Source organism: Pipistrellus hanaki, assembly GCF_964339955.1.
Source record: "Pipistrellus hanaki genome assembly, chromosome: 8".
Taxonomy (NCBI): domain Eukaryota; kingdom Metazoa; phylum Chordata; class Mammalia; order Chiroptera; family Vespertilionidae; genus Pipistrellus; species Pipistrellus hanaki.
Window position 1 is genome coordinate 53,512,976 of NC_140510.1, and position 144,179 is coordinate 53,657,154.

At 36.8% G+C, this 144,179-nt stretch overlaps 3 protein-coding genes and 1 pseudogene across 5 annotated transcripts in view; 3 read left to right on the forward strand and 1 right to left on the reverse strand.

Annotated features, from left to right (window-relative positions):
* Positions 1-5,057: 5,057 nt before the first annotated feature.
* Positions 5,058-97,521, reverse strand: NCKAP1 (NCK associated protein 1). Of its 2 annotated transcripts, XM_084892579.1 has the most exons (32): positions 97,150-97,521; positions 86,056-86,073; positions 84,890-85,000; positions 64,631-64,723; positions 64,379-64,435; positions 63,498-63,640; positions 63,324-63,414; positions 60,088-60,225; positions 59,248-59,296; positions 55,012-55,168; positions 52,494-52,550; positions 50,893-50,989; positions 50,533-50,639; positions 49,730-49,862; positions 44,018-44,099; positions 42,119-42,177; positions 34,634-34,779; positions 32,284-32,416; positions 30,521-30,640; positions 29,817-29,956; positions 28,881-29,012; positions 26,115-26,333; positions 25,786-25,916; positions 25,408-25,505; positions 19,282-19,375; positions 15,517-15,599; positions 14,995-15,075; positions 11,940-12,033; positions 9,995-10,111; positions 9,301-9,410; positions 7,871-7,960; positions 5,058-5,978 (listed from the first exon to the last, which is right to left on the reverse strand). In XM_084892579.1, the coding sequence occupies exons 1-32, from the start codon at positions 97,255-97,257 to the stop codon at positions 5,862-5,864; spliced, it is 3,405 nt and encodes a 1,134-aa protein (XP_084748705.1). In that variant the 5' UTR covers positions 97,258-97,521; the 3' UTR covers positions 5,058-5,861. The 2 variants fall into 2 exon arrangements, with proteins under 2 accessions (XP_084748705.1, XP_084748706.1); XM_084892580.1 differs by lacking the exon at positions 86,056-86,073 and having other exon boundaries at positions 97,150-97,519.
* A 13,149-nt stretch (positions 97,522-110,670) lies between these two features.
* LOC311626326 (peptidyl-prolyl cis-trans isomerase A-like) lies at positions 110,671-111,425 on the forward strand (annotated as a pseudogene). The gene has a single exon. The product of its transcript is annotated as a peptidyl-prolyl cis-trans isomerase A-like (transcript).
* A 9,406-nt stretch (positions 111,426-120,831) lies between these two features.
* On the forward strand, positions 120,832-131,928 carry DUSP19 (dual specificity phosphatase 19). The gene is given in 5 exon segments (XM_084892626.1): positions 120,832-121,195; positions 125,419-125,465; positions 127,909-128,061; positions 131,031-131,252; positions 131,254-131,928. Coding segments are annotated over 5 exon segments (684 nt in total). The 5' UTR covers positions 120,832-120,969; the 3' UTR covers positions 131,290-131,928.
* A 4,084-nt stretch (positions 131,929-136,012) lies between these two features.
* The window catches only part of NUP35 (nucleoporin 35), a 24,335-nt gene continuing 16,168 nt past the window's right edge, over positions 136,013-144,179 (forward strand). Inside the window, exons 1-3 of the mRNA XM_084892628.1 lie at positions 136,013-136,089; positions 139,375-139,545; positions 143,266-143,393. Of these exons, the coding sequence (XP_084748754.1) occupies positions 136,050-136,089; positions 139,375-139,545; positions 143,266-143,393 (339 nt within the window). The 5' untranslated portion in view covers positions 136,013-136,049. The remainder of the gene's footprint in view (positions 136,090-139,374; positions 139,546-143,265; positions 143,394-144,179) is intronic.

Genomic DNA, 144,179 nt, shown 5'->3' on the forward strand with positions numbered 1-144,179 from the left:
TTCTAGATTGGCCAACTGCCCATCATGTTGGACTGAGCTACCTCTTTCTGAAACTATTAAGATAAATAATTGACAATAAAACTTTGTTATAAAGGAAAAAAGAAAAAAAAGCCACAACTTGGTGTCTGGTACATAGTGACGTCTCAATAAAGGTTAGCTCTCATTACTACTCTAGCCAGCGTTTTTGGACAAAACCCTTACTAACAGCCACGGTCAAATTTTTCCCTTCCCTCCCTCTCAAGTTCTGCCAGTTGGGCCCTACTTCAGGCCCACACAATGACCCTTGGACATTTTGGCCAAAGGCAAGATTTAGGAATGAACTGAAGTTCAGCTTTAGCCTGGAAGTTGTACTTTATCCGCTCTTCAGCTTCAGTTTCAGCCTTTGTAAGGTCTAACAGTTGAATGCCTACTTCAGCGTGCTTTCTGGCATCCAAAATTTGTAATCTGTAATCAATGACCATGTAATTACATAGGTTATGGTCATACCTAATTAGTGTGGCATCCTGATTTATGATTAATGATGGAATATTCTCCTCCAAACATTTTAGGTATAATATGGAAGTGAAAAATTTCCCATCTCTAACTGCTGTTACAATAAAAGCCTAACAAGGCAGGCAATCGAGGCTCTCTGGTTCCGTTAAGCCAGGCAGCCCCTTAGTCCTCTCTCTCACAGCAAAGGTTGTTTCCAACTAATCCATTCATCCGTTGCTCAGGGTCTGCTGGTCAGCCCCTGCACATGCTTTCTATGTTGAATTATTTCGATCAGTTTAAGTGTGAATGTGCTTTTAGAATGCAAATATTTCTTACATGATACAATGCAAACTCTACTATAAAAGGGGAACTTCTCTACTTTGATCACCATTATATCCAGGCATCTTAAAATATTTGCTAAAGACTGAACAGACAAGTGGAAGAAAGTGATTAGGAAAGTACAAATGACCAACAGGAGGCTCCAGGTTGGGAAGGCCTGGGAAGCACCTGTGCCAAGCGCTGTGACTGCCTCTGGAAAGTAGAAGGCAGGAAAATCTGTAATAATAAAAGCGTAGTGTTCTCGTTAGACCAGAAAGCCAAAAACTACCTTTCAGATGAAGCCGGGCTGCAGGGGCTGAGCCCCTTGCGTAAGTTTTGTGCATCAGGCCGCTCCTTAAGAGATAAGTTGGACAAAAGAAAGGGAGGGGGGAAGAAATAAAAAAGAGCCTAAAGGAAAAGAAAGGAAGCTCTCTCCTTTGCATTCCGAGGCACTGCTTTACTTGCTGGGGAAATACAAATATACTGCTAGCTTAAACTAAATGTATCCCATCCAGCTGGTACTGGCTCGATTGCATCAGATTCTCACAACTATCACCACAGCACGTGTCCGGTATAACCTGGAAAGGCAGGCCCTGACTTTTTTTCTGGACTCACCCTTCTCTTACCTCTAAGGACCCAGAAGTCTTTTCTCCTGAATAAATACCAGAACCCCAGGCCTATGGCAATGAACTTTGAAAAATGTTTCATCCTTTTTGGGTTAGAAACTGCATTATCACAACACAATAATCGGCTGACTAAAATATAAACAGCACAAAGTTCACTCTAAGCTCCTGGAAGGCAGGGTAAGTTTTTTACATCTTTTTTTCCTCACAGTACAGACATATGCTCCAAATTGATTGACCCAGTACTCTGTGACCAGAGATCAAAGTAAGGATTACAGCAAATAAAGATAAAATAAATGACAGATAGGGCAGCAATTTCTTCTCAGGGAACTATCTTAATTACATTTAAAATCTATGATATAGATTTCTATTTCCTCTGTATATTAATAACAAAAACACCACTTTACCTAGATTCCATAGCATTTTGTAAAATGGGAAAATTTTCTATAAAATGAAGTGTAGGATGGCAGGAATGATAACTTAGTGTTAGGTTAACATTAAAATATAAAGAGCTTTCACAAATTAATTTTAGAATTTAATTGAAAGACAAAGTTCAGTATTAATTACACCACTTTAGGAGGAAAAATTGATCTGTGTGTGTGTGTGGGGGGTCTTTTCCTTTTTTGAAAATTATGTATACCAGGTTATTAATACAAAAGGCAAGAAAAATCTTACAACTTTTTGCCTTAGTTGTTTTATTAGAGAACATAAAGTTTTCCAAATAACATCTCTTAGAAATGAGGCTAAAATTGATATAGTCTACTACATATAGTATCTAAATACACAACAGTATCTTCCTAAATCAGCTCTATCATTTATAAGATACCTATTTATTTAATAGTATACATTTAGAATAAAGGAATTAGAATCTTGGTGTAATTTCAATCTATTCTGAAGTACATATATTTAAATTGAACACCTTTCATTCTTTCACAGATATATATCGTTTGATATCAATGCTGTTCTTAACTTAGATTTGGAAATGAATGTCTTATACCCCTAAAGGTCCACTAAAATTCAATTATCAAAGTTCCTGTAACAGTTACATTATTAGTATATTTTAAAAGTCCGATCACTATACTCAAGATTATATGGGGTTGATTTCAATCCTAACTACATGTACTAAATTATTTTATATATGAAATAAGTGTTTGGTATTTTAAAAGAAAATCTTTAAAACATCCCAATTGAAAATAATAAAAAAGAATGAAATGAGTAGTTTTATTAAAGAAATAAAAACAAAAAAACTAATATATATATATATATATATATATATATATACACACACACACACACACACACACACACACATACATATATATGTGTGTGTGTGTGCGTGCATGCATTTAATATAAAAAAAAACCTACAAAACAAATCTATAAAAGGATATTCTACCTCACAATAAGCAAAGCTATACAAATTTTTAGAAGATTTATGCTTCACTTTTTGAAGAGGCAAGGATGCATTGCAGCCATGGAGGAATTAAAACAAACAATTGCAGAAGTGATCTTATTGGAGGGAAGTCTAATAATATGTACCAAAGTTTAAAATGTGTACATCCTTCCCCTACGTAATCTAAATTTTTGAGAAATTACGCTAAAAAGATAATAGGACAAGTTCATCAAGCTAGAAATACAAGATATTTGTAATAATGAAAAATAAGAAATGGCCTAAATGTCCATCCAAATGAAAAATTTTAAATAGCTATGGTATACAAAAAAACATATCAAAGACCTTTTTCCACTATTGAGTGCAACAAGCAGATTACACCCAAACTACGTGGAATGATCACATTATAGTAGAAAAAGCAACAAAAACAGTATGTTCTAGTGTAAGTTTAGAAGAAAATAAGAAAAGTTAAATTATTTAAAATAGTAGTTATCAATTTAACTTCAATTTTTCAAGCTTCTTTTGCCTTTTTGTTTTTGTTATTAATCCTCACCTGAGGATGCTTTTCCATTGATTTTTACAGAGAGTGGAAGGAAAAGAGACAGAGAGAGAAAGAGAGAGAGGAAAATATCAATGTGAGAGAGGCACACATTGATTGGTTGCCTCCTGCACTGGGGCCAGGGATCAAGCCTGCAACCAAGGTATGTTTGGTAACTTGACTGTAATCGAACCCAAGGCCCTTCAGTCCATGGGCCAACACTATACACTGTGCCAGACTGGTCTGGTTCTTTTGCACCCCCTCCCCTTTTTTTTAAAGTAGAATAACTAACTGTAAAGAATAAACAATACACCAGCCAGGCAGTCAGTCAGTTTGGTATTTGAGAAAAAAACTGGGACTGGACAAACTTCACATGACTAAGAGTGATCTTTTCTTGGCCTGAACAGGGATAAATAATGTCTCATTTATATCCATATGCCTTTCCACACATTACCCCAATCAAAGTGCACATATCAAATGCCTACTTTATTTTGTGGGATATCATTATTGACAAATTACCACTCTAGGATCCTGATATTTCAAAACAAACAACATTTAATCTAGTTTCAACTGTTCAGTGTGTGATCAGGCTATTTCAAGTCTAAAACTACTTCATTTAAATATTTCTTCCCTTTTAAAAAATCCTCACAGAACTACTGAGAAATTTTAATAGATAGCAACAACTATCCCCTGCTTTAAATATAGACTAGAGAAATCACATACAAAATCCTATATAATAAAAGCCTAATATGCTAAGTATCAGGTTGGCCATTCAACCAATCAAAGTGTAATATGGTAATGATATGCTAAAGCCACTCAACCACTTGCTATGATGTGCACTGACCACCAGGGGGCAGACGTTCAGACTGGTAGGTTAGCTTGCTGCTGAGGTCTGGCCTATCAGGACTGAGCAAGATGGGCCAGACATGCCCTGGAGCCCTCCTGCAGTCCCTCCCCGGCTGACCAACCTCCCATGTCCCTCCCCAACCCCCATCATGCACCAATGGGGTCCCTCGGCCTGGCCTGTGCCCTCTGGCAATCCGGGCTGAGGGACTCCCCGCCACAAGTGCACAAATTTCATGCACCAGGCCCCTAATAGCATTATAACCTTGTGGCATCTCAATTTCATTTCATTCTATGTATCTGAACAAAGAAAAAGATAATTGAGGACACAGTAACTTTCTTTATCTTAACACAAGGTGCCAGTGTATACATAACAAACTGTGAACAACAGAAGCTCTGATACCAGAAACACAGTCTTTACAATACTAAAGAGCAAAACATCTGGTTAGCTTTTAAACGAAATGGGCAGCTTTGCCATCCCTATCAACCACCAAGCAACAGGCCCTTGATGTCTTTCCCATTCATTACCGATGTAGTTCTCAACATTTTCACTAGTCCATCATCATTCCTTCTCCCCTCCCCCATCCTTTCAAGTAACTCTGTCCATCTATCAGGTCACAGATACAATTAGCAAACTGATGTCACACAAGTTTCCTTTTAGTTCTGAATTTTTTAAAAAGTTATGTAATTTTATTTTCTAATTTTAATATTTTTCCAGTAGAATGTTTTTCAAAACATTTAAACATCTAATAGCTGACCTAGTGTCAAATGCTATATTTAGACATTTCTAAACTAAACTAAGCTTATTTTAAACTAATACTTTCATATTATTGAATAAATTGCTAAGCATCCCAAATTAAAGAAGTCATTAAAAATGTGATACAGTCTAGTGTTTATTTTATGTTATGGCAGGTACACTTGATTTTCAAAAATTTAAAACATATAAAAAGTGGTTAGGGGCTAACATTTGTATCAACAGTTGATAGTGTTTAAGATTATTTATTATACAGCAGGGTACAATGGTAGTGCTAATGCCAATAGGGCACCATGGAAGTTAGTCTAAAAATTATCACTAGGCTTTATACAAGCAACAACATGTGTTGCTATTTTAGAATTTCAGGACATAGTCTGCTTCTAATGCTAAGCAGTCCTTTAACATTTTTAATGTTATAAGTGTAATAGTATTTAGTTTGGCAAATGTTTCAAAATAAAGTAGAAATGTATTCATAACATCACAGAAATGCACATCCAGTTTTGTTTTCAATAAGAACCATAGGTACAGATCAGAACTCTTCCCTATATGAAATAATTTACACACAGATGAATGCTATATCACTATCTAAAATAATCACTAAATACAATTCTTTTTCTGAAATAAACAAGCAAAGGTTTTTTTCATTATCAAATATCAAAAACATAGAGATAATGCATAGTTTTCAAACAAATGATACTCTAAAATTATAGGAATTTCTGTGAATTCAGTGAATGTGCAACCTAAATCAACCAAGTTTATTATAGTACAACTATATTAAGAAACCAATGATCAGAAAATACAACCATATGAAAAAAATTTATAATCCACAAAACTGTTTTTCAGGCCTGAAGGTAAAATAGCTCCACAGTTTACAGGTAAAACCCAGGCAACAAAAATGCGTGCTTGTCTTCAATAAGCAGATATTTTATGCAGAAGATGTAACACTTTGCTTGTAGACAGCATGGTATGCATTTCTCAGCAAGACATAAGGAAAACAAGATTCCAAAAGATCCATTGTCAGGAATGGGGATTCCTGCACAATCTGAAAAATTCCAAAATGCATTAGAATTCTAATTATTTATTAAGTGAACATTTACTGACAACTAATAACCATAATTTTACATTGTTACATTGTTCTCACTAGAAATAGACACAACTTATTTTCCCTTTACTTTAAAAACTGAAAGGTAAACCGAAGGACTTGTATGCATGCATATAAGCAAAACCAATGGACAAAAAACTATGGGGAGGGAGGGCATATATGGGAGTAGGGAGTGGGGGGAGGGGGGGGCAATGGTAAGATATGTACACATATAATACCTTAATAAAAAAATAGAAAAAGAAAAAAAATGCTGTAAGTAGTAAACAACAACAAAAAATAAAATAAAAACTGAAAGGTAAATGTGCCACAGTGAATGCTCTCAGAAATCAGTTAACCAATGGGAACATACTACACACATTCATAGCCTTCAGCAATATCTCTATACTATCTAATAAAAGGGTAATATGCAAATTAACCATCACTCCATCACAAAGATGGTGGCACCCATAGCCACAAGATGGTGGTGACCAGTCCTCTCAGCTCCGTTGTGTCCCCAGTCATGGGGGGAGATGGCCACTGAGAGCGGGCAGCTTGAGTGGCCTGGTGGAATACTTGCTTAGTCGCCACAGCAACAAGGCAAGCGTTCCACACCCGGCCGTGGAGAGCCTCTGGGCAGCGGGCGCAGAGTGGCCAGGCCTCGTAGAGAGCTACTGGCACACAGATTCATGCGCAGGGCTACAAGTATATATATAAAAGGCTAAAATGCAAGGTGTCCCCTCGGGAGATCCCCCGGGAGGCCAGGAGTTCGATTGCTACGACACGCGCTATGACCAGGGGGTGGCGCAGAATGCAGGAAGGCCCCAGCCGACAGCTGAAAGATCCCGATCGGCCCTGATCACTGGCCAGGCCTAGAGATCCTACCTGTGCACGAATTTCGTTTACCAGGTCTCTAATGTAAGACATAAAAGAAAATCCCAACATTTAAAATGGCCATATTTTGCCAAGACCGGTTTGGCTCAATGGATAGAGCGTCGGCTTGAGGACTGAAGGGTCCCGGGTTCGATCCCGGTCAAGGGCATGTACCTTGGTTGCGGGCATATCCCCAGGAGGGGGTGTGCAAGAGGCAGCTGATCAATGACTCTCTCTCATTGATGTTTCTAATTCTCTATCTCTCTCCCTTCCTCTCTGTACAAAATCAATAAAATATATTTTAAAAAAATAAAATAAATAAAATGGCCATATTTTGAGGTCTAACTAGAGACCAAGACAAGGCTACAAAGCAATTAAACATCAAATCAACTATAATTAAGTGGTGAAAAGCTTTAAATTCTAGAGAAATTCAAAAGAGCAGAAAGATTAACATAGATCAGAGTAATCAGGAAAGTCTCTCCATAAAAAGATTTGAGCTATGAGGCATGCTGAATCACTAAGACAGACACAGACCTCTGCCAGTGAAGGAAATTATTCTCAGTGAGAAAAGAGCTTGTTCATGGTAGAAACAGGCCCAGCTGGTTCATGGAAGTATTATAGAGTATTATAAAAAATTATATTAAATGGGCAGAATGGAGTCAGACTACAGAAAACTAGAAGAGTTAAAACTAATACACTAGGAAAATATAAGACCTAACAAGTTAAAAAACTACAAAGAATACCTTATAGGTAATGCTAATCTTTTATTTTGTTGTTTTCTGATATGATTATCATATTGTGAAATACAGGTGATTGTCATTCTTTTTAGCAATTTTAGAAAGTATGTGATTTGTGTGGGGTGAGCACCAGGAATCAAAAAGCACATCAGCTCTTACTGTTATTTAATCACTAAAAGTCAAGAAAAGACTATCAAGAATGACTGGAACTTCTTTATTATCACTAAAACTTAAAATGAGACTTACCATATCTAGCAGTAAATAAACAGATTCTCTATTTCTTGTTGTTGTTTTATCAGTCTCCTGGCCAATTTTCAGTAGACTGGAGGACGCAAGCTTAAAAGTTCACACACATTTAAATAAGTTCTTTTTAAATAAAATGCTCACCAGTTACTTGTTATTTTCAGTATGTTTGAACTTACAACAAATTTCAATCACTCAGTTGCTTATATAATGAGCAACTAAATGACAAGATAAACGTAGATCTTTACATTCAAGCAATAATTTAGAACTATCCTATATAATAAAAGGGCAATATGCAAATTTACCCTAATGGCAGAACAACCAGGAACAACCTGTCACTATGACATGCACTAACCACCAGGGAGCAGATGATCAATGCAGGAGCTGCCCTCTGGTGGTCAGTGTGCTCCTACAAGGGGAGGTCCGCTCAGCCATAGCCGGGGAGTGGGCCTAAGCGGGCAGGTGGACATCCCTGAGGGGTCCGAGACTGTAAGAGAGTGCAGGTCTGGCTGAAGGACCCCTCCTCCCCCGAGTGCACAAATTTTCATGCACTGGGACCCTAGTTAAGGCATAAGCAGATACAAAAATGAACGTAATTAAATTTCTTATTGGTCTTTAAAACTGATATTTTTCAGGAAAAGAAATATTTTTTTTATCTTTCTTATATTTGTATTAACCATATTAGTTCCCAATAAGAAAATTTCATACCAAGTTTGAATTAATGGGACATTAGGACATTAAGTTTCAAATAAAAGAAATACAGGAAATGAAAATAAAATTTCAATTTCAATACTGTTTTTTTTTTAAACAGACATTATTTTCTCAAGTTAGTACTATAATTGCTTTAAATGTTTTAAAAATAAACTTTTCTAAAAAGCTAACATGACTTATAAGTTGAAAAGAAGCATTATTCTAGTGTTCATTATACCATGATTCATCTTTCCTTAAGTAAATATGGAAAAGCTACAATGATAAAGGAAAGAGAACTATACTATCATAGAAACTAGAGCTGTACTTCATCAGGCCAGAGTTAGCACAACTAATCTCTTTTGGAAGTAGTTTGTCACTATTAACAGTCTTTCTCCAAATAAATAAAAGAAAAATATATCCTTTTACACAGAACATCTTTTCTTTGCCTCAATTTTCCTTTGCTTTGTTTTTCCCTTTATAAACTCTAGACAAAATTCTAAGGTACTACAAACATCAGCTTTGAAAAAAGGTCATTCTGCAGAGTTCAAAAACTGGGAGACTTCTAGGTCAAGGGGGAAAAATGCAAAACCAACTACTCCTTATTTAATGCCCTGCCCTACCTATTCCTCCTACCTGCCCCCCAAATTAGTTAATTAAGAGAATTTACTCTCTTACTCTCTTACATTAGTTATTTTAAATTTTCTTTATAAAATGTCCTAAGTTTTGCTACTGATAATACATACCGCCAGGAATTCTTTAAGACGATCTTCAATGCTTCCTTTGTGAATTGTAAACAAAGCTGCAGCAATCTGGTTGATGGCTTTGGCCAAGCAATGAATGTTGTTGCAATGCCCTGAGAAAGTGCAAATAGGTTTGTGGTTTCTGTGTGACCCCCCAAATATCAAATAAGACAGAACGCAGATCTTGAATGACTTCACAATCTACATAAATAGTGGCATGATTAAAAACAAGGCTGAGGCATAATCTGTCTTGCTCTCCTTTCACTTTCATGAAGACTAGTGCTTTTAAAAATAACACAGCAAGTGAGCAACAAATGATTATGTCTGTATTAAACAAACAATTAAACCCTTAAAAGAAATCAGTTTTATAATGTCTTAGTCACTTAAAAAAAGAAATGCTTAGCTGCTTTACAAACATTTTCTTATCCAATCCTTAAAATAATCCTAAGAGTTAGATACTCCCTTCACCATCCATCCCTGCCACACATACATTCAAGCACCCATAAACTCACATAAACACATTTCCTATATCAGAAAATTGGGATTTAGAAAAAGAAATACCGACTATTCAGGTTACACAGCTAGTAAGTGGCAGAACTTAACCCACATTTTTTGTAAAAAATATTACTTTAAAAGTGTCTGACATATCAAAACTCTTAACATTTCCATTGACAAAATAACTTTAGACCACAATTACCTTCTATAGCAGGGCTATACTGAGACATCACATTACTGGCCAGTGTTGGCAAAGAAACTGCCACAAAGACCATGAGGAGACAGGCAATTTTATATTCTTCTTCTGGACTTATGTTTTCTAAGGGAGAAAAGTTAAAAATAAAACCAAGGTATATCTTCTAGATTAAAGAGTTGATCATCTAAATCAGAAAAGGCAAATTTAAAATTTTATATAAGGCATTTTATTCTACCTCTACAGAACTGATCACAGTTTTGTTACAAGAAATACAGAATGAATATAAACAATATATGCTACTAGTGGCTATTATCAATTCCCCAGGCATATTTCAAAGACTGCTAATATTTTTAAATTATAAGATTACAGGGCAAAAATATAATTAGGATAATTGAAACCCGAAATTTCCTTATTGAAAACTGATGATAAAATTATTTACAAGAAAATTCTATTTACTACAGTTTAGAAAATTTATCATCTCATAAAATCCTTAATATTTTTTTATCTAAAAGATATGAATGTAATTTGAAATGTACTATTTAAAAGGTATAAATGTGCAAAATGAACTGGATTTCCAACCTCTCCATCTTAGAAGACAGAAGGAACCAGTCATACATGAAAATAACTAGCTTTTAAGATATAACCCTTTCAAAAATATTTACTGTATTGTGAACCAAAATTGTGGATTATCTTGTACCTGGTAACTTCTAGTCATCCTACTATTCACCGCCACATATAACTAAGAGTTGAACATAAGAAAAGAGCCAGAATATGTTTTTAAAATTTGGTTATGAAAAATACAGCTGTGGCAAATTAAGTAATAGTAGTAACTATCCATGTGACTATAATTAACATACTGCATGAATTACAAACATAAAGCAGTAGTAAATAAAAAAATAACTGATGAACTCAGTCATACAGGCAAAGGACTAAGGAAGGGCATTTTAGTACCAGAAACAGATGAAATGTTATCCACTTTGTAGACAAATCTAGAAATATCTAGAGCATTCTGGGTACTACATTTCACAGGGCTGGCCTCAAAATCTTTTAAATGTGTAATATTACATAATAATACACAGAATCTTTATGGTTAGTAGCGCTAGTCCTATTTTTAAAAGGACACCCTTTTTCTAGGTATCATCTCCATTAGCATACAAATAAATATGGACATAAACCTTTATTTTCCCACCTCAAAAAAACTTTCCCTTGGTTTTACTTCGGCCTCCAGCTACTATAATTTTATTTCTTTGCTCTTCTTTAAAGTAAAACTCTTTGAGAGTTTATCTCTAAATCCTTTTCTCTTATTCTCTCTTAAGCCCTTGCTAATCAGCGCTTTGCCCTAGAAATTCCATTGACACTGCATCACCCATTAATTCTACACAGCTGATCATTCCTTTTCCACTTTCCTGGAAGTTACTGTTTCCTGGTTTTTCTTATCCTTTACTGGTTCTTCCTTCCCAGTTTTTGTGGGGTTTTTTTCCCCCAGTAGTTCCTCCTCTTTTCTCTGAGCTCCCAGGGCTCAGACTGCATCTACTCCACTAAATAGATTTAGTAATCTAATCCAGTTTTATGACTTACATAATCTAATCTGTATGATGACTATGCTATAACTTAAGTTCCAAAATACAGAAATCTTTGTCTTTCTGTAACTAAGAGAGAAAGAGAGAGAGAGAGAGAAAGAGAGAGAGAGAGAGAAAGCTTGACATAAAGTAGGCATTTGAATAAACAGATTAAGTATCACATTTATATCTGTGTTGCTCTGGTAATTTTAACTAAGACTACTACCGTGTTTCCTCGAAAATAAGACATTCTCCAAAAATAAGACCTAGCGCATGAAAAGATAAGACATCCCCTGAAAACAAGACCTAGCGCAACTTTGGGAGAAAAAATTAATATAAGACACTGTCTTATTTTCAGGGAAACAGGGTACATATTTACTAATGCATTTTACCTGATTTTTGTGAAGAAAGAGCTACAACAAGGGCAGGATCAATCTCACAAGGCAATCCAGCAGCTGATGATAACTCATATACATTCATTGCAACCTGAAAAAGATATAAGAATTACAGAGTAAGAAATATTCTAACAAATTTCTGAGAAATCTCACTTCAGTAAGAAAAGATATTTTGTTTAAATTAGAGTCTGCCTACAAGAACACGAGATAATCTTGAAAACTTGCTTGCAGCAGGAGGTATAGCAAAACTAAGCTACATTGAGTAGACGATTTGGTACTTTGTGGTACGTTGCTGCTGGTTATAACTTCCTACTGTTAGCCAAACAAAACTTGTATACTTTCTGTGGCAAATTCCAACAGAATCATTCTTAAGCTATTATTTTTCTTAGAAGCATGGATATAAAATGTCAAGCCAAAAGAGATGAATAAATGAACAAAAGTGAATAAAAAGTATTGAACTTATGTTTATATTCACATTTATTGAGTGAAAAATTATATCTCATCATATCTATAATGTGATAAATTACTTACTATAACAGCATTAGGGAATACTGATTTAAAATCTGATCAAGGAATCTCTAAAGACTAAAGTAATTTTTTTGGTATCATATATGGACTCCAAATACTTAAGATATTCTGGCTGTTCCACACCTATTAAAAACTACCTACATAATTGGTTACCTTTGATATTACAAAAAAGAAGTATAAGGTATGAAGTAAAACTTTATCTTAAAATACATAGAAATTTCCATGGATTAAGTTCTACATAAACACACAGGTTGTGATCCATTATTCACTCTACCCACAAAAATTAACTCAGAATTAACTATAAAATTCTTAGAAGAAAACATAGGCAAAAATCTTTATGACTTTGGGTTAGGCAATGATTTTTTAGATAGAAGCAATAATAGAAAAAAAATAGATAAACTGGATTTAAAAACTTTTGTTCTTCAGAGGACTCTATGAAGAAAATGAAATAAACCCACAGAAAAGATTTGCAAATCATGTAATCTATTAATGAACTTGTATCCAGAATGTATAAAGAACACTTACACCTCAAAATTAAAGACAAACAACCAATTTGAAAAATGAGCAAAAGTATCTGAATAGACATTTCTCGAAAGAAGATATACAAACAGTCAGTACTTCTTACTGTAATTAAGAAGACAGATAGTAACAAGTACTGACGAGAATATAGAGAAAGTGAAACCACCACATACTGCTAGTGGAAATGCAAAATGATTCAGCCACTTTAAAACCAAGTTGGCAGTTTTCCAAAAGGATATAAAATAAAAAGTAAAAAAATAAAAAAAAGTTTCCATATGACACAGCAATTCCACTCCTGGAATAATACCCAAGAGAAATGAAAACATATGTCCATACAAACACTTGTACATGAATCTTGTTAGTAGCATTGTTTATAACAGCCTAAAAGTGAAAACAATCCAAATGCTAATCAATTTAAATGAATGGATAAATAAACTATTGTATACAGCCAGGCAATGGAATATTATTTGGCAACGAAAAATGAAATAGTGTCCAGCTGCGGCAGCTCAGTTGTTGAGTAGCAACCTATGAATCAGGAGGTCACGGTTTGATTCCCGGTCAGGACACATACTAAAAGTTTGCTTAAATTTAAGCACAATTATATCAGGTGCTAAGAGAATTGGATGGTTACACAGAATACTAATTAGTATTCTCATGACCTGCACACCAGGGTCTTCTCAAGGACTAATTTGTCTTTAATATTTTCTTAACATTTTTCTACAATGTTTCCACTTAAAAAAATAATTTTGGCTCAACAGTGTGGTTTAGTGGTTGGGCATTGATCTATGAACTAAGGAGGTCATGGTTTGATTCCTGGTTTGGGCACATGCCTGGGTTGCAGGCTTGATCCCCAGTGTAGGCCGTGCAGGAAGCTGATCAATGATTGTCTCTCATCATTGATATTTCTCTCTCCCTCTCCCTTCCTTTCTGAAATCAATAGAAAATATATTTTTAAAAAAACACAAGGCAGGTAGATGTGAGAATGCACACAGATCTGGTTATCTCATAGGAAGTGCATGTGAAAGAGAGGGGTAGAGTTAAGAATAGAGTGGGAGCCGAAACCGGTTTGGCTCAGTGGGTAGAACATCAGACTGAGGACTGAAAGGTCCCAGGTTTGATTCTGGTCAAGCGCATGTGCCTTGGTTGAAGGCACATCCCTGGTGGGGGGTGTGCAGGAGGCAGCTGGTCGATGTTTCTCTCTCATCGATGTTTCTAACTCTCTATCCTTCTCCCTTCCTCTATGTAAAAAATCAATAAAATATATTTTTTTTTAAAAATAGAGTGGGAGAAAGAAGGAACAAATGCTAGATAAGATTTAAATTTGAGAAAAGACTCAAGTGTCATACAAGAGTTTAGAGAACCTTTTTAAATCTGTGTTTTTCAAAATATGTGCAACAGAAAACAACCATTCTAAGAAACATACAAGCTTAAAAGGCACTGGTATGAGCTGACATGTTACTTACTAGATGTGTCATCCTAATAAATCAGTGGTTGGACTTCATGATCAATACATTTTCAAAATAAAAATTGTGAAATTCACTTAAGGCTACCAACCTCACATCTTATATTTATTAAGAACAAGATATTTTAAAAATTAAAATTTATATAGCCTACAATTAATATTCTAAGATTTTTTTAACATCAATTTAAAAAACTGACTGGATTTATCTTTATTTAAAACAAAACAACTCTTATTTTATTATCTCGTCTTCCTTATTCAGCTCATGACCGTGTATAAACAGTTATCAGTTTAAAGGAAAAAAGATCAATACTGACCCATTTTTACATTAGTACAGATGATCAAGAAAGATTAACTTTCAAAATGCCTGCTTATTATTTTGGTGCTTAGCTTTCAAAGATGCATTTTCAAAGGCAAGCATGCTAACTATTCACTCTAAAATAGAAACTTTACTATGCAATTGTAGATTTACTAAATTCTATTTCATATGTAACTAAAACATATTTCATTTTAGAAACTGTAAAATCCAAATAAAAATTTTATTACCTTCATATCAGTTTCCCTTGGAATGTGGTCCTTGAAATCTTCAATTGAACTTACAAGAAAAGGAATGTGGTAGGACAAGACCTACACAGGACAACAAAAAAGAACACAGCATTATTTTTAAAAGACGATCTCTAGATTTATGAAATATTACCATTCAATAACTTCTAGTTTTCATAGAAATCGTTTTCTTTATCCATTGTCATGTAATTTTCAGTACTAAGATACACAGAAATGAAATGTATGTATTCAATGCCAAACTGAATACAGGCAAATGGAAAATGCTTTAGTGAAAAGTTGAAAAGTACCTCAATATCCAGGCAAGTTATACCCCTTGAATTTCAATACCAAAACAAAAAAAGTTTAAGTATCTTTAATTTCTACATACTTTATTTTAGATGAATACAAGAACTGAAACTTGAATTATATCATTGCCTACTATAAATTTAAAGAGTAACTTTTAATTTCTGGGAAATTAAAAAGGATTATATGAATATAGGATATGTACTTATAATGGTTTCTTACATCTCTAAGTGCTTCTTGTGCCAATGAGCGGAAGGATAAAATTACACCAATTATTGTCATCCTCTTCAAGACACTGTCAACAGCTAAATGTGAAGGAAGGGGAGTAGAGAAGAACATGAATTAGATTCTTTCTTAACCTTGAAGAAAACTCTTAGTCATAAAATTCCCATGATAAAAGGCACAATTAATAGCATTTTACTATAACAAATGATTAAAGAGGCAAATGTATTGAAAGCTGATATGAAAATTAACTATAGTTTACTGCAAATGGAATATATCCTTCAAAATGGTTTAGATAGGTCACCAGACTCTTGAAAAAAATCATATGTTGAAATTCTAACTCCCAAAGGTGATGGTATTAGAAGGTAGGACCTTTGGAAGGTGCTCAAGCCATGAGGTGGAATCCTAATGAATTCAATTAGTGCCTTTATAAGAAACAACAGAATTATATCCCTAACCCCTTACATCAGGGGTCCTCAAACTTTTTAAAGTGGGGGCCAGATCACGGTCCCTCAGAGAGCTGGAGGGCCGGACTATATGAACTACTAATTCCTACTGTAACACCTCGGCTGCGCTCACTGCCCAAAAAACCTGGCGGGCCAGATCAGATTCCTCTGCGGGCCGCATGTGGCCCGCGGGCCATAGTTTGAAGACCCCTGCCTTACATCATGTGAAAATTCACTGAGAAATCTGCAACCCTGAAGATCCTCACATGACTATGCTGGCACCATTATCTTGGACTTCCACAGCTGTGATAAATAAATTTCTGTTGTTTATAAACTACTCAGTCTATAGTGTTTTGGTTTAGAAGTTCAAATGAGTAAGACACATCCCAAGGAACTCATATTAGAGCAATGGCTATGTGGGTCTTGACCAGGCAAGCAAAAGGTAGTGGGAGACAGGACAGAGAAGAATGGCTGGATGTGAAGTTTATCCAAATAATGGTTTCTAAACACTATGCTAAGTATTATAGTTTATACTATCCTTCAAGAAATGTGTGGATTATTTAGGGTTTTCAAAAATATAAACAATGATATGAAAAGAAGTATGTTTAAAAATATGACTCTGAATGTCAGACAGGTTAGAAAGTGAAGACTGAATGCATGTTAAGAAGCCATGACTGGCCCTGGCCAGTGAGGCTCAGTTGGCTGGAGCATCAGCCTGTACACCAAAATGTTATCAGTTCCATCCCCGGTCAGGGCATATGCCCAGTTGCAGGCTAGGTCCCAGACTGGGGGGCAAATAGACCAATCTTCTCTCACATCGATGTTTCTCTCTCTCCCTCTGCCTTCCTCTCTCTCTAAAAATCAATTAAAAAAAAAAAAAAAAGGCATGACTGTAGTCCATGATAAAGCCTTAAACAAGAACCACAGGAGCAGATTTGGGATTTAAAAGGTGGAATCTGAAGTAGGAGTTAAAAGCTCAAACACCTACAGCAAGGAACATAAAATGATGAAGTAGACAAGGTGTGAAAGAATAGTGAGTGGGAAAGACTAGAAAAAAATTTCTGAAGACAATAACTGCAGATTAATTCCAGCCAATCACTGCCATGTGGAGAAATACTGCCCATTATTAAATTTGCTCAGGTCACATAATTAGAAAGCCAAAACTGAAAATTACTTACAGACTGCCTTTCAATTCAGAGCTACTTTTTAATAAAAAAATATTGCTTTTTCTTTTTAAGGATGTTTGTTGACTGTGAAAATCATGCTATTATAAAAGTACATCAACTTCTGGACATGGATAAAAAAAAAGCATGAAGGTAGAGGTCAAAGACAAAAGAGCAATCTGAAAAATAGTTCAACTGAAAAGGTAGCTTTCTCTGTTTCCCTGAATAAGGTACGCTTAAACAGATTTTTTAATTCCAAAAATATATTTAATAAATTATATTTAAAGATAAATTTGATATATACGGGTATTAAAACAATTTATCTTTTGATTTTGGCCAATTACAGGTCATGAATCACCACTATTATAGACAATATTCAAGCAAACAGAATCTAGATAAAGGATGATGAATTTTATTTTGAAACCTATAAATTCTGGTTGGAATTTTAACAAATTCTATGTTGTTTCAATTCCACAAATCAGAGAGTTAAACTATCAGTAAACAGGCACTGAACAGCGCAGTAGCTTAGTTGTTTCTAACCAGATGCTCTTTATTAGCAGAATATTAACTAGCGTGAAGGCTAGTTGGGTGTTCAAATGAGTATTATTAAATAGGCAAACATAAAAAATACAAAAATGTTAAACAAAAAAAGACTAGAAAATACAAGTACATAGTAAAACAAGAGATCAAATAGATATTTAATAATTTCTTGTTAAAAATGTATTCAGTCTCCTCTTCCTATAATGTTACCAAGTCATTTTTTTCTTTTATTTAATTTCATTTTTTAAGTATCAAACAGTAAACCTGACTTTTTTCCCCCTTTCGGTATACAGCTCTAGAAAAATAATTAACGTGTATATTTGTGTTATCAACATCATCACCACTATGATGAACTGTTCCCAACCTAAAATAACCCCTCATTGCTTTCTATTTATAGTTCTGGCAACCACTGATCTATTTATTCTACAAGGCAAACTGCAGTGTAATTTTATGTAATTTTATGCTAAGTTTATATTTTAAAAGCAAGATAAGATAGCTTAATAAAATTTGACATAGTTGTAAAACATTTAAAAGAAAAATATCAAAGGCAAAGTAAGTAAAGCACATGAATGGATTACTTTTTTCAAATTTTCTTAAGGATTACTTTTTATTTGGGAAAATACACTTTCTGGTTTTCTCAAATGCAAAGACTTTTTTTTTTAGAATTTCACTAATTTTCTAATGTTGGGAAGTCTTAAATGAATCAAAAGAAGCATGACTTTAAAGTAATTTATAATTATAACTTTAAGTTCAAGTATAAAAAGCAAGTGAAAATAAAATTAATCCAAGTTCATCTAAAATAGTTATTGGGCTAAACATACTTTAAGATTCACTCTTATTTCACAATATACCTCCCACAAAAGACTCAATGTCAACTGTCAAAAATACATTAAAATGGATTTTTTTTAAAGGTATATGCTCAGATTTTCATGTAATGAAATTTTTTTCTAGTCTTTCCCACTACTAGTTAGCAATAAAATGGAATAAACTACTGACTCACTTAACACAGATGGGTAAATCTCAAAAACATGCTAACGTCAGACACAGAAAGAGTATGGCTTAGTTTATATAAAATTCTGGAATAGCATATTTAATCTGTAGTGATAGAAATCAGGTAAGTTCTCTGTATTGGGGGCTGGGATGATCACTGACTATACAGAGGAGACTCTGAGGTGGTGGGACTGTTTTACGTCTTGATTACAATAGTGACTACATAGATGAATGCATTTGTCACAATCCATCACACAGTTCACTGAAGCATGTGTATCTTATTATATGTAAACTGTACCTTAATCAAATTGATTTTTAGAAAGTGACAGACTCAAAAGTTAATTCTCCTTTAATCTAAATTAATATAGATTTACTGTATTCAACTTAACAGGTTCATGAACAGTTCATATTAAAAGTATTTGACACAGGGTACTAAGAATACAGTAAAAAAAATTGTGAAACAGATACTTACAAAGATCCTTTGATTTAAAATTTTTCTAGTTCTCTTCATAAGCTAAAGAGTACTTATTCATAATTTATTACTATATTTATGTTTATAAATTTTAAGCAAAAGCTAAATACTTTAGTCTTCTTAATGCTTCTAAAAAGTATTAGAAGTTACCCACATGATAATCTTTTAAAGAGTGCAGCCATCTGGTCTGGTTTGTCAAAGCTGGTCCTCATTTGTGTTAGCACATCAACATTCTCCACCACAAGTTTCTAAAAAAAAGAAAGAAAGATCCCAGGTCAGGCATGAGATCTCCTTGTGTTAATGAGATAAGAACATGTGGGAAATACAATTCAGGAAATCCAGATGTTCTATACCAGTGTTTCCCAAACTTCTCTCATGATGAGAATCACCTGGTGGAGTTGTTAAAATACAGATTCCTGAATCCCAACGAGGAAGTGCTAACCTAGAATTTTTGGGAACATATAGGTAAAATTGTATACTAACTTAGTACTTCCTAGTTGGGATTCAGGAATCTGTATTTTAACAACTCCACCAGGTGATTCTCATCGTGAGAGAAGTTTGGGAAACACTGCTATATTTTTGTTGTTTTAATAAAGCAATCTTAAAATTATTTACATAAGCTTAATGTTTTCTTGCGTTTGCAAATTCAGGAAGAGGAGTCCAGGAAAAAAGCCATAAAGATAAGTAGCAGGATAAAGGATTATCTTATCCTTAGACACAGAAAAGCATCAATAATAAAAAGCAGACACAGAAGTGGATATAGAGAGCAATAAATTCCACCAAAACAACAACTGACCAAAGATAGCCTAGAGTTCATTGCTAGATATACAAAATCAGAAGGACAATAACTTGTTAGGGTATGGTACCACTTCAAGGAGATTATAATAAACCAATATTTTCCAACACAAATTATCAAGTGGAAGGGCCAACTATGTACCTTCTCTTTCAAAGACCATCGAGAGAAAAGGAAAGAGAATAGAAAAAAAAGAAGGGATATAAATAAGGGAAGGGAGTGAAGGATAACTATTCCAGAAAATCTCATAAAAGAACATTTTGCTTAAAAGAAACACTGGAAAGTAATTTGGTTTAAAATTTACAACTACCGTAAGACAAGTGTAATTAATTTGAAAAATAACAGATAAATGTATTTGGAAAGCTTAGATATATGTATTTGAAATATGCAGAGAGGAAGCCTGGATTTGGATATATGTAATTATAAATACATATACTCAGGCTTCACCCCTGCATATTTAATTCAGCAGGTCTAGCTGCAAAGATATGGCAAGCATATTTCAAGTGCCATAGCGGTTCTGTTACAAGCCAAGGGCTGATGACATCTGATTTGAGGGGAAAAAGAAAAACTATACAGAAAATCTATAAAACTCATTTTTCCTATACTCATATGCATTTGGTTTAGGTTTCTTGATATTACTTCAGATTATTTCTCTTTATGCTCCCCACCAAATGTTCTGCTTCAGTCACATTTATCTGCTAAATCCAAGTCCTATAATCTCTAATTAGAATGCCTGCTCTTTCAGGGGCCAATACCATACTTGTCTCATTCTAAAACTTGATTCAACCAATATATGTTCAGACTAAATGCCCAACCCTGACACTGCTCATGCACCTTAAACAAATATCTCATCAGTGAATCAAAGACACCACTGAATTTTAAATTCACCATTACCTTATGTGCCACTAAGAAGAAAATAACCACTCTACCAATTAAACTTAAATGTTTTCTAATTATCTGACTATAAGATACACACAATTTCAGAAATATAGGATAATTGTATTATAGAATTAATAAATTATAGTATATATTTAATAGTAAAAATACGGTTATCATTTTTAAGCTCCTGTATGAGGCAATTTACAAACAATCTCAAATGAGGGAGAGGATATTCTAATTTTACAACAGAGAGAACTAAGGCTCAGAGAAGTTACATAACTTGACCAAAGTGGCAAAGATTTTAAGTGGCAAAATTGGAATCTGAATATAGATATGTTTGATTTAAAAATCCATCCCTTTAAACACTAAAGAAATGGTTCCCAATCTTCAGTGTATATCAGAATGATCTAGAGAACTTTATTAACTAAAACAGATATTGCTGGGTCCCAGCACCACACGTTCTGATTCAGCAGGTATGAAATGGAACCAAAAATGGTGCATTTTTTAAAAGTGCCAAGGTAATGCTGCTGCTGATGAGCTGGGGGAAATTATTTTAAAGCCATTAACCTAAAGCATTTGTTAGCACATTACTCTATTTAATTCTTTACATATTTAAAGCCATTGATAATATCAATGGTGAATGAACTGAACACTGGAAGTAATACTAGGAATTACCAACTAAATGGTTTATAAAAGGAACTGAGACAAATCACATGAAAGCAATCAAGAATACTAAAAAGAAAAAAAGGTTTTCTATAAAAAAAGAAAGGGCCTTGGGAGGTAATGGGGGAATAAGGACACATATGTAATACCTTAATCAATAAAGACATTTTTTTAAAAAGTTAAAGTATTGACACAATTCATATTTCAATTTCCTACTTCATTTAGAAGAAAAAAAAAAAATCTACTAGGGCTCCGTGAAGAACTAAAAGAACTCATCTGTAAAATGCCAAAACAATTCTTTTGGCAAGGTTGGAAGAATAAATTGACTCGACGGGCACAACTCCAAATACAACAGCCCAAGAATTTTAGTAGAAAGAAGACTGGTTGTTTTCTTCTCCAGAAAGTAATAAACATGTTTTACCACAAGTACACATGCATAGTGTTGACTATGTCTGACACATGATTTATTCACAACCATTAAATATAAAGCACTCCTTTTTTATTGGCACACAACTTTACTGTTTGAAACAAAAAAGTCCTCAGCTGCAACAATTAAAGCCATCCATAAGATGAAGAAGATGTAGACACGTAATATTTAGTTTGTCAATTTAGAAAATAAAAGCTAAGAAATTATAGAATGATCTTTAAATATTTTAATTCCCTCAAAAACATTTTATGTACCAATTCCAACAGATTAAAATGCTATTAGAGGTATAATCATACTCTAATATAAGTATGGGCTACAATGTCATCCGAGAGATATTTGATAATATTAAGAAAAAAAATCTAAATGTTCATATCCTTTAAGCTATTTTCAAAAATTTTCCTAAAGAAATGCTCAAATATGCCCCAGCCAGTTTGGCTCAGTGGACAAGAGTGTCAACCTGTGGATTGAAGGGTCCCAGGTTTGATTCCGGTCAAGGGCATGTACCTTGGTTGCGGGCACATTCCCAGTGGGAGGTGTGCAGGAGGCAGCTGACCGATGTTTCTCTCATCAATGTTTCTAGCTCTCTATCCCTCTCCCTTCCTCTCTGAAAAATAAATAAATAAATAAATAAATAATAATAATATATATATATATATATATATATATATATATATATATATATATATATATATATATTTTTTTTTTTTTTAAATGCTCAAATAAGTATGTAAAGTAGTTTGGAAGTGCTGGTTAAATATAGAGAATTCTCTCTCTCTCTCAATCTCTCCAGCAATTTTGTCAGGAGACAACCCAGAATGAAAAGGCCCATAGCATGTCAGCCTGGTGGATGGCCCTGCTGGAATATGCTGATGCTGCAGAAGTGGCACAAGTAGCGGAGGGCGGGTGGGCAGGTGTGCATCACTCACAACAAAAGTTTTAAACATGTGAACTGTGATTCTGTCAAAGGTAGTCTCTGCCTCTTTTTTTTTAAAATGTATTTTATTGATTTTTTACAGAGAGGAAAAGAGAGTTAGAAACATCGATCAGCAGCCTCTTGCACACTCTCTACTGGGGATGTGCCCACAACCAAGGTACATGCCCTTGATCAGAATCAAACCTAGGTTCTTTCAGTCTGCAAGCTAATGCTCTATCCATTGAGCCAAACCGGTTAGGGCAGTCTCTGCCTCTTGATGTAAGAATAAGGACCAATCAAAAATTACTATTTAGCCCTAGCCAGGTAACTCGAGAGCGTATTAACCATACACCAAGTTTGCACGTTCAATCCCAGTCAGGGCACATACAAGAATCAATCAATGAAAGCACAAATGTTGCTGTTATTTTTCTCTCTCTCTCAAATTAGTAAATAAAAAATAATTTTAATTACTATTTAGATATTGTGATTGACCAGGCTTTTTCATTTTCAAAAAGACCAGAACATTCAGCTAGGAAAACGTAATATATGTTCCTGCCTCAGATAGGGTGGGTTAGATGACTGCTTAGGACCCTTTCGTTTCTAAGACAGTACAGCAGCACCGTACCAGGGTAAAGCTCTAGAGCTAGATAAGACTATATAAGTTCAAACTTTAGTTTCTCCACTTTACGCATGTGAGCCTGGACAAGTTAATCCTTCTTGTTTTCACTTTTCTAATTTGTAAAACGGGGATAATTCCAGTTTCAATCATTTAAAGGAGTTAATAATATGTATGTTTAAAGTTTATAAAAGTCCTAGAACAAATTATAGAAGCAAATAATATGTATGTTTAAAGTTTATAAAAGTCCTAAAACAAAGAGTCAGAAAGAAAGATATTTTTATTTATGCATCCAACAGATATTTAACAAGCATTTACAATGTGTTGAAAACTAATTTAGCACCAAGGTTTTAGGAGTATTAAAGGTTTTACTCTAGTGAGACTGGCATTAGCAAATACATATGGGAGGTCCAAGTAAGATACACATAAAATTGGACGAAGAGAATAAAAAGTGATGATTGCTATTTTTAAAAGTGTGGTTAGTTGGTCCGAAGGTTGTGGGTTATTGTTAAGCTGATTAAAAGTGTGGTCAAGGAAGGATATTCTGATATGACATTTGAAAAACACAGCAATGTTATGAGAAGGCAATCTTAGGCATTATCTCTGTGAAGAGTATCTGAGGTGTCACAACAAGCAGGCCAAGTAGGCTGGAGGAGTAAAGAAGGTCAGGAAAAGTGCAGGCCGGGTCCTACAGAGGCCTCGAGGACTGTTAAGGACATTGATGTCTCTGAACTCTCACAGATAGGAATATATAATAGAAAGATCCAAATAGGCTAATTTTTATTACTTCATCACAATACTCAAGCTACTATCTTTAATGGCAAAGAATCACTAAAAATGCTAACAATTCTGAAAGTACCTATTTATACAGTTGAAATAGAAAATAATAGGCAAAAGTAAAATTACTGGGCCACAATTCTTCTATTATCTCATACTAAAAGGAACATAAAGTAAACTGAAAATTAGATATTTGTTACCCGAGAACAAAATAGAAGAGAGATAATGTATTTACAAGGGAATGAGTCTAATAAATGAGAAATATTGCTTGTAAAAAAATGAAATTTGCATTGCAATGTTTGTATGTTTAAAAACATAGTATAAAGTCTGTGTATTTAAAACCCACATTATAAAGTATCTAAAAGCTGACTTCTATATAAGAATTGTAAAACATTCTTTTAAAAAATAACAATGAGAAAATAATGACATGATGAATACCAAAATAATATTTATTCAGTACTTATTGTGTGTCAGGCAGCATGCTAAGTAATCAAGCAATTGACATGTATTAATTAGCTCATATAATTAGCTCATATAATTGTATGTTTAAACTTTGCCCAAAGTCAAAGCGCACAATTAACAGGATGAATTCCAGGATAGCCAGACTTGAAAGCTTGAGTCTTTAACTACGGGGTAATATTGCCTCCTTTTTAGTCACACTGACTCTTGCCATCTATTTTATTCACTCAGCAAAATAGTTATCAACCTTGCAGGAACTGAATTATCCTATAGGTTTGCTCAATTTTCAGTAAATCAGATTACTATTTGTAAAACAGAACAAAACAAAGATGCTATTAAAAGACCATGCTAGGCCCCACTGGCGTGGCTCAATGGTTGAGTATTGACCTATGAACCAAGAGGTCACAGTTCAATTCCCAGTCAGGGCATATGCCCAGGTTTCGGGCTCGATTCCCAGTGTAGGGCATGTAGGAGGCAGCCAATCACTGATGTTTCTATCTCTCTGATGTTTCGATCTCTCTCTCCCTCTCCCTTCCTCTCTGAAATCAATAAAAATATATTTTTAAAAGGTACTTCAAGACCTTAAAAAAAAAAAAAAAAAAAAAAAGACATGCTAATGCTATAATTTCATTTACATACGAGAACTTTCATGTCAGGTTAAAGAAATTAACATTCTAGGCTTGCTGCTCATTTTCTTGAAATGTTTTTTTGGAATTTGTGTTTATAAGCTAAAATTAATAAAGACTACATTACCTTAAGTTCAGCAACTTGTGATGAAATATGCCACATAAGGCTTTCACTTAGGAACTTCATACCATATGGGCCTAGCAGTTCTGATAATGACCTCATTTCTGAAAGGAAATGCAATTACTTTTATACTTTGACAAAGCAAATACTTTAAGAAAATAAACATTAACAAATTGAGACATTACAGTATAGAAGCAAATTACACCTGAGAAGTCTCTAGAGTAAAAAAACAAACAAAAAAACACAAATGCAAAAGTAAGTTTGAAATATAATGTACGACTTTGTATATAACTGAATGAAAATAGTCATAATAGAATCAAAAGCCAAAAAGAATCAAGGTTTCTTCATTCTCTAAAACATGTGAATAAAACAAGTATTATTCACCTGATATGTCAGAATACTCCTCTGCATTGAATGTTAATTCATTTTCTGTAGGTAAGTTCACAAAAGCTTTCATTGCAGGGAAATAAGCTATATGACCATTGCTGACTTGTCTTAATAAAGTTTCCAAATACCTAAGAAGAAAAGTAAATTTATAACCAGGAGGAACTATTTAATTCAAAATGTATTATGCCATATATTCCTGAATATAATTTTAAGTTGGCTGATAATATGAATGAGAATTTTTCCATAAAAAAAAATAATTTTCCCAAGTAGTTCATTACAAGGAAACATTGTATGTATCAATCCAAATTTTCAAATGCGTTCCTTACCAATTTGTGTATAAACTTGTAATGGTTGGCTCTCCATGACTGTCTAAATGTTGTGTTTGCTGAAGAAGAACATTATTAAATACTCTTGTAATATCTATTTGCACATAGTTTTCTATCGACTGCAGTACAGTCATATATGCTCTTACACTTGTTAAAAGCTCTGATGGTTTTGCAATTTCTTGTGTGGCTTGATTATACATAGTCATTCCAACAATTGACCTGAGGTAAAGAAAAAACAACAACAATAAGAAGAAAAGAGTTCTGACTTTTGCATTTATAAATATAGGCCATTCAACCTACTAATCTTTAATATCAAATAAGCAATAAAATTTTAAATACAATTTGTTACAAAACCATGAAATTACTATCATCTTCCAAAGAAACAATCTAAACAAACAATGACTACCTAAAAACTACAATGAAATGGTAATGAAATGATTTAAAAATTCTAAAGACATCAGTAATAAAATGATTTAAGGATAAATCCCTTTGACATAATACATTATAGCAAGTACAGTGGACTATTTTTCATAGCTTGAATTCATTTGGCATTATGTGCCACTAGTTTTTTTTAAGTTTTATACATATCACCAGTAGCTTTAATATTTAACAACCCTACTATGCAGTTATTATTACTACCATTTCACAGATTAAAAAAAAAAAAACACCACACACACACACACACACACACACACACACACACACACACTCTAAGGTTCAGAACTGACCAAGGTCACTTTGTTTGAAATTGGTGGATGTAAGGTTTGGCACCATTTCTGTCTAACTTAGTGCTGCCTCTTAACAAAATGTGCTATAGTCAAAACAAGGCAACAAACAGAAAATTTCATTGTTCTTTAATTACTTGTAGCACATAAACACAGTTCAATTTAGTTTATATCCCAAGACTCTGCATAAATCTAAAAGGAAAGACAAATTTTGAAAATACTTTCTTTCCTAAATGATCTTTTCCTACATTGGCCACCCCTATTTCACCTTCATTAAAAATCACTAAGTATTAGATTTGTCAAGTTCTTAACCTGTATTTGTAAGGAAGAATAATAGACAAACCTCAATGCTATTAAAAGTCCAAGGAGATTAACTCAAGATAAAAATGCTATCCTTGCAATATGGCCCCTAAGTCCTAAGATTGTGCTCAAGTGAAGTGTTCAACTAAAATCATCAACTAATCAAGCTATATGCGGTGGCATAAAAATCCTTTCCTACGTCAACAAGTTTACAGCCTTGGTTTGATCTTGACCACTAAGGAGATAGATGTTTGGTAAAAAGAGTATCTACTTCTTCTCTGTGGATTAATAGACCAGACTACATATTTACAGAAGGAAAACATGGGAGCTGTAAACTGAATCCTACCTTTCACCCACCACTCTAGCCACCTTGGTAGTTAAGAATAATAAATACCAAAGGGCATAATTTCCCTTTGTCTTAAATACTAGAGCATTCTGAGTTTTACCATCAGAATGCCTGCATTACTAAAGCCAGCAAAAGACAGTCTTTGTTCCAGACCAAACCCTTCTCTAGTCAACTGATTACTTAACATTTAATTTAGAGTCCACGTATATATTCTATTTGATTCCATAATCATAGAAATCTCACCAACTATAGCTCTAAGCTTTATGTTTCATTAGTACTCATAGTACTTAATACAATGTTAAACAAAAGGTACAAAGACTATTTGTTAATTACTACAAAATTTTGAAAAATCTTTGGCAAAATTTTGTTTTATAAATTGCTTTAAGGCCTTCAAGACAAACTTATCCAATCAATCAATCAATATTTTAATAAATTTGTAACTTTACAAAATGGATTAAGAAACAATATCAAGTTGAAAGATTTCTGATTTATCTCATGCATTATCATTTCAAGAAACATTATATATAACGTATAAAACTATAATTAGAACTAAGTGCCTCAAGATTTTAGATCTATTGGCATAACAGCACACATCTGAATCCAGAATAGTATTGAATTCATCTAGTCCTGAGGTTTTTGAACATTTAAATTTGACCCCTTGTAAGGTATGTATCCAGCATCACAGCTCAGTACACACATGTGTACATACATAACTGAAGTGTCATGACACAGAATTTATACTTACTACATTCAATGCACTAATTTTTTTCTACTTCTTTCTTTCCTTTCCTTCTTCCTCTTCTTTCTTTAAATATTTATTACAGCCCTAACCAGTTTGGCTCAGTGGATAGAGCATTGGCCTGTGGACTCAAGGGTCCCAGATTCGATTCTAGTCAAGGGCATATACTTTGGTTGCAGGCACATACCCAGTGGGGTGTGTACAGGAGGCAGCTGATGGATGTTTCACTCTCATCAATGTTTCTAACTCTCTATTCTTCTCCCTTCCACTATGTAAAAAATCAATAAAATATATTAAAAATATATATTTATTACAACCTTCTAATCTGATTTCATGACCCCAGGGGATGCCACCTGACAGTTGAAAAATACTGATTAGCTCCAGTTTTCTCATTTTACTTATAAGACAACTAAGGCTCACTGAAATAAAATGGCTTGTCTAATGTTACAACTGGTTAATAACAGCAAGTATGGGATAAGAATCTGAGTAATTTACATAATTCCCAGTTCAGTATTTTCATACTTCCCAAATAATTATTCTACTAATTCTACTAATGCTTTTTCTCATAAAAGAAAATACTGTGTCGATGTAAAGAATAAATATAACAAACTCATTAAATGAACAAACAAGCAAAAATAGTTAATGTTCTTTCTTACTTAGTAAAGCGGATTTCCAGGTGAGAAGTCAAATATTCTCGTGGGGTAAAGGTATGTTCCCAAACCACCATGTTTGGTACATAATTTATAGAGAAACACAACTCAGAAAGTGCAGTGTGCAATTTATCAAGGCTGAAAAAATATTAAATAACAGTAAACAAAATGTTCAACATTTTATCATAACAACACAAATTAATTTTATAAACATGAGATCTTATTTGGGGATAATAATTATAGAATTCAATTTCTCTCTTAAAGAAAGTTCAAAATTTTTTAACACATGAGAACAATTTTATGAAGATAAGCAACATTCATTTCTATCTTCAGATGATAATGACTTAATACACAAAAATGAGCTTATTCCACATTCATAAAGATAATCATTTCGAATTTCTATTGTAATTTCTGTTGTGGAGGAAGAAAGTTGTCTACAAAATGACAAATAACTTGCTCAATGTACGTAGCAAGAAATAATAAATTTACTTTAAGCAAAAAAATATTCACCCATTATTGCCCACCTATACCTCCTCTCCAGGTAAGCAAACAGCTCTAAAATGCTACCTATTCTGATATATCCATTTAAAATAATGGTATCAGCCATACACACCATATGCCAAAATAAAGTCTCAAATATCTTATTTTAAATACAATGAAAATAAAAGTGCACTCCTAAATTTTTAGTTAGATTCCTGGTCTTTAGTATTCTGTATTTAAAGACAAGACAATTATCATCTGTTTTCTTCAAAACTCCAAAATCTGCATTTTTAGATGAAATAAGCACTTAATGGTTAAACAAGTTCACAAAGGTGAAAAAAATTAATGACTGGGAAGTGGAGAATTTACAATTACTAGCATTTCATCAATACTAACGCCATACAAAAGTAAACTGAAAAAATAAACTGTAGCAAAAAAAATTAATAAAAGTAGATGGCTTACTTGGTCACTACCAGCCTGTTTTTCCTCATGCTCTCAACTCCAGGTTTTTCCCTTTCAGGTTCCCCTTTTTTACCAGTTTGTTTTTTTGACTTCTTATTCACTGCCTGACTAATGGTTTTGGCACAATGCTTGGGCAGCAACTAAATTTAAAAAGAATAAAATATTACATTATACCAATTACTTTGAAAACACATTAATAATTCAAATAAACCTTAACTGAATCCAGTATATGTAAGAAATATCCTGCTAGCAGTAAGAACAGAGGTATAAATAAAAAGTAGAATTTACCTAGCTCAGGGAGTCTAAGCTTAGTGGAAAACAGAAATAGGTAAATATTCTGTGAAGACAGACTTCATAGAGAAAGTTATAAGAGGACTGCAGTTTAAAGGATAAATGGCCTACAAAGAACAAAACTATGTTAGGACAGAATGTGTTCAGAATCTAGTGAGAATTGCTAGGTGATGAAGCCTAAGTGCACACAGGACAGAGAAGTTTAAACTATCATGAAGGGACTTAAATGCCAACCTAGAGGTTTCAAAAACTATCTAACAATGGAGCTTCACAAGAGGTAATAAGATTTAGTAAGAGTCTGAAAATAAGAAAATAAAAATATATTAATAAACAGTAAACAAAGTGTCCAACAGATCATTTTCTTGCTTTCATATACAAATTTCCTATCTGTAAGAAAACATTTAAATTATTACCTGGTCACTAAGAGTACACTGTTCTGTGCAAATATCAGTGATAAGATTTCGAGCTTGTTTAGCCATTTCATCCAGAAACATGTTACATAAGGAAAGACTTCGATCTCCAATATGATGTCGCTGTTAAAGCAGAATAATAATAATAATTATCAATAAGTAGTTTGAGATAAAGCACTTTTTAAATAAACACAGAAAATAAGATTAAAGTCTATTCTACATTAAGGAGTGGGGGTCAGAGATTATTACATACATTACTTTTGTGCTGCTAGAATAAATGTAAGATAATATAAAAGAATGTAAAATACTGAGACATGCAAAATAACTGTTCCTAAATCTATCATGATACCTTAAAATGTATTTTATTTAAATTTCCTTTAAAACTTTAAAGAGGATGTACAAGCAAAATACACTTACATAAGGAGAGATTTCAAATTATAAATAGTTATAACCCTGTTTAAGCAAATTCTGACTTGGGGGAAACCTATTAAATCTAGAAACTATAAATCTATTAAAATTGGGTAGTAACATCCTCACAGTTATTAATCCTAAAAGCACTCCCTAACAAACTCCTGCAGGCTAATCTCTATCTCATTCCAACAGAATCCTGCAACAGATGTTACCTAATGCTTAAAAATATTAATAATGCTACTACTATCTGTAAGTTTCTCTTCTACAAGTTCTAAAGTTTTAAGGGACTCAATATTAATTCCTAGTAAATTATACATAAATATACTATTTAATCTTAATATATATTATTACTACATTTAAAAAGTGATATTTGTTCCTTAAACATTAGAAGGAACATCAGTATCTATCAAAAATACTGAGTACATTTTTAAAAAATACATTTTATTGATTTTGCACAGAGAGGAAGGGAGAGAGAGAGTTCGAAACATCGATGAGAGTCATCGATCAGCTGCCTCTTGCACACCCCCTACTGGGGATATGCCTGCAACCAAGGTACATGCACTTGACCAGAATCGAACCCGGGACCCTTCAGTCCCCAAGCCGACGCTCTATCCATTGAGCCAAACTGGTCTCGGCCTGAGTACATTTTTGATAAATACTTGGCATCGATAAAACTGCTAATTAGTTCAATTATTCAATAATTCTGTGTGCCCGCATGCCAGCATGCATGTCTTATAAATACCAGCAAATCTAGATTTTATATCCATTGTATTGGTAAGTCAGTAAAATTCATCTTCGATATGTTTATGTTTAGTCACTAATCTGCGCATTCAATTTGCAAGTTTTGCTTGACCAGCATGACAGTGGGCACATGCCCAATTGCAGGCTTGATCTCCAGTGTGGGACATACAGGAAGCAGCGGATCAATGATTCTCTCTCATCAATGGTGTTTCTATTTCTCTCTCCTTCTCCCTCTCTGAAATCAATAAAGATAAATATTTTTTTTAATTTTCAAGTCTTTCCAATGTAACCTAAGAAGGAGAGTAAGCATACAAAATCAATTACTGTATATATTTTTACCATACATATTAATACCTGACCTACCATTTACTTTAATAAAGGTAATTTCTAGTGACCTTATGATATATACTTATAAATACTTATATTGTATATCTAATAAAATATCTATTATATCTACATAAAATACCTATTCAAGTATTCTCTGATTCTATATACAGATGCATTAGATGGAAAGCTAAATTAGGTATCCATTACTTTGTGAGCATTTGGTCAGCTACATGTTTGGTTTAGTTTATCTGCATACCATATAAATCAGAGTAGTACCCTGAAATTACCTCTTCTGGACACAGTTCATGTGTGCAACTCATAAAATGAGTGCAAAGTAGTGGAAATGCAATTGAGTATCTTGACTGAGAGGGTAACTCCAAACACTGTTGAAACATCTTCTCAAAAGCACGACTATAAAAACTATATAAGAAAACAAATTAAAAATTAGAATCAGTACCTTACAGTTAATTTAATTCAAATGAATGAGTTCCCATTGGTAGCATTATTCCCTTAAGAGAATAATTATTTTTCCAAAGAGTATCTCTTACACACTGATAATCACTCCAGAGTAATAAAAATATTATTTGTATAATATATTACAAATTTAAAAAAACCTAAACAGAAAATAAGCCATACCTAGATTATATGAATATATGACTTTCTAATTGTTATATCTTTCTTTTAAAATAGGAACTTTTCTGTAGCTGAAAAATATCTATATCTATCAACATATATATATATACACACACACACACACACACACACACACACACACACACACACACATATATATAAATATATAAAAGCCTAAGCAACCAGCCAACCATCCAGTAGCTATGACGTGCACTGACCACCAGGGGGCAGACGCTCAATGCAGGAGTGGAAACCACAGGCATGGAAACATGGAACAGACTAGTGAATCTCAGAGGGAAGCGGGGAGAAGGGAGGGCAGAAAGAGATTAACCAAAGATCTTATGTGCATACTAGAGTCCCAGTTCATATTGTAGATTTGCACATCGGTGGGGTTCCTTGGCCTAGCCTGTCGGTATCAAGCCAAAACTGGCTCTCCAACATCCCCTGAGGAGTCCCAGATTGCGAAGGCACAGGCCAGGCCAAGGGACCCCAGGAATCCATGCACCGGGCATTCCATTTTCTTCTCAAGGAAACCTTTGGGACAGACAATAATATACATTTCCAAATAACCTTGAAAATTTTTGTAAATTTTACACATGATATACCAGTTTTTTGGTTTTGTTTTTTTTTTTAGTTCTTTAAGAGACTCCTGATACCTTCCCTGGATTTCCTCTGCAATACTGCTAATTAAAGCCACCCTAACAAACTACCAAAAATGGCATAACCGAGTTATTTTCCAAAATAAAAGCAATAAAAAGCTTTTTATAATGATAAGCTATTCAATATATAGCAACTACTATCATTACCCACTGGGATTATCTCAGCATTTTAGAAATAAAGGGACATACTAGGTTATTCCAACAAACTTCCCTAAAGGAATAATGGCCATAAGCAGAAATAGAGTTGATATTATATAGCTTTGGAGCCAAATACTTGAGTTTGAATCCTAGCTTCATGATCAAATTCATATATTCATTCAAATATTCATTAAGTACCTACTATGTTAGACACAATGGAAATAAAACATGATTTTCCTTTAAGGACCACTTAATGAGGGGAAAAAGAAAGGGACAAAACTTAAACAGTATACTTAGTCAAATTTATAACTAAAGAGGCTCTGATAAAAGGAGAATGGAACACAATTCAGGGAATGGTCACCATATCATCACAACATTAATGTCTAATTTAATACTATAGAGTGAGATTAATTGGTATTTTACTTCCAACATTTGCTCTATTTAACACTAATCTACACTTTTTTTCTTAATCTAATGAAAGAGGGAGAGCCTTACATCAAATTTGAAGTGACTGTTTTCACCTCCTCAAAAAAAGTGTAAAAAATTCACACCAGAAGAGCTGTTCTTAATAGAAAATTAAAAATAAACATAGGGGGGGGGGGGCGGGGGAAAAATAAAAATAAACATAAAATCCCAAATTGGTAAATTTAAAAATATATATATATATATATATATATATATATATATATATATATATATATATATATATTTTTTTTTTATTGATTTCAGAGAAGAAGGGAGAGGGAGAGATAGAAACATCAATGATGAGAGAGAATCATTAATCATTGATCAGCTGCCTTCCGTATGTCCCCTACTAGGGATCCAGTCATGTGCCTTGATCGGAATCCAACCTGGGACACTTTAGTCCACAACCGATGCTCTATTCACTGAGCAAAATCAGCCAGGGCAGTAAACTTCTTTTTGTTAGCAAGTTATCCACTATTCCCTTTATTCTTATGCCCTAGTTCGTCAGAGCACATGCAGGAGGCAACCAATCAATGTGTCTCTCTCACATCAATGTTTCTCTCTCTGTCTCTCCCTCTCCCTTCCACTATCTAAAAATCAATGGATATCCAATGAGGATATTTTTAAAATTTATTATTACTGAACTGTCTTAAAAATTATATTAATATTTTTTAAAAATCAAGAGATACCTTTGGATACTAAAAAAATCTTAAATTCTGATCTAAGGATAATCATAACATACCAAAATATGGAGAGATCTGATGTTTCCACCAACATTTCCACCAAGGAATCCACCATTTTTGTATGAAAAATTATCGTATTCATCATCTTTCCAAGTTCTCTATGATCTGCAAGGCTAAGCGAAGCCTTAGAGACACTAGTATATGCCTGTAAAAGTACAGCAAAAAACAAAAGTAGTTTAAAGTACAGATCAATGAAGTTAGCCTTGTAATTCTACAGGTAGGAAAAAAACACACCCACTATTGAAGTACCATCAGCTTGTAAAGATCTGCTCCTTTTGTAGTCATATTTTACAACTAAAAAAGTCTCTAAATTTGCCCTTTCCTCAGTGTTTGCCCTTTTCCTATGTAAGCCAGTTTCCTGTTCAAATTCTAATAATCTTTCAATGTCTGGGTAAAAGGTTACTTTCTCTATAAGCCATTACTAGCAATTTCAACTTGAAAGCTTTCGTCTATACTAGCAATTTTCAACCAGTGTGCCACATGAATGTTTAAAACATGCAATAACTATTTAGGTCCGGGGCACTGAACTCCTCCTTTCCCTTAGGATGTCAAAAAAGTGGGTTTTTTTGTTTTTTTTAAATATATTTTTTATTTATTTGTTACAGAGAGGAGGAGAGAGGGATAGAGAGCTAGAAACATCGATGAGAGAGAAACATGGACCAACTGTCTCTTGCACACCCCCTACCGTGGATGTGCCCACAACCAATGTACATGCCCTTGACCGGAATCGAACCTGGGACCTTTCAGTCCACAGACCAACGCTCTACCACTGAGCCAAACTGGTTTCGGCAAAAGTGGGGTTTTTTAATGACTAAAGCCAACACAATAGCCATCTAGTGTGAATGAATCAAAATTATACCTATATTTTTTGTCAGATCAGCAAGAAATATTTTTTGGTGTGCCACAGAACTTTAGAAGTTAGTTTATGTGTGCCATGAGATGAAAAAGGTTGAAAATTGCTGATCTATACAAACCACCTAGATTCTGAATACTACCTCCCATCTGCACTTTTGCCCTCTTTGACTATACAAGACTTCTCTGGCTTAGTTGTATGTCCCATTTTTCCCCTCCCTGGTATAAATAAAATGCTCACTAAAAAATGAGTCTATTATGCAGCAGAAAGGGGCTGAGTGACTGTATGTCCCAATTATGGTTAAGAGCAATGTTACAGGTTGAAATATGTCCCCAAAAAATGTATGCTGAACTCATATTCCCCAGTACCTCAAAGTGTGACCTTAATTTGGAAACTGAGTCCTTACAGAGGTAATGAAGTTAAAATGAAGTCATTAGAGAAGGACTAATTCCACCATGACTGTTGTCCTTATCAAAATAAGAAATTTGGACCAGATACATATGCACATAAAGAAAACTATATAAGGAGAAACAGGAAAAATGCCATTAGAGTAATATATATATAAGCCAAGGAATACCAAAGATAGCTAGCAAATCACCAGAGTCTAGGAAAAAGGCACAAAACAGATTCTCCCTCACATTCCTTAGAAGAAATTAACCCTGAGTTCAGATTTCTGGCCTCCAGAACTATGAGACAGTTAATTTTTGTTGTTTAAGTCACTCAGTTTGTGGTTCTTTGTTATGGCAGCTCTAGGAAAAGAATACAGGCAACTATGGAATACAAGAAAGAATCAGATAGCAGGTAATGTACTTATACATATCTTAAAAATCTATCTATAATAATAAAAGCATAATACGCAAATAGACCGAACAGCAGAAAGACTATCTGAAAGACCATCCAGAAGATCACGCTATGACATGCACTGGCGCCAGGCTAGCCAAGGTGGGTGCGATGGAACTGGTCAAGGGGCCCCACCATCATCCCACTATCATCCTGCAGAAGGAGGGGCCAGCGGGGCAATTGACTGGGTGCGGGGGGGGGGCAGGGGGGAGCTGCTATCGATCGCAGAGCCCCGGACAGGTGGGCAGGGCCTCGCTCTATGGGGTGATTGATCTGGAGGCCCTGCAATTAATCGCCCCACAGAGTGAGGCCCAGGCCAGCCAAGCAATTGTACCCCATGCTTGTCGCCCACAGAGGGAGGTGATCAGTGGCAGGGGAAGAGGGAGGCAGCACCACAGAGATGGTAAACAGTGGCTGTAGTGGGGGTGGGCCCAGCTGCTGGCAGCCAGGGGAAGGAAAGTCCCAATAGGCCCTGATGGCCGGTCAGGGGTCCTGGATTGCAAGAGGGCACAGGCCGGGCTGCGGACACACACACACACCACTTCTGTGCATGAATTTCATGCACCGGGCCTCTAGCCACTATATATAAAAGCCTAAGCAACCATTACGACTGGTCAACTGGTTGCTATGATGCGCACTGACCACCAGGAGGCAGACGCTCAACACAGAAACTGCCCTCTAGTGGTCAGTGCATTCCCACAGCCAACCTCCCGTGGTCCCTCCTCCCAGCCAGCCAACTTACCAGTCCCTTCCCCCCGCCGCCAGCCCTGATCGCCAGCCAGGCCAAGGGACCCCACCCATGCATAAATTTGTGCACGGGGCCACTAGTATAAAAATAAAATCGTACACAGGGACATAAACTTCTACATTCTTAATGGTCACTCAAATGTTCTATATTCTAATATACTGAATAAAGCTAAAATTCTCAAGTGACTCATTCAAAATGGGTAAGTTTAATAATCTTGGAAGTATTTAATAAGGAAAATTTAAAATGCATCTAACCCTGGCTGGTATGGCTCAATTGGCTGGATATCCTTCCATGCACTAAAGGTTGCAGGTTTGATTCCTGGTCAGGCACATATCCAGGTTTCAGGCTCAGTCCCTGAGTGGAAGGGCATGTAGGAGGCTGCCAATCAATGGTCTGCTCTCATATCAATGTTTCTCTTTCTCTTTCCCTCTCCCTTCCTTTCTCTCTCTAAAAATCAATAAAAATAGAAATGGAGGGGTAGGGAGAGAGAGATAGAAACATCAATGATGAGAACCATTGATGGGTTGCTTCCTGCATGCTCCACACTGGGGAGCGAGCCCACAACCCTAAGCATATGCTCTGACCAGGAATCGAACTGTGACGCTCATAGCTCGACACTCAATCACTAAGCCATGCCAGCCGGGCAATATAAATCTTTTAAAAAATAAATAAAATGCATCTAAATCTCCAAATTTTTCTGAATCCAAATGTTTCTAGGTATTCTCATAAACTGAAGGCAGGAAACTAACTGTTCAAGCTATGACAATGACTTTAAAAATGTTTACTGTGTATATCCTTTAGCTGAGCAATTCTACTATTTTCATGTTATAAGCTTTACTGCTGTATTGTTTCAGAACTTTTGAAAAACAAAGAAATGTCCCTTTTTTAAATGTATTTTTCATTATTAATAGTATTGCAGTTATCTCCTATTCCCCCCTCTTTGACTCCTTAAGAAATGTTCATTTCTGCCCTGGCCAATTTGACTCAGTGGATAGAGCATCGGCCTGTGTAGCAAAGGGTCCCGGGTTCAATTCTGGACAAGGGCACGAACCTTGGGTTCAGGCTCCACCCTGGCCTGGGCCCTGGTTGGGGCTCGTGCAGAAGGCAACCAATCAATGTGTTTCTCTCTGTCTTTCCCTCTCTCCTCCACTCTCTTTAAAAAAATCAATGGAAAATATCCTCAGGTGAGGATTAAAAAAAAATGTTAATTTCTAAACTTTATTTTTAATAGGTAGAAAATAGTGATGGAAGGAGACTTGACTTGGGGTGGTGAACACACAATACAATGATTGATGATTAATGTATTCTAGAATTGTACACCTGAAAGCTGTATAATGTCTACCCAATAAATTCAATAAAAACTTAAAAAACTAAAAATATATTTAATAGGAAAGAAAATAACCTGTAACATATTCACATGTAATATTTTGGGAGAGTGGTATTTCAAGTGTTCTTCCTGATCTCCCACCAACCAGTTCTATAACCTTGGGCAAATTACTTAATACGTGTGGCCTCATTTATAAAACCGTTTCTAAGAATATGCTGCCACAGAACACAGAACAAGAGAGAGAAAAGTGCCTATGTATTTTGAGGTTGGAAAGAACCTAAGAAAAGCAAAAGCACCTCAGGGAACTAAACAGACTGCCAGAAAAGTATGCTCTTCTAGGTACCCAGCCCTTCCTGAAACTATAGTCATTTAAAATGTCTTCCACAAACACATACTGCTTATATTTCCATGTTTTAATTAAACAAATAAAAATTTTATTCTTTAAGTCGCAGAACAAAATATACAATATAATCCCATTTACATGTTTGGATGCCTAAAAAGATATGACATTATTAAAAGTGAGTATTGCTGGGGAATGAGACTGGGAAAAGTGCAAACTTTCATTTTCTACTTTACCTCTGAATACTTTGACTTTTTATAATAACAGACTCATATACATGTTTTTAAAATATGAGGTTATTAGAAACACTGGGCCACCATTTCCCCATAATTACTAGAAATGTTTAGAGGGCAATTAAATTCTACCATTAAATCCACATACATACAAAGATTTTAGGCTTGAATTTTAAAAGCCCTCAAAAACTATTTATGTGAGAGTTATATATTAAATGAAAATATTTAAAGTCCAATACTTTATTAGTATTTATTTCTGCATTTCAGAAAAATGAAGCTTTAGACAACAGATCAGGAAATAATAAACTATGGCCTGTGAGCCAGTTGCTTGTTTTTATGAAGTTTTATTGGAATGCCACTACACCCGTTTGTTATTGTCTACAGGTGCTCACACACTACAATGGCAGAGATGGGTATTAATGACAAAGACTACGCGGCCCACAACCCAAAGTTTATATCAACTGGTTCTAGATTATAAATATTTTGTCAAAAAAAGATTTTGTGATTTCACACGTTAGTATTAAATATTTGAATAAGGATAATCAAAGGAGATATTTGGAATTTAAATATTTGGACATTCTAAAATTATAATCTGCTTTATTTTAAAAAATCTTTTATATTGGCATAAAGTTAGAAATTATTTATCCAAGTTTAACAACTAGTATAAAATATTTCTTCTACATACAACACAACAGTAAGGAAACATTTGGGCAGATAATCTGAATAGACATTTTTTCCAGAGAGAATCCTATATAATAAAAGGCTAATATACAAAAAGACTGAATGGCAAAATAACCTAACAATTGGTCACTATGATGCACACTGGCCACCAGGGGTGTGCACAGATATGATGGGTATCAGCAGTAGGTAGCAGAGCACGGAACATGGCCGGTGTTGGCCATGGTGGGAAGGTGGAGCAGGTGAGCGGGGGCACCAGACCAAGGCAGGGAGCCTCTGGTCGTTACTGAAAATTCTCTGCTTTTGCGTGCCGCAGTCCTGAGCAGCATTCGCACCTGCTGCAGACACCAGAGTCACCGCTTGTACCCACTGCCAGCACCCAGCACTGGCGCTGATCTCTTGGTGCCATCAGCGGGTACAAGTGGCAGCTGCTGGCCCGATTGCCCCTGAGGGCTTCTCCACCTCCTCCTGCTCCTGAGGAGCTATTGGGGCAACAGCCGCCATTCATACCCACTGTTGGTGCCGGCCCCAATCACTCCAAGCCGTAAGCGGGTACAAGTGGGGCCAGTGCTATCAGCATGTGGGAGCAGCAGCAGTGGTGGGAGCGGGGCTGTAGGCAGACAAGAAACCTGGGGCCACAGAAGGAGGGGCTTGGGGCAGGGACGTGAAAGATTGGCCAAGACCTGCCCCCGTGTCCACCACAGCCTCATGGCCCACAATTCCTTTCAAGGTGCATGAATTCGTGCACTGGACCCCTAGTATGTGTATGATATGATATGATATGATATGATAGATAGATAGATATAACAGGTACATTAAAAGATGTTCAACATTACTAATCATATGGAAATGCAAATTAAAACCACAATGAGTTATCACCTCACACCTGTCAGAATGGCTATTATCAAAAACACAAGAGATAAGCGTTGGTGAAAATGTGGAGAAAAGGAAACTGTGCATTACTGGTGAGAATCTAAATGGGTACAGCTACCATGGAAAACAGTAATAAAGATTTCTCAAAAATTTAAAGACACAACTAACTTAACATATGATTCAGCAAGTCCTCTTCTACTTATCCAAAGGAAATGAAAACACTAACTCAAAAAGATATCTGTATCTTGATGTTCACACTGCAGCATTACTTATAACAGCCAAGACACGGGAACAACTTAGGTGTCCGCTGATGGAAGAATGGATAGAGTGTGTGTGGTGTGAAATATCATTCAGCCATATCCGCCTTTTGCAACAACATGGATGGAGCCTGAATGCATTATGCTAAGTGAAATAAGTGAGACAAAGAAAAACAAAGACTGTATGACCTCACATATATGGGGAATCTAAAAAAGCACACAAATAAACTCATAAATACAACTGGTGGTTGCCATAGGCAGGGAGCTGGGATTGGGTGAAGGTGGTCAAAAGGCACAAACTTCCAGTTAAATAAGTCCTTGGGATGTAATGTACAGTATGGTGATCAGAGTTAATAATAGTATATAAGAAGCAGTCCCCCCTTCCTTATTCACGATTTCACTTGATGCAGTTTCAATTACCCAACTGTGCTCTGAAAGTATTAAATAGAAAATTCCAGAATTAAACAATTTATAATTTTAAATTGCAAACGGTTCTGAGTAGCCTAATGCACTCTCACATCATCCCACTTGGGATGTGAATCATCACTTTGCCTAGGTACCCACACTGCATGAAATGGTACCTTACCATTAGTCACTCAGCAGTCTTCTCAGCTATCAGAGCAACTGTCACAGTATTGCAGTGTTGTGTTCAAGTAACTCACCTAACACATCACAGTGCCTTCTCATTCACTTCGTCTTATCACATAGATACTACACCATCTCTCATTACATAAAAGGGTGAGTTCAGTACAATATAGCATTTTGAGAGACGACATTCACATAACTATTACAGTTATAACTGCTATATTTTATAAATGTTGTTGTTACTCTCTTATTGTGCCTAATTTTATAAGTTATTAAACTTTATTAAAGGTTTTTATGTATAGGAAAAACAATACATATAGGGTACTATCCATGGTTTCAAGCATCCACTGGGAGTCTTGGAACATATCCCCTTCAGACAAGGCGACTACTATATTATATATTTGAAAGTTACTAAGACAGAAGATCTCAAAAAGTCTCATCTCAAGAAAAATAAGTTGGTAACTATGTGTAGTGATAGATGTTAACTAGACTTACATCATAGTGTGATAATTTCTCAATATATACATATATTGAATCATTATTGAAAACCTGAAACTAATGTAATGTTATGTCAATTATATCTCAATAAAAAGTTTCTTCAGTGAGTTAAATACTATGGTTAGTTATACAAAAGAAGTTTTTTCATTAGGTATGTAACAATGAATAATTTTTTCATGCTAAGTAATGTTTTCATGTCAACTAAGATATTTGATAACAGAATAGTAATGAAAATTATTAAGTTATTCTTACCTGTAATCTAAACCAATCTAATCTCATTCCTCTGAAATCAAATACTTCCCCATCTTCAACTATAATAAAAGAAAAAAAGTTGATAAAACAAATTAATATTTTCACAAATCTTTGATCCCATTTCAAATTATAAGGGCTAAGACAACTCCACTTCTGAGTATACACACAACATAATTAAAAGCAGGGTGTTGAAGAGACATAGCAGTATTATTCACAATAGCCAAAAAAGTGGAAGCAACCTTATATCCATCAATGGATAAATGGATAATAAAAATGCTGATTCTACTTAGAATAGTCAAACTCATATAACCAGGAAGCATGGTGGATGCCAGGGGCTGGGAGAAAAGGGAATGGGGAGTTGCTATGTAATAGCTATAGAGTTTCAGTTTTGCAAGATGAAAAAGTTCTGGAAATTGGTTTCACAACCATGTGAATATATTTAACACTATCAAACTGTACAGTTAAAAATAGTAAGATAGTAAATTCCATGTTATGTCTATCATAATTAAAAAGTAAAAATAATTTAATAGCTAAGTCAGTGAAATAATTTTCAAGTCCTATAAAGATGATGGTAAAGGAGACAGTTATGCTAAGAAAAGTGTAAAACAGACTTTTCTCCTAAACTCTGACTCTCAGTGTGCTTGCTTACATGTCAATTTGAAGGAGCTAGAATAGAGCTCACAGAATCCAGTAAACAGATTTTGTATGGCAATTTGGATATGCTAAAGAAAAGCCATAAGTGCATCCTTTAAATGAAAAGGCGAGTATAGCAATATAAGATATTTTGAGAGACAAACCACATTCACATTACTTTTATTAAAGTATGTTATAATTGTTCTATTTATTATTTGTTATTAATCTCTTAGTGTGTACATATTTAAATTAAACATCGCAGGTATTTATGCATAGAAAAAAACACACAGTACAGTTGATCTTTAAATAACATTGGTTTGAACTGCACTGGTCCATTTACATGAATGTATTTTCTCTTCCTTGCAATTTTTTTTTTAATCTTCACCCAAAGATATGTCTTTTTATTCATTTGAGAGAGAGAGAAAGGGAGGAAAAAAGGGAGGAAGGGATGGAAGAAGGGAGGGAGAAACATCAATGTGAGAAACATTAATCAGCTGCCTTCTATATGCACCCCCTTACACACCCCAATTGGGAAAGGAACCTGCACCTGGGCATGTGCCCCGACTGGTAATTGAAACTGTGACCCTTCAGTGCACAATGGCTCCAATCAAATGAGCCACATGGGCCAGGGCACATTTTCTTAATAACGTTTTCTTTTCTCCAGCTTTCTTTATTTTAAGAATATAGTACAGCCCGGCCGGCATGGCTCAGTGGTTGAGCATCGACCTATGAACCAGGAGATCACAGTCGGATTCCCAGTCAGGGCACATGCCTGGGTTGTGGGCTCAATCCCCACGTGCAGAAGGCAACCAATGATTCTCTCTCATCATTGGTGATTTTTTTTTTCTCTCCCTCTCCCTTCTTCTCTAAAATCAATAAAAAAAATATTTAAGAAAAATATATTATACATATAACATACAATATATGAGTTAATCAACTATTTATATTGTTGGTAAGGTTCTGGTCAATAGTAAGCTATCAGTAGTTAAGTTTTTGTGGAGTCAAAAGTTTCAACTGTGCAGGGGGCCTGCTCCCCTAACCTCTGCATTGTTCAAGAGTCAACTGTATATATAAGGTTTAGTACGATATATGGTTTCAGGCATCCACTGGAGTTTTGGCACAGAACCCCTGCAGATAAGGGGGGATGGACTACTGTATGTCCAAAAAATTAAATGAATAAATATTAACTGTCAAATCTTTTCCTTAATAATAAAATTTGAAAACCTCCTGAGAAGAAAATGTGTTTTTATTTAAAAGATTTATTACCTTGCTTTACACTTAGGGAAGTCATAGTGTTAACAAAAGAAGACATGATGATTGATTCATCTTCAGGGCAAACAGAAAGATTCTGAAAAGAAACAAAAAAAAAAATGTTAAAATCATCTAGTTAGAAAACAATCCATAGGTTCATTAACAGGTGGATGAATAAATAAACTGGTATATCCACACTATGGAATATTTTTCAGCAATAAACAAAGACAAAATGTTGATACATATAATAAAAGGGATGAATCTCAAAAACATTGTGCTAATTGAAAGAAATAAAAAACAGCCATAGCCAGTTTGGCTCAGTAGATAGAATGGCAGTCCGTGGGTTTGATTCCGGTCAAGGGCACATGCCTCGGTTGCAGGTTCAATCTCCAGCCCAGTTTGGCCCGCGTGTGGGGAAGCAACCAATGTATGTGTCTCTCACATAGAAGTTTCTCTCTCTCTCTCTCCGCCTACCCCCTTCAACTCTCTATAAAAATCAATGGAAAATAGCCTCGTGTGATGTTTAATTTAAATATAATTCACAGTAAGAGATGAATAACTAAATATTTTTTAAATGAAATTATATTAAAGAAAAAAATAATAAATTAGCCCTGCACAAAGTGATATACTAATTTCCTGTTGATTAAAAGTCCCCCATTTCTTTTTTCTTTTTTTTTTAAAATATATTTTATTGATTTTTTAGAGAGGAAGGGAGAGAAGGAAAGGAAAGGGATAGAGAGCTAGAAACATTGATGAGAGAAACATCGACCAGCTGCCTCCTGCACACCCCCTACCGGGGATGTGCCCACAACCAATGTACATGCCCTTGACAGGAATCAAACCTGGGACCTTTCAGTCCGCAGACCAACGCTCTATCCACTGAGCCAAACCAGTTTCAGCAAAAGTCCCCCGTTTCTGCCTGGCCAGTGTGGCTCATTGGTTGAGCACCAAGCCATCAACCAGGAGGTCAAGGTTTGATTCCCATCAGGACACATGCCCAAATTGCAGGCTCAATCCCCAGTAGGGGCAGTACAGAAGGTGGCTGAACAATGATTCCCTGATGTTCCTATCCCTCTCACCACTCCCTTCCTCTCTCTGAAATCAATAAAAATATATTATTTAAAAAATTTTAAAAAAAAGCCCTGTCAAAGTAGCTCAGTTGGTTGGAGCATCGTCCCATATACCGAAAAGTCAGGGTACATATGGGAAGCAACCAAGGGATGTTTCTCTCTTTCTTTCTCTCTTTTTCTCTCTCTCTCCCTCTCTCCCTTTTTCTCTCCCATCCCTACCTCTCCACCCTATCTTTCTCTCTAACAACAACAAAAAAGTTATATGGTATATGATTCCATTGATATGATTTTCTTAAAGGCAAAAGGTGACCAAAAGCAGATGAGTGTTTCTTGAATCGAAGAGGAAATCAACTAAGGTGCACAAGAAAACTTTTATGTACTGGAAATGTTCCACATCTTGACTGTTACATGAATGCATACATAGTTGTCAAAATTCAAACCATACACTAAAAATTGGTGGTTTTTTTTAATTAAATGTAAAGTATATCTTAACAAAACTAGGAGAAAAAATCCCTCTCAAACTGGCCAAAAAATATGAAAATTTGATAGATTGCATCTGAAATAGACAATAAAATTTTTTAAAAAGTGGGTGCCTTGCTCACAAACAGCATAACTGTCAAGACATTAAGACCTACACAACAATGTGAATGTATGTATTATTATACTGTATACCTAAAAATGGTTAAGATGATAAATTTTATGTATGTTTTACAATAAAAGTAATTTAACACCTATTACAATGAGCTATATTAACAGGTTGCTCTTAGTTCTAAATTTAAATTCCAACAAACTGTTAAAAACACCATGCTTGTACTTTTCAAAAGAAGAGGTGGTAAAAAGCTCAGGTGTTGAGGTAAGACACTACACTTCAAATACTGGCTCTGTTACTTATGATTGTGCAATACTGAGCAAGTTGCATAAGGTCTTTTTTCCCCCCCAAATAATGATAACTATATCTACCCTCACAAAGTTGTACTACAAATGTAATAAACTATCAATAATTTGACAATTATTAGTATAATTTTACTAATACTATGACAATATTTTCAGAAAAAATAAGAGGTTGTATTAACATACAGTTTACATAAAAAGGCTCCAAAAAATATGGAATAATTTTAAAATGTTAACACTATAACATAAACCTGTAAAATGTATTAATAAGCATCCAACTAACCACAGCAAATTTCAACATGACATGAGACCAGGAGCCTGGTTTACTTTTTAGATTGTGACAGCATGACAGCCTATGCTATATACAATAAGTAATAATTATTTGAATAAAGTTGTAGCAAACAGTAGCAGACAAGGTTTAAATAAAATCAGTCTAGTCTTTTATAATGGACATTCTAGGGGGGGAAAAGCATCTGAGCTCCATCTAGTGGGGAAAAAAGAAATACACTAGCTTATGAAAACAAACTGTATATAATTAAATGTAAACAATTACATGACATTTTTCTTATTTGGTTTTTAAGTAGGTTTCAAAAATATTAGTATTTCAGGAAGAGATCCAAGGAGGCAGCGTAGGTAAACATGTAAACTGCTGCCGTGCACAACAATTTCAAAACTACAACTAAAAGACAAACTGTCTATCACCCAGAACCATGGGAAAGCTGGCTGAGTGGAAGTTCTACAACTAGACAGAAAGAGAAAAGAGCATTCAGGGCACAAGCGCTGAAAAACTGAGTTTAACCTAGCAAACTTGCAACCCGGTGCAGACAGCTCCAAAGCCTCCAAGCTCCAAGAAGGGAGGAGAGAACTGTGCTTCTCGCTGTAGCTCCTGCAGGTTGGCCTCAGACAGTAGCTGAACTACACCCCATTGGAGATCCAGAAGTCAGTGTACCTAGTGTAAGATACCAGATTTTAACTCCTCACATCCATAAGTGACATATTCAGGAGGCAGACTCAGTGAGCACCAACGCCCCAACTGAAGCAAGCCTGCACCATAAGCGTGTCTCCAGCACAGCAGTTCTTTCATTATAGACACAGCAAATCCGCACAACCAATTGGCCTGGAGACCAATTCCTCCCAGTGTACCAACAGCAATCAAGGCTTAACTACACCAACACTTTGCACTCAGCCCACAAAGGGGTGTACCAAGAGCAACCACCTCAGGTGATTGGGGAAACTGAGCTACTGGCCCCTATAGGTCACCTACCACACAAAGCCACTCCATCAACACAGGGAGGCAGCCAAAATGCAGAGACACAGAAGCATGTCACAAATGGGAGAAATGGAAGAATGCAAACTACTGGACGATAAAGAGTTCAGAACCATATTTATAAGATTACTCAAGAATCTTCTAAAAACTGCTGAGAAACTCGAAGAGACTTTCAAAGACCTTATTGAGAATGCAAAAAAAAAAAAAAAAGGAAAAGGACCAGTAAGAAATTAAGCATTCACTGTCTGAAATAAAGAATATACAGAAACTCAACTGTAGATCAATGTACCCCAAGAGTCAAACCAAAGATCTGGAATATGAGGAAGCAAAAAACACCCAATCAGAGAGACAGAAAGAAGAATCCGAAAGTGTGAGGATAGTGTAAGGAGTCTCTGGGACGGGTGTGAGCATAACATCTGGATTTTTGGGGTGTCAGAAGAAGAGAGAGAGCAGGATATTGAAGGCCTACTGAAAGAAATAATGTCAGAAAACTTTCCCTACCTGGAGAAAGAAATAGACTTACAAGTTCAGGAAGCGCACAGAACCCCATACAAGAGGAATCCAAAGAAGACGACACCAAGACACATCATAATTAAAATGCCAAGGGCAAAAGACAAAAAGAGAATCTTGAAAGCAGCAAGAGAAAAACAGTTAGTTACCTACAAGGGAGTACCCATACGACTGTCAGCTGATTTCTCAACAGAAACTATGCAGGCCAGAAATATACAAAGTGATCAACAGCAAGAACCTACAACCAAGATTACTCTACCCAGCAAAGATATCATTCAGAATTGAAGGTCAGATAAAGAGCTTCACAGACAAGAAAAAGCTAAAGGGATTCATCACCACCAAAACAGGATTACATGAAATGCTGAAGGGTATTCTTTAAGAAGAGGAAGAAGAAGAAAAAGGTAAAGGTAAAAATTATAGCAACAAAAAGGCATCAAATACATACCTACCAACAAGTGAATCTAAAAATCAAGTGAATAAAAAATGTAAAGAACAGAATTGACTGGTGAATATAATAGAATCAGGGACATAGAAAGGGAGTGGACTGACAATTTTCAGGGGCAAGGGGGTCTGAGGGGTGTGGAAGAGATTGGACAAAACTCTTACACCTATGGATGAAGACAGTGGTGGGGGTAAGGGCATGGGGTAGGGTGGGGAATCAGGAGGAGGGGAGCTATGGGGGGTAGGGGGGGAAAGAGGAACACCTGTATTAATCTGAACAATAAAGATTTATTATTAAAAAATAAAATTCAAAAACAATTATATTAGGATTTCAAAGTATGGTTATTTCATGGTAAAAACCAGTAACTGTAGAGTCTTAATACAGTCTTAATATTAGTCATAGTATATATAGTAAATACTATATATATTATATATATAGTATAAGGTAACATTATACTATATGTTACCTTACAATAGTTTTTAGATACTGATGATTTTATAAAATGAAGCAAAATAAGATACTATTTTCCATACAGTTAATTAGAAATAAAAATAAAATAAATTTATAATAAGATAAAAAAGACAAAATAAAGAACTTATGGAAAGCCAAACAAACAAAAAACCTAGGACAAAAATTAATCAAGAAAAATCCAAAAAAATTAAGACATTTAAATTAGGACATCTAGATAAAATATTTTTTATTGGCCATCCTCTAACACATTATGCAGAAAAACTTCTACTCTTTCTCTAATACTTAGTTATCAATTATATGTCTCCATTATCTTTTATCTCCACAGCCACTGTCCAAGTTCAAGTTCTCATCACCTCTCATCCAGCCTATTGCAATTTTTCTTCTATACTCTCTCTATTCCCTTGTTCCTCAGTAACCTATCAACCACACTGATTCAGGGTAATCTTTCTAAGTAATAAATCTGATTTATAACTAACTTCCTCTTTTTCAAGGCCCTGTATAATTTATTTTTTTAAATATGTTTTATTGATTTTTTACAGAGAGGAAGAGAGAGATGGATAGAGTTAGAAATATCCATGAGAGAGAAACATCGATTAGCTGCCTCTTGCACACCCCCTACTGGGGATGTGCCCGCAACCAAGGTACATGCCCTTGACTGGAATCGAACCCAGGACCTTTTAGTCCGCAGGCCGATGCAAATCCACTGAGCCAAACCGGTTTCGGCAGGCCCTATATAATTTAGTCACTGTACACTTCTACTGCAAGATAAAGAAACATTCCCCCCCCCCCAAAAAAAAAAGAAAGAAAGAAAGAAAGAAAGAAACATTCCCTGCATTGCATTCATTCTCTTTGTACATACTTAAATAAAATGCCTACCACACTAAACTACAACAAAATATGTTCTTCCCTCCAAATGATGATCCTCTTGACAAGATATAACCATAACTTATTTATATTTGTATCTCCACCAAGTGGCACAAGATTATATTTTAAATGCTTGTTGAACAAACAAATCAGTTACTAAAAAGAAGGGAAGGAAAAAAAAAGGGGGGAAAATAACATGAGATAGTTTTTACCTGCACAAGTTCATTGAGGACTACAGCATCAAAGCCAGAAAGATACTGCACATAATACCTCTGCATTACAGGTCCGTATTTCCTTACATGTGCTCTAAGCTCTTCCATGTAAAATATCAATTCAGCAATGTGCCTTTTTAAAAAATTCAAGACAAACATTTCAAAAAATAAATTTATTGTTATCAAGGAAAATGTGAAATGCCTTTGATATTATAAGAAGTTATTTTTAGAAAAATTACTGTTAAACATTTAATGCCATTATGTTTTTAAATTATTTAATATCAATAAAGAAAGCAAAAGAAAAGCTAAGACTAAAAAGCTGATAGAGGAAAATCCAAAATAAACTTATTAGAACATCTCATAAATAATCATTTTTAAATCACAAATTAAAGGGACTGGGAAAAAATAAGACTTTTCTTATTTCTCTGCTTCATTTATCTAACTCCTCATTAAGGAATTTGACAGAATTGACAGGAAAACATTTCAAATTTTACAGACTTGGTTGCAATTCCGTAAGGATTCTTAAATATGAATTCCATAGGAAAGTCACTATGTATAGCCAAAAAACAAGAACTTTATGATCACCCCTAAAGTATTAGAAAAGGGAATATTAAAGCCATAATTTTAAACTCAAGTTGACTTTACATTTTAATTCATATTACCTAATGCTGTTACAAATATGCATAACAAATATGAAAAGACCTAAAACAGTTTTTAAAAATAATTTTACTTCAAAGGCCCCAAATTCCAGTTACAAATCAAAATATACAAAAAAAAAAGAGTTTTAATTGTTGTTAACTTACTTATCTATAAAGTCATCTGCACTCTTCTTTGGCATGTTATCTGCATGACGAAGCAGCCAGATAATTTCATCACGGGCAAAGGATAATGCCATAAAAACAAAAAGTGCCTAATTAAAAAAAATACAAAAACACTGTTTACTCTCACACAAAGATTAAAAACAAAACCTATTTATCGTCTTTCCCTAAGTGAAAAGTCATTGCCAAGAATTGATAAAATCAAGTTAAAAAACATAGCGCACAGACAGAAAGGAGATGACTGAAGAGAAGTTGAAAGTACGTATCAGAGAAAGCATACATATAAGCAAGAAGTGAGAACAACAATGCAGAATTGTGCAGTTGACATAGAATTAAGTAAATTACCTTGGGACCTAGCAAGCCAGGTTGATCAGAGAGGACTGTAGCCAATTCTTTCAGTGCAGACCTTAAAAATTTGCGTCTTTCTCTATGCATTGAACCACTAGAGGAAAAGATACTATTATATTCTATCTGTTTTTACTAAAATTATTAATGACAATTAAATAACTTATTATTTTAGGGTGAACATACAAAGTCTTTTTTTATGAAGCAGAAACCCCTTACAAATATCATCTCTGATGTGCTTGCCATTAAGTGACTTCCCAATTTTACATTTATACTTGCCTTTCTTGTGCTGCTTTTTGTAACCATGGTTGGTCTATTATTCTTCACCTATCAAAATACTACATCCAAACTTCAAGACCAATCCTGCAAGAAGCATTTCCCAATATCCAGATGTCTATTTCTGAATAATTCCTGCAATTTTAGTACCAGATAGCCTAAGCATTTTATAAACTGGACTACGAAATCCTCCAAAGCAATTACTGTTCTCCTATATATATTTTTGTCACCCCTACATAAAAATAAATAAATATAACAATAAATATCTAATTTTCAATGTTCTCATTTACTAAGTGTATTCCTATTACGTATAAGAAACTGACAAAACAAGAGCTATATTCAATAAAAATATTGGGATGAGATCTATTTGGTCTCTTACTCAAAAAACAGAAAGACAAAGAAAGAAAAGGATAATCATAAATATTCATATACTAGGTATCTCAATGAAATGCAAAGTAGAAAAAAGTTATTTTCACATATTAACATGGGAAAAAAATCATAAAATGTTCTAAATATTCCAACTCATCATATTATGCAAAATATTCAAAACTTCAAGAAAGTTTTAAAATGTATATAGGTGCAAAAAATAAGTGGACACACACAAAAATATACAAAAAAAGAAGTATCAGGAATATGCAATACCAGAAATTTAGCTGTGAGACAGATCAGTTTGAAAAGACAGATTAAAATCTCACTCTCTATCTATGTGACCTTACGTTCTCTCTCTCTCTGTTTCAGCCATCTATAAAACACAGATAATGACACCTGCCTCAGAAGATACATCTTTCATAATGCTCAGATATAGTACTTTGTTATAAGACAGTGGCAGTAAGAGACTTGAAAGATACCTAAACTAAAAGTCATTTGTATGGTACTACCTTAGAGCATTTTCATCTCACTGCAAAAATAATTAAGATCTGTCTACACTAATTCCAAAGTTACTAGAGACTGAGGTTATATACTTATTTCCAATTGATTATAAGTCCCCCATTTCTGCTCAGCCAGTGTTGCTCAGTGGTAGAGCATTGACCCATGAACCAGGAGGTCATTGTTTGATTCCCATCAGGGCACATGCCCAGGTTGCAGGCTCAATCCCCAATAGGAAACATGCAGGAGGCAATCAATCAATGATTCTTTCTCATCAATGATGTTTCTATCTCTCCCTCCCTTTCTCTTCCTCTCTGAAATCAATAAAAACATATCTTTAATTTTAAAAGTCCTCACTTCTATTAATTTTGCATACCATCAATATGAACTCACTTCAACAAAATGCTTTAAGAAATTCTTCTTGATTAAAATATTACAGATAAGATAGAAATACTTACGCATGTGACACAGCCGCCTCTTTGCATTCTCTTATGTCATTAATACGTTTGTTATAGCTATATGCCAAAAAAAAAAAAAAAAAAAAAGTTGGAAACATGTTGATCTTAATTTGAGTAATAAGTCAAAATAATTTAATCAAATACTAAAAGTTGGTTAGAACAGACATGTTATCAACAAGAAAAATGCCCTCAAACTTGAAATGCATGGAAGGGGTCTACCCACATCTTTCGTAGCCAGCACCTTATGTATCCAGAAAAGGCTTCCTAGATAAATTTCATAATATATTAGGGCCAACAATAAAGTTCACAATGTAGATTTTTACTTTATTAAATATATTCCCTTAAGCTCCAATAAAGACATTAAAATTATACTTCTGATGTAATTAACAGTTGTTTCCAAAAATTTAAAGTGCTGACAAAAGCTATTACTTCTTTTTGTCACTTTTAACTTTATGCTATCTCAAAAGCATTAAAAAAAATTCTGAAAGGACATATACTTGTGATCAATACTAAAGATTACTTAAGGATAGGGGCTCTGTGATGGAGAACACTGGGGCAGGAAAGCATTTGATTACTTTAAATTAAATGAAATAAAACCAACATCAATTAAAGATGCCATCTGAAAAATAAATGCTAATAAATATATGCCAACTTCATGAATACTAAATACAAAAACTCAAAATTCCTCAAATATGAAAGAAAGCCTATCTTCCTGAAAACCTGGCTAAAACCACTTGACTCTAAGAACTTCAACTTCTAAATTAAGAATTCTAAGATTTATGTGTTCTCTGAGCATGTGTCCAAAACATACTAATTATATAATCACTGTCGTTTATAATTAATAAACTTTTATAATTATAGTCTGACCACTCACTATTTAAAAATTAAAACTTTTCAACTTTAAATAGAGATATTTAAATGGTAAATTTATAATTTAAAAAAGCATAACCAAAAGAAAACTCATTATATGGTGTCACTAAACTTACTTGTATCATACATACAACATAAACTCACTCAATATACACAGACTACCTAGTTATAAATGTTTATTTAAATGATTCTATATCATATTGTCAATATAAGACATTATACAAGTTTCATGATTTGCAATCTGAATGAATTAGAAAATGACAGGCCTATATGACAGGGTATTTCTGGGAACTCCATTGTCTAAAATAAAAACTGAATTAAGACCTGAAAAGTACATACGGTACTGTTTCACATAGCATGACTGAGAAACTATTTGCATGAGAATGTCAGTATCACCTACAGTGACAGAAATCCAAACAGTGGTCACTAGAAAAAAAGGGTGAGTAGAGGTTGACAATACTAACCAGAAAAAAAGCACCAGAGAATTTTCTGGATATAATGGATATGTTCTATATCTTGATCTAGGATAATTCATACGCAAATTAATTGAGTTTTGCATCTAAAATGTGTACCTTCTGTGTGCAAATTTTGGGCAGGGGCAGATTTCTTCAACCTCTCCGAGACAGAGGAGACACAGATATAGGAGATAGAGGGAGTGAGGAATGATACCCAGGATCCTGGATTTTAGGTCACATCCCAGGGTAATTCTTACCCACATTAAAATTTGAGACATATTGGTTAAATTGTGAGTATTAAACATAGCTTTATTTTTCAGTAACTAATGGATGCCTTATATTTATCTCAATTTAATTAGGGCATTAGTAAATAGGATAATAAATAAATGTAATAAATTTAATTTCTACCTGAAACTAACAAGCCCAGCATAACATTTCCAGGGATACCAGGATATTTTAGATGTTCCTAATTTCAAAATATTTCATAATTGCTACCAAGTCTGAGCTCAACTAGGCTCTTATATATTGGCTACAGAACCTCACGTGGAAAGAAACGCAAGCATTAAAAATTTCAAGGAACAAATTTATGAATATTATTTACTTTACAGAAAATGAATGTAAATAAGTCATTTGGAAAACCTATTAAAGGGAAACACGATTTCCTATATGCAGCAGTCTGACTTCTGTAATTGTTATAATTAATAAAACACTCCTGATTAATTCATATACTATTATAAGTACACTAAATCTAAAATAGCACTTTTAAAAAGTTCAAAACAGTGTGGTGACTGGGGGCGGGGAGTGGAAGTGAAAGAAGGAATAGAGGGGATAAATGGTGATGGAAACCATTTTTTTATAAGTTCATAACTCTAAAATGTATGCGGTGGTTTTTTTAGTACTATTTTTGTCTAAAACCTATTATGATTTGCAAAAGAGGACATACCTTCTTTCTCCTAGAACACAAGTTTTAAAAGGGAAGGAATACTAGGTATTTTAACCTGTGAAGTTACTGTAAAAAATATGAATAATACCATATCGGGATGACTGTTGAAAACAACATGCTTATGACTGGTAAGATGGTACAGGCAATATTTTCTTGTATGATATGACCCTTCTCTATCCCCAAAACTTCAATGAAGATAATCCACTCACTATCCTTATCCAAAAAGACAAAAACAGTGAAGATGCCATACCCTCGTATGTTTACAAATAAGTCTTCTGCAGCTTTGTGAATGTGGAAAACTTCATCCCGAAAGAGAGAGAGGCAAGAGCTACTTTGAAGAGCTAACTTCCAAAGATTCAGTGCTGTTGCATCAGTATTGAGGATCCCGTGGCACAAAATAAAGCCAACTTTAAAAAGAAAAAGAAAAGTAAATACAAATGTAAAAATTTTACAAAGCTAAGTTCTTTCAGTTATAAAATAGCTTTTCAAAAATTCAGAAAAGTAAACACAATCACTAAATTAAGGCTTTTAAGTGACCGGTAATAATTCATATACATACAAGATGGCAATATTATTGCTCTTTCAATAATTTTCTGTATTCTGCAAAATTAATTCTTTGGACCCAGACTGACAAAAAAAGGGCGGGGGGAGGGGAGGAGATCACTTCTGGGTTGTGAAGAAAGTCCTTTTAATGAATTGACTAAAAGACATTTTCAGAAACACTTATAAAATATTTTAAGTCAGCCCCAGCTGGTTTGGCTCAGTGGATAGAACATTGACCTGCAGACTGAAGGGTCCTGGGTTCGATCCCAGTAAAGGCCAGATGCCTGGGTGGCAGGCTCAATCGCCAGTATGGGCCATGCAGGAGGCAGCCAATCAATGATTCTCTCTCGTCATTGATGTTTCTCACTCTCTCTCTCCCTTTTCCTTCATCTCTGAAATCAACAAAATTATATTTTTTAAAATAATAAATGAAAATATTGTAAGCCTGAGATCAGATACTAATTAAAACATAATATTCATCATAGTTGTTTCAATTAATGAAAAATAAAGCCAATCTACTTTTCTAAATCACCAAAATAAATGAAATAGCATCTTGCATTTTCATAGCAATTTATAGTTTATTAAATAATTTTTTTCACACATTTTCTCATGTGATCCTGTGGAATAGATAGAGCAGGTAAGTGTTCTTTCATAGTTGAAGAAATGAATCATCAATGACTTAACTGGTTATACTATTAAATAGAGCTAGATTTAGCCTCAACTATTTACCCTTAAAATTCTTTCAATATATTATGCTGCTCTCTCTGTTATATGAATTCAAATACCTTACACCTTTTATTATCTACCTTGGAAATCCTATACAAAGGTGTAACAATCCTATATATGTTTGTTGATGTTCTTTCTAGCCCTATATAATAGGCCATAAACCCTCTACTTTCATTCATTCAACACTTACTCAATGCCTACTGGCCAGTTACAAATCAACCCTGTTGTCTGTGAGATTTCCCTACAATTCTTAATAGTCACTCCCTTCTTTAAACTCCTGTATTATTAACACATAACTTGCCATTTACCTTTTTATTCTTAGTTCAACCATCCTTTAAAAGTGCCAATACACAAGCAAGCTAGCTCTTTAAATAGCCATTTACTAGTATTGTAGAGTCTGTACATATAGAAGTATATTTAACTTCCTTGAATTTCCTGTGACATATAAAAATATTTTTCATATAATAGGGCCCCTACAAGCAAGCCAATTATTTGATCTGGTATGCAACCAAAGAAACAGAATACATGTACAGAAACTGAAAGAATCCTCCAGAGAAATTTTGTTTATATTTTTTATTCAACATATTGACTTTTAACTCTTAATTCCTGAGTAAAATAAGATTCACTTAATATCTCACATCTTATTGTATACTTAGATTTCACAAAATTGCTGCTGATAAAAGGTTTCTATGAAAATATCAGTTATATTATGGATTAGCATATATTTTATTTTCTTAAGACAGGTTATATTATGAATTAAAGCATATTAATTTGTTTATGATAGAATAAAAAATAATTTAAAATCAACTGTCCAAGATTAAAAGAATAGTTTATTAATTAAACTACATTAAACACCTTTTCCTACCAAGGTATGAATGAAAGGATAAAAAAAAAATGTTTTTTTTATTTTCAAGCCATAAAAATGTTGAACAAAACTAGACAAGAAAGTTAAAGAAAATCTTTGAAGATAGAAAGTAGATAAAACTGGACTATCAAGTTAAAAAGAGATGGGAACCTTTCTGTTTCTCTCCCTTCCCTCTCTCTCTCTCTCTCTCTCTCTGCGCGCCCCCGCCTCCCCCCCCCCCCCCCACTTCCTCCTCTCCTTCCCACACTCTCTCTGAAAAGCATGGAAAGAATATCCTCAGGTGAAAATTAACAACCAAAAAAAAGGCAGGAATTAGTAATCCAAAACTCCAGAAATAAAGAGAAATCTTTCCCTATGAGTCCTCTGAGTCCAACCAACCAAGCAAGAATAAACCCTTTAAAGAACATCAGGATAAGTTATTTTATAATTGCACTTCAAATACATGGGTCCTCAATATTCTAAGCCTTCCATTATTCTAAGCCTCCAATATTCTCAGCCCCAGGTTATAAACTAGACCAGTGATCTCAAACTTTAGCTTGCATCAAAATCGCCTGAAAGTCTTGTTAAAACATATTGCTGGATCCATACAGAGTTTCTGATTCAATAGGTCTAGAGTGGAGATCAAGATTCTGCATATCTAAGAAGGTTCTATTGGATGCTGCTGGTCCAGGGAATACACTTTGAACTAACCAAAAACAAAGCTCTAAAGAAAGTAGACCATCTTGAGTAGAAAAGTCCTTATGAGGGAACTGGGATCAAAAAGAGAAAAACAGAGTTTGAAGTAACTCTTTACCTTTATATTAACTCTACTCAAGGGTCAAATATATGAAAGCAGCAAAACTCAGAGTAAACCTTTACCATGGCACCTGTGGTTATCCCAAACCTGTCTGCCTCCTTCTCCATGCCCACATGTCCTCCCTTAGAGGAGCCTGCCTTCTGACCCACCTCCCTGCTCACCATACAAAGCCCATTTAAGGAAAAGACTGGGGGCAATAGTGCTGTATAACTCTAGGTCTATAATCACCACAGTTCTTCAGTTATACATACATAAACATAAAGAAACCAAGGATCACTGCACATTTGAGTAAAATAAATACTTCAAAAGCTGTGTTTCTAAATCAACTAATAGACAAAGCATGAAAATCTTAACTACTGTTATAGGAAAAAAACATAAATATCACACACTCAATCAATATAAAAATAATAATAAAATGGCTAAAAGGCCCTAGCTGGTTTGGCTCAGTGGACAGAGCATCAGCCTGCAGACTGAAGGGTCCCAGGTTCAGTCAAGAGCACATGCTTGGGTTGCAAGCTCAATCCCCAATAGGGGGCATGCAGGAGGCAGCCGATCAATGATTCTCTCTCATCATTGATGTTTCTATCTCTCCCTCCCTCTCCCTTCTCTGAAATCAATAAAAATATATATTTTTTAAATGACTAAGTGTAGGGAGCCAGTGATAAATTCTACCTCTTTCATATTAATGTGTGCAAAGTGCCAGTGCATGAGACTAAGCAGAGAAATAGTGTTTACAAACGTTCATAAAAGTTTGAGTGACTTATGAATAGAAACTTAAGAATCTAATTGTTAGATTAAATTTAATCATTAAAAATATGGGCTTTAATTTTGTGTCTTTGCTTATTGCTTTATTTCTGATCATTCTAGTAATTCATTTCTATTGTTTTCTTTTTTAATGATTTTTGGATTTTATAAAAGCATCAATCCAAAAATAATTAAAAAAGAAAACTGGTCTTTCACTATAGACAAACACTATAATAAAAAGTAGTTTCTAAAGTTTAATAAATCAAGAAACAAGAATCGTAAGAACTACAAAACACAAACTGCTCAAAATTAATCCCCTCCACTAGTGGACATGGGAGTAACAGCATTTCTCATTTTGTATTAAATCTGTGTCTCTATATCTACTTCCCCCATAGTTTGTGAACTTCATAGGGGCAGAAATCAGTAGGAATTTTTCCCCCCTGCATCTAATGAACTGCCAAATATATGAATCATTTATTGTATGTTCTGAAGTGAATACCAAAAACTTAACTGAATAAATGAAATAATTTAAAAATTATTTAAAAACAAAATAAAAGCTATGTTGAGAGGCAATGTAATGTAGACAATGAACCTTTGAGTTAGCCTGGTCACTGTCAGTTACTAGCTGTGTGGATTAAGTTTTAGGTTTCTTATCTATAAAACATACCATCTACCCTAGCAGGATTAGTATGAGAACTGAATGAGGTAATGCACATAGGCTTAGCAATGTGCTTGCCACAGAAATAATATGTATTACATGTTATTTTTCTCTAAAACTTAAAACCTGAGGGATAATCACTGATTTTACTTACAGATAATCCATTTTTCCATTGCATCCAAAGAGAGATATTCACAAGGCATCTTAAAAAGAGAAAATATAAATTTGTATTTAAAAGAAATTCTTAAAAACAAAACAACCAATATTGAATCACTCTCCTCTGACTTCTCAGAATTCTCACGACTCAATTCTTGGCTCAAATACCCCAACAAATTTTAAAAGTTGGGTAAAAGTTTTATAACCTATACTTAAAATTGCAGTCCATAAAGGACAATAAGAGCTGTGCTCCTTTCACCTTTACATAACACCTCCTCCTTAAAAAGTAATGTTGCTAAATCATATTCAATGTAATAAACAACAACTCCCAGACTTCCCGTCTATTTCAGAATTTGTGGTATTCCAAAAGATAAAATTTTAGTCAAGTTAAAAAAAAATTATGTAAATGAGTGCTCACTGTCTCACTCAAATCAGTAATTATGTGTGTGCATTTTCCATATACATAACATCTATATTCATACACACAAATATTAAAAAGAAAAATAACAGCATATAACAATTTTCTCTAGTTGGTAAGATTTAGGAAATTTTTTGGTTTTTTTCTTGATAAATTTCTGCATCTTCTAAATTTCCACCATAATAGGACTAAAAAACCTTTTAAACTTTAAAAGAAAATACTCATCCTACTAATTGTATTAACTTGGTATCAGAATCTAGAAATAAAAGTACTAAATAGTACAACTTAATTATTGAGCATTTACAATGAACTTCACTATAGGCTAGTACTAATTAGAATATATGCAATAGCACTGCTTAACTCATTTTTAAAAAATCAATTTTACTATTTTCATTTAAAAAGGGAAAAGTAGAATCATACAGTATCAGACTGTGCAGGATTAAGCATTGTACTGGGTGCACTGATGAGACTCAATAATTGGGCATTTCTCCACTGGTCAGCTGAAAGATTCCTTCGAGGATACACCATCTGAAGAGAAATCAGTGCATCTGAAAGAGACTAATTAAAATAGAAGAAAAAATATTGAGGAATAAAATTTTTTTCCTTCTCCATTTAAATTCTATTGATAGTTACAGCTGCTGTGCATTTCCAATTATTCCATCCCAAAACAACACAGACTAATTACAACTATGCTTTTTTAAATCTGAGGTTGTCCCAGCAATCCTACTCTAGTTTGTTTTTGCTTGTTTTTTTATCCTCACCTGAGAATATGGTTATTTATTTCAGAGAGAGGGGAAGAGGAGGAGGAGGAGGAGGAGGGGGGGGGGGGTAAGGGGAGGAGGAGGAGGAGAAGGGGGAGGGGGAGGGAGAGGGGGAGGAGGGGGAGGGGGAGGGGGAAGGGAGGGGGAGGGGGAGGGGAGGGGAGGGGGAGGGGGGAGGGGGAGGGGGAGGGGGAGGGGCAATGATATGAGACTGAACCTAAAATCTTTTGGTATGTAGAAGGACATTCCAACCAACTGAGCCACATGGACGAGGGCCAGATCTTGTTTTCTTTACTTCATGAAAGCAACATAAATTCTGCCTTCCTGGGTTAAGAGCTTAACTCATGAAATCATGTTACTTTTTTAAAGGTCAGAATGTTTGGAAATTTTAGGATCTTTATTTTAAAGGGGTAGAGAACCTACTGTCTGTCATGGTTGTACACTGATCGTTCTCACTGAGGAAAAGACATTGGGGTTATGTGATTGTTGCTAGAGCTCAACATCCTATATAATAAAAGGCTAATATGCAAATCAACAGAACTAGCAGTCCTAGAGTATCAGGTATTTGCTAGGATTCATTAAAAAGAAATTAATTTTAATTTAATTAATTTAATGGTGTAGTGTAATTGTAATACAGATTCTTGGGCTCTATTCCCAGAGATTCTGGTTCACTAAATTTTAGATGGAGCTCCGTATTCTGTATTCTGAACAAATTCCTCTAGCAATTTATATGCAGCCAGATTAAAACATCATTACAGAATTTTTAGGAAGCAGAGATAAATAGCGAAGGACAACTAAAAAGCATGAAGCAGATGAGATGAAACATAAAACATTTTTATTGACATATCTGTACTAATAAAAGGGTAATATGCTAATTAGACTGGGTCGACCAGACATATTTTGGTTGTTCTGCCTTCCTTCCCGACAAAGCCACAGTGGCAGGGGCTGAGGCAGAGGCAGTTAAGAGGTGAGATCAGGCCAGTGTGGGGGAGCAAGCAGTTAGGGGTGTGATCAAGCTGGCAGGGGAGGGCAGTTGGGGGCAATGAGGCTGGTAGGGGTGCAGTTAGGCGGCGATCAGGCTGGCTGAGGAGTGGTTAGGGGGCGATCAGGCCGGCAGGCAGAGGCAGTTAGGTAGGCTGGCAGGCAGGCGAAAGGTTAAGAGCCAGTGGTCGGCAGACTGGGGCTCGAGAGCCACGTGTGGTTCTTTGGCCCATTGAGTGTGGCTTTTTCACAAAATACCACGGGCTGGGCAAGTCTATTTTGAAGAAGTGGTGTTAGAAGAAGTTTAAATTTAAAAAATGTGACTCTCAAAAGAAATTTCAATCGTTGTACTATTGATATTTGGCTCTGTTGACTAATGAGTTTGCTGACCACTGCTCTAGGATATCATGAAGCATCAGAAAAATCAAGATTAGAAGAAGTGGTTTAATCCAAATAGTAAATTCTCCTTAAGTAATTATGAATAGTCCAGTATATGTTAATGACTATGGAAAACTTAAAGAAGCAAATCTGGTATTAACTATTTGTCAAAAAAAAAAAACAAAACAAAACAAAAAAAACACAAAAAAACACATAGATTAATACAAAATACCCTGTTAAAATTCTTTCAGCACCCAAAGAGAACAATGAACCAAGATACAAATACCTTAGGATTTAGTTCTAATTTTGCCACTATTTCTGCTAAACAGCTTATCATATCATTTCTCCAGCCTTCAATTTCCTTATCTATAATAAGAATGTATGAGCTAACTACAAATTTCCTTAATGTACTTAGGTACTCTGGTTCTTTGAATTAGCATTACTGCAGAAAAATAATAATAGTAAGACTCCTTAGAACCAAAAGTATTTCATTAAGAACTATTTTTTTAATATATCATAAAAGACAGGCTTTTCAAATTATTTCCATAAAACTCGTGTAATATTTTTTCTCACTAAGAGACTATATTATAATATTAGAGGCTCGGTGCATGAAATTCTTATACGGATAGGGTCCCTAGGCCTGGGTGATGATCAGTGCCAATCTGTGGGACGACCAGAGGGGTAATCAGGGGCCCCTGCTGGCACCTGCCTTGGCCGGCCTGGTGCAGCCCACTTACCAGTCAGCCCACCCTCTGCCATCGCCTACTCCAGGCTGGCCCCGCCCCCCACCTCCAGTCACCTCCCTCTGCGGGGCGACTGGTGGGACAATCAGGGGGCCCCCTTGCTGGCACCTGTTGGCTGGCCTGGGGCCTGAGGGCAACTCCTACGTTGAGCGGTTGCCCCCTAGTGGTCAGTGCACGTCATAGCAACTGGTCGTTCTACCAGTCATTCCACCGTTTGGTCGACTTGCATATTAGGCTTTTATTATATAGGATAGCTAAAATTTATCATGTACTATATATATAAATACTTTTAATGAAGCAACTAATTTAATCCTCATAATAATCTTAGGAAGTAGGTACTATGATTACTCCATTTTATAGATAAGAAAACTGATGTATAGTGAAGTTGGTTAAGTAACTTGCCCAATATTGTACAGTTAGTAATTGGCAGAATTGGGATTAATGCCCAGGCAGTCTGGTATGATATGAGACGTTCTCAAATACTATACTTCATTACCTCTACACCCTATATTAAGTCTAAAAATATAATGGATCAATATATTCCTGAGTTTCAATATACTATTGAAAATCTAACTAATTAGTTCTCTGGTTCACATTTAGATAAAATCATGCATAGCTATTATTTATATCTTATTATAATTTTTCCTGAGAGTTTATTAATTAGATAAAGCATGCATAGCTATTATTCCTATCTCATTATAGCTTTTTCCTAAAAGTTCATCACTTTATCTAACTATCCACATTTAACCTATATCAAATGCCAATCAAAGGCCTTTTAAAAACTAGCTCTTACCTTACTATGGGGTACAAATTCTTCCATCATCTTCTTTAAAGGGTTTTCATAATCCACAATCATCTGACCAAGGCGTGGATATTCTCGGTCACTTAAAATAGACACATCAAATTTCACTGAGCTGTAAGCCACCAAATTGAGAATTTCACAAAGATTTTTATGATGCAGGGCTACCTTGCTCCATGGGTCATTTCATGAGCGTAGTTGTACAATCCAATGATTGCCTTCCTTTCTTCAATTCGAGAGAGCAGTATCATTAGTGTTGTATAGGTTATGATCAAATCTAAGTAGTTCTTTGTTAAATCAAAGTTTACAGTCTGGGGAAAAAATATATCAAGTTTAACTCCTTCCTATTTTACAAACTTTGAAACACACATATACACACAATAATCTTTATGGCAGCTACTGAAAGCTAATAATTTTCTGTAGTTATTTATTTTATTTCCATTTCTGAAATTCTAATTCATTTCACCAAAGACATGTAAAATCTGGGAGTTAAAAATAAGAGTTTTGTGTTTGTGACACAATTTTATGGATGAAAAAGAATTCAATATTGCCCTATTCAAACTAATAACAGTTTAAAAGAATAATCAAAACCAACATAATATGAAAACTGGAGCCAGTCTCACTAAGCAAGAAAAAGGAGTGTTAAGTAAATGAAAAAATTCATCACTAAGTCAATGGAGACATTTTTCACTTTGACTTCCTATATTTATAAACCATCTCACTGAGAAAGATTCTATCAAGTATGCCTTTTACAGAGGAAAATATTATCCACTTAACTTTGCTTCCTTGGACCTAATAAAATAAAATGCTAAAATTAACAACTACTTTCCAATATGCACAAGACTTATATTCAGTGACAATCAAATAAACAAGGTAAAAAGAGAATGCATCTTAACTCCTTATCTTGAAAAACAATGCAAAACAATCCAAATTAACAATGCTAAAACTTAATATACATATCATAAATGTTCTCTAAAGAAAAGCATTCGGTCCCCTTAGTTCTACTAGGAATAGAGAGAATTGGGAATTTTTCTGAAAATAATACTTACTATATCGAAGAAGACCTGGCAAACATCCATAGTATTGAGCAATTCACAAACATGGTCCTAAAAATAAAAGGTTATTTTAATCTTTATTTATATATATAATATTAACTTCAGAAAACACAAATAAAATGTATTTTAGAATTTAGTTCTAGAAGAATTCTAATTTTATTATCTACAAATGACAAAACAATTGCAAAGTTAACAAATATCAAGTCAACCTCAGAAATGTTAAATTTTATGTACTATAATGCATACCTTAAATTCCATGACATCTACAAATGTGAAGTAATACAATGCCAAATTTTTCAGAATCTCCGATTTTTCTTTCTGTAGCTGTGCAAGCTGTTGCTGTAAACACAAAATCAAAATGTACTGTTCACTGAGAACAAAAAATATTTAATTTTATTACAAACTATCTTCTTTTATGATTGCTATATGAAAACACAAGCTTTTAGAACAGTATTTCTAGATGATAAACATTTTTTTTAAAAAGCCGAAATACTTGAGTCAGCAACTGCTAATAGTGATCAGCAACTGACAGTGTGAGGCTATAAAACAAACCAAAGCAGATTAGTACCAAACTGAACTACTATTAAGGAAAATATTAGGAAAAAATAATTTTCAAATAAACTTTTTAAAAAAATTAAAAACAACTCATGAGCATGATCACATTACTAGAAGTAGAAGAAAAGAAGGTGAAAAACATTGTAACTTACACTACAAAAAACAACATTATAAATTTGTAACTTACCAAAAAGAACATCCAGGCAAAGCCACGTTACGCATGCAAAATAAAATGTAGATACAAACATAAAATACAGTAAAGGTTCCCTGACCAGATCCACAAAACACAATAATACATTAAAAAAAGCAAAACACCACAACAAAAAAGAAATGAGAAAGAAGCAAAACTAGAGTTAAGACACTGGTAAAACATATGAAAGAGGGAAATGTGAATACAAAAGACAATTATTATTTCAATCAATTGTATTATTAAATTTACAAGTCCTAAGTTTTCTTTTTAAAACAACTATTGATATAATTTTTTTTTGGGGGGGGGGGGGATAGAATCCAGCTATATTTAATGTCCTATATCATAAAACTGCAAGAATTCCAATAAAACACTTAGAACATTTATACTGAGTGTAGTCTACAGAACAGATTCCACATCATTTAGGCACGTATTAGAAAAGCAGAATTTCTGGCCAACCTCAGACCTACTAAATCAGATTCTGCCTTTTAACAAGAAGTCTAGTGATAGGAATGTACATTAAATGTCTGAGAATCACTAAATAAGAAAACATGGGAAAGTGGTTCAATATCAAATTTGCTACAAAAGCCCTTACAATGTTGAGGTCCTCTTACAATTCTTTGTTATACTTACACAGGGGAGCTAGGAAAAGAGGTCTCTCTGTATATAATTGCATTAAACCAATATTCAAAATAGTGAGCATAATATCAAGAAAAGATTCAAAAAACTTTAAGACTATTTAAAACAGCAAGCACAGCAGTCTGATAGACCTACTATTACAAAATAAACTACCCTAAATACTGCAGTCCCTAAAGCTATTTAAAGAAGTAATTATGTCTGGAAAACGTGCCTAAATAAAGTATCTCATTTCATCCCCCAAGTGTCAAAAAAAGGTATCCTATATAACAAAAGCCTAATATGCTAAGTGTCCGATCATTTGACCAGGCACTATGACGAGCACTGACCACCAGGGGAAAGACGCTCCGACTGATAGGTTAGTTTACTGCTGGTATCTGGCCAAATGGGACTGGACAAGATGGCCGAACATGCCCTGGAGCTTTCCCACAGTCCCTCCACAACTCTGATAGACCCCAATCTGGACCGGATGGGATGGACCAGACACACCCTGGAGCCAACCTCCTGCTGTCCCTCTCCCGCCTCTAAAATATTTCTTCTAATTAATTTCTTTATGTGCACAAATCTGTGTACATAAAGAAAATTAATTAGTATACTTATAATGATAAGTACCTATTAAACTAATATACTTATAGTGATAAGTACCTATTTTTAGCTTTATCTATGAAACAGTTTACTTTGTTTTGAACAATATTATCTTTTGCAAAATAATTATATGTTTATATATAATTTTTAATCCTTACTATTCACAACATCAAAAAAACTTTTTTTTTTTTTTTTTGGCTAATATCACCTAAAGTGATTCTATTTAATTAGATTATACTACCTTTACCTTGTTCAACATTAAACATTTGTGATTAATGTTGTAGTCCTTTTTCTTCCTTTTCAGAATTTTAAACTTCAGTTTTAAAAATATAATAGATGAAAGTAGACTCAGAATAACAGGATAAGAAGCAAGAGTATAATTTAGTTGCTACTGAGCTTAATTATTAATAGTGCCTCCTTTCCATTTCAATTCTAGTTTGGACAAAAAAATGACACAGTTCCCATATACTTTTTATGGGCCTTAATGAACTTTTATACAAACCTTCATTTTACATACTCAGACCTTACTGCCCCCAAAACTTGAAAGAACCTTCCCAAGGTTTTATAACTATTTAATTGCAGGACCAGGATTAAAAATTTCATCTCCTTATTCCTAAAAAACAAAATATTCTCCCCAAATTCTATATGCCCAATACCCTCCTTGTTAATTAAACATCATTATGGTCTAAATTTCTCATTCAACTTTATTTCCCCTAAAACCATATATAACTGGCCTCGATGGTGGCTAAATAATTTACTGAACTAATACATGTCTGAATTCAAAATAGTCAAGTTTTCAAGACCCTACATTTTGGCCCTAATTTACCTTTCCAATTTAAATTTCTCCTACATCCACTCATATGCCATACACTGTATCCAAAACTATTCACTATTTTTCTGTATGTATCTCGTTTTCTTTCCTCTATTGAGGTATCCTAATTCTACCACTTATACCAGTATATATGTGTATGTGCATATATATATATATATATATATATATATATATATACCCACTACACTTAAAATGTTAACCACATTTTCAAGAAAATCACCCTGACTGAACATCTTCCCTGAATGTAAATAACTTCTCCCTCCTCTCAATGTGTATAATTTCTAATAGTATCACTTTCTGCCTTATATTCCAGCTATCTCTAACATATAAGACAGTGACCAAATTTGGTTTTTTAACCTCCATAACCCCTATCTTACAGCTCTGCAAATAAACATCAATCAGATGAGTGATCATAACAAATTTAGAAGACTTTTACATGTCCCTGTCAGATGACATGTTTTGGTGGTAATGCTAGAAAGCCTACCTCCTACTATGCCACTATAGCTAAATGACTTAACCATTCAGAGCCTAATTCCCTCATCATCATAATGGAAAATGATGTGTACAGTTAGCCAAGATAGTGTACATGAGGACATCTAGCAATGCCTGGCACCCAGAAACGGCTCATTAAATATTAGGTAAATAACAAATAGGGCTCACAAATCACTTAAAGTAAGCAAAAATAAAGTTTCTTTATTTTAATTTTTAATATTTTTATTGATTTCAGAGAGGAAGGGAGGGAGAGATAGAAATACCAATGATAAGAATCACTGGCCAAAACTGGTTTGGCTCAGTGGATAGAGCGTCGGTCTGGGGACTGAAAGGTCCCAGGCTCGATTCCGGTCGGCATGTACATTGGCTGTGGGCACATCCCCAGTGGGGGGTGCTCAGGAGGCAGCTGATCGATGTCTCTCTCTCATCGATGTTTCTGGCTCTCTATCCCTCTCCCTTCCTCTCTGTAAAAAAATCAATAAAATATATATATATATATAAAAAAATCATTGATTGGCTGCCTTTTGCAGGCCCCCCAATAGGGATTAAGCCCACAAACCAGGCATGTGCCCTGACTAAAAACCAAACTGTAACCTCCTGGTTCATAGGCCAAGAAGATCAACCACTGAGCCACACCAGTCAGGCAAAAATAAAGTTATTTTTTAATAATCCCAATACTACTCATAATATTTCTAATAAGAGCTGATATTAATTAAATATGCACTCTTTGCCAGGCATGGTTCCAAATATTCTGGAAGTATCTCGCATAATCTTCTCAACATCTTCATGAGACAGTTACAAGCATCTTCCTTATATGATAAAAATAAACTTCATAAAGCTTTGCATGAAAGAACTATAACAACAAAGAAAAAAAGATATCTTCAACTGCTTCAATTGCAAAAAATAAAAAACTACATTTTAATTCTTAAAAGTGAAGGAGAATAAAAACTACCAAAAAAATTTTAACTTTAAATTAACATCAGAACAAGGTTTTCTTAATTCATCATTTCATTGTTTTATAGTAAACTAGAGGCCCGGTGCATGAAAATTCATGCACTGGAGGGGCGGGGGTCCATCAGCCTGGCCTGCCCCCTCCCACAGTCCAAGAGCCCCCAGGGGCGAGAGGTAACACAGTGATCAGGAGAAGGCGATGCCCCCATCACACTTCTGCTGCTGCCACTGCCAGCAGCGCAAACCTCGTCTGGCCCTGGTTACCTGAGCCTCAGGAGGCCCTGGGCAGCTGGGCAGCTACTATCCGAGGCTTGCCTGTGCTTCGGGCCAGTTCTGGGCTTGCCTCTTCAGTCTTCTCCACATGGCAGCAGGACAGTGGGCATTTTAAAGCAATATCCTAACCCACAAAAAATGATTCCAGTGACAGTTATGTAAGATAGCAACTCTTTACTATTTTTGCAAATTTTCTTGGTCAAATATTATTTCAAAATAAAAGTATTGTGGATTGGTTTTGTTTTGTTTTTTAATACTTTAATAGTTTTCCATCGTACTCACAATAAAACACAAAGTCCTTACAAGAAAAAAAAAAAATCTAAAGAGGCCCCTTGCCTTTCTCTAACACCTAATCTCCTTTCATTATCCTACAGGCTCACTCCATACTGGTCTTCCTTAGGTTTTCATCAAATTCACCAAGCTTGGACCCACCCCAGAGCCTTTGCACTTGCTCTTTCTCACATCTGGGATGCTCTTTTCTACTTCACACAGCATGCTCTTCACTTCACTTCTCTTCAGAGAAGCCATTGTTAAGCACTCTTTTCTAGGAGTACTCTTATCTAAAATAATTTCCACATTCCTTACTCTCTAACTCCTTATCCTGCTTCCTATTTCTTCCTTTCACTTCTTTCCAAATAAAAATATTTATTCATTTTAGCCTTTTGTTGTCCAACATTCCAACTTGAATTTAAATTCCATGGGGGCAAGGAGGTTTCTATTACTTCCTGCTGTATTTCCAGCATCTAGAATACTGGCACACAGTGATGCACTATAAATGAATAAAACCATAAATGATCAATTTCTCAACATAAAACTCAGGAATCAATTTCTTATCTGTACTGCTGATTATAAATGAATGCAATAAAGGTATCAAATGTCTCAAATGAATTTATATATCCTAACACAAAGTAGTAATTTAATCTCTTAAAAAATCCCAAAAAGTTGGGCAAAATATTTTATTTTGTTCTTCCAAGATAGAAAAGTATGAAAGAAAGAAATGAAAACCATCTACAAAGAATGACATATTTATCTATATATATATATATATATATATATATATATATATATATATATATATATATGCCTAAGTGACTGTTACAACCAAACAACCGGTCGACCAGTCACTATGACATGCACTGACCACCAACGAGCAGATGCTCAATGCAGGAGCTGCCTCCTGGTGGTCAGTGCACTCCTACAGGGGGAGCACTGCTCAGCCAGAAGCTGGGCTCACAGCTGGCTAGTGCAGCAGCAGCGGTGGGAGCCTCTCCCGACTCCGGGGCAGCACTAAAGAGAAGTGGCAGCAGGCACGGCCCCTAGCCCCAGCTCAGGTTTCTCCTTGGCTGCCTGCCACTTAGTGCACTACTACTACATCCCCCGAAGGGGTTCTGAATTGCAAGAGAGCACAAGCCAAACTGAGGGACTCTTACCCTCCCACGAATCCATGCATCAGACCTCTAATTTCAAATATAAGCAAATCTCCAAGGATTAGCTAAAAATCCAAATTAACACAAAAATTACCATAGTCCTTTAAAAAAATTCCATAGGACTCTCCTTTTATCATATACAAATGATTCTACTGGCAGTCAATATTTCAGAAATGTTATTTTTCTGAGCAAAGGATAATACATTTTAGGAAAAGTTGTCCTAACATTAGTCTGCAAATAAGCATTGCTGACTGTTTAAGATTTGTTACTAAACTTAACCTCATAACTAATTTTTAGGGTACATTTTTTTATTGTGCCAAAATATATATTAACATAAAGTCTGCCATTTTAACAATTTTTAAGTGTAGTTCACACTTAAAAATGCATTTGAATTGTGCAATCATCACCCCCATAGTAAACTCAATAAGCTTGAGCACAGTGAGAACCAAAAACCTTATTTCTAAATAAAATGTGTGGGGTTTTTTTCTAAATGCCATTTCTGGTTGTTTTTACAGCTTTATGAATGTATAGTTTGCATACCATAGAATTCATCCATCATAAATGAACAATTAAATAATTTTTGTAATATTATACAACCACCAACCCTATCCAGTTTTAGGACATTTCCATTATCCCAAAAAGTTCCTATGTATAATTAATCCTACCCTTACCCCCAGCCCTAACAACTACTGATCTGCTTTCTGTCTCTCAGGAAGTTTGCTTTTTCTAAACATGTCCTATATAATAAAAGGCTAATATGCAAATCGACCAAACGGTGGGATAACTGGTTGCTATGATGCACATTACCACACTCAATGCAGGAGCTGTCCCTGGTGGTCAGTGCACTCCCACAGGGGGAGTGCTGTTCAGCCAGAAGCCCTGAGCTGGGCTCACATCTGGCAGGCGCAGTGGCAGTGCTAAGGATGTCTAAGGGTTTAGGCCCTTGCCCATGAATGAGACATCCTCTCCAAGAGCTCCCAGACTGCAAAAGGTTGCAGGCCGGGCTCAGAGACCTCCCTCGAGTGCACGAATTTCATGCACTGGGCCTTTAGTGTCCTATAAAATGAAATAATATGCCCCAGCAAGTGTGGCTCAGTTGGTTGGGTGTAGTCCCATGTACCGAAAGGTTGCCAGTTTGATTCCCAGGCAGGGCACATACCCAAGTTGCAGGCTCCATCCCTGTTAGAGAGCATACAGAAGGCAGTCAATTGATGTTTCTCTCTCATATCAATGTTTCTCTCTCTCCCTTCCTTTCTCTCTAAAAAATCTATTAAAAAAATCTTTTTAAATAAATAAAATGACATGGAATCATATAATGTATAGTTTTTTGAACCTGGCTCCCTTCAATTAGCCTAATGTTTTTGGAGTTCATCAATGTTCTAACATGCATCAATAGTTTGTTCCTATGGACTGTTAAATAACATTTTGTTACCTGTATATATCATATTTTGTTTATTTATTCATCAGTTGATGGGCATTTGAATTGCTTCCAGTTTTAAATTATCATACATAATAAATGCTGCTATAAACTTGCCTTCATGTGGACATGTACTTTCATTTTTCTTGGGATAATTTCTAGTTCTTAGGTGTTATTCAAAGATGCAAGTGATATAAAAGATAACCTCTAGATATGTGAAGTTACTGTAACATATCATTCATTTAGCCAACAAATATCCCAACCTTTTATATTGCTACACATTGTGGAAGAAGCTGGGGGTAAAACTATGAATAAAACTCTGCCTCTGCCCCTAAATAAGCATACAGCCTAGTGATGATTGTATATGTAGATATACAGATAACTCTTTTTTTCTACATTAATGAAAGGCCTGTGGTTGGGACCAAATGACCAAAGCAGCAGCAGTGTGAGCTACTAGCAGGAGAGCTATGACCAGTGGAGGGCGGGGCAGAGAGCTACTAGCAGCTGAGAGCTATTAGGGGTGGGAGGAGGGGAGGGAAGACTACAAGTGGCAGAGGGCGGGGCAGCAAACTATCAGGAGCGATGGGCGGGGTGGCGAGCTGGAGCAATTAGAAGCAACCTACTCACTGCATGATTTCATGCACGCTGGGCCTAACCAGTTTTAGAAGTTGATAACACAACTAACTTATAGGTACAAGGTTCAAAGATGGTGAAAAACTACAATGATTAATCTCCACATGCCTGTCAAGACAAAGACCTTCATCAACTGATAATGACAAAAGACAAATTAAAAACAAAACAAAAAGATACACAATATTATGAGAAAGACTACAAAAACAAAGATCAGAGCTTTTAAGAGTGGTAAGGAAGGTGAATAAGACAGGAAGTTTAAGTAGAGCCTAGAGCCAAGTGAGCACCCAATGTTTATTTTTGATACATGATTACATGTTGACAGAATGTTAAGTTTCTCCATTGGCAGGCCTGTAAACAGTAATAAAGTTTATACTAGTTTATATTACAACTAGTAATAAAGGTTTCTTACTAGCCTTTTAAAACATGTTTTCTTTGGGAAATCTGAAGATAAGGTGAAGTGGCATCAATGGAAAATAATTTCCACTCAATATTTCTAATATCCTCTTAATACCCTACTCTCATCAAATCTTTGAGCTCAAAAGGACCTTGTATCCATTCACTCTATCATCTTTTTACTGTCACTCACCCTCTCATGTCTTACTTCCTTTTTTAATCCATTTTAAGATTAAATGGCCCATCATTCTATTACTCCTTTTGTCCCTCTCTATCGCTATAATTGTCTGATAAAACCCACAAGAGAAAGCATACATCTATGTCAATTCAAACTCAACCTGAATTCATGACCATTAACCATAACTGAGTAGCAACATCATTCCATTTTCACTGTCAATATACTTTCCCACTCTCCTCAATGACTATTCTACTACTCCTCTCTCTTAAAATACACAATAATTCTTCTTCAACTTGATTCTCAATTTAATGCTAGCCTGAACTCTAGACATATACAGATGCTCCCTGACTTACAATGGAGTTGCCTCTGGACAAACCCTTCCTAAGTTGAAAATATCTTAAGTCAGCCGAAACTGGTTTGGCTCAGTGGTAGAGCGTTGGCCTGAGGACTGAAAGGTCCCAGGTTCAATTCCGGTCAAGGGCATGTACCTTGGTTGCTGACACATCCCCAGTAGGGGGTGTGCAAGAGGCGGCTGATCGATGTTTCTCTCACATCAATGTTTCTAACTCTCTATCCTTCTCTCTTCCTCTCTGTACAATATTAATAAAATATTTTTTTTAAATAATTTCCTATTGGAATAAAGAAGATTCATGTAAGTCAAAAATGCCTTTAATATACCTAAGCTACTCACATCATAATTTAGTCCAGCCTACCTTACCCATCATACTCGAACACTTAACATTAGCTTACATGGGCAATATCTATCTGTATTTCTTGTTTCCTCTTCTACTCACCAGAAACAAGAGAACAGAGAGATATTTTGCAGACATGACTGGGAGAGAAAACATAATACATACTATCTAAAAAATGGTGGCAACACAGTACACTATAGAGTATCGGTTGTTTACCCTGTGATTGCCTTGCTAACAGGGAGCTACAGCTCACTGCCTGTGTCCAGCATCACAGAATGTCTAATCACATATTACTAGTCCAGGAAAAGAGCAATATTTAAAATTATAAGTACAGTTGCTACTGAATGCATACTGCTTTCACACCACTGTAAAGCAGAAAAATTATAAGCCAAACCATAGTAAGTGGGGGACAATCTGTATACAACTGACTACTCAACATCTCCACTTACATTTCTATCAGCCTCACAAACTTAACATATCTAATACTAAGCTATTATACCTTCAATCCCAAACTTTTTCTTCTTGCTTCCTTATCCCAGTAAATCTTTATATTTGTCCAAATCAAAATCCTTGGGATCTTATTTCTTCCCCAATTCACCTCACCCCTTTATCTTCAAATATCTTCTTTAATGCCTCCTCCTTAGTAAGGCCTTCCCTGGGCATCATTCCTTTTTATTGTTGTTATTGTTGTTAATCCTTACCTAATGATATATTTCCATCAACTTTTAGAGTGGAAGAGAGAAGGAAAGGCAGAGGAAAACACCAGTGTGAGAGAAACACATGGACTGGATGCCTCCTGCACAAGCCCTTACCAGAACTCATGCCAGGGAGTAGCCTGCAAACCAAGGTGCATGCCCTTGACCAAAATCGAACCTGGGACCCTTCGGTCCACAGGCTAACGCCCTATCCTATGAGCCAAACTGGCTAGGGCTTCCCTAGTCATCATCATAAATTAGCACCTCCCCACTATCACATTTGTTCATTTACTAAGCTCTATCTTCTTCTTAAGCCCGGGCCATTGTGGCTCAGTTGGCTGAGGATCCTCCCGTGCACCAAAAGGTTGCTGGTTTAATTTCCAGTCAGGTCACACGCATGGGTTTCAGGCTTGATCGCTAGTGGAGGGCAAACTGGAGGCAGCCAATCATTTCGCTTTCACATGGATGTTTCTCCCCTTCCTTTCCTCTCTCTCTAAAAATAAATAAATAAATAAAATAAAATAAAATACCTAATCCCTATCTGATATGTTCTATTCTTTTTTTTATGGTCTATCTGTCCAGCAGAATGTAAGTTCAATAGAGTAATGATTTGTTTATTCACTGCTGATTCCCACTCCCAGAACAGAACTTGGATCATAGAAGGCTCTCAATAAATGTTTTAAATAAAATGTTAAATGATAAGTGAAGGGGACTATGGAAGCACACATGCAGCACTTAACCTAATTAGAAAGGGTTAGAGAAGGCTTCTCTGAAATAGTGATGTCTAAGGATAGCCCTGAAAGACGAGAAGTTAACTTAATTAAAGAAAGAATGTTCCAGATAGAAAAAACAGCATAAATAAAGGCCCCAAGGCAAGAGAAAACAGGGATGGCCATTTGGGCCAAGAAATTATATAATGCTCACCCAAAATAAAATAATCCTTTAAAAAAAAGAAGCACTTAAATATATTTTTCCCTATGTTCTACATAAGTTCTATCCTATACTAGGCAACGAGGACTGACACAGTATATTATCTTGTATACTAGTGGCCCTGCACACAAATCCGTGCAGGAGTAGCTTGCTGCTGCTTGCCTCAGCTGGCAGCCGTCCCGCCCACTGCTGTTGTAGTTCTCCACTGCTCCTAGCTCGATGCCCCGCCCTCCTGTAGCTCTCCACAGCTCTTAGCTCACTGCCCCTCCCTCCTGGTGATTGGTTGTTATGCATCACTGCGTAACACCCACTTGCATATTACCTCTTTATTATATAATAGAGGCTCAGTGCACAAAATTCATGCACGGGAGGGGGAGGGGTTGTCCTTCAGCTCAGCCTGTACCCTCTCCAATCTGGGACTCCTCAAGGGATGTACAACTGCCCATTTAGTCATACGGGCAGTCAGACATCCCTCTCACAATCCAGGACTGCTGGCTCCCAACTGCTCGCCTGCCTGCCTTCCTGATTGCCCCTAACCGCTTCTGCCTGCAGCCTGATCACCCCCTAACCACTCCAATGCCAGCCTGACTGTCTAACTGCTCCCCTGCCAGCCTGTTTGTTCCCAACTTCCCTCCTTCTGCTGGCCTGGTCACCCCTAACAGCCCTCCCCTGCAGGGTTGATTACCTCCAACTGCCCTCCCTTGCAGGCCTGGTGCCTCCCAACTGCCCTCCCCTGCTGGTCATCTTGCAGTGGCCATCTTGTGTCCACATAGGGGCAGGATCTTTGACCAAATGGGGGCAGCCATCTTGTGTGTTGGAGTGATAGTCAATCTGCATATTACTCTTTTATTAGATAGGATAGAGGCCTGGTGCATGGGTGGGGGCCAGCTGGTTTGCCCTGAAGAGTATCCCGAATCAGGGTGGTGGTTCCCTTGAGGCATGGGGCGGCCTGAGTGTGGGGCCTGTGGTGACACAAGTGGAGGCCCTGTTATCTGGAATTTATTTATCTTCTACAACTGAAACTTTGTAGCCTGGAGTGGCGGCCTAGCCTGCTAAGGCAGACGGAAAGCTTGGCTTCCTGTTGCCAGAGAAACCCAAGTCTCTGTGGCCGCAGCCATCTTGGTTGGGGTTAATTTGCATACGTGCTCTCATTGGTTGGTGGGCATGGCTTGTGGGTGAGGCTTTGGAGTGGAATGATGGCTAATTTGCATATTACTCTTTTATTAGGTAGGATGATGATATTGTCCAAAGAATACTAGTGTACATACTTAAAACATTTTTAGCTAAAATGAGTGCGAGGAAGAATATAGGAAAATAAATGTCTTAAAACTTTATTCTTTACTTGTTGTAGTTTATTTTCCTGTCTTTTATTTTGGATCTTGGCAAGTAACTTCTGATCTAACAACAGGTAAAATCGGACCGCCCATAAAAACTAAGTTACCATGCTTAAAGTATTCAAAGGATATCCAAAGTGATTAAAAGCCCCTTCAAAGAAATGACCAAACAAACAAACAAACAAAGGGCAAAGTTAAAGACGAACAAGTGATTGGTTATTGGTAACATCCTTTGCTACTGTAAAAGGCATCACAATCATCATTGCAACCAAAGGAATTAACAACTGTTTGAAATGTAGCCAAAATACTATCACTAAAGGCAAGCTGTAACTTCAGCAAATTTAAAGAAAATGCAAAGATGAAAATGCAAATGCCAGGAATGCATCTTCTTGGGGGCTATGCTGTGACACCCTAGTAAAATGCTCCCTGGCAGACTCATTTACAAAAAAAAAAAAAAAAAAAAAAAAAAGCTTCCTTAAGCTGCAATGGTTATGACAGTAGTTTAATATAATTAGAATATATAGTACACAAGACTCACAAAACTATGTGATTTTATTTTTTTTAATATATTTTTATTGATGATTTTACAGAGAGGAAGAGAGAGGGATAGAGAGTCAGAAACATCGATGAGAGAGAAACATCGATCAGCTGCCTCCTGCACACCCCCTACTGGGGATGTGCCAGCAACCAAGGTACATGCCCTTGACCAGAATCGAACCCGGGACCTTTCAGTCCACAGGCCGATGCTCTATCCACTGAGCCAAAACGGTTTTGGCACTGTGTGATTTTAAAACAGATGTGTTTTGGAATCCTAAGAACCAAAGAACAAGAATGACGAAAGCTAAAAAATACATTTATACATAAATTCTATACATATTTTCAGTGGATTTCCAAACTCCATGAAAACTCAGTGTGAAAGCTCAAGTGAAAAGCATTATTCAGGACTATGTCCCAAGATGAAAGCTATGCAGTAGGCTTACGCAAACTGTCCAGAGGAGAGTTAGAAGGCAGAGGGTTATAGGAGAGTGGACTCCAGAAAAAAAGGAAATCTTATACAGAAGAGGTATGATTATTAGGCTAGATAAATTTAAGAATTCTGCCCAGCCAATATGGTTCAGTGGTTGAGCACTGACCCATGAACCAAGAGGTCACAGTTTGGTTCCCTGTCAGGGCATATGCATGGGTTGCAGGCTTAATTCCCAGTAGGGGACATGCAGGAGACAGCCAATCAATTATTATCTCTCATCATTGATGTTTCTCTCTCTCTCTCTCCAACTTTCCTCTCTGAAATCAATAAAAATTTAAAAAATAAAGTCATCATATAATTCAATCTCAGAATATTTATTATTAAAAAAACAAAAGAAATCATTAACAATCTTGACAACATACTAGTAAAAGTATAAATTGTTTCTTGAGACTGATATCACCATTTTAGAGATAAGAGCAGAGTACTTGAGATGTTAAATGACTTACCTAAAATCATTCAGCAAAGTGGAAAGACCAGAACTCAAATTCTGTTTTATTGATTCCAAAGTCTATCCTCTTAACAATATACAGCCATCATAACAGAAGCCACCACAAGACAAAGAATGCCCTCTTAAAGATTAACTCAGAGCAGATTAGTTTCCTTACCCTTTCCTTCCACTCCTAACTAAACCACAGTGCATGTGTAAAGGGCTCCCTACAACCATCCCCAATATCACCACCCCATCCCACTCCACCCCCAAAACACAAGTTTAAGAAGCTGGGACTTTTATTATTTTTCCAGGTTACTTTTACTAAAGCATTAATGAGATGTATTTGTTTAGTTATACTACAAAGTACAGTTATTTTTTAACTAATAACAAAAAGTTTAAAAAAGTGTTAATCAGTTTGGGCCCTGACATAAATCTAAGAAGATGTTTGAATGAATGAAAAGTTAGCTAAGTTAAAGCCTATCAAGATGGTTCATTCGCCGAAACTGGTTTGGCTCAGTGGTAGAGCGTCAGTCTGCGGACTGAAAGGTCCCAGGTTCGATTCCGGTCAAGGGCATGTACATTGGTTGCGGGCACATCCCCTGTAGGGGATATGCAGGAGGCAGCTGGTCGATGTTTCTCTCTCATCGACGTTTCTAGCTCTCTATCCCTCTCTCCTCCTCTCTGGAAAAATCAATAAAATATATTTAAAAATAAGTAAAATAAAATATATATTTAAAAAGAAAAGATGGTTCATTCACTCGAACGTATATTTAGTACCTCTTTCATGCCAAGCACTAGAGAGAAAACAAACTCTAACACTGTGTCTGAACCAACTTTAGAATGCCAATCATGACAGTTTTACAGTCACTTTATTTTGTATATCCCTGAGTGACCTTGTAAGCTACTTAAATAAAAAGATAACTTGCCTGGCCGGTGTGGCTCAGTGGTTGAGCTTCAACCTATGAACCAGAAGATCCTGGTTCGATTCCTGGTCAGGGCACATGCCTGGGTTGCAGGCTTGATCCCCAGTAGGGGGCGTACAGTAGGCAACTGATAAATAATTCTCTTATCACTGATGTTTCTCTCTCTCTCCTCTCTCCCTTCCTCTCATAAATCAATATAAGTATATTTAAACTAAGACAGCATGGCTCAATGGTTGAGCGTCGACCTATGAAGCAGGATTCCTGGTCAGGGCACACGTTCGGGTTGCAGGGCATGCAGGAGGCAGCCAATCAATGATTCTCTCACCATCGATGTTCCTATATATCTCTCTCCTCTCATTTCCTCTCTGAAATCAATAAAAATATCTTAAAGTATATTTACATATATATATATACACACATATATATATATGTGTATATATATATATAATTTATTATAGTATCTTATAATACTGTGTTCCTTGAGAAAAAGAGGTAAATAATATCTGTAACATAAAATATTCCTATAAATTTGAAAACTTATTTTTCAACTTATTTTAATAATGGCCTGTACCACAGTCTAGAACCCTTAAATTACTCTTGCGGCACTCTTCTCACTAACATCTTCATTCTTAGGGAGTTCAGGCCTGATTTAACATACACAGACAGTAATTTATATCATTTTCCCATTATTTTGGGAATAATATAAAAAATGTTATACTAAAATATACAATAAATAGGCAAGTTCCATAATATGCTTTTGTGCCAGATATTTTTACTGTTCTAAAACCACAAACTAGTTTTTAGATATAAATACAACATAGAGAGAAAGAGGGGGAAATTGTTTTAAAATTTTATAACAAAAATTTCATTAAAAAGTTGTAACATACATCTGAACATTTGCTTAAAATTCCTTTTAAAATTTCTTGGGCAAAACAATCTTTACCTGTTAATAAAATAAGGAGTTTCTACTATTTTCTCTATCCAGACACATAACAGATTCTCTTCTATATTCTCACAAGAAAACTATGGGAGCCCTGGCCAGTGTGGCTCAGTTGGTTGGAGTGCTGTCCAGTACACTGAAAGGTCACAGGCTTGATTCCCTATCAGTGCACATACCTAGGCTTTGGGTTTGATTCCCTGTTGGGGTATGTGCAAGAGGCAATCGATTGATGTTTCTCTCTGACAGTGATCTCCCACCCTTCCTTCTCTCCCCTTTCCTCCTTCCCTCTCCCTTTCTCTCTCTCTAGAATCAATAAAAACATATCCTCTTGTGAGGATTTAAGAAAAAATAAAGCTATGGAAACAAATTACAAATCCATTTGACAGTTACACTTTCAAAATAATGGAAGATACCATGTAATAGGCAAATTAGACAATCTCTCAGCTGAGAAATGATTTCCTTATTCTGAAATTAAATGAGAAAAATCTAGTAACTCTATTAAAATACATAGCCTGTCAAATACTAGACACTCCACAAGTGGCTGCTATACTTATAAAACTGGTATGTCTTTTATTTATTTGACTTTTACTTATTTCATCTGCTTTGAAGCTTAAGAAGCATTTAGTTCAACACTATGTCCCAGAAAACAAAACCATTCCTTGGCCCAGACATTCCCTAAATCCAGAATTGGATATAAAAACTTAAACCTAGTCACAAAGGGGCCTGAGCAAGACAGTAAAAGTGACTCAACAGAATCCACCATCACCACTGCTGAAGCCATGGTAAGGACCAATACTGCTATCTGTCCAAAATGCCCTCCTTTGTTGTATATCAGATATCTATGTGCTCACAACCTCCAATGGGATTGAAAAGTATAGGGGTGGGAACAGTTACCAAAGAAATAATCAAGAATTAACAATTCTTGGCTGCAAAATAAGGATCTATTTTATAAACTTAAGGAAAAAAATTTCTACTGGATTTTTCACTGACACAATCTCTCTCTTTTCATAAAGAATGCCTTCTCTGAAATTGGGGACAAGTAGTGCTAGTATGGCATGAATCAAAACAGAAATAGTGCTAACCAGTCATTCTCCCTGACCCCAGAAATAAAATAAGTATATTCTGTGATGACTCAAAACCAGGAATAAGAAGAAAAAAGCCTACTGTGGTATTAATACCATTTCTTCTGCATAGTAGCCAGAAATCTTCAAGTTCCTAACAATCTCGACTATTATTCCCAGTCCTTAAACCTCCATAAACTATATCTATGAGTTTAAAAAATAAAATAAAACTGAATTCCTCGTTTCTTATTTCCTAACCCAAGTTGGCTAGGAACTTTTCACAAGAATTTTGTCAGGCCCAAATCAAAACTGAGATCACAAAACTTCACAAATACCAATTATATAAGGCTTAAGCAGATAAAAAAAAAAAAAAAAAAAAAAACAGAATAGCATTCATTACACAGAATAGCTGTAAAGGTCCTATGACAAAACAGAGTTTGCAAACAAAATAATCAGAGTAAATTTTATAAATGGTCATAACATTCAACAACTTTGAACAATTGATTTTATAAGTTAAATATAGAATCACCCCATGAACCAACAATTCCACTCTAGGTATATAGATGGTTGGGCAAAAGTAGATTTACAGTTGTTTGGAAAATACAATAACTAATAAATAATAGTCCTATATAATAGAAGCCTAATATGCAAATTGACCAAATGGCAGAAGGACCAGTGGCTATGAAGCACACTGACCATCAGGGCATAGACACTCAATGCAGGAGCTGCCCCCAGCTGGCAGGCCCCAGGCCAGCCAAGGTAGGTGCCAGCCAGGGCTCCCTGATCACCCCACTGATCGCCCCTCAGACAGGCCCTGATCAGAGCTAGGGATCTTACCCATGCATGAATTTTGTGCAACCATTGAGCCATGCTGTGCAACGGGCCTCTAGTACAAGAATAAACTGTTTCATGTACTCACAATTGTAAACCTAGTTTTGCCCACCTGTATACCCAAAGGAAATGAAAACATATGTTCACACAACTTTTACACAAACGTTCATAGCAGTTTTATTCATAATAGTCAAAAAAGCAGAAACATCGACTGATGAATGGATATGAATGGATATGTGGTATTTTGAAATATGAAATATTTTTTGGCAATAAGAAGAAACAAAGTATTACTGATACATACTACAACTTGGATAAACCTTGAAAACTTTATGCTAAGTGAAAAAAACAGGTCATAAAAGACCACATAGCATATGATTCTATTTATTTAAAAGTTCCAAAATAGACATTCACACATAAAATAGATTAGTGTTTGCCTAAGGGCTGGGGATTGGCAGGACTGACTGATAACAGGACCAAGTTTTCCTTTGGGGATGATGAAGCTTTCTAAAATTGATTGTGGTGATAGATGCACAACTCTATGGATACACTAAAAACCACTGAATTGTATACTTTAAATGGATGAACTGTATGATACATGAATATCTCACTAACACTGTTATTTAAAAAATCAATTTGTGCTCCAAGTTGAGAAGTAAAAACTATTGAAAAAAACACCATTATTTGTTTTTAATATATTTTATTGATTTTTTTTTTTTGCCCCCTTTCCTCCCTCCCACACATCCCCTCCCTCCCCAGGGTTTTGTGTCCATTGGTTGTACTTATATGCATGTATAAAACTCCTTCGGTTGATCTATTATCTCCCCCAGATCTTCCTCCCCTCCCCGCTGGAATTTGACAGTCTACTTGTTGATATACTGTCTCTATATCTATCTTTTGGTTCATCAGTTTATAATGCTCTTTATTATCCACAAATGAGTGAGGTCATGTGGAAAACACCATTATTATTAACAGTTTGCCCAGCAAATCAAGAACAGCAAAAATTCCTTATTTGCTTTTTAACAAAAGTTTTACCACCATTAAAGTGATTATATATTTAAGCAGATCTTGTCAATTTGCTAAGACCTCATACTTCTGAACTATGCTTATTCTGATGGAAATTTACATACATCTATACTAATAAAAGGGTAATATGCTAATTAGACCAGACGTTTTCTGGACATCCTTCCTGACAAAGCCAGGGGCATGGCCAGCCTGCAAACCGCCCACGGCCTCACCCAGGACACCCCGCCCCCCAGCTGGGACCCCCACCCGAATTGGGGGCATGGTCAGCCTGCAAACCGCTCCAGGCACCTCGCCCAGGCTAGCACCGCTCCCCAGCAGGGACCCCACCCAGATCGAGGGCATGGCAGGCCTGCAAACCACTGCGGCCGCTAGCCCAGGCCAGCCCCATCCTAGCAGGGACCCCTACCCTGATCCGGGGCTCCCATCAGGGCAGGCCAGCCAGTCCCCACCCATTCACCAGGCCTCTATCCTATATAAAAGGGTAATATGCAAATTGACCTTAACAGCAGAACAACCAGAATAACTGCTGGACCAGTCACTATGAGGCGCCCTGACCACATCTTGGTCCCTTCCCCCAGCCATCAAGCACAGATCACCCAAAGGCAAACAGAGAACTGGGGGTGGGTGGCAGGGCCAGCTGCAGGCAGCTGAGGAAGATGGCCTTGGTCGCAGGCCAGGCCTAGGGACTGTACCCACACCTCTAGTACTACATAAAATTCATTTTAAAAGATTCTCTGAAGAGCTCAGAGATTTTGAGCCATGAGAAAGTGGTGTACTATATGAAATTAAATATAAGACAGATTTTCATTATAAAATCTCATTCAGACTGAGTATATAATCTCTCAGATAAATCAGCTAATTAATGTCAATAACTAAGAGCTCTCCAAACAAATAATACTGTTCTTATTAAGTGTATGCTTTGAATCACCCATTTGTAATGAGGAACTAACTAAGATACCGTGACATACCAATAAGATGTAATCTTCTATGAAACAAAGAAGATTAACCTGTACTTAAAAAAACACACACACACTTTTTTAAAAGAATTCTTTAAAAATCACTTTACCAGACTTATTTTATAAATTCTAACTAGTATTTTTCCCTCTCCATTAAAACGTTTTAAAGTAAAAGTGGTGTCAACAGGCTAACTACAAATCTTCAATGAGCACACATAATTTGAGGAAATCAAAAGATAACAATATTTTTTAAACAGTGCTTCTTAAAAGTAGGGAGATAATATATAAGAGGAAATTTCTAGACTAAGTTTGTATATAAAGAAAAAAGACAGTAAAGATTATAACATAAGGCTATTAAAGACAAAAATAAGTAAAAGAGAAGACATGCAGAAAGATTCTAAGCCAATAAAATTTACATGAGAAGACCATAAGGTAAAAAACAGCTCTAATTTTCTAAAATTAGATATTTATTGATGTTATTCTAAATAACTACCAAAAGATATATAAATTTATCAGGAATATTTTAATATGATTATGTTTCAATATACTAAGAAAAATTTCCTCATCTGAGAAAAGTAATATGGGATACTAAAGATCTCTTAACAATATCACCTTATTATATGATTAAATTTGAGAAATGAGTTTCTTAGTTATAAAGATACTAAAAAAGCAAATATATTTTAAAACTAAACCTAATTACTAGAAAAAATACAAGCTCTACTTTCTACAATAAAGATAAATTTTAAAAAGACACTAACATCAAAACAAAATTATAACTATATGAAAAAACTCCCCAACTATTGATAATCATGCAAATATTTGGAATATATATACATATCTATTACCTTACTCTCTGTTGCAACTTGAAAGGGAAGTGTATAAGAAATTAATTTATTATGTTGTGTGTAATAAAATGGCATGTAGTTCAGAGTCATTTTTTCCAGTTTCAGAAATAAGAACATTGTCTCTAAAAACCCTTAATCAATGTATGTAATTTGTATATCAAAATATAAGAAAATAGACAAATCAGAGCTACTTCAAGCAGTCTACTGATCATTAATTTCCCTAAATGGCTAAATAAATACAAAAATTTAGATGACTTACATTGTTGTTGCGGGTTTCTACAGCAGGAAACTTTCTGACTATGAATTTCACAGCAGATTCCAGATTTTTGTCAATAAGGTAGGATGGCTTTGCCTTGGGGTCTCCACATGCCTATAAAACAACAGTAATTAAAAAAGTGAAGTGCTTCCTTCTAAAACCAAGGAACAATAGTAAATCTGTAATCAGAATTTAGAGAGGTATTTATTGTTTTTGGTGAGCAGGTGATAAAATGAATAGGCAAAGTGCAGGGATTGTCACAGCTGAAATATGCAATGGGAGACAGTACAGAGATGTTCTTCTACTGAAAAAAAAAATGCATGGAAAGTTTTAAAGCAGTTAACGCAGAACAGCAGTGAAGGAAAAAGCTCAAACCTAAAAAAAAGAAAGAAAAAGAAAAGAAAAAGAAAAAAGTTCTTGGTTTGAGGTAGGATTGTATTCATCTGAAGCTAATAAAATATTACAAAATTAAATATTCAGAAAAATACTGGAAATGTTTCTAAAGTGTTATAAAGTAAAAGCTTGTTTACATGTCTTTCCAAAATGTTTTCCTCATTCACTTTAAACAAGAGCCCTAGTTCAAAAGAACAGGAAGCTGCTAAAACTGTCTTTATAGTACTGAAGTGTGTTGCCTGTTCCTCTGACATCCGAGTTACAGCAGTGTTTTCCATCAGACCAGCAGCACTTCAAACAATAATCTACATCTGTTCTATATTTACCTCATAAGCACAGAACAAATGGAAATGTTTACATTTTTATCACCTCAGTGGTACAGCATTTTTTATAGTAAACTGTGAAGCATTACATAAATGTAAGGAATCATCAGAACTTTTTATCTGAACTATTAGTAATACCGAATATAATTTTCAATACTGCTTACTGTTTCATTATGTGACAATTAACTGCTTGCTAGTGAGATGTTATTTCTTAGGGAATTACCAAAATTTTAACGTTCCTATTTCACGTCTTCTTATTGTATTTTTAAAAGGATGTGTTCTTTGAAAATTTATATTACTCTACTATGTATAAAGAAATACAATATTACAATTTAATGTTTTTTCATTGTTTAGTATAACTATGTTGTGGATTGCAGAAAGAGAAGTTATGAAACATGAAACTGATCTGAAAGCGGGCAAGCGGGCAAAGGGAAGGTGAAAAGCTTTGCAAACCTTCCAAACTTGTCCTTGCTGGGGAAGCATTGTAATAAAAAGAGAGAAAATTACGTGTAAACAATGATTGTCAAACTATGACATACGTTTCAGTAGAGATCTTATGCACTGCAGACTATGAATACCAAAACAAGATTAGAACTTTATGGTGCTACAATTTTAAAGGTATTCTAAGTAGCGAGTTGCAGTATACAATAGACTCATAGATGTTATACTATTCATATATATTGAAATACTGTGTAAGAACAATCACATCAGTTTCTTGGTGCTCTTTCTAAATAAACTTAAAATAATTCTAGAAGGAAAAATAAAGACTACATGCAACTATAAAAATAGGAGCAAACCATTGGTGAAATTTTACATACCTTAAAAAGAAACGGTAGCCAAAAATAAGAATAAATTGTTATTGGATGACTTACTACACTTCAACTCAAATTGAAACTATTTTTTAAATATCACCTAACTTCCTTCCAATCCAAAGTATAAAAATCAATGCAAACATGCCTATATTTTTCAAATGAAAATAGGAATGCACTTAGAGTTCTATTCATTCTCACACATAAATACAACAAAATTACTTTAAGATATTTTGAATTCCCTAATCTTTAACCAGACTGAACAAAAGGCAACTATGTAAATTCCATTTCAATATCATATTAAAATTTATGACTTTCCTCAGACTAGACTATCAGTTTAACATGTTATTTCTTATAAATTAAACTTCCAATTAATCCACTTCCCCAAAATCCTATATAACAAAAGGGTAATATGTATAAAGACCAAATGGCAGAACAACCAATCAAAGCATAATATGCTAATGATATGCTAAGGCTGCTCAACTGCTCACTATGATGTGAATTGACCACCAGGGACAGATGTTCCAACCAGTAGGTTAGCTTGCTGCTGGGGTCCGGATGATCAATCGGGAAGGAGCAAGATGGGACCAACATGCCCTGGAGCCCTCCTGCAGTCCCACCCCAACCCGATCGTGCACTGGTGGGGTCCCTCAGCCTGGCCTGCACCCTCTAGCAATCCAGGACTCCAGGCCCCCTCAGGGGATGTCAGAGAGCCAATTTCAGCCCGATCCCACAGGCTACTCCCCTTGGGAGGGCACCAGGTGCAGGGCTCACGGCTGGCAAGCACTACTGTGGCAGCATGAGCCTCTCCCTATCAGGACTGATGGAGCACAAGCCCACGTCAGGCACAGTGGGGCCGGGCTGAGCAGGAGCGGCAGGTAGGAGCTGCAGGCAGCACTGGACTGCGGGCTTCAGCCCAATCCCTGCAGGCCACCCAGAGGGACCCCACCCATGCACAAATTTGTGCATTAAGCCTCTAGTTATATTATAAGAGTAACTAAGAACTACATAACTAAGAATTTGTCCCAGTAATAAAAATACCTACAGATTAGCATTTCCTTAGATCGGTGATATAATGCAAATCAAGTTTCATAAACATGCCTGAGGTAGTGCCGGATTCTAAAGTGATTCCAAATTATGTTGTTTTTGTTTTTGTTTTAATGTTTTTATTGATTTCAGAAGAAGGGAAAAGTATAGATAGAAACATCATTGGTTGGCTGCCTCCTGTGTACCCTCTACTGAGGATCGAACTTACAACCTAGGCACGTGCCCTCACTGGAAATCAATCAACTTCTTGGTTCATGGGTCAATGCTCCATCATTGAACCATACCAGCTGGGCTGTGTTCAGTTTTTTAATGATATGTATTATCTTTCACATTCTAATTATGTAAAAAATCAGTTATCCACCCTTGACCCATGTTGGTTGGAGCATTATCCCCATACATGGAAAAGTAAAGGGTTCGATTCCTGGGCAGGGCACATACCCAGGTTTTGGGGTCAATCCCTGGTTGGGCACATACAGAAGGCTGTTTCTCTCTCTAATCAATCTTATTTTATTCAGGTATCCATTCTAACAATATTAGTGATTATCAAATAGTAAAAATGATAGCCTACGATACCCACTTCCCATAATCACAAACTTTACTGTGTAAGAGTTTAATCAAGTAACCAAATATATATATATATATATATATATATATATATATATATATATATATATGAGCAGCTCTTCCTGAGGTAAAATCTGAGTTATTAATAACTTACAGTTTACTTATTTTAATGATTTATAACATCAGCACCACTTCAGGGGCTTTTTCTTAATCAATAGGTTTGGGTCAAGATCTATATATATGCCCAGCCAGCGTGGCTCAGTGGTTAAGCGTTGACCTATGAATCAGGAGGTCAAGGTTCAATTCCTAGTCAGGGCACAAAGCTGGGTTGCGAACCCGATCCTGTGTGGGGGGTGCAGGAGACAACCAATCAATAACTCTCTCTCATCATTGACGTTTCTCTCTCTCCCTCTCCCTTCCTCTCTGAAATCAATAAAAATATTTTTAAATAAATAAATAAAGATTTAAATATGTGTATGTTTTTTTTGTTTTTTTTAAATATATTTTATTGACTTTTTACAGAGAGGAAGGGAGAGAGATAGAGAGCTAGAAACGTCGATGAGAGAGAAACATCGACCAGCTGCCTCCTGCATACCCCCTACTGGGGATGTGCCCGCAACCAATGTACATGCCCTTGACCGGAATCGAACCTGGGACCTTTCAGTCCGCAGACCAACGCTCTACCACTGAGCCAAACCAGTTTTGGCTAAATATGTGTATGTTTTAAAACCTTCCAAAATTATTATATTGTATATCCCTGACAATCACTGGTCTCAATTTACAAATAAAAAAATTACAATCTAAAAAGTTAAATAACTTGTCCAAAATTTTAAAATTAATATAGAATCTCTCTCAACCCACAGAATGTACTGCAAGTATGGAAAATGATATGAAGTTTAGAGGTTTTATGCCTATAAGGAGGACATTGGACATGAATAAGATATTTTATAACCTTGAGTATTTTGTATCTATATATTCTACTGAATAAAAGCTCTGGAATCCTATATAATAATTGGCTACGAGGAGTTGCCTGGCTGAAGCTTGTATTCATATATCAAAAGTAACACAAATATAACTATCTTTTCCTTCCATCTCTCCCAGACCGGAATTTTTAACTTTCTTCTCAAGACTCCCACAACCACACTTATACACTTTACTAAGATAGGGACTTCTTGGCATTGAAAGCTACATTTTAAAGTATGTTTCCCTGTCTTCAAAAAGACATTCAATAAATGAAGAATAAATGGATGAACCTTTGGAATTAATCGAAATAGCTCATATTTATAAAATCGTTTTAAAGATGAAGTTTTATTACTGTTCAGTACCTACAAAAAGCAACTATGTGATAAGAAAATCTTTTCCAGTTCAGGCTCTTTTACTTAAAACAAGAGCTTCCTTTGAAATTGGCACATATACAATCTACTTACAAACTAACAATTCAAGAGCTTATGAAATTTGTTTACTTATTTAACTAAAACACTTCAGTACAATATTGTTTGAAGAAATGACTAGATTTCTTCATCATGTCAAATTAAGTAAACAACTTATCAAAGTCTGAATATAAATATTGCAAATTCCTAATAGATCAAAATGAAGTTTTACTTCATTTATCAATAAAGGCAATATTAAAACCAATCAACCAAAAAAAACACATCCTGGGACTAGAAAGGAGTATTACTAATTCTGTCAAGTCCAAGACAGAAAAAGAACTACAATTCTTATATTTCACATTGCAGGGTTTTTCAATGTGAAATTATTACCATTTGATTAGAATTCAAAATGTACAATGAAAAAAGTATGTCTGAAATCTGAAAGTTAAGAAAACATCTTCAAGTGAGGAAATGACTGCATGTAACCTTAAAATTAGGAAGATTAATGCTATTTCATTGTTTCCTTTACTTTATACCTTTCCTTTCTGCTTTATATGTACTCTTTATATGTATGTACTGCTTTCTATGTATTTTCTTTAGTATTATTTGTATGGTTAGTCCTCTCAATTTGCATATTTTAATGTGAGGGACTAAAACAGGAATAATCACAGAGAAAAAAATGTATAAATGTGCAAAGTTAAAATAAAATAAATGTCCCAAAATTTTTTAAATAAATTGAATTTTAAAATTCCTAATGCTAAACTATTTTTCATTTTTTATATTACAAAGCTAAACAGAAGCCTCCATTAATAATCACTCTGACCCTAGCCAGATAGCTCAGTTGGTTAGGGCATCCTTCCAACACACAAAGGTGGCAGGTTTTGGATCTCCAGTGAGGAGACTCCACCAATGAATGCATAAATACAATAAGTAGAGCAAATCAATGTCTCTCTCTCTTTTCTCACTCCCTCCCTTCCTTCATCTCTCTAATAATCACTCTACCGATAGTATAAACAATGGTTTTTTGCATACAAATACATACGAAGTTCATACAAATGTAGTCTACAGTAAAGAAAAGTTATTTCTGTAATATAATTACATATTTTCTTTAAGACTATTGTGTCTTCAAAATTTTTATCTCCCACAAATATTTCACTAATGACTATAAATCAAATGGTAAAAATAATTTAGAGCTCACATTTAGGAGCCAAGAAATAACGGTGCCAATCCAAATTCTTATCTTCTAGAGTAAGAATTGAGCAAATTACTTAACTGCTGCAAATTCAAAGGCTTTATACGTGTATATATAATAGATACTTACATCACAGATATAAGGACAAATTTTTAAAAATCCAAATACTTAGCATATACTTAATAAATGGCATCTGGCATTACTTTAATTACACATTATTTTTACTGGACATAAAGAGAGGAAACATGCCAAGCCAGTGTGGCTCAGTGGTTGAGCATCCACCCAGAAACCAAAATGTCACCAGTTCAATTCCCGGTCAGGGCAAATACCCAGGTTAGGGGCTCTATCCCCAGCAGAGTGCTTGCAGGAGGCAACAGATTATTGATGTTTCTCTCTCATCCATGTTCTATATCTCTATCCCCTTCCTTCCTCTCTCTTTCTCTAAAATATAAAATTTTGTTTTTTTTAAAAAAAGAGATGAAACTATTTAATTCTAGTAACATACAAAATGTACATCTGCTAAACCTGACCCAAAATTATTACTGGAATTTTACTTAATACTAACATTGCTAGTAAATCATCAAACAAGAATGTGAATTAGATTTTCAGTCATCCTAACCACTAAGGGCAAGAACTTTCAACACTGACAAAATTTTTCATCTGAGCCTCATTTTTAATATATTGGATGTAGCTAGCTGAATATGTCCATTCCTTTAATATTCTTAAAATGTAAGTATACAAGAAAAAGATTAGAACAATCTCATTTGTATGTAAACTACCCCATGCTTCTTTTTAAATTTTATTTTTGTAAAGATCCTAATTTAATTATAATGTAATAAAGTACTCCTGCACATGTTAGCAATTATGCAGAAAAGGGTACAAGTATATATGGCTTATTTTTAAAAGAGATATGGCTTATTTTTAAAAGAGAATTTTTGAAGTCACATGTTTCTGTTCTGTATTTTGTAATAAACGTGTGCTACTTTTGCAATTATTTTAAAATTTTTAATATTTGCCAAAACCAGTTTGGCTCAGTGGATAGAGCGTCGGTCTGCGGACTGAAGGGTCCCAGGTTCGATTCCAGTCAAGGGCATGTACATTGGTTGAAGGCACAGTCCCGGTGGGGGATGTGCAGGAGGCAGCTGGTCGATGTATCTCTCTCATCGATGTTTCTAGCTCTCTATCCCTCGCCCTTCCTCTCTGTGAAAAATCAATAAAAAAAATATATTAAAAAAATAAAATAAAATTTTTAATATTTAAGTTATTTAACAATTCCACAAAGAAAATACAAGATAATCTATCACTGCCACTTCAAAAACTAAAAATAATTTTTTTCTTAAGTATTTTTTCAATTATCTTTATCTCCTTGGCCTACCATCCAGAGTAACAATGGTCAAATCTTTTTTTTTTAAATATATTTTATTGATTTTTCACAGAGAGGAAGAGAGAGGGATAGAGAGTTAGAAACATCAATGAAAGAGAAACATCAATCAGCTGCCTCTTGCACTCCTCCACTGGGTATGTGCCCACAACCAAGGTACATGCCCTTGACCAGAATAGAACTCGGGACCTTTCAGTCCACAGGCCGACACTCTATCCACTGAGCCAAACCGGTTTCGGCTCAAATCTTCATTTTTATAAGCACTTCCTTAAAAATAAAGTTTTAGACATAATAGGACTTGTTGTTTAAATAAATAATATATAATTTAAATTCAGATTTGTGGAGAGATAATGTTTTATTCTTAACATGTTTAAGACTCTTGATAATGAAATCCTACTGGGAGAAAAAAAAGCTTATAAAGAGAAACATAACAATGAAAGTGAGAGCTGAAGCTGATTACCCTCCTTTTACCTTGCACCGCATCCTTCACATGCATCTTATTTTTCTCCATTGGGTAAGCAGAAACCAAACAAAAACTTTCACTTTCACCTGCTATTCTATGGATTTTCCCCCCCATAAAATAAATTTATCCATAATCATGAGCAAATGGCTGTAGGGGAAAAAAAAAATGTTGCTTTAAGCAAGAAAAAAAAAAAAGTAAATGTGATGAAATATGCAAAAAATATTTCATTAAAAAAAAAATTGGGATGGGTCTTTTCTGTCCTTTATAGAGTTGAGGTAATAATTTAACAAGAGCAAAAATATGCAAGTATTAACCGAGACCTTTTTGGCACAGAGTTATCAAGTTCATGTTGGTGATGTAGAAAAACAGACAGAAAAAAAAAAGAAAGAGTAAACAACAACAAAACAGTATTTTTTAAACTCAGCAAAAAAAAAAAAAATGTTTTTTTGGGGGGGATTGGGAATGTGTCTGCTAAATAACAGTAAAATTTCAGAAATACATGTTGCTCAAAATATTGCTGAGACTCCTAAATAAGTGCTTATATTCCTAGATGTTTTATTAAACAATTTTCACATTGTTGTCTTTAATCTTCACCAACAATCCAGTAAAGTAGACAGAACATTACTATCCCTTATTACAGAAAACTTAGAACTCAAGTTACTGTATAAAATGAGCCATATCTTCTACCCTGCTACTTGAAAATGAACTTGTAAAGATAACATAATCAGAGCTGGAATCGACTTTAGCATTCCTTTTACAGTTATTTTTCTCCCATTTCATAGATGAGGAGAAATAAAGCTCAGGGAAGTCAAGACACCTACTCAATGTTACAGAACCCAGTGACAATCTGAACATTGGAATGCAGACCTCCTAAGTTCTGGTCCAGTATTCTACCACCCGTCACCAAACTGCCTGCCATGCACATTCACTGATATAAAAATAGCCTTAGAAATATTAAAAATCACTACATAGGTGGGGGCATGTTCCAGAGAGTAAGGGAGACCGGGAGAAGGTCAATGGGAAAAAAGGGAGACATATATACTACTATCTGTAATACTTAAAACAATAAATAAATTTAAAAAATCACTACATAAGTGAGTGGTATTATTAGGTGTAGAAAAGGGAAGACATTTTAAATAAAAAATAAAACTTCAGCCCTAGCTGGTTTGGCTCAGTGGATAAAGTGCCAGCCTGCAGCTGAAACCGGTTTGGCTCAGCGTAGAGCTTCGGTCTGCGGACTGAAACGTCCCAGGTTCGATTCCGGCCAAGGGCATGTGCATTGGTTGCGGGCTCATCCCCAGTGGGGGGGGGGTGCAGGAGGCAGCTGGTCAATGTTTCTCTCTCATCAATGTTTCTCTCTCATCGACGTTTCTAGCTATCTCTCTCCCTTCCTCGCTGTAAAAAATCCATTTTTTTTTTTAAATGCCAGCCTGCAGATAAAGGCTTCCGGGTTTGATTATGGGCAGGGGCATATGCCCTGGTTGTGGGCTTAATCCCCAGTGTGAGGCATGCAGGAGCAGCCGATCAATGGTTTTCTCTCATAATTGATGTTTCTACCTCTCTATTCCTTTCTCTTTCTCTCTGAAATCAATAAAAACAAACAAACAAAAATAATAAAAATAAAAAATAAAACTTTAAGGAAATCAGAAAAAAAAATAAATTTAAGTGTGAAACTACCACTTTCATGTCTTTCCCCTAAAATCCTCCTTTATATGTTCCTACATCTCTGATTAGACAAATTCTCTAAAATTTCCATAAACTGTACATACTAAGATCTCAAAATTTCACAACTGATGAAATTTTTTTAACCCTATTACATTCCCCCTAATAAGCATTAAAGCACATTCTTTTTTATAGGTCACTGAAGTATTTTTCATATACTCAGTCAAATATTTCCATTGCACACTTGCAAACAGAGCAAAGTAATCAGATCTGATAGACAATCTAATGCACACATGCATTAATAAAAATATAACTGATTGGCAGACATGTATTATATGGTGGAAGGTTTTTTTGAGGACTATAAGAGACGAGATTGAAACAATTTTGTGGTTTACACTGTCATAAAAATGCAGAAATCATGAGCCGTATAAACACATGGTGAACAGATCTTTTTTTTTTTTTTTTGGCAAGGTTTTTTAACAAATGTTTCAATCCCTAGCCAATCTCATAGACATCTCTACATTGGCTGAAAGATTAAAAATTTGATGTATCTGGATGCAAAATTACATGAGTATAAACCCAAATCTATTATTGAAAGTACAGAATTATATATACACATATACACACAGACACACGCACCACACACACATCAGATATTGTAGTCATTCATTTCAACAAGGCCTTGAAGTTCTCATAGACCTGATAAATCCCTAAGTACTAGTAATTAAAAAATAAATAATACTGTCCCTGCTCAGAGGGAACTCACAATCAGACAGGGCAAATACTTTACAACAAACTACAAATATGTTAAGTGCTGAAATATATAACATTTCAATAACTCAAAATATTTGACACTTGGATATAATGACTATATTCAATTCATTTTAAATTTTACTAGTTCAATAATACAAGAGCCTGAAGTTTCTCAAAACAGGAAGTGAAAGAAAACACGCTTTTGAGAAAAAGCAGTTAACTGAAATTATAAAAATTCAAATGCCTAGAATTTAGTTTAATCTTATTTAAGTTATGAAGGTGGGGTATGTAAAGTTAGGGTGTATTTATACTATAAAAACGTATAATGAATGCTTTAAAAAAAAAAAAAAGGTATTTTGCCCAAATACCCAAATCACTTTTGATGTTACTCTCACTTCCTCTTCTGAGAACCCACCATAACCATTTCCTTTAACCACAATACCACAGGTCTAGTAACTTTTAGTAACGTTTGACATGCTTGGTGTTTGGGATAAAGTTCATATAGAAACCATTTTCCAAGTTTGTTAACGAATGTAATCTCACAAAAAAAGTTCGGGTAAATGCAACCTGAAGTAAAAATCTCTAAAATTAAATATTTTCAACCTACATAAATTTATAACCAAGGCTCTTTGGTAATTGCAGAGGGCTTCTTTGTAATAACACAGCGCCCCTCCATATAAACTGTAACAGACCATTAGGCGTGTTACTCTCCAGACTGCGCTGGCTTTAGATGCAACCAGTCCTCTTGCATCCAGGTGAGCAACCGGAGCACAGCTCTCCTTATACAAAATTTATCACCATGAAGCCAGGGCAGTATTCTCCTTTAGAATTACAGTGTCTGCACCACAGTGTTGAAATAAACCAGTTTTATGTTTGAACCCCATGATATGAATTTCAAAAAAAAAAAATACATGCTTATTACTTCAGCAGCCCTAATCTATTGCTATAATTAAACTAAAAGGAAATATTTGTGATATATGAAAAAGCCAACCATAATTCAGAAGATACTAGCGGCCGGAAGCACGAAATTCGTGCCAGGAGCTCAGCCCTTGCAGCCCTGGCCCCCACAGCCCCCAGCTTCGTCTGCTGGAAGGTTGTCTGGATGGTCTTCTGCTGTTCTGTCTAATTAGCATCTTAGCTCTTTATTAAATACACATTGGAAGCTTTAAGGATCTAGAGTGTACCCAAAAAAACTTAATTCTCTTTACCAAATTCTTTAAACTTACCGACCTTGTCTTACAAGAAATAAGATTTTGGTTCTTTTCTCCCAAGACAAAGTTATGTGTGTGTGTATGTGTGTCTGTGTGTGTGTGTGTGTGTGTATAAATATGTGTGTGTGTATTTGTATATTTATGTACATATATGTGTTATTTCGTTACATTACATCTATTTATCTTAACTCCAACTCAGGCTACTATTCCTTAACCTGCTGAAGTCTGTAAAGACTTCCAATGGGCCTATGAGCTACAGCGCCTGTAATTATTAGGATACGCTCTAGCCCAGTGGTTAGTAGCCACCTATTTAGCGTTTTTATCTTGTACAGAAGCCAAACTTTAAGAAATGGTGCTCCTCCGGCACCCTCAGAGCGGCTTAGGAAACTCGGAGGAGGAGGAGGAGTGCCGAGGGAGGGAGGGAGGGCGGGGGGAAAGGCTGTTATTCCTGTTCCAGTGACTCACAGCCCAGAAGTGTTTCCGAGGAAAACTGGTCCCACCCTCGCCGCCCCTCCTCGCACCTTCAGGATGGGATCGCGGCTCGGCGGCCCCGCGCCCGCACGCGGCTTTCATCTGCGATCGGGGAGAAGGTGGCCCGGTGCGGGGGATGGCGGGCGTCCCTCCCACATTCCTACACTTACACACCAGCACAGAGAGAGGGGAAAAAGGGGGGGCTATCGATGGCAGATTCCCGATAACCTCAGCTACGGAACCCCCAACTTTTCCTAGCCCGCCCGGACCCCGGCCTTTCCCCGCAGACCCTTCCCCCTCCCGGGGCGAGGCCGCCGGGCGCGGGGCGAGGGCGGCGGCGGAATGGGCAGCGCCGCTCGCCCGGTGCCCGCCGGCCGGGCCGCCGCCGGGAGCGGGGAAATGGCTCCTCGCTCTCGGCCTCCGCAGGCCCGCGAGCCGCCGCGGAGGCGCCCGGGACTCGGCATTAGGCCGCGGCGCATCCCCGCGACCCCGGGCCCGGCCTGACGCCGGCATTCCGGGCCCGGACGCCGCCCGCCGCCCCGCCCCGGCCGCCCCCGCCCGCCGCCCGGCCCCGGCCCCGGCCCCCGCCCGCCCGCCCGCCGCGGCCTCCCGGCCCGGGCGCACCTTCTTGATGTTGTAGAGCCGGGTGAGCATGCCGACGCCCCGGTCGTTGAGGATGGTGAGCTTCTCCGCCAGCTTCTGCTGGCTGGGCTGCAGCACGGAGCGCGACATGGTGGTGCTGGGGGGGGCGCCGCCGCCGCCGGCCTCCTCGCGCCCGTGCCCGGCCCGCCGCCGCCGCCGCTCGCCGGCCTCCGCCCCGCCCGCCCGCGGCCTCCGCCTCAGGGCAGCGCGCCCATGGCCCCGGCGCCCCGGCGCCGCGCGGGTGACAGAGCGAGCCGCGGCGGACGCCTAGGGGTCCCTTCCCCGCAGCAGCCCGCGCCCCGGCAGCCTCCGGCCCTTCCGCCCGCCGCCCTTCCGTCCGCACCCGCGGCGCTCCCCGCCCCGGCCCCCAGCGAGCCGCCTCCCGGGCTCCTCCGGTAGGTGTGGCGGCGGCGGCGGCGGCGGAGACGCCGGCTGAGAACGAGGCCGCTTCCCGCAGCCCCGGACGAGCGCTCGGTCACCTGATCGGCCGCGCCGGCGCCCCCGCGAGGCAGGACGGGGGACTGCGCCTGCGGGCCTCGCTCCGCCCCGCGCCGCCGCCGCTCAGAACCCGGCCCGGCCCGGCCCGCCCGCGGCGCCTGCTTTCCACCCGGAGCCCCAACCGGGATCGAGGGACATTTCCACGCTCGTCCCGCTTCGCCCCGCACGCCTCTCTCCTTTCAGTTCCCAAAAGTTGCCTTGGCGCAGCCCGCCCTAAGGAGCCCGCGGGGCCGGGGCCGGGGCGGGGCGCCCGCTTCCGCCCACAGATCCACAGACGCCGGGGCAGATGCGGGGCCCCCGCCCGTCCTGCCTCCCCCGCGCCGGGCGGTGTGCGAGGCCGGGGTCGGTCGGAAGCGAGGGCCACGCGGGTCCCCGAGATAACCCGCTCCCGGCATCTGTCCGCGGGCAGCGCCCATCCGGAGGAGACGCCAATCCCGAGGCCCAGGCGTGTGGGAGGCAGAAAGCAAATGTGTGCTCCATGGATGGAGCAGCGCTCCCATCTTTATTTTTATTTTTTATTCTGGCCTCCACCCTTTCCTTCTTGGAAAGGTTCTACTACTTTTTTTTTTTTTTTTGAAATTTTATTCTTTTTTAATATATTTTTTAAAATATATTTTATTGATTTTTCACAGAGAGGAAGGGAGAGGAATAGAGAGCTAGAAACATCGATGAGAGAGAGTCATCCACCAGCTGCCTCCTGCACACCCCCCACCGGGGATGTGCCCGCAACCAAGGTACATGCCCTTGACCGGAATGGAACTGGGACCCTTCAGTCCCCAGGCTGACGCTCCATCCACTGAGCCAAACCGGTTTCGGCGTCTACTACTTTTTCATCTCATGGTTTTTTTCTCCTCGGTTTTTTCTTTTCCCAGCCACACGCCACGGGCTATTCCCTCTGGTCAGATGTGTCAAATGTGTCAGACGTGGTTCCCAAGGTGTTTGGACAAATCACGGGTTTGGGTAAATCGAAGGGAGTGATGGATTCCAGCCCAGAGGACTCCAGCTTTGATAGTTTGGGCGTTCTTGTCCTTCGATGTGCTAACCTTTTCTATTAGATTCATGGATTTTTAAATGAGGGATAACATGGCATTCCACCTTCAATAAAAGGCATTCTAAGAGTAAATAAGCTATCGTTGGATTGATCAAAAAACACTCTAGGCAGGAAATTTGATTTGATTTAAAGAGCATTGAAAGAGTCCTACATCCACCAGCAAGTCAATCATATCTGACCTTGTGCTCTAGAACTTCATTGCCCTGTATGAAGGCTTTATGCCTAAAGATTTATTAAAAAAAATAATAATAATAATAAAATAAAAATACAAGCACACTAGAGTGATCACCTATTGAGCTATTATAAGTCAATAACACATGGGGAGGGGGGTTAATTTATCTGTTTACTTTCCGACCTGATGGTTAAGATTTTAATTTAGAGAAAGCCAGTATCTGGAGCTGAGTGAGAACAGATCTGGAAAAGCCAGGCTTCGTGAGGACTTCAGGGCAGCCAGGCGAGAAAACTGAAAGGTGTTGAATGTTGGGCGGGGGAGGGGCGGGGGAGAATGTGCTCTTTTAGGGGATCAGACTTCATACCAGGTACTGCTAGGTGTGTATGACCCAATTTCTCTGAGAAACAGCCTGGGAATAAATAGTGTAGTAGACAAGTATTGTTTTTGTCTGTCCTCCATCTTTCCTTTGGGAAACTGCTACATTTTGACAAATTGCAGAAAGAGGAAAGTGGGTTAGGCTTGGGAAGGGTCAGACACATAAGAAATTAATGGAGTTTGCAATGATTTGTCATTTTTAAATCCTTTTAAAAACTGTATATAGCTGAAACCGGTTTGGCTCAGTGGATAGAGCATCAGCCTGCGAACTGAAAGGTCCCAGGTTCGATTCTGGTCAAGGGCATGTACCTTGGTTGCGGGCACATCCCCAGTAGGGGGTGTGCAAGAGGCAGCTGATCGATGATTCTCTCTCATCGATGTTTCTAACTCTCTATCCCTCTCTCTTCCTCTCTGTAAAAAATCAATAAAATATATTTTTTTAAAAAGACTGTATATAGTTAGACTACAATGTATACAAAGGGACCAACTTGGGCAAAGAACTATGGGAAAAGACAATAGAAGATTTCACTGTTGTTTAACAGTGGTCATGGAAAGGATAGGCAATAACATATATACTACATCAGTCCTTCAAGTTCTGTTGTCCTGCATCCAAAGACCTCCAGATATGAAAATTTACTCCACTAAAAAAAATGGTTAGGAAAGACAATAGGGAAAAGATGAAGCAACATTATCCCAGGGCCTGTAGTAAAAGAAGTAAAGAGTTCGGACTCAGCCAGAGATTGCAACTTGGTATTGCAAAGGAGTGAGGAGGACAGGCCTGAGTGAAATGTAAGATGTTTCCAGTAGTCAGCAGAAGCGATGCCAGAAACGAACCGACCCGAAAAGTTCAAAAAGGAAACAATGAAAAATTAATTACAGTCTTGATCTTGACTGTTCACATCCAGTTAGATTCATCGTTGAGCCTGCCAGGTCTGATAATGCACTTCACACATGTTCGATTGCATCTGCTCTGCAAAACTAAAGATAGGTTTATCTTTCCTTGTAAAGTCACTTAAAGAACTTCCGCTTCTCTGCAGAGAAATACTAATGTAATGAACAATTTCAGCTTACGATTGGTTTAAATTCTTAATTTCCTTACACAATCTGAAGGACTTGTTTTTCTGTTTTTGTTTTTTGTTTTAGAAATGTATTGTCCTTTGATTTATACTTAAATGGTAGACGATGGAAAATGATATCAGTGTATGTGAAAATTGGTTGACATTTTTTGTTTGCTCTTAAGTCTTTTTTTAAATATTAGAACGCTACATGGAAAATTGGCAAAATCAGTGGTAGAACACAACCTGAGTTAGAATAGGATAAGCCTATGATGACAGTCAAGTTCCAGTTAGACATGTAAGATCCACTTACATTTTTACATTTACCTGGTAGTCTACCCCAAAAGTGAACAATCTTTCAAAAATCGGAAGGATAGTGACTACTGTATACTGAACTCAGCCTCCAAGTAGAGGCCCAGACTGGGAATACAAATGTGGGATCATCAGAATATGGATGTTATTTTAAGCCATGGGAATGGATGAGATCATTTATGGAGAGAGGACTTCTTAAAAGGAAAATAAGTTCTAGTTCAAATCCCTAAGGAATTCTAATTTTTAAGGGAGTGGGGGAAGAAAATTAATGCAGCCAGCGAGTGAGACTGAACAAGACTGTGAAGAGGACTAGAGACTGGTACAGTAGCTGGAGGGGCTGGGGGGGAGGGGTCAGTGAGGGATTTTTGTTTCTGTTCCGTGGTCATTGTCAGATTATACTGCAGAGAGGGAGAGATTTATAACAGCACAGCGAGAGGGCATAACCAAAGCGGCAGAAGCCTTGGTAGAACAGGAAGAAAAGAGATGGAGGGGAAGCAGATGATATATAACCAGATTGATTTTTGATTGTGGGTTGCAGGGAGGGACAAGATAATGATACTGGAGAATTTTATTGAGTACTTGAAACGTATCATGTCCTGTTCCAAGTGCCTTACATGCATTAACGTGTTTCATCTTCATAATAAACTCTTGAAGTAGGTACGTTATCATTCCCACTAAACACATAAGGAAGTTGGGCCTATCATGACAATTGGTAAGGCACATAGCACAGGCTGCTAACCACTTGATACTGACATAGATCAGTAGAATTGATTCGGGGAAAATAAAGTTTTCTTACATTTTCTCTATTCTCGATGAAATAGAAATAGTTCATCAGTCTAACAGGGAGGTCATTTGTCAGAAAATGTTAAATGTCCACTTGAGCTCGGTGTCATGTATTAAGTGGTTAAAAGAAAAAACCCTAAGCTCTGGGGTCAGAATGACAGAGTTCAAATCCTGGCTTTGCCATTCACAGCGGTGTGACCTTGGACATATGACTAAAGCCCTCTGTCAGTAAATCTCAGTTTTTCACCCTGAGTAGAATAATTGTACTTCTCTGACTAGATTGTTGTGAGGAATGCTTACAATAAATTTTAGCATAGTACCTTATATAATGCAATGGGTATAAATGTTGCTTAGCATTGTTATTATTATTGTTGCCATATTCTGCCCATCTGTGTGATTTTTTTTACATTGGTTCATGGCACCAAAAAACATGAAGGGTTGCAGGTTTTTCTTTTTCTAGACAAGTACAATAGAAAGAGTGACGAAGTGCTTGGAGAATAATATAGCTAATTCATTGTTTTAGCTGCATTCAACCAAAAATATATATATATTTAAAGCCTACCTAATTATATTAACATTGCTTTGCTTCGCAAACTCCTATTTCAAAGTAATAATTCTGAAAATGACTTTTTTAGACACACACCATAATCATTAAGCTTCTGAGTGTTGATTATGTGCAAATGTGAAGGATATTAAATTTTTTCTTATTATTTATTTTTTTAATATATTTTATTGATTTTGTACAGAGAGGAAGGGAGAGAGATAGAGAGTTAGAAACATCGATCAGAGAGAGTCATCAATCAGCTGCCTCTTGCACACACCCTACTGGGGATATGCCCGCAACCAAGGTACATGCCCTTGACCGGAATCGAACCCAGGACCCTTCAGTCCCCAAGCCGACTCTCTACCCATTGAACCAAATCAGTTTCAGCTAATTGTTTTCTTATTATAAAACTAGAGGCCCCGTGCATGAAATTTGTGCAAAGGGGAGAGCGGTGGCCCTCAGCCCAGCCTGCACCCTCTCTAGTCTGGGATCCTGGTAGGATCAGGCCTAAACGGGCAGTCAGACAAACCTATCACCATCCAGAACTTCTGGCTCCCAACTGCTCGCCTACCTGCCTTCCTGATTGCCCCTAACTGCTTCTGCCTGCCAGCCTGATCACCCCCTAACCACTCCCCTGCCAGTCTGATTGCCCAACTGCCCTCCCCTGCAGGCCTGATCACCCCTAACTGCTCTCCCCTGCAGGCCTGGTCCCCTCCAACTTCCATCCTCTGCCGGTCTGGTCTCCCTAACTGCCCTCCCCTGCAGGCTTGATTGCCCCCAACTGCCCTCCCCTGCTGGCCATCTTATGGCAGCCATCTTGTGTCTACATGGGGGCAGCCATCTTGTGTGTTGGAGTGATGGTCAATTTGCATATTGCTCTTTTATTAGATAGGATATACATTATGCTAAATATTAAAACATCACTAAAGTTCAAATGTTTATAATAAGTCAGGTGTTCACTGATGCTTAAATTCAACTTTGTATTTCCACTTAAATTTAAAACCAGTGTTACTTAACCTCCATCAAAGCTGCTACTGTCAAATTCTTTATTTTTGCTTTAAAACTATGAATATAGAATGGCCCCACCTAGGTTGTTTGCATGTTAAAGTTTTATCATTTCTTCACTTATTTCTAATTACTTCAACTGATTATTCTTTTCACAACCAAACCTTAAAGTCAGAATTTATTTAAATTTTCTAAAATTACTTTTTGTATTTATCCTATTCCTGATTGTCTTTATTTGTATAATATTTAAAATGATACTGTAGTATAACAAATAATTTTCAGTTTGTGAAGAGAGAGAAATCATGCTTCCTAACTAGTTTTATACCATTTAGTTATTTAGTATAGTAGATTCTACATTTACAAATTTAAAAGTATATTAAATCAAATGTTAGCATATATATATATATTTATATAATATGTACGTATGTAAGTATGTATGTATAAATACTTTCTTCTGTCAGGTTTTAATTATAGAATAGTTTTTCTTGAATTGTAGACATATAAGTCAAGTTAGAAAATAGTTGTGTTATCTAATAAATTAATATTTAAAAATGCTAGTAGTCCTGTTATCTAATATATTAGCTAAAAATACAACCAATATGAAATAAATAACTTCCCAGACAAAAATTTTTTTAAAAGGCTAAAGAAATTTATCACCACCAAAACAGCACTGCAATGAGTTAAAGGGACTGCTGCAATAAGTCTCAGAAGGAAGGTGGGCGAGGATGGGTGGGAAGAAATCAACCAAAACACTTATATGTATATATGCTTAACCCATGGGCACAGACAATAGTGCAGTGAAGGCCTACGGGGATAGAATGGGGGGGTGAGGGGGGTGAATAGGGAAAAAGGGACATCTGTAGTACTTTCAATAATAAAGATAAATTAAAAAAGAAAACACAGCCCTAGCTGGTTTCGTTCAGTGGATAGATTGTCGGCCTACGGACTGAAGGGTCCGGATTCAGTTCAGGTCTAGGACACATACCTGGGCTGCGGGCTCAGTCCCCAATAGGGGACATGCAGGAGGCAGCGGCTCAATGACTCTCTCATCATTGATATTTCTAGCTCTTGCTCTCCCTTCCCCTCTGAAATCAATAAAAATATTTTTAGCCAAAACCGGTTTGGCTCAGTGGATAGAGCGTTGGCCTGCGGACTGAAGGGTCCAATTTAAATGGCTCAATTCCGGTCAAGGGCATGTACCTTGGTTGCAGGCACATTCCCAGTGGGGGGTGTGCAGGAGGCAGCTGATCGATGTTTCTCTCTCATCGATGTTTCTGGCTTTCTGTCCCTCTCCCTTCCTCTCTGTAAAAAAATCAATAAAATATATTTTAAAAATTTTTTAAAAAGAAAAGAAAATGCAACCAATAGATTATAGAACTTCCAAACATTAGAAAAAGAACCTTGGCTATGCAGTCAATTTTGGAAATAACACAGAGAGGATGAGATAGCATCAGAAGAAAGGAATGAAGTGGACAGCTCATTCCCTGCCCCTCCACCCCCACCCCCACCCCCAGGGAGTCAAAACAGAAACGTAAACAAAGCTGTGATCATGTTTTTCTTCCAATGTTAGTCTTTATAGGCCAAATTAATTCTTCGTTCTTACAAAGAAACTTTAGTTAGTTTTGGATCATGGACCCCCATATAAATGTAATGAAGCTGTACATCCTAGTCACAAAAATATACAAAATTTTAGAGTAATTTTAAAGAGTTTGTGGTATCAATAAAGCCTTTCTTATACAACACAGACTCGAGATTCAAAATCATTCTGAATTGCAGTAAGTCCACCGCAAAAGGCACAGTAGGAGCAATTGTATACCCAAGCAATCCTGTGCTAAGTGTCCAGGTTTTAACCTTACAGAGCTGTTTAAAAAACACACTTTTTAGACCATCATCCAGAGGTGTAAAAAGTATCTCTTTCCTGATCAGTCCAACCTGTAACAACCAACTCTAGGGTAATCTTTCACACAAGTGATAGGGTAACCTTTATAACCAACATTTTATCAGGACTAAATATCCCACTGTAGATATACTTCTCAAGTTCTCTTTCTATCTGCCTCCTCTGGCGGCCACACCTTTGGCACCTCCAGCAGATGTGCAAGTTACCATTTGCCTACATATCCCTTTCTCTTGTTGCTATAAGTCAGCAATTTTCAACTTTTTTCATCTCATGGCACACATAAACTAATTTCTAAAATTCTGTAGCACACCAAAAAATATGAATTAGATTTTTGCCAATCTAACAAAAAAATTTTGATTCATTCACACTGGACAGCTATTGTTGTATTGGCTATTGTCAATTTTTTTTAATTTAATCTAAGGGAAAAGAGATCAATTTCCCTAACTAGTCAGGTATAACATTTTAAAAATTCTTGCAGCACACCAGCTGAAAATCACTGCTATAATGCAGGGTTGGCTGCCTCCTTAATGAAATGCACAGTGCGTTAAAGAGATCCTGCGACTTTTGCATATTACATAAAGCAGTTAGTCTGCTTCAGAATAATCGCAGAAAAATGGTAAATTTAGTCTTAGAAACCTGCTGCCAAAGTAGAGCCAGCCAGTTTTTCAGCTTTCAAAGCTGCTATGTATAAAAACAGCACATTTGGAAATCTGTTGCTGGTACATTCTATTCATAAGAAGTAAAACTAACATGAGGAAGAAAGAGACATAGAATATATGAAAAAGATCACAAAAGTGGAAGAAGCAATGAAGAACAGAAAATCCAGTATTGGTTACGTTTTCAAATACCCAGACATTAGTATGTCTTTGAATGATGACAATATTCTCTTGTTAATGAAACAAATATATTGACTTCTAGGGCAGGTGGAAAATCCCCACTCTACCACAGACAATTGACCCTATGTTGCACACTGCTGTTGCTTTTCCAGGTAAGGAAAAAGTAAATATTAACTAAACACCACCACAATCATATAACATTTTGGCACAAAGCAATAGATTTAACTACAATTATCAGTTCGGTAAGCTACCTCAAATTCTTTGTGGATGAGGTCATATAAAAATATAATCAAATATTAGAGATTTTCTTCCCTCCATGGGAGACAGACTAGTTTAATTTATGTGAAACAATTATTTTTATGTCTCTTTTATTTCAAGAGGTATTCCTATTTTTATGTCTCTTTTATTTCAAGAGGTATTCCTATCTTTAGTAGAAAGGTTGTTTTAATATTCTCTTTTTATTAAAAACTGTTTCAAACAAAAGAGTAGAGAGAAGACTATCGGTATAATTGCCTCCCATGTACCCATTAAAATGTAAAGGACTTTAATCTGTCTTAATCTAACCCAGAATTTATTATGCTATAAATAATAAATAATAAATAATTCAAATATAAATAATATGATGTAAATATAACCAGCAACTCTTGAAAGAGATCACTTTGAATTATCTTTTAAAACATATTTTTATTGATTTCAGAGAGGAAGGGAGAGAGAGATAGAAACATCAGTGATGACAGAGAAGCATGGATCAGCTGCCCCCGGTGAGCCCCTTACTGGGGACTGAGTACCAAATCCGAAACCTGCAGTCAGGGCACAGCAACTCAGGCATGTGCCCTGACGGGTAATCAAACCTCAGTCTCCTGGTTCATATGTCCACACTCAACCACTGAGACACACTAGCTGGGCTGAATTATTTTTTAAAATACAACTATTCTTTCCTCAGAAAGGACCTGGAGTTACAAACCATGTTTTTAACAAGGGGTTCATTTAATTCTCTCATTTCTCAATGGTGATTTTTAGCAACATTTTTAAAAGAGGAGACTTAGAATAAATATCAAAGCAACATGCCTAGCAATAGCTAAATCAAGGGGTGAAACTTGTTAAGGTCAGCGGCATACATATGTCTCTATCAAACTGAAGCGAAGCTAACAGCCTGTGATAATATCAGGACTGTGTGAGTAGTGCTTCCAAAATCTGGTTTCTTCAAGAAGCAGATGAAGAATGCACCCAGTGCTTTCGCTGTGCTGACTCACTGGGTTGAAAGGGAGAAAGATAAACCACCTACTGAACAATCCACATTCTTTTCTTCCAGGTGAATCACAATTTTTTTTTTTTTCCTTTGAGGACTGACAGGCATGAAGCCACCACCAGGCCTGCGCTACCTGTCCTGTCTGTAGTAATATCACCCAGTGCTTGCTACATACATTATGACCTCAGGCAGTTTGATCGTGGGAATTTGATTATGTAAAAAGCTCTCCTTCTGGTATGTGTGAGTGAAACAATTTTTTTTAGATCAGGATCATAGTGGAGTCTTTTATTAACTAAAATTTTTTCAGTTAGTATTAAACATTTGTTAGATATTTACCCTAATCGGCAAGAAAAGTTTCAAAATCATTTTCATTGACTCAATAGTAAGTATAGTTTCTTCTCTTTTTTTTATTTCTAAAGAATGATAGAAGAGTGATTTGGCAGTTTTGGCTGTAGCATTGGAAAATTTAACTTTTTATATAGACAGGCTTGATTAATATGCTCTTCTTGCCTGGCTGGCATGGCTCAGTGGATAGAGCGTCGGCCTGTAGACTGAAGGGTCCTGGGTTCTATTCTGGTCAAGGGCATGTGCCTAGGCTTTGGGTTCCAGCCTCAGGAGGGAGGATGGCGGAGGAGGCAGCAAACAGTGATTCTCTTTCATCATTAATGTTTCTGTCTCCCTCTCCCACTCTCTCCCTCTGAAATCAGTAAAAAATATTTTTAAAATATATATATACTATTCATGTGATTTCTGTTTAATAAATTCTAAGTTAAGCCTAAGATTCATTGTAAGAAAAAAGCTATAGCCCTACCCTACCAGTGGTCGGCAAACTCATTAGTCAACAGAGCCAAATATCAACAGTACAACGATTGAAATTTCTTTGGAGAGCCAAATTTTTTAAACTTAAACTTCTTCTAAGGCCACTTCTTCAAAATAGACTAGCCCAGGCCATGGTATTTTGTGGAAAAGCCACACTCAAGGGGCTCGCGAGCCGCAGTTTGCTGACCACGACCCTAGCTGGTTTGGCTTGGTGGACAGAGCGACAGCCTGCGGACTGAGGGGTCCCAGGTTCTATTTCGGTCAAGGGCATGTACCTTGTTTGCGGGCACATCCCCAGTAGGGGGTGTGCAGGAGGCAGTTGATTGATGTTTCTCTCTCATTGATATTCCTAACACTCTATCCCTCTCCCTTTCTCTCTGTAAAAAATGTTAAATGTATTTTTAAAAATATTTTTTTAAAAATAAAAAAGCTGTAATAAAATATAGAAATATTAATTTTCTTAATTTTGTATTGTTTGAATATCAAATGCCTTTTCTTTCTATACCACACAAAAAAATCTAAACTATATTTTCTTCATGAATTTACAAAGTGGAGGGAAAAACTTGTCTCCCTAAATTTAGAGCAGCAACACTATACTTAGGAAACAAGATAAAGAAAAATAAAGTTTAAAAATAAATTGCTTTTGTGGTAAAAAGGGCACTTTCATAGAGTGTCTGTAACCCTTTTGGAGATCAATTTGGACATATGTAAAAATGACATTCAAAATATCCATACCTTCTAAATATAAGCATACACTCATAGATTTGAATATTCAAATCCTGGAAATATTCTCTAAGAAAAAAAATCCTAAGAAAAAGAAAATAATTGCACACAATGATACTATTTATAAGAACATGGATTAGATACTACCTAAGTTCTCATAGTTACAGGAGTTATAGCACACCCACACCAAGAAATGTCTAAGCAAGTTCATGTCAGTGAAGAAAACACACAAATATCTAGGTCTTACTGAAACCTGTTTATACATCTGCTGCTTGTTGGGGCTTTAAAAAAAAAAAAAATATATATATATATATATATATATATATATATATATATATATATATATATATATATATTTATTAGAGGCCAGATGCATGAAATTCGTGCAAGGGGCTCGGCCCTCACAGCCACTGCGGCTGCCTCTGCCTCGGACCTTCATCTGGAAAGTCATTGGGAAGGACGTCTGGAAGGTCATTTGGCTGTCTGGTCTAATTAGCATATTACACTTTTATTATTATAGACTGATTTCAGAAAGGAAGGGAGAGGGAGAGAGAGATAGAAACATCAGTGATGAGAGAGAATAATTGATCGGCTGCTTCTTGCATGCCCCCCACTGGGGATCAAGCTCACAACCCGGGCATGTCCCCTTGACCGGAATCAAATCCAGGACTCTTCAGTCTGCAGGCCCGACACTCTGTCCACTGAGCCAAACCAGCTAGGGCTTGTTAGGGCTTTTGATAGAAGTTTTTGGTGGTCCTCTATTAGCTTTTCAGAACAAACAAAAGAAAAGTATGTCTTTATTGGTAGCCTGGGCCCTATAAGGAAACCAAGTAGATCACCAGCTTGCTGTGATATGAGTAACACTATAAGTTGTCGGTATGAAGAGTATTACAGTACTACTTATCCTCAGCTCAGCCTCTATAGTGGAAGGGAGGGAGTAGATGAAATGCTAAACTATTTCTTGGGCCCCATTAAACAGTCGTGCCCCAAGATTAAGTAATTCGGACAAATGGACATGGAATCTTGCTGGCCTGACAAAAAGTCAGGACAAGGCAGACACAGCAGTTTCAAGCCACACTTGGCCTGTGGACAATGACTGACAGAGCTGAACCTTTGAGGTACAAAATTCACCAGCCTGTGGGGACCAACATGAAAAAACTTTTTATTTTTTGTTAGTATCATAGTACCCACAGAGCCCAATACCTAAACCATCTCTTTTGTGGAATGAAGAGGCCATTGCCAAAACCATCCCCTTTTCAGGCATTTAATGGTGCTGCTCTATGCTTTTAACTTCTTCAATTTAGCCAAAAATAATAATAATAATAATAAATTTAAAAAATGTAATGGCACTGGCTTGCAAAGGGCTGCTTTCAAAATGTACTTATATCCTAAAATTAGATGCAAATTCTTCAGCCTCTCCTCTCTTTTTTTTTTTTTTTTTTTTTTTTTGTTAGCATGGATTAGATTGATAGGCATAAGAGGAGTTATTAATAGTATATTTGGGAGTGAGTCTAGGTTTGGACAAGAATAGCGGTGATCGTCTTGGAGGTCTGGGCAGGGTGCACTGTTAGGAGCACCTCTGCTCAGGTAAGAGAAGAAGAAATGTCCCAGGGCAGGAGGACTTGTTAGCATTCAGATATGCTGTGAGAGAAGATATGTTATTCCCAAGACAGGAAATGAATTTTAAAGGATTTGGGTCTAAAGTAAGGATTGCTCTCAAAGGAAAAGAATGGTGTCACAAATCAGCCTAAGCCGGCTCTGACTAAATTTAGGGAAACTACCTCCTTTTTATCCTTATAAATCTTGGAGCATAGAGAATTTAATGGCCCCAGAGGTTGTTGTGGTACCGAAAGTAGTAAAGATACTAAAATCCCAGCACTCAGCCTTCCACTTCCCAAGAACTGAGAAGGGTTGGGTAGAATCAGCCCTGCTTTTTATCATTCTCTCCATTGAAACATGTTCTAGCCCAGTCCATTTGAGGCACACACTTTCCCCATCCCTTGGGGGATTTGGACACTGAAATTGCAACAGAGGAGATGTGCAAAATGAGCATCTTCAAAACTACAGAAAAGATTTCCTCAATATAAGAACCACTTTCAAATTGTTCTCATTTTAGAAAATTAAGATATTCTAAAGGCTCGGAGCCAACATTAAAAAGGGGGGAGAAAAACTAAAATAGGCTTTGCAGACGCCGCCACCACGAAGCCGTCCCTGACCAGCCATGGTGAACCCGACCGTGTTCTTCGACATCGCCGTCGATGGCGAGCCCTTGGGCCACGTCTCCTTCGAGCTGTTTGCAGACAAAGTTCCAAAGACAGCAGAGAACTTCCGTGCACTGACAACTGGGGAGAAAGGATTTGGTTATAAAGGTTCTTGCTTTCACAGAATTATTCCAGGATTTATGTGCCAGGGTGGTGACTTCACACGCCATAATGGCACAGGCGGCAAGTCCATCTATGGGGAGAAGTTTGCGGACGAGAACTTCATTCTGAAACACACAGGCCCTGGCATCCTATCCAATGGCGAATGCTGGGCCCAACACAAACGGCTCCCAGTGTTTCATCTGCACCGCCAAGACCGAGTGGTTGGATGGCAAGCACGTGGTCTTCGGCCGGTGAAAGAAGGCATGGATATTGTGACGGCCAAGGAGCGCTTTGGGTCCAGGAATGGCAAGACCAGCAAGAAGATCACCATTGCTGACTGTGGGCAACTCTAATAAATCTGACGTGTTTTATCTTCACCAGACCATTCCTTCTATAGCTCAGGAGAGCACTCCTTCACCCCGATTTGCTTGGAATGTTCCATAATCTATGTGCTCTTGATGGAACATTGGGTTCCATCATTTCCTTACCCCTTCCCAGTCTAGCTGGATTGCAGAGTTAAGTTTATGATTATGAAATAAAAAACTATAAACAGTTAAAAAAAAAAAAAGACTAAAATATTCTGAATTTATAGGAGTAGTAAATAGTTTTAAAATTATCTTTTGCCGAAACCAGTTTGGTTCAGTGGATAAAACATCGGTCTGTGGACTGGGGGGTCCCAGGTTCGATTCTGGTCAAGGGCATGTACATTGGTTGCGGGCACATCCCTGGTGGGGGTTGTGCAGGAGGCAGCTGGTTGATGTTTCTTTCTCATCGATGTTTCTAGCTCTCTATCCCTCTCTCTTCCCCTCTGTAAAAAATCAATAAAATATATTTTTTAAATTATCTTTTATCTAACCTAGTAAGGGGAAAGATTGCCTGACTTAGGTTTCAATTGTTTTTAATTCCCCAAGCTCATGTTCTCATAATGGTTTAAGTTGAGTAGAGAGATCATAAAATCATAAAATTTTAGAGCTAAAAAAGACCTGGGAGATCATTTCTTTCTCTTCATTTTATAGGCAAGAAATCTCAGAAGGGATAAATGACTAAAATGTAGGAAGCCAAAAAGTTGCAGGAGAAACAATAAATATAGATAGCCTAATAAGATAAAAATCAGCTGGAATGAAATCTTTAGTTTATTAAAGAAATTTTCCTTGCACTTAACCATAGTTTCTCTGCAGGTTTGAATATATGTTTGTTATCTCTAATTTTGTTATTTAAGAAATGGATTAAGGTTTTCACATTTATTTTTTGCTGCTACAATGGAAATCTACAAAAAACGGGGAACAGACTATTTTGGGATCATTGTTCAGAAGTGCGTTTATCTTAGAAATGGTTACCATGGAGATGAGCACATGTTGTGTGACTCTACAGCTTTCGAATTAGATTCATTTATGCCACCAAGACATAAATAGCCATATACACACATAGATGAACATTAGTCTATGCACACATGCACACTGAAGTTATATTGTTCTTCTCTTTTTGTAAAATAATAATAATAAAATTCCATCTTTGATGGTGGAAGAACCTGCAACCTCTAGACATTTTTCATGTAATATGGTACAGTGATATATAAAAAAAAAACCACTTTTAAAAAACATTGTAAAGTAGTCTGAATCAAGCTTAAAGACTAATAACGTACTTGATCTTGAAAAATAAATGACAAGGACATACTTCTTAATCATCACTGCTCTTTAAAGTAGAAATATAAAATTAAGAAAGTAAAAAAAAACAACACAAGTCCACAAAAAAATAGTTATTGAGTTATTTTTCCCAAAGTGTGTGTGTGTGTGTGTGTGTGTGTGTGTGTGTGAGTGTGTGTGTGTATGGCTAATATGCAAAGTGTCCCCTCGAGAGTTCCACTGAGAGACTGGGAGTTCGATTGCTCACTGTGATGTGTGCTGACCACCAGGGGGCAGCTCAGAACAAAGGAGGGACCTTGCCAGCAGCAGGAAGGCCCCAATTGGCCCTGATTGCTGGCCAGACCTGGGGACCCTACCCATGCATGAATGTCATGCACCAGCCCTCTACTTCAATAATATTGGCATAGTTATTTGGCTAGTCTTTCTCCCCCTCCCTCTTTCAGTCTATCTATCTAGGTAATTCCTTTTTCTTTCCTGTTTACTTTCCTTTCTTTGCCTTTTCCTTTCCTTCAATAAATAAATATTTTAAGATGCTTAAATTCCCAAAAGACTGGCCACTTTCAGATAATCCACGAAGGTATATATTCTGCAAAAGCTAATTTGTTTTTATTTATTTTACTTTTTTTGTTCACTTTTCAATAGTGGACATTTTCAATTTTTCAAACAAGAGGAGAAAGCATACTGTGTGAATTTTATTCCCTACATGTACTTTCTTTACAGCTAAGAAGTTTCCCAAAATATGACTTTTTTATTTTTATTTCTATGCTTTTGCTAATACTGTTTTTCTTATTCTCTGAATTATTTTTTCTTGGTTGATTTTCCCCACTCCCAAATTAAATTGTAAGCTCTTGGAAATCAGAATCTATTTTTAGTTATTATTAAATTTTATTAATTCTGAAATGCATTTTTCAATATGATTAACTTACAATATATGATGTTTTAAACATTGTAGTAGTTTAATTGGCAGTATTTCTTCTTTCTTGGTGGTTCATAAAATAATGGTATGCCTTATAATTTTAAATTCCATAAAATACCATTTTGAGGGGCATCATTGCAGCCTTTAATCGAGTATGAAGCTCACTGTAGATACTCCATAAGTGCTTGTTGATTTATTTCCTAGTTTTATGGTTTTGAGCCACAGAAGTGACTGCAATAAAGGTTACCCACCTATCTAGCATGTTACTCATTTAAGAAAATAAAACAAAGATGATTTGCTTTTTGAGAGAAGGTAGAAAAGATGAAAAAGAATTAGACAAATATATGGAACCTACTTATTTTTAAAAATGTATATCATAAAGGACAGAACTCAAAGTTTCTGAATTATGTCCTAAGCTGTCTTTCTCCAGGTTTTGGAAAGATCTCACTTGTTTTGAGCCATGTGAAATCCTTAAATATCACTACGGACATGCAAATAATTAATATTTGGAAGGAAATATAGAAAGTTTCTGCTTCTGTTTTTTTTTTTTTTTAATATTTTTTATTATTCCTGTAACCATGCATACAAAAACAAAAAAAATTGTATAATCAAAAGTCCCCAGTAACAAATTCATATGAGGCATTGTATTCATAAATTTGCATTCACATTTGCTTTTAATTGAACTAATTTTTTTTTTTTTTTTAGATTTTATTAATTGAAAAAGTTCACACAGCAGCAGTACCATAATTATGAGAGAAGTTTGTTTTTTTTTCTTTATTCATTTCAGGCTGTGTCTGCATATTTTCAGTGAGGTACAGAATTGAGACTGTTAACTCAAGCCAAAATTTTTTTTTCTTTTATTAAATTATTATCTGTGTACATATTTTAACATTGCCCTCCCCTCCCATACATACCCTCCCTCCCCAGAGTTTTGTGTCCATTGGTTGTACTTATATGCATGTATACAAGTCCTTCGGTTGATCTCTTATCTCCCCCAGATCTCCCTACTCTCCCGGCTGTAATTTTACAGTCTGCTTGTTGCTTTACTGACTTTATATCTGACTTTTGGTTTGTTAGTTTATAATGTTCTTTAATATCCATAAATGAGTGAGGCCATGTGGTATTTCTCTTTCATTGACTGGCTTATTTCACTCAGCATGATGTTCTCTAGTTCTATCCAGGTTGCTGCAAATGATGAGAATTCCTTCTTTTTTATGGCAGCATAGTATTCCATTGTGTAGATATACCATAGTTTTTGGATCCAATCATCTGCTGACGGGCACCTAGGCTGTTTCCAGATTCTAGCTATTGTAGATTGTGCTGCTATAAACATAGGGGTGCATATATCCTTTCTGATTGGTGTTTCTAGTTTCTTGGGATATATTCCTAGGAGTGGGATTACTGGGTCAAATGGGAGTTCCATTTTCAGTTTTTTGAGGAAACTCCACACTGTTCTCCACAGTGGTTGCACCAGTCTGCATTCCCACCAGCAGTGCACGAGGGTTCCTTTTTCTCCACAACCTCGCCAACACTTGTCGTTTGTTGATTTGTTGATGTTGGCCATTCTGACAGGTGTGAGATGGTACCGCATTATTGTTTTGATTTGCATCTCTCGGATAATTAATGACTTTGAGCATGTTTTCATGTGCCTTTTGGCCTTCCTTCTGTCTTCTTTTGAAAATATTCTATTTAGGTCCATTGCCCATTTTTTAATTGGATCATTCATCTTCCTTTTATTTAGCTGTATAAGCTGTTTGTAGATGTTGGAGATTAAACCTTTATCAGTGGTAACATTTGCAAATATGTTCTCCCACACAGTGGGCTTTCTTGTTGTTTTGTTGATGGTTTCTTTTGCTGTAAAAAAAAGCTTTTTATTTTGATGTAGTCCCATTTGTTTATTTTCTCTTTAGCTTCCATTGCCCCAGGGGCAGTATCAGTGAAGAAGTTCTTTTGTCAAGCCAAAAATTTTAAAAGTAAAGTATATTTTTTGGTTATTGATGTTTTTACTCATATAAGTCATATCTGAATTAAGATTACACTCTCCTGCCAAAACTGGTTTGGCTCAGTGGATAGAGCCTCGGCCTGTGGACTGAAAGGTTCCAGGTTCGATTCCAGTCAAGGGCATGTACCTTGATTGTGGACACATCCCCAGTAGGGAGTGTGCAAGAGCCAGCTGATTGATGATTCTCTCTCATCGATGTTTCTAGCTCTCTATCCATCTCTCTTCCTCTCTGAAAAAAAATCAATAAAATATATATATTTTAAAAAAGATTACACTCTCCCATGATGATTTTATTATGTAAGATGTCAGGATGTGTATTGTAGTGGGATAAAAGTAAGTATTGGAATTCAACTAACCTGAGGTTCAATCCAGGATCCACATTTACCAGCTTTTGCATTTCAATCACTTAATCTCAAAGGGGGATTTTTGTGAGGATTAAAGGTGGCACTTGGAAAATGACTAGCATAGCACTTGGCATAGACACTCTAAATCTGTTAGAAAAAATGTGTGGGGGTGGTGGCATGGGAACATATTGCTGGGTGTATTCACTTCATTTCCCATTTTCCCCAGATGTAGGGTCCCTTTGCCCTTGTAAGGGCGTGCCCCCTCTTTCAGGTCAACCCTATATCAATAATGTCCTAGCATTGTTCTTGCTGGTTTGGCTCAATGGATAGAGCATCGGCCTGTGGACTGAAGGGTCCCAGGTTTGATTCCAGTCAAGGGCATGTGCCTTGGTTACAGGCACATCCCCAATAGAGGGTGTGCAGGAGGCAGCTGATCTGTTTCTCTCTCATTGGTGTTTCTAATTCTCTATTCCTCTCCCTTCCTGTCTGTAAAAATCAATAAAATATATATTTTAAAAATAATGTCCCAGCATAAGCAATGCCTGCTCCATGGATGGAATGCTGCCTGCTCCCTCTGGCCTTGGTCTCATATCGTTAGCCTCTTCCTTCTTCTCTGTCAGGACTCCGGGCCTGACAGTGGTCCTTCTCCCAACCCCTCTGCATCCAGGCAAGCTAGGTGTGAAGAAGTTTTGCCCTTAAAGAGCTTTTGGGAAACCATACAATCAACTTGATTCAGTATTTAGCACCTGTTCTCCTTCACTATGTGTAATGAGCTATGTGACTTAGGCAAGTCAGTTTACTTCTCTGGACCTTGGTTCCTCCTCTGTAAAATGAAGAGTTGAGTTGGATAGAGTCAATGAATAGAATCAGTGTGCCTGATGCTACTGCAGGCATGTTATTATTACCAGTAAGGACTGCAATTATCAATATGCAACATTTTCTTTAGATTGATGTGGTACTAAAAGCATGGGCTTTTGAGTAAGAGGAACTCTGTTCAACTATCCTTGTTAGTAGAATCTAACAAACCAATGCAAACTCTGTGACCAAATGCTAGGTCCTTAAGTTTCAAATAAAATGTCCTTCTCTTAAAAAATGTAGAAGATATTACCTCCTTCATTGGGTTGTCATGAGGATTGAATTAGATAATGTTTGTATAATGCTGGGACATAGAATCAGTTCTTACTGGGGAGGTTCGGTTTTCATCTTGCTCAACACTATCAGCAGGATATGACACAGCTGACCATACTGTCCTCCTTGAAACACTTCCTTTATTTATACTCTTAGACCTCTCTTTCCTATAACCTGGACTTCTCCTTCTTAGTCTTCTTTGCTGAATCCTTCTAATCTTCCTCACCCCTAAATGAGGGCACACATTGGGCTTCTCTATCAGCCTTCAGTACTAGATCGTCTCATTCAGTCTCGTGGTTTTAAATGGCAGCTTTAAGCTGATTATGACAGAATTTATATCTCCAGCAGAGATTTCTGCTATGAAGTCCAGATTTGTATGTGGAGCTGCCCACTTGGCATCTCTTTTTGGTTGAATAATAGGCATATTAAAGTCAACATGTCCCAAACTGAACTTTTCATCTCCACATCATTCCTTTCTTGGTAAATGACAACTCTACTCTTTAGTTGCTTAGGCCAAAGAATTTTGGAATTATCCGAATCTCCCTCATCAGTCTACTAATAAATCCTGTTGTCTTGCTTCTCACGTATCTGGAATATGATTACCGGTTACCTTCCCGCTGTTGCCTTTCTAGCTCAAGGCACTGTCATTTTCCATCTTCACCATTGTAATATCTTTTAACGAATCTCTCTGCTTCCATTTTACCCCATCTCCTCACAGCATCCAGAAAAATCTTTCTGCAGCATAAACATAGTATCATGTCACTTGACATCAATTGGGTTTCTCTGGAAGCAGCCTGAAGTAGAATTTAGCATGTAGAACTATTTTAAGGAGTGTCTTAACATAGGTAGATCCCAAGGGCTAAGATGGCCGGGCCTTTATGCTCCCTCATAAAGGAGGATAGGGTCTGGATTGGTCAGACAGAGAATGCAGGATGTTATACTGGCCCAGTGACAGGACTGGCCAACCACATGTTGGACTTTAGAACTAGAATGGTGTGGAGAGCAACTACAGCGTTCAGACAGGATCAAGCCTTGGATCAAGCAAAGCCCTCCCAAAAGGCTATGGTTGTAAGCTTGACTTTATAGTGGGACCCTGCAGTCCTAGGTAGCTAAGGAATGTGGGCGGCAGGGGTGCAGCAAGTGCTGCCTAAACAATGTTTGATAGAGTTCAGAGAATGGCAACAACAGGAAAGAAGCAGATTTGAAACGCGCAAGAACATTGTAAACATCTTGCCCTTGTTTTGCTTTGTGTGAACTGACTATAAAATAAAGCTTCAGCTTACAGCTGTGTCACTGTTTCCTCATCCACCCACAGTGATCCACCTGGTCCCAACTGTATTCTCTTGTCTGTCTTCTTTAATCCTTCACCGCCCCTACTCAGGTTCACCTCTGGCCATGCTGGACGGGGTTCAGAATGGCCCTTCAGAACTGCTTCAAGTAGGGCTAAGATGGCCAGGCCTTTATGCTCCCTCATCAGTCATTCATGCATGTGGTCTCTCCTGCGAAGGGCACAACCTCACGCAGGGCATCTCTCTGCCAGCCAAAAGCACTCCCAGACCACAGGGAGTATCTGGATGGTACCACACAGGATCCATGACTCCTCTACCCATTTCCTTCCAGTTGTTTCCTATTTCACTCAGAATAAACCCAAAGTCTTTATCATGTCTCTCTGGCCTCATCTCCTACCACTCTTCCCTTCACTCACCCCCACAAGCCACATTAGGGACCTAGAAGTTTCTTGAACTTCCCCTTCTCCTACCTCTCACCAGTATGCTCCTATCTCCAACACTTGCTATTTCTTCCTTCTAAAAAGTTCTTCCCTGCAGATATCTACAGGGCTGGCTCCTTCACTGTATTCAGGTGTCTGCTCAAAATTTGTTTCATCAGAGGGTCTTGTCTCACTAACTTGTAGCAAATAGTACACTGCCCTTTCACTCTGTTCCCTTAGTTCACAGTTTTCCTGCATAATATGAGCACCGTGGCATGGTGCATTGTCTTGTGGGCAGAAGGCATCTCCATGATACGCCATCAACATGATAGGATGAACTTGATCAGCAATGATGTTTAGGTATGTTGCGCTATTCAGACGTTGTTCCACACGAATTAAAGGGCCCAAATCATGCCAGGAAAACATGCTCCAAACCATAGCACTGCCCCCACCAGCTTGAAGGGTTGTACTTATGCACGTGGAGTACATGCTTTCATGCTGTTTCCTTGAAATTCTCACTCTGCCATCTGCATGATGCAACTGAAAATGTGATTTGTCAGACCACATGATTTTTTTCCCAATGATCGACTGTCCAATCCTTGTGTTCCTGTGTGAATTGGAGACGTTTTATCTTGGTAACTGCAGACAGCAAAGGTGTTTGAATAGGCCTTCGGCTTCCATATCCCATACGATGCAGTGTACGGCTAATTTGTCTACAAACATCAGGTGGTCATAATAATCTGGCCACTCAGTGTATATATAGTAGGCTTCTGTAGATGTAATGGAATAATGTATATAAAGCATCATTAAACACCACCAGATGGATAACATTGACAATCTAAAAATTACTTATAAGCATAATGCCTAGCTCAATAGTTGGTCATTATTTTTTTCATTTATGATAAACATATGGAATGATTTGTGGTTAGAGTTGTTTTTTATGAACCTGTGATTAAGTTATGCAAATAAAATTTTCAATTCATCATTTTAGAGTGTGCCCTGTAGAGAGCCTGGGCTGATATATCAATGTTTTTAATAGAGAGAAATTTGTTAATTTTACATTAGAGAGTTTCAACCCAACAAAAATTTTTTAAAAATATATTTTATTGATTTTTTACAGAGAGGAAGGGAGAGGGATAGAGTTAGAAACATTGATGAGAGAAACATTGACCAGCTGCCTCCTGCACACCCCCTACTGGGGATGTGCCTGCAACCAATGTACATGCCCTTGACCAGAATTGAACCTGGGATCTTTCAGTCCACAGGCAGACACTCTCTCCACTAAATCAAGCCGATTTTGGCCCAACAAAAATTTTAATGTATGATGTTGGAGAATGTTTCCATTAAATCCAATGTGGGGAAAGGAAAATTCCAAAGGAATCTTATGATTTCTTTTGCAGAAAAAAAGAGTCATCCTTTTGCAATCAGAATCATCATTCTATAATTGTTTTGCAAATTTGGATGTATGCAAGCTTGAATTTCTGCAACTCTGTGTAAGGACTTGCTGCAATGCTTCTTACAGTGTGTGTATATATTTACTGCATAAAAGGCCCTTCGGCAGTTATACTGATGGTTGAAAACGTAGGAGGGAAGTCAGAAAATACATGTTTAAGTTCTTATCAATCTGCATATAGAAACAATTTAAAAACTTTAAAGAAAAATACCTTTGCAGATTTAAATTGCCATTTCACAAATAGTTTTTAATATGTATATATATATATATTTAAAGTATTACATATAGTAGTACATATATCTCCTTTTTACAAATAGTTCTTAATCTAGTAAACGTTCCTCTAGTCTAGGCAGTAACAGCAACAAGAGCAAGTAGGAAAGTGAGAAATACCTTCGAATGTCTGCTGTAGCCCCCTGGGTTAGACTAAAAGCAGGCGGGCAGGAAAGGCTGCTAAGCAGGGAGGTTTGCACTACAAAGCGGGAGCAATAGGCCAACCCCTATCACTCACTACAAGTGACATCCGCCCACCTAGATAGAGCTCGAAATACCAGCCCTCTCTCCAATTAAGTCTTCTATTTCACCATTCTGCGTGAAAATAAAGCTGGATTTAAACAGCAGTAGGGAGGAAACACCAGCGGATTCCTTAAACCTGCAAGGAAAACGCAGGCTTCCCGTTGGCCCAAGGGCGTCCAATCGGCGCCCGCTTCTCAAGGGCCAATCAGAGTTTGTCTTACATTGAGACGCGGGGGGCGGGGCAGGGGAGGAGCCGGAAGTCCCTGCCTCCCGGGTGTTGCTGCCATTGTCACCTGGAGGGCTGTGCGCTCCTGGGGCTCCGCTTGTTACCTGAGCTCTGAGGGCCGAGCAGTTCAGCCCTGCTCTGTGCTGGCTGGGTTTGCCTGTATTTGTTCCCAGTCACTGCTCATGTAATGCACTCCCTGAGCCAGGAAATTAAAGCATTCTCCCGGAATAATCTCAGGAAGCAATGCACCAGGGTGACAACGCTAACGGGGAAGAAAATTATAGAAACCTGGAAAGATGCCAGAATTCATGTTGTGGAAGAAGTAGAGCCGAGCAGTGGGGGTGGTTGTGGTTATGTGCAGGATCTTAGCTTGGACCTGCAGGTTGGCGTTATTAAGCCATGGTTGCTCGTGGGTGAGTATATCTATTTGTCATTGAGTCCTCTGATCGTATTATTTTATCATTGCTTATCTTAACCTATTAATAGTTTGTATTATCAGCTGTCCTGCCGAAGAAGTTAAAATGTTTCCCTTTTTGGGACACGGGACTTCCATCAGCCAGAGAAGTTTCTGCCCCCATGGAAAGTATAGATTCTAGTAGCACAGAGCACCTGGTATTTGAATTTTAGGAAAAGTTTCTTCCTGTTTTTCTTCCTAAACTCTGGAGAATAACACATTAATGTGTGTGTGTTGAGGGGGGGGGGTGTGTTATTATAAAAGGATATGGTTTTTAAAAATCAAAGGAAAAATAATGTTTTTATTAGGAAAAACTTCCAGTTTCAATTTAAAATTATAGAATAGTACTTGAAATAGTCAAGTGCTTGTTTGCCTGTTCTGCTGTTAAAAACCGTAAGGAAGGCATGCTTCCTGTGACCACATCTGTCCATGGTGGCTATTGATAGAATGTTAAGGAAAAGGTGGGCTTTATTTTATAGCTATGAGTCTGATGGTTTTATGACTTTTTGTATTATGGAAAATGCTGATTTTTCTATCCAAAGATTAGTCCACGAATAGCAAACGAAGCACAGTTATAAATGTATAAACTTGTTAGCTTGGCAAGACTATGGTACAGTAGTCTTAAAAAAAATAGTCAACAATTTTTTCAAGTTAGTTTGAATTATTTTTCATTTATGAGTAGAGAAATTAAGAATTGGAAAGATGAATAATGTGTCAGTATTTATGCAGCCACGCCATTCTTGAGTGAAAGCACTGGGCTGGGAGTCAGAAATAGCCAAATACGGTACGCACAGCATCTCACTCCTTTTAAAAACTCTGAAGTAGTGATCATCAGCTCCATTTTTCAGATGGGAACTGGATTTAAGATCAGTGAAGTGATTTGCACAAGGTTAAAACACCAGTATTTAATAACTGGACATCAAGCTCAAGTCTGATTGACTCCTGCTCTTTGTGAACAAATGGACGCCCCCAGGGAGTCCAGGTTTTCGGTTCCTCTGTGCCTTTAGCTTAACTAGATGAGCTAGTGCAAGTCATCTTTCCTCTCTGGTAAAGCTGAAGTAACAGAATCTGCTTCTCTCACGGGGTTGTTCTGAGGTTATTGTAAAAGGGTTTTTGTGTTGTGTCTGTGAAAGATTTTTGAAACCAATTGCAGTACACATATGAGTTGTGATTGTGTTGTGTATTATATGAATTGTTACATGAGCTATCTTTAAATTCACCAAATAAATACCTCCAAGTAGTTTCTGCAGTAGTGAAAAATAAAGTGGGTTTATCTAGCTAGTCTGGAAACTTCACCCAGGACTTGCACACCTAGGAAAGGATATATATCCAGGCACATTTTTCAATTATTTGGCTTCCACTGTAATAATAATGGTTTGAAATTACTGGAGAATTTTAAATTTTGCTTATTATTACTTTTTATCTAGACGTATCCAAAGTGAATTGATGAAGACAGCGTTCTCATATTGGCATTGGGATCCTTCCCAGGACCCTGGAGAGTTTGGGGGGCTTGTGAGACGGGTCCCTATTTGGTCCCCTCTCTGGACCAGGAAATGGAATCTTTTCATGGGGCACAGCCCCCTTTCTTCTGAGAGGAGAGGGACCTTCTCCTGCTTAGTTACAAGTGCCTATTCCTGAGGGACCTTGGGTGGTTCCATCTACAGTTCTTCCACATGAATGATGCAGGGGTTGTTTCGGACCAGACTAGGTTTCTTGCTGGAGACGGGGGTTGTTTCTAGGTTGCCTCCAACAGCTTCTTTCACCTCTTCAAAACTACCCAACTCCAACCCAGCACTACCTGCCAATTAACTTTTGTTTTTGGTGGAGAATAAAGACAATGAAGAACTAAATGTAATACACATATTTATATAAAATATAATCTGTCTTTCTAAAATATAAGTTTAAAATATATTCTGTCTTTTAAAAGTGTAATCTGTCTTTTTCAGTTAGTTCATAAATTCAAACAAGCATCTACCTTTCAAAAATCTCATATAGGCCCTTGAACTATCTGACAGGTTGCTAAAAGATGTTAGTGAGAATTTTTGTCCTAGGCTTTGCAGATTATATTTTTCCAATAAGGACTTTGCTTCAGTTGAACTTCATTCCTAAATGAAGAAAGTGTTGTCCTAGCTGGTGTGGCTCAGTCAGTCGGGCACTGAAGTCACTGGTTTGGTCCCAATCAGGACCTATGCCCAGGTTGCAGGCTCCATCCCCAATGTGGGGCATGCAGAGGGCAGCCAATCAATGATTCTTTCTCATCATTGATGTTTCCATCTCACCCACATTCACTTTCTCTCTGAAATTAATAAAAAAAAATATTTTAAAAAAGAATACTAAATTCGTATCAACATACTCATATTCTGAAAGTCACTTTCAAAATATGGCAGACAACTCTGAAGTATAATAGACCTGTTCCTTTTGGTGTGTGTGTGGGCGGTGGGGGAGAGGGGAGGGTGTGTGTGTGTGATGGAAATGATCAAAGTATCCAGCTTTGATAAATATAATAATGAGTTTAGGGTAAAAATAGGAAAGAATTTCTATTGTATGTTTCTTTTTTCTTTTTTCCTTTTTTGTAAGGACTTGTCAAAGTAGAATTATTATTTAAAAAATGAATACATGTTAAACCATCACATTTCAATTAATTTTTTTGATCCCATTTCCCCTCTCTAGAGATGGTAAGGACTTCTGATAGAGAGCTGAGAATTTTTTCTAATTATGGAGTATTTCAAATGCATAAAAAATTTCAGACAATACTGTAACAGGCAATTGTGTATCTACCATTCGGCTTTAACAAATGTTAATATTTTGATAGGCTAACTTTTAAGCAAAATAAAGCTCAGTGAGGAGCCTGAGAGCTTTGTATTACCAAGAGAATATTGACCAACCAGCCCACTTACTGGCCTTTCAGCTACCTAAAACCATGTCAGAGAAGCTGGCAGATTTCCCAAATAGGTAAGGTAAGAAAAACATTGTTTATGGAAATAAAATCTAATTCAGGAAAGCAAAATACTTGATTAATAAATATCCTATTTTTTCATGGTATTTTCCCCCCCACTTTAACTAGTTATTCACTTGCAAGAATTTGCTTACTAACTAGAATCATTCTCCAAGTGTGGGAGATCTGGGAAGCAAACTTGGACAGGAAGAAACTGTAAAAGGTACAGCTCTAGCGATGCACAGAGTGCGGGTGGAATTCTATAGACCCACAGTGCTTGCTTTAATCTACTTGGTGCTCCCAAACCAGCTGGTACAAGTCTTTTTAAATATATTCTTTTAAAAAAAAAAATTCAAAACAAATATTTTTGTAAAAAATACAAATGAGCAGAAAGAAGGAAAAGAATCACCTGTAATCCTACTTTTAACATTTTGTTCTATATACTTCCAGTCCCATTTTAAGCATACACATTTTTGTTATTACAAAAATGGATGATGGTATATTGTAACCTGCTTTTATTACCTAATATATTGGAAATATATTTCCATGCCCTATCTAATATGGGTATATGTTTCACTACATAATTGAACCATCTTTTATTTAACCCAATTCCTATTATTGGGCTTTTTTTTAAAAAAAAAAAAACAACAAAAAACACCTAGATTAAAAACAACCTATTATTGGGTTGGTTGTTCTATTTTTGTGGTATCACAAACAATACTGTGATAAACATCCTGATAGCTGATCTTTATAACATCCAGAACTTTTAAGACAAATTTCCAGAAGTGGGAAATCACAGTCCAAGAGTATACATAAACAAGATAATATATATATATATATATATATATATATATATATATATATATATATATTATTGATTTTTTACAGAGAGGAAGAGAGAGGGATAGAGAGTTAGAAACATCGATGAGAGAGAATCATCGATCAGCTGCCTCTTGTACAACCCCTACTGGGAATGTGCCTGCAACCACGGTATATGCCCTTGACTGGAATCGAACCCGGGACCTTTCAGTCCGCAGGCCGACACTCTATCCACTGAGCCAAACCGGTTTTAGCACAAGATGAATATTTTTATAAGCTATCATCAAATTGTCTCTCAGAAAGTTGGAATGAGGTCCTCCCAAGTTGTTGTTTTTAAAATAAATAAATAACAGAATTGTTGCAAAAATTTGATAAAAAGTCAGGATGATTATTTTCATATTCAAGGTGATACGACTTATTTCTTATAGGGTCACAAGATGCTGCTCATGATCTGGATACACTGAAAAAGCACAAGGTAAGAAAAGTTTCCTGGCACCATGTATAAAAAGGGGAAAATATGTTTACTGAGGATAATAATACAAAGCCGAGGTGTGAAGAGCTATTGGAGAACAAAGTGTTATGGGACCAGAAGGAATAGATTACTGAACTTGCAGTCCCCTTGCCCTGATCTAAGTATGGCCTACTGTGTCATAAGGTCTCAGTTGAAAAATAATACCTTCAGAAAGCCCTACCTGACTCATGTTGCTGCCTCCCAACTCGCCGCATTGCCTCATTGAATTCTTTCAGAGAATGTATTCTCATCTCAAAATCTTATTTTAAGAGCGAGGATCTTACTCCTTGCTCATTTCTGTATCTCCTGAACCTAGAAAGGGGCCTAGCACTCATTTATTTCATGGGTGAGAGGCAAGGTTTCTTTCAAATCACTTTGTTCCACCTTCCATTAAAAATTGTTGCTCTTGTCTGGCCAGTGTTGCTCAGTAGTTGAGCATCAACCCATGAACAAGGAGGTCATGGTTTGATTCTTGGTCAGGGCACATACCTGGGTTTCAAGTTCAATTTCCCATTAGGGAGCTTGCAGGAGGCAGCTAATCAATGATTCTCATCATTGATATTTCCTTTTTTAAATATTTTATTAATTTTTTACAGAGAGGAAGGGAGAGGGATAGAGAGTTAGAAACATCGATCAGAAACATCGATCAGCTGCCTCCTGCACACTCCCTACTGGGGATGTGCCCGCAACCAAGGTACATGCCCTTGACCAGAATCGAACCTGGAACCTTTCAGTCTCAATGCCGATGCTCTGTCCACTGAGCCAAACTGGTTAGGGCTCATCATTGATATTTCTCTCTCTCTCTTCCTCTCCCTTCCTCTCTAACATCAATAAAAATATATTTTTAAAAATATATTTTATTGATTTTTTACAGAGAGGAAGGGAGAGAGATAGAGAGCTAGAAACGTTGATGAGAGAGAAACATCGACCAGCTGCCTCTTGCACAGGGGATGTGCCCGCAACCAATGTACATGCCCTTGACTGGAATTGAACCTGGGACCTTTCAGTCCACAGACCGACGCTCTACCGCTGAGCCAAACCGGTTTCGGCAATAAAAATATTTTTATTTTTATTTATTTATTTTTTTAGCCGGGACCGGTTTGGCTCAGTGGATAGAGAGTCGGTCTGCGGAATGAAAGGTCCCGGGTTCGATTCCGGGCAAGGGCATGTACCTGGTTGCGGGCATATCCCCGGTGGGGGGTGTGCGGAAGGCAGCTGATCGATGATTCTCTCTCATCGATGTTTCTGGCTCTCTATCCCTCTCTCTTCCTCTCTGTAAAAAATCAATAAAATATATTAAAAATATATATATATTTTTTAAAAAAAACTAAGACGTATGCTAAGAAATAATGAATACAATGAGAAGCATGTTATGACAAGAAACAGTGACTTGTTTTTCTTGTCCATGTAGCCTTTGGATTCTCTTAAAGGACTTTCCATGGCTCCTTCCATATGCTTGGTGGGCTCTAGGAAAGGGCTTGAATGCATACGTGGAGTAGGAGGTTGCTTATGTGCACCATTTGAAAGAAAATATTTCATAGCCATCCCATGTTTCACCCACACTAACTCACCAGAGCCTTTGGGTTTGATAGTTTCAAAAGCTCACCAGGTGATTCTAATATGCATCCACACTGGAGAACCATGTGCTTACAAAGAGGAAATAATTATCAAAAGGGAAGTTTGTGCTGCTGACACACTTCCCTTAAGCTTTTTATATGGACATCCATTAACTTATTAAATATTTTAAGTACTTTCTGTGCCAAGGTCACTGCTCATTCACACTGCTTACTTATAATAGTGAATAAGTGCCCTTGCCAGTTTGGCTCAGTGGATAGAGCGTTGGCCTGTGGGCTGAAGAGTGCCGAGTTTGATTCTGGTCAAGGGCACATGCCTGTGTTACGGGCTCAATCCCAAGGGGGGTGGTGAAGCTTGCAAGAGTCAGCCGATCAATGATTCTCTCTTATCATTGATGTTTTTTTCTCTCTCCCTTCCTCTTTGAAATCAATAAGAATATATTTAGGGATGGGGTGGTGGGGGAGTGGTCAATGGGGGAAATAGGAGACTCATGCAATACTTTAAATAGTAAAGAGTTTAAATTTAAAATCATAATAGTGAGTAAGTTAAACTCCTTTGTGGAGTTTCTAATACAATGAAGGAGACAATCACTAAGGAGTAAGGGTATCATAGGAAAAGTAGAGAGTGCTATGGAAATATATAGAAATAGCGCCTGGGTGAGGGAGGAAGCATCAGACCAGGCTTTCTTGAGGAGATATTATTTACGTACACATCATGCTTAAATTGTGTATTCTTGTTACAGATCTCAACATCCCAGCCTCTTTGTAATTAATCTACTTCATGAGAATTTTTTTTTAAATCATCCTTTATTTTTATTTTTTTTATCTTTAAGGTGACTCATATTCTCAATGTTGCATATGGAGTTGAAAATGCTTTCCTCAGTGACTTTATATATAAGAGCATTTCTATACTGGATCTGCCTGAAACCAATATCCTGTCTTATTTTCCAGAATGTTTTGAATTTATTGAACAAGCAAAAATGAAGGTAAGTTTTGTTTTGATCCAAAGTTCTTCAAAAGCAGAATTTTTAAAATATGGGTCCATTACTTAGTTTTTATTCTTTTTGTAGTGAATATGTAAAGAACCATTATGAAATCTCTCCAATAATATTTCATGAATTCCTACAATTATTTAGTTCTCTAATTGCTCTTTTCTCAGTGATATATTCATTTTTAAAATTAATTTCTCCTCTTCCTATGTAGATTTCCTCTAACAGTTTATAACTCACCTTCCAACTGATCAGTTTGTAAGCAAATCAGGTGGACTGCAGGATAAAGTAGCTCTAGTTCTGATAATATATTTATGAAAATTAATAAGCATTTATTTTTGTGGCCACAGTAGGGATTGTGATTCTGTGCATTTTTACAATAGAATTTTAGGGTGCTCTAAGGACTGAATGGGTATTGCTTTTCTGAGATTGTATGAAAATGCTGATAAGAAGCTGTTCATTGGGTCTCAGACTATAGTAGAAGACCAGCTGATTGTATAATATTCGATCTTAGTACTGGATCCAAGTCAACATGCTGACAGGCTGGGCTTCTGCTTTGGTCATTACCCATAATTAAACTGAAATGACATGATTTATAATCTGCATGTAATTCTTACAAACTTTATGTGAGATGAGTAGATGGGAATGTAGAAGCACTTACAAAAAAAAAAGTTAACTCTCCAAGAACACCTGATTATTAATGAGTTAACATTAGACCCAGTTTAATTGAATTTTGTCTAATGATCTCCTTTCTGCTTTTCTCCGTTCCTTCCTCCCTCCTCTCCTTTCCTTCCCCCCGTCTCATATCAATAAAAACATATTTTTAAAAAAGTTCATTTGAAAGTTTTCATCAGATATTATTCTATGATTTTAAAATATCTTCAATCTCATCAAAATGAACTACTGTACAAAGTGAGAAAAGTTTCATATGCGTATAATGACTATTTGTGTTTTGCTTTTCTTGTACAAAAAGTTAATATCTGGAAATGACTAAAATATATATATATATATATATATATACACACACACACACACACACACACACACACTAGAGGTCCTGTGTACGAAATTCATGCACTGGGGGCTGGGGAGTTCCTCAGCCTGGCCTGTGCCCTCTAGCAGCCCAGAAGCCCTCGGGTATCGGGCCTACGCCATCAGTCGGACATCCTTAGCGCTGCCACGGAGGTGGGAGAGGCTCCTGCCACTGCTACTGCACTCACCAGCCTGTGAGCCCAGCTTCTGGCTGAGCAGTGCTCCTCCTGTGGGAGCACACTGACCTCCAGGGGGCAGCTCCTGCATTGAGCATCTGCCCCCTGGTGTCAGTGTGCATCATAGCGACCAGTCCTGCAGTTTGGTAGATTTGCATATTAGCCTTTTATTATATAGGATAAGAAAACAATTTAAATTGTCTTTTTGATATGAGGATTTTCAAAATATAACTAATTTTGTTGTGGATCACTTGGATTTCTTGAAATCACATGCACTTGCAAATTTGTTACAACAGATCTAGGAAAGGAATTTTGTAACAGATTTATGAATCTGAGAAAACTGCCTTGCAAAAGTAAAATAAGTCAATGAGCTATAAACATAGTATTGCTAATATATGCTTTGGGTAGAAAGGTTTTAGTTCTAAGTTTTGTTTTTTATCCCCTTCCTCTGTTTGAATCTTTTACCAAAAGAAGAATCAGGAAATTAAGTAACTAAAATGTTTAGTTCTGTAGTGTGTCCCACAGTTCACTACATTCCATTCAGAACATTAACTTTTTAAAAGCCTGAAACAAGCCAACCTGTATCAGTGGCGTTCCATCAGATCTATCACATTCATTATTAATGCAATATTACCCCCATCAGCATTGGTCTTACACTGTGTCTCTTTTCACTTGCAAAGTATCATTTTCAGGTTACCTGAAACGTTATTCGTTTATTGACCTCATGCTGGTGTCTAGTTACCTTTATTACTTCACATTGTCATGAGCTATTTGTGTCATTTTACTACATCATAAATTTAGCTTATTTAAAAAAAAGTTTCCATCACCATTTATCCCCCCTATATCCTCCTATACCTCAATCCCCCCCCCCCTCAATCACTAGACTTCAGTCTCCAGAATTTATCTAAAGATAGAAAATTGTTTTCCTTGCTGATCATTTTACACAGAGATTTCCAAATTAATGTCACTATCTTTATGGGAACACTATGTGTACATGGAATATCTTGGGCTTTCTGTTTAGTTATGATTATGTTTTCTTCATCAGGCTTTTTTGTGTACTTTACTGGATTATTTCAGTTTAACAAAGGATGCTGTTTCAGAATTCCAAAGACCTCATCAAAGCACTTCAATCCTAGCATTTGGAAAGAGGAGGTGTTGGTCGACCAATTGATTAGTTTTTCCATTCTTTCCTTACAATGCATTGTATTTTGATAATTGAATAAATTTATAGGATGAATATCTATATATATATAAAAGGCTAAGTGACTGGCTGACTAGCCAACTGGCCAATAGGTATGATGTGCACTGACCACCAGGGGGCAGACGCTCAACAAAGGAGCTGCCGAGTGACAGCAACTTTGCAAAGTGCCCTCTTGAACTCTGGGACCCCTTGGGGAATGTCAGACTGTGGGTTTCAGCCCTATCCCCACAGGACAGGCTGAGGGACCCCACCTGCCAAAGGGACCTCACTTCCTTCACAGATGCCTTTCAAACCCTAGCACCGCCATAGGTGCAGCTGGTCGGGGAGGGACCACTCAAGGTTGGCTCCAGGGTATGTCCAGCCTGTCTTACCCAGTCCTGCCCCGCTGGCCACCTTCTAATTAATTTCCTTTCAGTGTGCACAAATAGGTGCACTGGGCCTCTAGGTTTTTGGTTGTTGTTTTTTTAAAATAATTTTTAATAGTATAAGAATGTAATATTGGTTTAATAACCTTTCTTAAGTTAATAATGAAGAGTTTTGTTTGATTTTTATTGCAGGATGGAGTGGTTCTAGTCCATTGCAATGCAGGGGTTTCCAGGGCAGCTGCAATTGTAATAGGCTTCCTGATGAATTCTGAAGAAATCTCATTTACCACTGCTTTTTCTCTGGTGAAAAATGCAAGGCCTTCCATATGTCCAAATGCTGGCTTCATGGAACAGCTTCGTACATATCAAGAGGGCAAAGAAAGCAATAAGTCTGACAAAATACAGGAATTAGAAGGAGACAACAATTCATGAGTTACATACTAGCAGATGACGGAAAACTAGTTTCTCAGTTGGCCTCTAAACCACCTTTCCCCTTTTTTTAGAGAATAGACTAATAAAAACTTGTTTTGTTTTGTTTTGTTTTTTTGTGAAAACGAAGGTCAATGGATTGTCCTGAGATAGCATATAAATAATTTTATTAAATTATATCATGTTTTCTTTGATATTACAATGTGTGATTAAATGCTTCTTTGATTTGCTAAGGAAGAATAACAATGTATTACCAATAATTGATTTCTATAGAAGGAAAAATGCTTAAATTTAAAAATCTATGTTAGAGCATGGGAAGGTTAAATCAGTGATTAAGACTTTTCTATTCCAGCAACTGTATCTAGGATGGAAAAACTTGAAATGCTACTTGACTTACCATTTCAGAAGGAGATAAATTTCTTCATAAATAATTTAAGATTAAAAACCAATACTGTGCCCTATCCGGTTTGGCTCAGTGGATAGAGCATCGGCCTGCAGACTGAAGGGTTCTGGGTTTGATTCCAGTTAAGGGCACATGAGCGGGTTGCTGGCTTGATCCCCAGTAGGGGGCGTGCAGGAAGCAGCCAACCAAGGAGTCTCTCTCACCACTGATGTTTCTAACTCCCTCCTCTGAAATAAAAAAAAAATATGAAAATAAAAACAATCACCAATACCGTAAACCTTCCAAAAGAGGTAAACAAAATGTGGAGGTTTATACAATATTTACATAGTGGTTACAGTATTCACAAAATGTTTATGTCTTTTTGTACCCACTTTTTATTTTTATTTTTAAAATTTAATTATATACCCTGCATTTATTTATAAGTTTTTGTGTGGATTTTTTTCTCTTGCATTATTGTGAGCTTATGGTTCTTAAATTAGGTGCATTGTGTGTTTTTCATCGTGGGTCCCTAGCATTCTGTTTTTTTTAGTCCCAGGCATAATTTTTTTATCTTCTTGGGTCTGTGGAAAAACATTTTGTACTGAAATTTGTTTTTTAGTTGTCATTTGTTCAATGATCTGTTTTCTAGTTCAATATCTTACTAGATAACATATTTTAAGGAAACAAGAGTTTGGTTTTATAAGAAAATTTAAATATATTGTTAGAAAGCCTAAAATTATTTACAATTTTACTTGTGGCCAGAGGCTTTGAATGGTTCATTTTAAAAAAATAAAGTTCCATACTGTCAAGGCTGACCTCCACATTGTAAATTTGCTTAGAGCCCTAACCAGTTTGGCTCAGTGGATAGAGCATCAGCCTGTGGACTCAAGGGTCCCAGGTTAGATTCTGGTCAAGGGCATATACTGTGTTTGTGGGCACATCCCCAGTAGGGGGTGTGCATGAGGCAGCTGATTGATGTTTCTCTCTCATTGATGTTTCTAACTCTCTGTCCTCCCTTCCTCGCTGTAAAAAATCAATAAAATATATTTTAAAAATAAATAAGTAAATTTGCTTAGATATATTCTTTGACTTATTCAAAATAAAATGTACTTAAAATTAATATAATTATGAAATGATTTATTTAATAGCTTTCAAGCAACCTTTCATGACTCAGAAAATATCATAGCCATTAAGATTTTATTAAGAAAGTCGGCTCTTCTTCTTTTTTTTTTTTTTTTTAAATATATTTTATTGATTTTTTACAGAGAGGAAGGGAGAGAGATAGAGAGTTAGAAACATCAATGAGAGAGAGTCATTGATCAGCTGCCTCTTGCACACCCCCTACTGGGGATATGCCCGCAACCAAGGTACATGCCCTTGACCAGAATCAAACCCGGGACCCTTCAGTCCCCAAGCCGACGCTCTATCCATTGAGCCAAACCGGTCCCGGCAAAGAAAGTCGGCTCTTCTTAAAATACATATTCTTGAGAGCTAGTATTCTCCCATGTGTAAGTTGGAAAGTGCTCATTGAGCACAGCTGTACATTTGAGAAAGCAGGCCTTCCTGCACTACCAGAAGCAAGCAGACATGATAAATGCAAATTATGTTTCCAGATTGCTTACAGCTTGATAAGATGCTATCACATGCAAAACTATGAACTTTGCTTCTGTTGAGAAGCAGTATAAATGTAATCAACCTGCAGTGAGTTGTCTGAAGCCAACCAAGGCAGACAGAATCCTCTTAAATGAGACTGGTGGTGTTTCTATAGTCAGTATTGTTGAGGGTTTGCAGGGTGAACCTTTTCCATTCACATGAAAGCATATATTTAAACACATTTTCTTTTGCTAGGTGCTGTTTAGTTTTCAGCCATTAAATGTAACATGAAGCCTGAATAGAATTTGTTCATAACGGGTAGTGTATTATTTATTTAAAATACAGATTTTGTGTGCTTAGCTGTTGCCTGTAGTGATCTGGTTATGGTGCAAGCTCACATTTTCTGTGTCATCTACAGAAGTGCTTTGAGCATCTGTTTTATTTTATCTTAAACAAGTGGCCCGGTGCACGAAAATTCGTGCACGGGGGGAGGGGTGAGCGGAGGGGTCCTTCAGCCCGGCCTTCCCCCTCTCACAGTCCAGGAGTCCTCAAGGTTGTCCAGAAGATGTCCACCCTAATTAGCATATTACCCTTTTATTAGTATAGATACCACAGAATGGGTGATTTATAAACAACAGAAATTTATTTCTCAGAGTTTGGAGGCTGGGAAGTCCAAGATCAAGGCGCCAGCAGATTCGGTGTCCAGCGAGAGCCTGTTTCCTGGTTCACATATGGTAGTCTTGTTGCTGTGTCCTCACATGGCCGAGGAGGTGCCCTGCGCAGGGGGGATCGAACCCATGACCTTTGTGGTGCATGAGACAACACTCCAAGCAACTGAACCTTTTTAACAGATACATAATGTTCTTTTGCTTGGCTAGATAAAAATTTATATAGAAATTCCTTCATTGGTGAACCTTTCTTACGACATTAATTCTAAAAAGGGAATTGCTGGGTGTGGTGGGCTGAATGATAGCCCCCAAAGATATTCCCACACTAACTTCTGGGTCCTTTATGAATGTTTTCTTACACGGCAAAGGCTCGTTTACAGATGTGATTATTAACTTAATCACCACCACTAGTCATTGGAAAGGTAAGATTATCCTGGATTGTCTGAGTAGGCTCTAAATGTAATTACTAATAATGTCCTTATAAGAGGGAGGCAGAGGAAGATTTTACTACAGAAGAAGGCCATGTGATGACAGAAATAGAAGCAGTGTTAGAGACAGAGATGTTACTCAGCTGGCTTTAAAGGGAGAAGACAGAGCCTCTAAGAGCCGGGAAATATGGTTAGCCTCCAGAAATTAGAAAAGGCAAGAAAACATTCTCTCCTGGAAGAAACCAGTTTTGCTGACACCTTGAAATTAGCCCCATAAAAGTCATTTCAGATTTCTGGCACCCAGAATTGTAAAAGATAAATTTATGTTGGTTTAAGCTGCCAACTTTGAGGTAATTCAGTATGACCTCATCTGAACTTGATTACTTCTGCCAAGACCCTATTTCCAAATAAGGTCACACATTCACAGGTACTGAAGGTTAGGACTTGAACATATCTTTTTGGGGCCACAGTTCAACCCATACACTTGTAAAGAGAGAGAGAGAGATAGAGATAGAGATAGAGATAGAGATAGATAGATAGAGAGAGAGAGAGAGAGAGAGAGAATTCATTTAAGTAGTTTTAGATTTTGATCTTTGGGAACTTTTCATTTATTTCCGGGATTGTGATTAACTCACTCAAATTACAAAATTCTTGCTGGATTTGGGATTTCAGGAAACCCCAGAGGAAATAGGGAGGGAGGATGGGTGGGTTATTTTGAGGATCATGAGTTTGGTATGAACCAGAGAACATCCCACAACATATACATGTATTATAGCACATCACTTTTATAAAGTTAGTGAGCAAAACTAAGCAATTTATTTTTGCGCACACATATATAAAATATGTGTGTGTGTGTGTGGTATTTTTATACACTCTGAAGAAAAGCAGAAAGTTGGGGCCGGGAGGGAAGGAGGACAGTCGGGATCCTAGGGGGAGGATTCCGCGGTATGATGGGTGGCACGGTGTTTGTTTACTGTTAGCTTCCATTATTTACTATCTTTTATATATAAGAAAACAGCAGGGATCAATTATGCTCTATTGTAAAACTGTGTCTATATAACACACTTTTTGAAATGGCATAGCGACGGTAGCAAATATGCGCTGAGAATGAGCTTCCAGCACTAAGGCCAGAGGAACGACAATGGGAAGGACACCCACAGCTTCTCCAAACCCCCTTTTCCAGGGGTTCCTTGGAAAAGCTGACAGGTGGCAGAGTATGGGGTAAACTCACGTTAGTTAAGAAACCGTGACTATAAGCCAAACCAATGGACATGAACACCAGGGGGGTGAGGGCATGAGGGAGGGTGTGGGTGGGTTGGCGGGGGGGGGGGGGGGGGATTGATGGAGGGATGAGGACACATATGTAATTCCTTAATCAATAAATACATTTTTTTTAAAAGAAACCGTGAATAAAAGGACTTCGAAACTCAAACACCAAAACATCAGGAGACTCACGGCGCGAGCCAAAGCATCCCGAGCACCGCAGTTCCCACGCGGGTTCTCACCTCCCCGGTGAAATCTCGCGAGAGGCCGCGTCTGCGCAGAGGCCTTTGCCCACTTCCAAAAGGACGGCCCCGGCGCCCCGAGCTGACGGGCGGCGCATGTCCGGAAGTTACGTCACTCGGCGAGGTAGCGCGCCCCTACCCGCGGGAGCGTTTCCGCCATTTTTGAAAATCGGGAGTTCCCGGAGCTCAGGGTAGCCGCCGCCGCGATGGCAGCCTTTGCCCTGGAACCCCAGGCCACCACGTTGGGTAAGTGAAGAGCGGCCCTTCCTCGCCGGCCCCGCGATCCGCGCCGCCGGCCGGGACCCGCGCGGAACCGAAAGGCTGGAGTCACCGGGCTCTCGCCTGTGCCGGTTTATGTCTCGAAGGGGGGAGCCCTCGGACCGCCCGCCTTGTGCCCCCTTCACGGCAGCCCGCCCGGCGTGCAGGTACCGGAGACCCCCGCCCCCCGCGTCCCGGACGGGATGCGGGGATTGTCAGCGGGAAGGGACCTGCCCGCCTGCACGTGGGCGGGGTGGGCGGTGCCCCGGAGGCTGGTTGCCAAGCACCGCGCTCCGGTCGCCTGGGCTTGTTCCTGCTCCATTTCATCCCGCTCCGGGCCGCTGGCCGGAGGAATCTGTTTTATTCAAGGAAGTTTGAGTCGTGCAACGTTAATAAACCAGAGGATGGCATCCTTCGAGGTGTTGACCTTAATAATAAAGGAAGCCCGGAGTGCGCGCCTTACTCCCAGCCTTCATCTTGGGAAAGGGGCCAAGTGTGGTTAGGTCTTTTCCTCAAGTCAATCCAGTAATGAATTTTTAAAAAATGCATTCCCATTGCTGAACTATGTCGTTAAAAAACCCCAAACAAACCAAAAAAAAAAACAAAACAGGATGTCGACTTTTTGTCTGCTGAGTTCTGGGACTTGGGAGACTTGTGGACATTTTAAAAATAAACCGTTTACTATAGAGATCTTTTCGAAAATTAGGTTACAAACTTTCTGAGTTTGGGAAGAGAGCAAGCGTGTTGTGTTATCTGTAGAGTGAGTTTTTGTGGGAGTGTTTTGTTTGCTTTTTTGTTTTAGATTGAAATGGTATGTAATGCTTTGCATGTCATTACAAAATAAGTTTGTTTTTTTTTAGAATAGAGTATCGTGAACTGTGTTAGTATTAGTCATAAACTAAATGCATAATGTCAGTGCAGATACGCACTGTGCTACATTTAAATTTATGTACAGCCGAAACCGGTTTGGCTCAGTGGATAGAGCGTCAGCTTGCGGTCTGAAAGGTCCCCGGTTCGATTCCGATCAAGGGCATGTTACCTTGGTTGCGGGCACATCCCCAGTGGGGGGTGTGCAAGAGGCAACTGATTGATGATTCTCATCCATGTTTCTAACTCTCTATCCTCTCCCTTCCTCTCTATAAAAAATCAATAAAATATATTTTTAAAAATTATGTACAGATATTGGCCTAGGTTATTTGTGTTTTGCGTTGTTAGAGATCAGAAAACTGCTCATTTCTAGTTCTATAGTTTTCTGCTAAAAAAAAAATTTAGACATTAGATGATGATAAAGGTTCAAGTCCACATACTGCAGATATTCTAGGTGAGGAATAAACGTTTTCCCAGAACCTAATGGTATATTAAATGTAAGCGTTGTGCCCTAGCTTGTTTGCCTCAGTGGGTAGGGCGTCATCCTGCGGACTGAAGGGTCCCGGGTTCAAGTCTGGTCAAGGGCACATGCCCTGGTTGTGGGCTCCATCCTCAATGTGGGGCGTGCAGCTGGAGGCAGCCGATCAATGATTATCTCTCATCATTGATGTTTCTATCTATCAATTCCTCTCTGAAATCAATAAAAATATTATTTTAAAAATAAGCGTTATTCAACCAGCAGTGCTACTGAATAAGATGACAGTATTTATTTTAGCAATACAGACTGTGAAATGGAAGCTAGCTCTCTTTAAGTGAAATCTAGCCTGAAGGGTGGTTAGTGACAGTCTGATAGAGTTCTTTTTGCCCTTACTACTGTATCACCATACATATCCAAATAATATCAGAACTTTTTTTGACTTGTTACAATTGCTATATATTTTTTCTTCTGTTAAATATATTTTTTTTCTTTTGTTAAAGAAGGTAGATGGCGCTACCTAAAACTTTTATTACTGAATATCTGTTCAGAAAATGCTTTTGGTTTGACTTTAGTGTTTTTTCTTTGGAAATATGTAATTATATCAGAGTAACATAGTAACTAGCACTTGAAAATAATTACAATGTAATTAATAGTTCTTTCTGCAGTATTTGCTTTTTCTTTTCCCTGAATTACTTTGTCTTTTTCCTCTTTTATGCACTTGCATTGGTAATATCTAGGTCTATTATAACAAGATATGAGGAAGCATAAACGTGACAGCATTTGGATAGCAAGAAACACATTTTTGAGGCTGTTTAGAAGTTAAGTAATAGTTAATAAAGATCATATAAGTAACATTCAAAACGTTTACTATTTCTAATTGCTATGAATCACATTTAGGCTTGTCACATTCAGGCTTTAGTTGAAAATTAAATTTTCATTAGCAGAAATTGCATATTCTACATTTATACATTTGTCATTCAGTTTTGGCTATTATAAAATACTGTTATAATAATAACTAATATTTGCTGAACATTTGCTATATATTCAGTACTGGGTCAAGTGCTTTACTTGCTATAATTCTAATCAAAATCTGTGAGTGGGAGATACGATTTGCCCATTTTGCTGAGACACTTGAACGCAGATCTCTGGCTCCAGAGCCCATGTTTTTCTTACTGTGCTATTTGCTTTAAAATGAGAGTAAGTGAATAATAAAACCTAACCTGTAAACTGTGAAAACTAATTTTAAAATGATGATTGTGAAGTATCTGTTCTCTTTTTAAATTGGATTTATATCAGGAATACTTATTGATTATTCATAATTTTAAAGTACATTATTTTTAAAAATAAAAACATTCCTTTCCAAATATCTTAAATATGTTTCTTAATTGGGATGCTAATCATTACTATTATTTCATATGTGCTCTAATGTATACATGATTATACTTTTATTACAAAAAATATTTGCAGTTTTTGTGTGTAAGGAAGAAAAAATGGGACATAGAGTAAGCTAAATGTTGTATTTGGTTTGTGTAAGTAACTTGTGTATCTTGTCCTTGTTTTGGTTGTTGCATAGTAGCCGACCAGAAATGGAAAGTTTTCCTGTATGTATTAGGGTTTTTAAAAATATATATTTGGAATGTGCCTTCAATAAACATTTTGCTTTAAAAAAACTAAACTCTTAAATTTAAAAATAAGTGTTGACTCTTAAACCTGTGAAATGTTAATGAAAACAGTTGTCAAAGATTAATATTGTTAATACAAAATATTCAGAGTTTTCTCTAAGAATAATTTTATTGGTTTTTAAAACAAATTCAACTATGGTTTTTATAGTAATTAATAATATTGATTAAATTTTCAAACTTATGCTAGATCCTTGATCTTTTTGTTAGCTATTTTAACCTTAAAGTCCTTATTTCTGATTCATTTAGGATCTGAACCAATGATGCTGGGTTCACCTACATCTCCAAAACCAGGGGTTAATGCCCAGTTCTTACCTGGGTTTTTAATGGGGGATTTGCCAGCGCCAGTGACTCCACAGCCTCGATCAATTAGTGGCCCTGCAGTAGGAGTAATGGAAATGAGATCACCTTTAATTGCAGGTAGGTAAATTGCCTAAATTAGTTTCATAGTAACATCAGTATATACACTAGAGTTTTAAAAAGAGTAATGGTGCAACATTCACTTTTGTCAACCCATTTATTAATTTAAAGCATTAAGTAATAGCTCTACTTTTTAATATAAGGTTCTAAGAATAGAGGTGTAAGCAGTATAAACTACAGTAGCCCCGCCGAAACCGGTTTGGCTCAATGGATAGAGCGTCGGCTTGGGGACTGAAGGGTCCCAGGTTCGATTCCGGTCAAGGGCATGTACCTTGGTTGCGGGCATATCCCCAGTAGGGGGTGTGCAAGAGGCAGCTGATCGATTACTCTCTCTCATCGATGTTTCTAACTCTCTATCTCTCTCCCTTCCTCTCTGTACAAAATCAATAAAAAATAAATTTAAAAAATAAATAAATAATAAACTACAGTAGCCCCTACCCTTATCCTCAGGGGTTAAGTTCCAAGACCCCAGTGGATGCCTGAAACCCCAGATATACTATGTTTTTTTCCTATGCAAACATACCTATGATAAAGTTTATAAATCAAGTAAAGAGATTAACAATAACACAATAAAAAGAACAAGTCTAATATGCTGCATGTGGTTTTCTCTCTCAAAATACCTTATTAACTGTGTACAGCTGGGATACATTGGACAAAGGGATGTTTCATGTTTCAGTTTGGATGATGTGAGATTTTATCATGTTACTCAGGATGCAATTTAAAACTTACAAATTGCTTATTTTTATAATTTTTCATTTAATATTTCCAGACTGCAGGTAATTAAAAGTGCAGGTATCAAAATCTCAGTAAAGGAGGGATCACTGTATTATAATTCTAAGAACCACCCATTAAAAAACATTTTATCCAATCTAAGATACCATTATTTTACATACCACTAAGAAAAAAAACAAATATGATAAGAAGCCAAGGCAAATTTTTTTATCAATCATCCCTTTTTTAGATATGGTAAAGTATGTATGTGTGGGTAGGAGGGGAATATGGTTATTTAACTTCAGCTGAATTCAACTTAATTAATCTTAAATATAATAGCAAATATTCAGTCAAACCAAGTATAATTTGAAAATTGGTAAATATGAATTCTACTTCTAGTCAGAATTATTTAAAGTTCTTATTTATAGTATGTTTAATGAAAGTATTTATTTCACAAACTGGGAAAGCTTTTTACACAGGCTATTTAAATCGTCAGCATAAAACGATATATATATATATATATTTTTTTTTAATATACCTTGTTTCCCCAAAAATAAGACATCCTCCGGAAAATAAGACCTACTTACAGGTTTCCTTCTGAGTGAAATATAAGGCATCCCCCCGAAAATAAGGCCCCCCTAGGCTAAACATGAGAGATTTGGTCCACTGATTCTGAAAGAAATGGAGTCACAAGAAATTCACCAGGAAATTCAGGAATTGGATTGTTATGATGATGTTCCAGAAAATGATGACATGATTGTCATTGAATAAATGAGTAAATTCTTGATACTGTAGGATTCACAGTTTGTCTGGTTTGTGTTGACAACTACCGTACTACCGTACCCTATACAGGTAATAAATTTCCTTTATTTTCATTTAACAATAAATGTGTACTGTATTCTTCTTCAGATAGGGAAAATAAGACCTAGCACATCTTTGGGAGCAAAAATTAATATAAGACACTGTCTTATTTTCGGGGAAACAGAGTATTTCATTGATTTTTTTTACAGAGAGGAAGAGAGAGGGAAAGGGAGTTAGAAACATCGATGAGCTGCCTCCTGCACACCCTCCACTGGGGATGTGCCCACAACCAATGTACATGCCCTTGACTGGAATCGAACCTGGGATCTTCCAGTCCGCAGGTCGACGCTCTATTCACTGAGCCAAACCGGTTTCGGCAGCATAAAACGATATTAACTAAGTACCAGTTATATCTTTTACAGGATGCCTTTAACAAAGAAATATTTTAAAAGATAACTGACATTTAATGATTGAATTCCAAACGTGAGATAATATTCTTTTAGTAAATATTTAAAGATAAGCTCTTCTTACTTTAATTGTCTTTAAAGTATTATTTTGTTTAAAGTGGTTATATTATTTATATATATGTAAAAGAGCAGAGGGAATTATAAATTATATTTGAAGTGATTAACTTAAAAACATTCTGGACAGATTTTGGGGTGGTTGTTTTTTTGGTATATATTTTTCAAATGTATTAATATTGTAGCTACCATATAGTGAGTACTTATGAGCTAGGAAATATGCTAAGTACTTATTTATTTTTTTTCTTTTATCAAACTTGAGGGGTAGGTAGTATCTCAATTTTTCAAGAGGAAACTGAGGCTAAATGCAATAAAGAAATTGCTGACGCTCACATGTTACTAAGTGACAGCAGGAGGTTGAAGTCCAGGTCAGTCCTGTTCTGAAGCCTGGAGTTTAAACGGCTTATGCTATACTGCTCAGGCTCAGGCATCAGTCTCACAGAGGAAATGGGCTGCTTCACTGTTTGCCATTGCTGTTCTCTGACTTATAAAGACATTTTTATTCTCTCAAAATTGGTTCTTTTTAAAATATCTTTATTGTGTACTTAAATCATTTTTTACTATGAGAAACATGAATGGGATCTGTTTAATTCTGACAAATTCCACATTATGGGATAATATTTAATCAAGACTGTACAGATGGAGTTAATACCTACTTTCAAATAAAAAATAGGATCAAGTTTTGTGTTGAAATGCTAAATAAGGATTTTCTAGGGAAAGCAAAAGCTTCATGTATTTACTAAAAACTAAAATTTCTATTTACTTATTCTGGAACCTTTTATTCGAAGTGCAGTCTGTGGATCACCAGCATTGCATCAGTAGGAGCTTATTAGAAATTCATAATCTCAGGCTCCACCCCACAAATTCTGAAACAGAATCTGAATTTTAACAAGATCTCCTGGTGACTTTCATGTGTATTAAAGTTTGAGAAGCACTAGGAGACAAGAATTTAAGTCAGTACTTTATTTATTTATTTATTTATTTATTTATTTATTTAATATATTTTATTGATTTTTGTACAGAGAGGGAGGGAGAGAGAGAGTTAGAAACATCAATGAGAGAGAGTCATCGATCAGCTGCCTCTTGCACACCCCCTACCGGGGATATGCCCGCAACCAAGGTACATGCCCTTGACCGGAATCGAACCCGGGGCCCTTTAGTCCCCAAGCCGATGCTCTATCCATTGAGTCAAACCGGTCCCGGCTAAGTCAGTACTTTAAAAAAATTTTTTTTAAATCTTATTTCTTAGCAAGCTGCTCCTGAGCAATTTCTGCAAAGCAACTCCCTGTCTCTCAGTTTCCTCAGTTGTTAAATAGCAATCATTATTAAGTCACAGGATTGTGGTCAGGAGAATTAAGTTAAATAGTAATGGCAGGGGTTTGGCTCAGTGGTAGAGCGTCGGTCTGTGGACTGAAAGGTCCCAGGTTCGATTCCGGTGAAGGGCATGTACCTTGATTGCGGGCACATCCTCAGTAGGGGGTGTGCAGGAGGCAGCTGGTCGATGTTTCTTTCTCATCGACGTTTCTAGCTCTCTATCCCTCTCTCCTCCTCTCTGTAAAAAAATCAATAAAATATATTTTTTTAAAAATAGTAATGGCAGTATGATTATTATTATTTTTTTAATCATATCAGAAAGATGGAAGGCTTCTTTGTTTTTTCACCTGACTATATTTTTTGTACATTGTAGGTGGGTCACCACCGCAACCAGTTGTACCAGCTCATAAAGATAAAAGTGGAGCTCCACCAGTTAGAAGTATATATGATGACATTTCTAGTCCAGGACTTGGGTCAACACCTTTAACCTCAAGAAGACAGGTAATACACATACCCTCACGCATATCCACAATTGATAATTTCATGTTTTTAGGTGGCTCTACCATTAAGCTCAATAATTTGAAATTTTCTGAGTCTGTTGTAGTGTAACTTCGTTGCACAGAATAAGCATTAAGGACATTTATCATAGAATCTACTTAAATTGTGTTTATCATGAAATGCACTTAAGAATGTAATAGAACTCCAGATTATTTTTTCGTGTAGGTAGTTCTGAGGTTTTTATAGGAATGCCTTTATTCGCCTGTCCATGTCCCAGCGTACTTAATATACATGTAGAAATGTTTATGGTTTAAGTCATTCCAATTTTTTAAAAAGTTTAATATTTATACATAATTCTGCGAAAGAAAAAGTAAAGATTCAGCGTTTTATCCAGATGTAAAGATTTGAAATCTTTGTTTTAGGAATTATTTTATTAGTATAAGACCACTATCCTTTTAGAGCTTTGTTTTTTTTTTGTGTGTGTTTTTTTTTTAAATATATTTTATTGATTTTGTACAGAGAGGAAGGGAGAGAGATAGAGAGTTAGAAACATTGATGAGAGAGAGTCATCGATCAGCTGCCTCTTGCATACCCCCCACTGGGAATATGCCCGCAACCAAGGTACATGCCCTTGACCGGAATCGAACCTGGGTCCCTTCAGTCCCCAAGCCAACGTAGAGCTTTGTTTTTTATTTAACTATTTTACTAAAAAACACTGCCTCCTACATATTTATGAGCTAACTAGTGGCCTGGTACATGAAATTTGTGCATGGCGGGGAGGTTCCCTCA

What these genes read in the sequence shown, in the direction of transcription:
- NCKAP1 (XM_084892579.1), bottom strand. Translation starts at nt 97,257, where the DNA reads ATGTCGCGCTCCGTGCTGCAGCCCAGCCAGCAGAAGCTGGCGGAGAAG. An exon ending in GCAGATGACTTTATAGATAA is followed by an intron (nt 49,863 to 50,532) that starts GTAAGTTAACAA and finishes TTTTTTAAAAAG; the next exon opens with GCACATTGCTGAATTGATAT. An exon ending in TCAGATCTCTCCATATTTTG is followed by an intron (nt 32,417 to 34,633) that starts GTATGTTATGAT and finishes TTTCTTATATAG; the next exon opens with TTTTTATAGTCGTGCTTTTG.